The 114,257-nt window shown below is 37.0% G+C and overlaps 1 protein-coding gene across 2 annotated transcripts; it reads right to left on the bottom strand.

The window, feature by feature from the left end:
- Positions 1 to 3,582: 3,582 nt before the first annotated feature.
- On the bottom strand, positions 3,583 to 114,038 carry BICC1 (BicC family RNA binding protein 1). Of its 2 annotated transcripts, XM_030487918.1 has the most exons (22): positions 113,663 to 114,038; positions 77,572 to 77,618; positions 61,298 to 61,367; positions 39,635 to 39,842; positions 31,982 to 32,061; positions 30,611 to 30,769; positions 29,614 to 29,667; positions 28,479 to 28,673; positions 27,242 to 27,493; positions 23,735 to 23,866; positions 22,465 to 22,651; positions 20,866 to 21,024; positions 20,277 to 20,473; positions 19,850 to 19,991; positions 18,620 to 18,776; positions 17,065 to 17,230; positions 15,567 to 15,606; positions 14,663 to 14,817; positions 12,591 to 12,747; positions 9,860 to 10,020; positions 7,927 to 8,026; positions 3,583 to 6,493 (listed from the first exon to the last, which is right to left on the bottom strand). In XM_030487918.1, exons 5-22 carry the CDS (start codon positions 32,000 to 32,002, stop codon positions 6,363 to 6,365), a joined length of 2,565 nt encoding a protein of 854 aa, XP_030343778.1. In that variant the 5' UTR covers positions 32,003 to 32,061; positions 39,635 to 39,842; positions 61,298 to 61,367; positions 77,572 to 77,618; positions 113,663 to 114,038; the 3' UTR covers positions 3,583 to 6,362. The 2 variants fall into 2 exon arrangements, with proteins under 2 accessions (XP_030343778.1, XP_030343777.1); XM_030487917.1 differs by lacking the exon at positions 39,635 to 39,842 and having other exon boundaries at positions 113,663 to 114,032.
- Between the last annotated feature and the right edge of the window lie 219 nt (positions 114,039 to 114,257).

Here is a 114,257-nt window from a genome sequence, read left to right as displayed (position 1 = left end):
GGCTTGCTCTTGAGATCCTGCTGCATGGTGGAAAGATTCCTGCTAGAGGAAAAGGCTGTGAATATTTTGTTATACCTTTTAGATAACATTTTTCTTTTGCTTTAAAATGGATTAATTCTTGGGTTCCATTCTCCTTTTCTATTAGTACATTCATATGGACCATACAGCAAGATTTACTGTCTACTGAAGGTTATCCTTAACCCCCAAATCTTACATCTTTTCCACTTCTCTTCTACATGGTTGATATATACAGTATGAGATTGCATTTTCCATGGGTGTTTTTAATTTTTGGAACTGTAAAACTTAGTGCCATGTGCATTTCAGGCCTCTTCAAATCTTCTGTCTTTCATAGACGACAAACTGTGATTTTTATCATAACAAAAAAGTGTAACAACATCCACATCAATTCATGGTCCTAGGGTTATTAGTGGCAACATTATTTCTTAAAATATTCATCACTCATTGTTATAGAAGTGACAAATTTTTACTTCATTATATAATTGGTTCTTTTTCTCATATTATTTTTTGCTTTTTCCATCTGTTAGTTACTATGAAGTTGCAACACAGTTTTGGCACAAACTACTTAATTCCCATCACAACGTATTCATCTTCATATTTTCATCAAACATCTGGAATCATTCTACATTTCTCAGTAGAGCAAATATTGCCCAAATCTTACTCCTTAGAAGAGTGGAGAAACTTGACACTAGATGATGCTTTGACTAGTGCGTCAGATTCTGTATCTTCATAACTAAGTATCCTCATTTCCCAACATAATTCATATTTATTCTGATTCAACTCCATGCCAGAAGAACTTCATCGAATACTTCTTGTAATTTCAGCTGAAGATATTCTAAAGAGTACTAGGAATAACAAAACAATACACTGTCAATATACTTCTATATAATTCCAGGAATTTTTGAAAATGTTTTCTGGACTATTTAAAAACAAACAAACAAAATGAACAAACAAACCAACCAACCAATTTGAGAATTTGTGACAATTTTTTCCTTTAAGTCTGAAAACTTACTTTTTGATGAGAAGTTATGAGTTGTTTCTGCTTTTCCTTATCATTCTTTTGCTGTTAAACCTTATTACAGTAATTTATAATTTGAATCTGTTCCTTAATAGTATGCTTTATTCAAAGTGACAGGAAAAAATACTCTTAATTAACCATTAGCTCTTCCTAACAGCAGGGTCAGTATCCAAAATTGGCAAAAATGACTGTCCTAAAACTTTGAGTTACAAAATTTGTTTTCTTGATTGATGATATAATGTAAAATATTAAAATTGGTTACCTTATTAAAAAAAAAAAACAAACAACCCTTCTGTATAACAAAGGAATCAAAGATAAACCCCAAATTTTCTTTAATACAATGCAAATCATCATTGCAAAAAGCCTCTTGTAATTTCTGGATTTTTCAAATATAAGAACGTCCCAGATAGTATCTTAAGAAAGGAAAAAAAAAAGGAAAAAAAAGGAAAAAAAAGGAAAAAAAAGGAAAAAAAAGGAAAGAAAAGGAAAAAAAAGGAAAGAAAAGGAAAGAAAAGGAAAGAAAAGGAAAAAAAAGGAAAAAAAAGGAAAAAAAAAGGAAAAAAAAGGAAAAAAAGGAAAAAAAGGAAAAAAAAAGGAAAAAAAAGGAAAAAAAGGAAAAAAAAGGAAAAAAAGGAAAAAAAGGAAAAAAAAAGGAAAAAAAAGGAAAAAAAAGGAAAAAAAAGGAAAAAAGGAAAAAAAGGAAAAAAAAGGAAAAAAGGAAAAAAAGGAAAAAAAGGAAAAAAAGGAAAAAAAAGGAAAAAAAAGGGAAAAAGAGGAAAAAAAAGGAAAAAAAAAAGTATTTTACGCTTTTTAGGTTGCAAAGTATTCCTTGCTCACAACTACCCCGACTCAAAATAAGAGCTCATTTATCTTTTAACCATTTGAATCATTCTGTAAACACTCTCCCTAGCTGCCTGCATGTCCCCGCAAATCTCCACTTTCAAAAAAAGCTGCCAAATACCAATCATGCATATTGCAAAATTATCAGTTTTTCTATCATCTGCTCAAGTCCTCCAAATGCAGCAACTCCAAACAAAAGCCAACCTTTTCTTTTACTCAGCTGTGTCTGTGACAAAAAGCAAGCTGCTTACTGAAGGATAAAAGGTAGCTCCAGCAGTGTCCGGACTTGTCTGGAATCAAATGCTTCTTAGCTTACTTCACACTACAAGCACAGATTTCTGAACATCCTTGCCTACACCACACCTTTCCTGTCCAGCCTGCAACAGTACTCATATACCTTTTGTAACCATGGATTCCAGGGCTTTAGAAAAATAAGTCTCCTCCACCAAGCATTTGATTGGAGTGGGGTCAAACAGTAAGGACAGATGTCTCACTTTTAACCTTTACACAGCTGGAAGAACCCATCTGTTTTCTCTTGGGTATTGGCAACACTGCTTCACAGACGTCTTCCTCTTCAGAGTGGAAATCACCAGTTTTGCTCTTCTGACTGGTAGCAGAGAGAGGTGATGAGCACCTGGATGGTGAAACCTCTGCTGTGCCATGCCAGCTGCTCAGAACACTGCTCACACGACAAGGAGAGTCGCCAGATACCTCTGACACTCCATCACCATTGCTCCTCTTTTCCACGCTGTCTTTTATCACTCTTCTGACTGAAGACACAAGGTGGAAGCAGTATTCTAAAACAGTCCACAAAGGAGACTTATCTTTTTTTTCAGACCTCAAACACTATGCAATTTGCAAGTCCACCTGCCTGTGAAATTTCCACTTATTTTACGCCAATGCCTTGTAAGTTGGTAGTCAGCACCATACCCTTCAGTTGCCCTCAACAGAAGAGTTTGTTGATTTGTTCCCTTCCCAGACTTGTTCCTGCATCTGCAATTCTCAGTAGGTATTCAGAAAAATAACTTGCAGATTTTTAAAAGGTCAGTGAGCCAGCAATACTGTAATTTAGTCAAGACCTGTGCGTATAAGATAGTTAATAAAGACGCATGGAATAATGAAATGCCCAAATTCACTGAATGAGGTAGGTAAGTAATATTAAACTTGTACCACTACGTGTCAAGGAAACAGACAGGACTGATGTAACACTATGTACGTATTACCTCAGTGTGAAAGCCTTACCTTCCACTAAATTCTGACTGGTCATGTGGCCAGCATCCCAAATAAAGAATCCCTACTGGTGTTTTTCTCATTTCCACGCCAGAAGTGATAGTATAATGACAATCATGACAGAACACATAACCGTCCTGCTAACTAGAACAAAACATGTATGGTAATCAAAACGGGAAGACCAAAGAAAGAATAAAACTCATGTAAGCCAAACCATTAAAGCCTGCTATGAATTGAACCTGAGATACTTCAGGTCCTTTCATGCTAATTTTTCAGATGCATCTCTAAAAAGCATTCTTATTTAAAAGCCAAACACACTGTATGTGATATATGAAGAACAGTAAAACACACAGAGCTTTAGCATGCGAAAGAAACGTTGCAGTTATGTCAAATACTGCTTTTTATATTTTATTAACAAAGCAAGCATCCCTGGAACTGGGTCTATATAAAAAAATACTTCATTGACCAATCAGAATACAAGGGAGTTATATAAATTTATTTTATGTAACATTGATTAGTTTTGAAAATTCCCATTTTTAATGTTTTAATTTCATCTTTTATTAAAAAAAAAAAAAATCACTAAAAGGACACAACCCACAAAAATACAATCTGTATCTGCTCTATATTTACAGATAACTGGTCACTATTAAGGCACAGATTTAAAACTAACATTTTTATGTAGCAAGTCAAATATTTGTGCATAATATAACACTAACAATACGGTACACTGTACTGTCATATTCCCTTTGTGGAATCAAAATAAGTGAGAAATTTTATTCTTCCAGTGTGTTCTTTTTTTGTGTGAAGCCCTATTGAAAAATAATGTTGTTAATGGGAAATTCTTCACTTTGGTGTAGATTATATAAGCACTGCTCAGCAAAAGACCACATCAACTTAATACTGTAATAAAATCAGTTTCTGAGTATAGTACTGTCTGGATACCTAGTATGTACTTAGACAAAAAAAAAAAAAAAAAAGAGTGTAAAGGGGTTTTGATGCTTTTAAGTTTAGGCAAAATAAGCAACAAGGGGTTGCAGAAAATTCTGTACAAAGTGTTGCTGAATATTTATTTCATTATTATGAAATTATTAAAAATATTTTATAAAAATAACATGAATGAATACACTTCAATTTGCAAACACTGGTCTTGCAAATGCAAACATTTAAATGACAGCTTATCTGTAAGCACATAAGTAGGCCATCTGAATGGAACTACCTACACGCTTAGGAATAAGCACAAGTGTAAATACTTTTAGAATTAGAAGTTGTGGCTTCCACGAGGGTTTCAATGAAGTTGCTTTTACCCGTGTAACACATACACACAAATACCTCAGAGATATGTGGATACTGACTTTTGGCATTTGAGCACAGTAACTTTGCTGTGAACAACTGCGTGCATAGAAGATGCAGCTTTATCCATTCAGATCTGTAGTACAACTTTAAAACCAGAGGAAGCTAACTGCTACTTGATCTACAGGGAAAGCCACCCAGTTATACACCATTAAGTAGATATGTCTGAAATGAGTACCGAGCAGTTATTTTTTGCTAACCGCAACAAGACTTTATATTATTGATCATCTATGCCCTCAAGTAATAGTTTCTTTAAATTCCCTTTGTGTGTGCAAATTTCTCTAGACATCATTTTGTATTCTCACCTTAAAAGAAAGAATTATCCATGGAAAGTGTCAAAATTAGTTCTCACCCCATTTTTGCATAAAACCCAACTACTGTAAATGTTACTCTAATGCCTTCTGTTAAGAGCACTTGACAGTGGTTTATGTCCATCTCAAAAGGCTTGTACACTGAACATAAATAATACATTACAGTAGAGGTAATTCACAATATTTCTCATGGGAATGCTTTTCAACAAATTAATGCCTGGAAACTTCATATTGCATTGCAGAAAGAGGCACTTTATGAATTCCTTCATTATATCAGAATCCTTCATAAATTCATAACAAGACATTTGTATAGACAGAGGAATAATATTGCCAAATTATTTGTACTTTCACAGTATAAGAATGCGATATTTAGCTCTAGCCACTAATAATATGGACTCTTTCTGTTGAACATAACTTGTTTCAGAAATAGTTCATCTCTAGAGTTTCAAATACTTCTGCAGCTGACAATTACAAATCTAGATTGGACAAAACAGATGCTATTACACCTATTTTATGTAGGTCACTTAATTGCTGCATGCATAGTCATGTAAGTAATATGCGTCATTTATTAAATGGCAACAGTGCTGTCTTGTCAAATTAGATTAGTTGTCCGTTTAATCAAACTGACAGCCCAGAGCTCTAGTTTGATGAATGCCTTTCATTCTCTACCATAAATCTGCAGTAGATCAGTTTAATCTGTTATGTACTGTAGGTGTATAGAATCTAAAAATAAAAGTCTGATATAAATAAGTGTCCTTTAGTGGCTGGGTACTAAAAATAGCCCTTTTCTTTGAGACAACCATTAAAAACAGTTTTCAGCATAACAGGTAGCAGTTAAATATGATGACTGCAAAGGGTTAATATTGCAAGGTCCATTTTGGTCTTTCATTGCATCTCTTACAGTGAGTATTATTGCAAGCAGCATTACACTGCTTCATAAGAGCATAACAGGACTGGTCCACTACCAAGTGGTTTGATTTTGGAACAATCTCTTCAGATAACTACTGGGAGACAGAGAAGGGGGAAAAATCTGCATAAGAACCAGTTTCTAGTACCATTATAGTGAGATGTGACTTAATGTAGGAACACCTGAAAAAAATTTGATTAGTGCCAATATAAATTTGATATGGAAATGAAAGAGAAATAGATTTCCACAGGACAAGAAATCAGAACATGTAAAGTGCAGAAAGACCTCAATAATTATTTTAAGCAGTACCAGAAAAATCCATCTTGATAAAACCAAAATCTATGCTCTCTGGCATCCCAGCTCTTCATTCTTCCTTCATTCAACAAGGTAAAAATTCAGTGCATACATTATAGTTATAGGTAATAAAATACTAAACAAAGAACCCTATATTATTATTGTTGCAAATTCTGTCCAATCTACATGAGTAAGAAGTAATCCACATTTGGTGTTTGAAAGACAACAGACAAAATGTGTTTTCTCTGTTTTTTTGGCACAGAATTGTGCAGACAAAATGCTTTGGTCCTTGACACCCAAACTCCCAAAGTGCAGAGGGTGGTGTGCAGTGAAGGCTGTCCACAGGATTGCCATGTCCATCTTTACAGCTGACTTTCTGAGCCACAACTTACTGCTACCAGCGACCACTGACACTAGCAATGTCCGAATGATACTGACGCGGCAGTCTTCCACTAGCTCCACCTTCCAGGAATGAGGCACGTATGTTTGATGGGTCAAAAAGCTTTCTTCGGTTTTTATTCAGTTCTATAAAGGTCACACACACACACAGAAAAAAAAAAAAAAACTCTCATCAGAAATGAATTCTAATATTTTGATCTAAACCAAAACAAAACTTCTACTTAAACTAAGATTTTTCAGACAGAACAGTATGAACTGAAGATGTCTGAGGTCCTCGTTCAATTTAACGAGTTCAACAGCATAAGAAGAATGCCAGGTTAAGACCCATAGAAGCTGCTTGGGATGCAGGCTTCTATTTGGTGCAATTCTCATTTGGCACTGACACAATGTGCAGTAGATAATGTTTTGTAATATTGATTTAGATCAAATTGATCTGGCTGAAACACTTTAAAAAGGTTCTGTTACAGTACTCAAAGGCTGCAGTCTTCCTGAAGGTACATGCACACAGCATGTATGGCTGCAGCACAACCATGCAATGTAAACAAAGGTGACAGAAAAGCTTATTAACATCTTGATCATTTCTCAATGCACAATTCTTTATTTTAACAACACTAGAGCAATATTTTAATAAGGACTTTTAGAAAAAATGGATTTTCACCTCTCACTCAAACATGTACCCTAAGCTTGTATTAGCAATTGTTCATCCAAAATGTTTTTCCTTTCCCCACTTTTCTATTCTTGTAAACAAACTCCATGATAGATACAAATCACTGTATCTAGTGATTTTCACGATTGCTACTGAACTACGTACTTTGTATTTTTACACTCTTTATGCCACCAGTTTAAATTCATAAAAAACATTCACTAATCATATCAGGAGATGCAATTGGGAGAAAAATGACCTAGTGTTACAATGAAGTATCTGAAGAAAATTCTTCCTCTGCTACAGATTCATTGCCTAGACAATGATGACAGAGCACTCCTATGTAATATGAATCTCATCCTATTTATTACAAAAAAGTCTAGCTAGGCATTGCTTAAATTTGCAAAACCAAGCAAACCCACCCCCCCCCCCCCCCAAACACTGAAACCAAAACCAAAGACCCCACCCAATCAGGCAGTTTTTCCCAGTAAGATGATTGCTCTGCTTATCAATAAAGCTTAAAAATGCCAGTTCTGGCTGGCATCCAGTGCCACTGAGACTCTGCAGAGCATGTAATCCCAGAGCTTCTGTGACCCATAGTTTTCGGGCATAAAACAAAGTTCACAATCTGCTATGAGACAAACTTTCTACCAAGCTCTAACTTTACAAGGGGACATAGGACTATGCAACTGAAATCTTATTATTCTTACTGAAATCTTATTACTGGCAATGTGAAAGCTCTACGTAACCTGGTTTTAAGCACCTTCCGATGAGGGGCAAGCCAAAATGACTTCTGTGCACTAGACTCTTATTTTTCAGTCTTTCCAAGATCCTTTGCCAACTATAAACACACAACTCAAGTGAAAAGAATATAAGCAATACTTAAAATCAACAAATGATAATGTGTGTTATTTACCAGAGATTGCAAGCAGCATTTTTCTTCTGGCACCAAAAGTGGTAATTCCCAACTCTTTCAAATCTTGATCAGTAAGAGTAAGGAATGTCTGAAGATCAATCTAGAGTAAAAAGAAATATGAAAATTATGCAAAACAAGTCTCTCCCCAAAAGTAGTAAGCCATAAATGTGGTTCAGAATACTTTCACAGTTTTTTTCCTACTGCATCTTACAGTTACTCTGCCAACCATTTCTTTGCACGTAAACAGCAATCATTGCTTTCTAGTGGTTTCTTCACAGTTACTCAATTTGCTACTCCGCATTTCTGACAGATAAAGAGAAACTAAAAAGTGAGCAGTTTAAGAAAAGCACTGAAGATCAATTAATGTTTTTATTTTGTGACTTGAGATTTCAAGTGTTTACAACAATTGCTACAATGTACCTGGAAATAGCCAGGTATGTATGTCTGTATATATGGTAGGTGCTTCAGACTACAGTAGGTTAGCAGAGGATGGTTGCTCACCTACTGGTGACGCATTTGAGTTACAGCACCAAGTATTCCAAAGGGTATACAACCACATATATTTACGGGTTTTTTTTGCTCCCAATACAATTCAGAAACATAGTAGAAAATTCACTCTGACCAAACTACTTGACTCATCTCACACCTAATCAGCAACTCTTGTGGTAAGAAAAACCAAACCAAAACCCCACCTATCAAGCGAAAGCCATCGTATGTTAGAAACCAACAGCCATCTCGCCTTTTTATGAGAGTGGCTAAGATAACAGGAGTGGATTAATGACTGGACAATATGGGTATTATGGAACATGCAAGGGAGTAAGAAGATAAACCTGAGGAACCATACACAGAATTGAGACACAGCTGGATTTATTTGTTCAGATTGAAGATTGATCCCACAGCACTTAAGCAGCATGAGTAGAGAGACAGGAAATGCTAGCAGGAAACTGCCCCCAGGCTGAGACAGCAGCAATACACTTGAGTGGACTCAGGACAATTCTGTGAGTGTATATACGTGACTTAGTGTGCAGGAGAAGGTACAAGCTTGCTTCACGTCTATCCTTGAAATAGTGCAGTACACACTTGAATGTGCCCTGGCGTGCAGAGTTTTTCCTCTCATGGAAGCAAATCTGAAGCTAAATATTGACACACCAGAGCAACTCAAGCAACATGCATAGAAGATCTTCCTGAAGTTTGCTCTTCATGAACACGTTCATGGTTCTCAATGACATGGTAATCTGTGCAAAAACCCACTTTGTGTGGTCTGTTAGGAAAAACCATACAGGTGGAAATCTGAGACCAGCAACTGGTGCAGACCCCACTGCTGATAAAGGTGCAAAAATCAGACATATGGGTCTGGAACACAGGAATATGCCATATCTAACTATGGTCCTCCCCCTGTACCACATGAGATACTGACACAACCCACACGGACCTCTGTTTTGCTCCTTAGTAGATCTAATTCTAGCAGTGTGACGCATACACTTCCCACATACAACAGTGCTTTCAGGACAAGCTTGGGGACTCTATGTCTAAGCCTGTAAGTCTTGCAGCTGGGCTGACTCTACTTTGAATTTGTCACCGGCATAAATTATCTGCAGATAACCAAGCTGACTCTAGCTATATAGTATTCTATGGATACAAAATACTATCACTTGGACTGAGATTAGTTCATGCAGAGGTGGAAATCACACAGGTGACTGACCACATCTCTCAGTTGGGAGTGGATCAAAGTCAGTCAACTGGCACACAGGGAAAGTTTATAGTACTGATCTCCAGGCTGGCTATTTGGAAATTGAAAGATGTATGATATGGCTTTGAAAGAACAGCTCATGAAAATCCCATCACAAAGCAGACTTCTTAGCGTTTTTGGTCAAGAGAATACTGCTGGAAAACATGCTACAAACACAAAGGTGTCTTTTGAATGAACACTAACCTCTTGCTGTTGGAATACATCTGTGTATTTGCCCAAGCCAAGTTTGCTGAACAGCTCAGGCAGATCAGATCCCTTGAACAAACTGTTCAGGTTACAGCCATTGCTTCCTGTCAGCGAGGAAATGCAGTCCATGTAATTACTGCTACTGAGATAGTGTTCAGCTGAAAGGGCAGAAGTTCACATTTTAGACACATCACAGAAGTGTACAATTTTCTGTCATATCAATATTGTATTCAGCTAGATCTTTAAATGAACAAAATATTTAAATCTTTATTATTCAGAAAAAAAGCTTCTCAGTGGTCTGAGAGAACAAACAGCATAAAGTAAAGTTTTTGTTTTCTATGGAAAGATAATCGGGTAAAACTTTTAAGCAATAAAATCACATTATTAAAATGTAACATGGATACAAGTCAGGAACCCATACAGGGGAAAGAACTGCAAGAGATGCTGTTGCTTTTCCTCCTTTTAAGGCCTCTCCTCTTTTCTCTGGTGAATATTTTGGAAGACACCACTGCACACAAATGCAACCAGCCCTTTTTGGTCTGGATGAAGAGAAAACCATGCTGGAGCAATTCCTGGTAAAGGAACTGCATAGAGGCTACACGATTTGGCTATTTTTTTAGTATAATACTGACAAAAATAATAAATGCAATAGTTTTATAAAAGACTAAAACTAGAAATAGGATCACCATACAATTTTAAACTGCATGTCTAAAAGGTATATCTTAAAAAAAAAAAAGTTTCTAGGGTAAGGCTCTTCAAAAAACCCAAGAAAACTGATTCTGCAGTGCAACCCCTTTCCTAGGTGTGTGCATACTGACAGTACACAATCACATAGCTAATTATTTTTCCTCATGCTGTAAGAAAAGAATAGCTCTCAGGGAGTGCATCAGGCATTTGTGCAAATGGGGCCACTGTGAGTGCTCCCTCCGTCATTAGAGGTACAGGAAAGAACAACAGTGAATACATAAGAGGCTTGCAGTAGGTAGAGGATACTTTCCCAGGTGAGTAAAATGAAGATTGCCCCAGAGACTTCTTCTATGGCCTTCACTCTCAAACACCAACAGGATGTGAAAACCATCACTTTTTCACAACTGGTTATGCTACATTTCTTACTTTCTGGGCACAAACTGGATAGAAGCATTTGGGATAAGATTTACAGGGTTTGGAGAATTTCTATCAACCTCAGTTCCATTTTGAAAAAGTTTTAAAATACAGTAAACCATTCAAAGTTGAAAACGTGAACATTAAGTTTGACAAATGAAGCAATAACTATGATGATTTTTTAGACTTTAAACAGCAGTGCTTCATTTTTTTTGCTATCACAGTAAGATAACAATAAAAATGCCTGAACAGAAATTCATGATGCTACACTCTGGGCAGATGATACAAGGTCATGCACTGAAAATTGAATATTAAGAACTACTTCTTACTGGTGCACTCAGGAAGCATTATCTTAAAAACAAAGACATTCAACATTACTACGCAATTGTGTCAATGAAGACTTACACTTTAGTACTCTGGCACCTATACATTAAGGTAAATACATTTGCACAAGAAACTCATAGCTATTTCTTTTGTCCCTCCTCCATGCATTTCATACTCTGGGAAAGCTACAGCTGCTATAGAACAACTTCCCCTATAGCCACTGTATTCATACTTTTCTAATTTTCTTCTAATGCATATGTAAATACATTTTTAATCCTTATTTATTTTTATTAACATAGAGCTTCTATTTTTGTCCAATTAATCTGGAAGCCTCACTAGCTCGATTTCAAAGCAACTTTTTATCTCTTTTGTTCTGAGTACTTAGAATATGATATGCAGCCATTCACAGCTCAACTAACATGTAATTATTCATGATTTTAAAAAGCAAGTATACCAACCATGAATATTTTCTCTAATTGAACCTATCTTTTCTTTGGATATCCAACTTATAATATCTGTGTACTTTACAGCTAATGTCAGATTTAGGTTTAATTCACGTTTATAAGAGAAGTGATACAAAAAAGTAAAAACAGCCATAGTAATTATTTCCCCATAATGCATTCAGTATGGACCAGTATTGTCTACCTCCATTTCTCTCTTTCAGAAAGGTAATATACTAAGTGGTTAAAAAAAAAAAAAAAAAAAAAAAAAGAAATTAAGTTTCAAAGAGTTCAACTGAAGTAAAATTTTAATTTTTAAGTTTCAAATATTATTTTAAAAATAATTACAAAATTTACAGCCTGTGCACACAGAAACCAGTGTTTAAAATGACGTGCTAGGCCATGCCAAACATATGGATAGTCTTATCACCATAAAGAGACTCAGTGGCAGCACAGAGTAAGACTTCTTCGCCAGGGAGCAGCAAATAGCCCAGTAAAAATCTGGCTGTTGTATTGGTAACAGCAGAACAATGGTAGTCTAGAAATAAGCTTTTATATAAGTCTGTTTTCAGTAAACTTCGAAAATCCCTTTCCAAGACAGCAAAGAGCTTTCAGCAAGCATGTCTTGCATTTAAAAAATTTCCTTAAAACTTTTCCGTTTGGACCATTATTTGTACATCATGTTATACAATCCTGCATATGCTTTCACTTTTCAATTTGTAAAAAAAGCTTACTTCATAGTTGTTGGTAATTTAAATCCCTAGTGATGTCAGGAAACATTCAAATAAATATTCATTGATAAATATGGTTTTTTTTTTTTGTTTTTTTTTTTTTTTGTTAAAATAAGATCTTAAGAAATTAACCTGATTTATTTTGTTTTCGTTTGGGGCTGCCAATCGAGGAGACAAATTCATTATGAGCTGTGGGTCCAAGCCCATTACGGTCTCTCCAGTTATCAGATTCGCTGCCATTTCCCAGGTGCTCCCGACTGCTGGACCGAGAGAGAGACATTGATGAACCCTGCAATTCACAAAAAGAGAATTTGGGCAGAAAACAGAAGTTTCATTGTGACTCAGATGTTTTCTTTGAAGCAGCTTAGTTAAAAAACCCCAGCCTTTAATGCTTGCAAACATTCTTTTGGCAGTTGATCAATAGCCAAATAATCACAAACCGGACACAAAAACAGCAGGTGTGCTTAAAACATTTGCAGTTCACAGATTTTAAGCAGAAGTTATTTAAAGATCACGCTTCAAAATAATTTGCTCAGTATTTCCAAGTTTGTTTCCAAAACATTCCATCGTATCAAATTCCCACACAAATTCTAGACAAAGCAGTCTACCAACTACACGCCTTCAGAGGGAAGAGAACATAACAGAATATCTATCTGAAGGCAAGTGGATCAAGTACACAATACTTAACAACACTATTGTACACAGCACAACAACAATTCCACAATGGTTTGTGAATTCAGATTATTTTTTTAAACACATTTTCATATTCTTATAAAGTACTAATTATCAATTCTCATCACTGTGGCTCTGAATGTTCCAAAATAAGGGAATGGTATTCCCTGACAGCAGCAGTTAACTATGGAATTGGGTGGGGATGTACCCAAAAGGAGATGGACATTATTGATACCACACACTTATATGAACTAAAAGTTGTGTAACCAAATGAACAAGTTAATTTTGTACTCTTGCATCAGATTCCAACAAAACAAACAGGAAAAAAAAAAAAAAAAAAGGCAGCACAACTTAGGAGGCAGCAACCTTCTCTACTATTCAGGAAAATTGACACCACTGAAGAAAGAAGGCAAAAGCTCATTACCATTGCCAAAACCGGAAGACGTGAGCTATGTTTTTCACAACTCAACAAATGAAGAAAGGCAGGAATTGACTACAAGTCTTACAGAAGACCATCATGGTCTGGGCGAAAACCCCATCCCAGATCAGTCAGTATAGAAAAGCATGTAAAAAAACAAGTCGCAGATTTTGGTTGCAGCTTTTTCTCTCCCCCTAGTTACTCCTGCAAGCTCATTATGTGTATTTGAATAATTTACATACATTATGTGTATTCAAACCTATTACATATAGTTGAATGACACAAAAAGTTCAGATGTCAAGTGGGGAACACCAAGGCACACTGTTAACATGGTTGAGTATTTCTTTTCCATTAGAAGTTAGATACATCCTAGAGAAAAGTTGTATGAAGTCCCATTCCTGAAGAAACATGCTATTTACATTTTATGTAAGTAGGACAGAAATGAAGAGAAAGGTGTCTCTATGGAATGTGGGAAAGATTGCAGCAAGTAAAAGCACTAAAAAGCAATTCAGAGCACCTTTGAAAAAGAAAGGAACAAACTCCCTGCAAGATTCCTGTGGTGGGCCTCTAGACAGACTTGCTGGACCCTGTGGCTGCCTTCTCCCTGTGAAATTTCTGGGCCCAGTGAACAGTGCAAATAGAGAAAACTCTTCCAGTTCTACAGCTTTATCAACAGAAGATAAGATGAGCTACAGCCATTTCTTGTTCTAACATTCTGCTCCATCATGCAGTGATTCACATTATATAGTTTATCTGTATATACACAATGTTTTAATTAAGTTACAGAATTTCTACCACTTGTCTACAATTATTGAGACATTTGGTCCTATATGTTAAGTTTCTTTAAACAAATATATTTTCAGGAGCAGACTCCTAATAAAGCTAGTGTAAGATTTATAAAGCAGATACAATTGTGTGTTGGGCAGATCGTGTTCCATATGCCTTAATATTTACATAACAAACATTTTTCACCATAAAAAATATTTAGAACCCAAAGAAGAAAGCTAAAATTCCTATCTGCAAGACTTCTTTTTAGAAAAGTTAGACATTTCTCAAGAGAAACAACTGGATCATTCACTAGAACTAAATTTCCACACAGTATAGTTTCTTCTACCTCATATGTAGTTGTCATAGATGGCTTGTAAGATACATGATTCGCTCTTCTTAGTTCCTTGATAGTTTCTGCAGGCATAGATTTAGAGAACCCCAAACCACTCCACGTATTTGTTGGAGTCCTCACTTCTGTTACAACTGGCTTCTTCAACATTGCTAAAAAAAAAAAAAAAAAAAAAAAAAAAAAAAAACCCAAAAAAACCAAACCACCAAATTAGTAAATCTCAACCTTAATAAAGGTACCAAGATGATCATCCCAAGTCTTATATGCTAACAGACTTCAACCCAAACAGTAAATTCTAAACACTTCCACTTGCCTAATATTTCTTGAGGCAATTTATTCTATGAGAAGATAGTTAAACCCTATAGGCCTGCAAGGAAGCCAAATGAATTATCTGTTTCAAAAAGAGGAGTTTCCAGTTTTATTTTGGACCAAAGCTATGGTTAAGTCCCTTACCAATTTTGTTCATTTATCCCTGACAAAAGGAGTAACTTTGGCAATATGACAAACATCTGAAAATTTAATTTGCATCCAAATGAAATCAATTATAGCTATGAGGTCTCTGAAAAAACCAAAAAACACCCCCAAAAAAGAAAAAACAAAAAAACCACCACACCAAAAAAAAAAAAAAAAAAACCAAACAAAAAACCCCCCCACAACCCAAAACCCAACCACAGATCATTTGCATATGGATACACTTGCACAGAAAGCATCCCATCTGCAAGTTGTTTTTACTGTATTTTATACTACATTGGTATTAAGAAATTTTTGGAACATGAAAACGAATAAAAATGTTTCACTGTTAGCTTTAGATTTGTTTAATAATCAAATTACAAAACTGAAACTTCAGAAAGTTCTTGCAGCCATGTACTAGCTTTTCAGAAGTCACTGTTTATCCACATACCTTTGGTTGCTAGTAGCTTCTTCTGTTCATAGTCAAATGCCTAAAAAGTAAACATGCAGAAGATAGCTTAATTGCCATTCTGCATAAATGTCATTGCAGTACTCAGCTCTTGTCAAAACAAAGGTTTTGAAAGTGGTCAATGCACATATCTAGGAGAAACCTGAAGTACTACACAATAATTTGACAGTAGTCCAGTTACAGCCTTAGTTAAAGTGTTCACTCAATAATAGATAACAGATTTTAATTAACTGATATCCATTTGAGTGAGGCTGCAGCAGTATTTACAAGCTTTTTAAGCAGAACTTTTCTTTGATTTTAGTAAGACATTTTCCAAACATATTTTCCCTTCCTTGATCATCTGTTCTTAGTATTTAAACATTCCTCAACAGTACAAAATATATACAATCTTCAACAGCAAATCTAGTCACCGCAGTTATGTATAATAATCTTTCAAGTCTAGTTCTCCATACAGTCATCTTCTGAAAGAAAAATAACTGAAGTTTTGAGAGAATTAAGAACCCCTATTATTTGCACTACCTATAAAAATAAAAGATTTGAAGATTAATTAGCCCTGGTTAAATAAGTTACACTTTGAATGACAGATTAACAAGTCTAAACAAACACAATACTACAAAAATGCAGTATTTAGCCTGAAGTGTAGCCTAAATTTAATTCACTATTTGTAATAACTAGAGGAATAACTAAGGAAAAGGGCTGCAACATACTAACCTTAATCTTGTTCCATTACTCCATGCAGTATAATTGTGCCCACACACTGATAGATCTATACTGAAAACTACTCTGATACTACTGCTTGCAAACAAAGGGCTCTCTCTTTTTAGGGGAGATCTGCAATAATATGGACTTAGTTTATAGTACAGTAATAGGCTGTAGTTAACAAAGTTGGAACAGTACAAGGAAAAAAAATAGAATCATAGAATAGTTAGGGTTGGAAAGGACCTTAAAATCATCTAGTTCCAACCCCCCTGCCATGGGCAGGGACACAAATATGTAGAAATCCGTATTTGTAAAGCAAAACCAATGTAGTTAACTCCAGCAACCCCCCTGTATATGAACCTGAAGCTATTGGAAAAAAATTGCATTGACATTGCTTATGAAAAGTTATAAAATGTCTTTGGTAGATCTAATTTGCTGTTCTCAAGGCAATGATCTAAGTTTTTTTTTTTGTTTTTTTTTGTTTTTTTTTTTTTACATACAAATGATGCTTGTGCTGACTAATACAGATATCCAATTTATTTTGTACTTAAATTTTTCTTATTCAACACAAGCATAAGGGCTTTTTTGTCTTCTTCAAGACTTTTAGTTGACAACTGTCTTTTCAGTTGAAAGTGTTAATGACTTTGCTGGGAAATGCTGTTACTGAAATGGTAATGGCAAGTCAGTCTACCAGTCAACAGTCACCTTTGCATTCTGTGGTAATTTCACTTTGCAGTTATCAAGTTTTGCTCTAGATTTGGCTTTATTCAGGGAAACGTACCTGCATGTTTACATATGATGGCTGTGGAGCTAGGCGTGCTCTTTCAGAGTTCTGCTGGGCAGCTGCTGCTCGCTCTGCTGCCCGTTCACTTCCCGGAGCCTTTTTATCAGCCATGGGACTTTCAGAAGCACTTAACTCTGCATCTGAGAGCAGCCTCTCTGCAGTACTGGGGGAGCAAAGTCAGTGTTAACTCCAGCTTTGTTTCTCATAAGCAGTGAACATTCAATCCTATTTTGATAATCAAGCTCTATCCTGAGAAGTTTGGCAGCAAAATTCAAGAAATGCCAGTACACAAACATCTTAGTGTTTTTAGCAATATTTAGCTTTCCCTTTACCTGTTTCTCTACCAGTGAAACAAAGCATGTATTGCTGCTTCCTATATTACTAAGGCATAGTTTATAGATTCAGATTTGATCTGTCTGTATGTGGAATTACCACAAGCAATTCCTACACAGAGTGTCTTCATACTGTTTAGCTTTGCTCAGGCCAGCAGTGCAGCAGTTCTAAGTAGATTGATAGTAGTAGGATAAAGAGACATGCATAAGGGGGACTAAGAAAGTTAACATGGGTCCTACATGCTTTTAAAGCTTCAATAATTGCAGTCCTACATATCAAAGTACCTCCTAATGTAATCTTTTCTTTCAAAAAAAGAAAAAAAAAAAAAATCAGCCACATTTTATGCCTACTCTAGAACTAGAGTATAAGGTCTCACTTCAAAGCAAAGTGATCATGTTTTAGATGCTCTACAGCACCCCAGAAAAATGCTCTAAGGAAAGTTTGAGCACTATAGCCTCAAGAAAAAGAACAAGACATAAAACAACTGACTGACATACAAACAACTGAGTCTGGTTAGCAGGAATCCTTGGATTTCTAAACTATGAGAGCAGAATTAATGACATAGATATCATAGTTTTAACAGGTAAATGAGGTAAGAGAAAATATGCATCCCAAATGAGTGACGATAAACAGTTCCCAAAAGGAAATGAAAACACTGCTTAAAGTAGATCAGAGAAAACATTGTGTTAAGCTCAAAACTTGTGTTGCCAAGACATATTATGACTCAAAAGAGCCTTTCCCAATGCTGGCTCATTAAAAAAAACCCAAACCAACCAAACAAAAATAATCGAGACAAGTTTTTGAGAACATGCTGTTATGACCTGAATATTGTTTTTCTAAGAAGAAAACAGCCTCAGGTACACACAAAAGGGAAAAGGCTATCAGTCAGGAATTGTTCTTAAAGCAATCAATAAGAAAAAGAAAGTGCAAAAATGTATCCTTTAGAAATGGGTAATGAAAGTGCCTCTGAAAAAACATCTCCACTCTTTTGTGGAACAGCATTTACTTTTTCCAAATCAAAGAAAAATTTACAAAAAGCATTAAAAATTTGCAATTATCAGACACACTAGAGGGAGTATATTAATGCCTAATGTGATTAAAATCAAGCCCAATTTAAATCAGTTCTTTGATTATCTTACATCTGAACCACCCCTTCTACCTACAAAAAGATAAGTATACTTGCATGACAACAGGTCTGTTATTTGTACATTTAACTTACTGTAAGTGAGAGTTTTTGGTGCCTTGCAGTAATTCAACTGTTTGTCTCTTAGCACAGGCCTGTTTGGAAGAGCTCATCATCTGCTTCAGATCACTGGTATTTGCTGAATGGGACGGACTTCTTGGCATGCCCACTTCTACAAAAGCATCATTGCAACCTACAAGACCAATAAAGAGAACAGTTAAATAAAAACCTTTTTATGTTCTAGTGAACGTGCTGAAGGAATGACAACTAAAGAACGAAACCTGCTCTTCCTCCTTATAGAATTATTGTAGTCTTTGGGCATAACAACTTGGTCAAGGTTAAGTCATCAGAAATCTAAGTTCAGGTGCATAAAAAAGCTGTTAGTATTCATAAATACAGCAGACACTAAGTATTTTCCTTTTCTGAAGGCTGACAATCAGAAGTCACTAAGCATTTTGAACAAATTTGATTTTATATCTAGTTTTAATAAACCTTGCCAGGTGCTCAGATAACTTTTGATGGAAGAAAAGCTCCCCACTTAATGTTCAAATATATTTACAGTGTGTTTTTATAAGTATTTATCACCTTAATTGGGCAATGTACATTTAATTCAAGTCAGCATTTCAAATGACCACAATCCTTAATAAAAGAGCATCTCCTTGTTGAACAGTATTTGCAAGGGAACAAAGCCTTTGCTCAAGTTTGAAGGGGAACTGGCTTTCGCTCCCTCCAAGAATGACAGAGACAATTTGTTAGTTCCTTTAGCTTCTAAAATGCAACATAACTGAAATGCTGTTATAAAACATGTAAATAAATTCCATCTGCCAGTGTCATCCAAGTTTGATCTACACAATTTTCTGCAGTAACCTTCCCAAAGGCATTCTTTCATTAAAAAAAAAATAAAATAATTACAACATCATTTGAACCAGCAGAGATTGTTTTAATCAATGAAGTTAAGCTGCTGTAAAACATATTAAAATTTTCTAAGGTTATCTCCCTCTGCTCTTGGGGAATTAAAAAAAACCGAAACAACCCAACAAACAAATGCTACAGGTGCATTTACATTGACTTAAAGTGTTTTTATTAACAGTACAGCTCAGCTACCACAACTTCTGTTTATTTCTTTGACAACAAATCTGGGAGATCCAGTGATATTTTCTTTCAACATGGCTGCAAAACCAATGCACAAGCAATATATTCACATTTCTGTTTCATGAACTGTACATAGACTCCACAAACACAAAGAATAAAATGTCAAAATCTTACCTTCTGCACTATTTGACTTGGAAGCTACTTGTTCTGAGGCACCATGAGTACTTTTTTGTCTTACTGGATCACTGTGGTTTGTGCTTAACACATTTTCTCCTAGCGATGTGGCAGACAGTGCAGCATACTTGATATTTGAGGTCTGAAATGATTGTCAAAAATCACTAAAGTGATTGTTTTGCTTAAGGAAATATTGAAAGAATTTCCCTTTTCTATCTGAGCAGGAAAAGAAATCCATTCCCGATAGAGGAGAACAATATGTTTGAATGTTCCATTTGTCCATCTTTAAGTCCTATTTTGACAACGGCACTGTTTATTTCTAAACTTAGCAGCTTTAAGAATCTACTAATATAGCTAGTTTTCTCTGAGATTTTCTTAGTAGAGTACTAACAAACAATTCTGGTTCTCCAGAGATAATATCACTTACCTTCACATGACCGTTTAAAGAAGGTGAGCCTTTTTTACTTTCCGATTGCATGCCATTAACGTGGACTTCAACAGGAGTCAAGCCTGGTGGTGGAGATGGAGTATTCTGACTATAATTAGGTACTCCAGACAACAGAATACTCGTTAAGGTAGCTTGGGCAGTGGATGGTATCATTAGGTGTGGAATAGCAGAAAAACCTGTAACGAAATTTGGTCATGTTCTGATTAAGTTTCTCATTTAACCTTCTCAGGCATTATACTACTTTATATAAAATCTCTATCTTTATGTAGTCTTGATACATACCTAAACAAGTTTCCATTAGAATTGTATGCTAAAACCATAATGCTTTATCTAACTATTACTTTGTAGGTTAACAGTTTTCTCTATTATGTAAGATGAAAGCATTGCATGTGACAGCATGTTGTAAGTTTATATTAAGTTATAACTTAAATATATTTACTCATCTGTCTTAAGATAAATTTTGGAATTATTAAAGTTCTAAAGAATTAATGATTCCAAACTTTTCAATTGTCATTCTAATGACTTAGTGTTGACCAGTTCCTTTAATTCACATTTAACATCTACCAACCTGTGGTATTTGTGTTGGCAAGAGATGTTGCCCATAACGTGGGACTAGGTGTGCCTGAACTTGGACTTTGCAGGGGACTCACAGAGCTATTAAGGGCATTCAACAGAGAGTTCGGAGCAGTTGATGTGTTGACTGACAGGGCTGTTGGACCTAAAAGACCTGCAAGAAATTGTGCAAATCAATGTTTAGCTAAAACTTAAAAAACATATTTCACAAAAGTACCAATTAGAACCAAACAAAACGCCACTAAATTGCACCAGCATGTATTTTACAAACAAATTTTAACAATAAACCTGCTGTTAACTTGGTGCACAAAGCACATTAAGAATGCTTATTCTTAAACTAGGAATTACATATCCAAGAAGAACTGGAACATTATCATAACAGAGTCTGCACCAGCTGCATCTCTGCTTCACCATCTCTTTGTATCCCCTCTATTACTTCTGTCAATTTATTTCAAAAGAAGCATCAGAGAAAAGAAAGCAACTGCACTACAGAACCTTACTTTTATTTCAGACAATAATCTTTTTCTCAGAAGCTTATATGAATGAAACACTACTTCCATACTAAGAACTATTCAATTCCTTTTTGCATCTTCAATAATGACTGCAAATCATCCCTCAATGCACTGCTTATTCCCAAAGCATTTCCTCAAACCAGCTCTTCATGTAAGAGCATTCACAATGCAGTTCAGCACCATACTCTGAAGAGGTTAAAAAACCAACCCTAAATGCGGGTATGACAAGAACATTCACAAAAGCAGCATTAAAAACCACAGTCAAATGACACAAACACTTGCCCAAGTGTGTGTCTCCCAAGAACACATGTGACATGGAATTATGCAACACTCCTGGATGGCAGGTCACAAAGGAACACAGTGGTTACATGAGAACTCTGAGTTACATGAGAACCAGTGTCAAGATTTGTGACAAAGTTCTTCTGGGAGTGCTTGGTTCTCTATATATTTCTGGTAATAGAGTACTTCCAGAGCTTGAAATTAAAAGTGTAATTCCAAGTCTGGACTATACATTTCTTCTATAAAATTACATTAAGATAGAAAGCTTACACATTTCTGTCCTAAATTTCATACTGATAAGTAAGGTCTATACTAGTGGCATGTGCATCTCCCAATTACAGCAAGATACTGCCAGCACTGAAATGTGGTGTTAGCCACGTTAATGTTCATGGTACTGTTGACAGGCTTAAGTACCTACCCAAATTCAGGACAGTCTAAGACATCACAGTATTAATGAAGATACATATTTAATTTGAAAATGATGTTTCTTAAAGTTGTAAAAGCAACATCCTACTCCACCTGTATTTTCCCTTTCTCTCACTTTCAGCTGAGCTGTTTACAAGCTTCGTAGGATTTTCCACAGAGATGAGTCACACACCTGATTACAAAAGTATTGGAGGAAGTTTTATAGCAACAAGCCCTTGAAAGGCCAGATGCTTTTGGAATTCTCCAATGCTTTAACATGATTCCTTATGCAAAACACACATCTGGTCCTTTTTCTAGTACAAGTGAACTGAGTTTCAAGCAAGATTAAAATAAATACATACATACATATATATAGAGAGAGAGACTATAATGCATACCAAGTCCAGTGAGTCCTAGTCCTGCGGAGGACAAGATATCCAAGCCAGGACAAGACAGACCAACAGGGCACGAGACAGTAGAGGGATTTGATGCTACGGTGACTCCACTACTTTCAAGTCCCAAGAGACATTTCCGTGCCTCATACATATTTAAGGCATTTCGTTCAACACTTTTTACAATCACAGACTGTAGGGAAAGAAAAAAAAAAACAAACCAAACAACAAAACAACAAAAAATTAAAACCAATAACTGATAACTATGCAACACGAATCTGCAACACACAACTCTTCTTCATACTTCTTTCATGGCTATTGGTAATATAGCAGTATGAGACAGCATGAGATAATGTCCATTAGTTGGCTTTGATAGTAGGTTTAGGGATTTTTTTTATGCACCTGGCAGCAAGAATGATGAAAGACCTTTCTGTTTAAGAAAAGTAATTACTGCATCTTGGTGCTATCTGATATACTAAATTTTAAATGCACAGAGATCTAGAAGTGAATCACCATTCAAAATCTTATCTTCTTTTATTCTGAGGTCTATACCTCAAAGTGGACAAAAAGTTGTTCATATTAAATTCAGCTATGAAATTCATAGCTGTCTGAGGAAAAAATGCCTGCAAAATTAAATTACAAAACCCATTATTTCTTTCTTGTACATTCTCTACACAATGTTCCTTTGTATTGATTTCATATATCCTTACACACAGAAGCTTACTTATTGACACAACGGAATACTCATTTAATACTTTGAACTTTTTGTCTGTTACGGCATTACATAAAGCAGGTAACTGAGTTGCCTATCCATACTCACCCAAATATTGTACAAATGAACACCTCCCATTAGAAGTATTTTGTAATTCTGTTTCTCATGGTTCTTTTCAGCATCTTGTGTAGAACACAGTCAGACTTCTCAGTCATATTATTTAGGGTTTTTCTTTTGGGTTTTTGGGGGCTTTGGTTTTTTGTGTGTTTAATTCTGACTGCTGAAGAACACTGCAGTTAAATGGAGAGCTGCAATTTAAGACTAATTTCTTTAAAAAGAAATCAAGGGTAGTTCTAATCAGATACAGTTTGTCCCCTCATTTATTTCTTTTATCAGTATATTCCATATAACAGCTAATATCTGTATTGTAACATTTAAGCTGGCATTTCAAGCAGAAAATACATAATACCTCTTCCAGTTTATGATCCATCAGATGTGTCAAAGTCACCAGCTCTGAAAAGTTGACATGAAAGCCTGAAAAGAATATATTAGCTTCTTACCAACCTTGCTTGGTTGCTTTGGCTTTGGCTTAATGCTTATGAAGACATCTAACTGCTCCATTAGCTGTGTTATAAACTGTGGTTCTACTTCAATTTCTTCCTTCATATCAAACATGAGCACAAGTGGAAGGCAACCCTAAAAAGATGCAAAAAAAAAGGTAAAACTTGTAATCTACCCTTTTCCCATGAAAATCCTAGCAGTAAGATGAAACAGATTATAACAGAAGTACATCATAATACAGTCAGTTCTGAAAAAGTATCAAAGATGAAATTTTAAGTAAATCCACTTCCTTGTATGCAAGAATACAGGTGTATATTTCTACCCTGGGATTCTGAACAAACAGTTTGATGGTATAAGGGTAAAATGACTTGTTGAATATTTGACATTCCAATCAGCCCACATGCATCCTGTATTAGCTATTTATACAGACTTAGAAGAGTCCAGATGGTTCAAATTCAGAAACCACTAGTATCTATTAAATCTGAACAAAACACTGTCAGGAATTGATAGCAGGACTCTCATATACTCCAATAGCTCACTTTAAACTATAGTTGAGATAAGGAAACACAATTCTGAGAAAATGTCTCTGTAAGTCACCATTGCCTGAGTCTTAACTTCTACATTTCTCTTCCCCTGTCCTAGATCTGCTAGATAAGTATTTTCCAGTGATACGGATGACATCTCTAAAATGCTTGAAATATTGAAACTTTAAGTAATAAAAAAGTGTCCCTAAAAAAACCCCCAAACTGAACAAAACCTCAATGGTCACAGGATATCTAGAAATTATGAAATTGCAACTTTTAATAAAATAACAAAAATAGAGGGTACAGTCAGTGAAAAACAAATCCTACTTTTTGTGATTTTAGATTCACAATGAAGTAAACTGTTATATGTATTAGGGAAAAAAACACAGTAAGATACATTCATGAAAGTGGTCTTGTTTAATCAGTTACCTGCTTTTGCTTCAGAATGAAAAACAACAAATGAGAGAGTTTATTCTTCAGATCACTAGTTCACTATTATTTTATATTTAAATAGGACTTCTCAACAGTACCACCTACAGCTACATAGCACTTCCCAAATTTAAATTAAAATATAATTTTAAATTAAGGAAATTTAGAGCAAGGCACCTTCACAGAATCCTAGAATGGTTTGGTTTGGAAAGGACCTGAAAGATCATCTGGTTTCAAACCCCCTGATATGACAGGGACACCTTCTTCTAGATCAGACTGCCCAAAGCCACATTCAGTCTTGCCTTAGACATAGAACAGGAACATTTCCAACAAGACTCCAAACCCCTCTTGCTTAAATAAGTATTTAATTTTAAATCACTATGTATTCTTTCTTCCTTTTACAACTTGCCCTCATCACTACTATGAGTATTGCCATAATCACAACATTGAATATATTCCTGCAAGCAATATGCTGATGCTTATTCTTATTATATATTTTATTATATATTCTTATTATATATGCTAAGACTTGCAATGATTGTCAGAGATAAGGGCTATTCACAGTTCATACACCATAGAGTTAATAGCTTTCCCGATAAAATTAGTTACTAGTTGATATTAAAAGTTTCCATTTAGACATACTGATAAGCAATTTTTGAAGTCAGCACTAAAGCATTACATGTGTCCTACTGTAAGGTATCTATGCAGTGCATAGCATTCTCTGTTAACGTTGTAAACTCTGGCTCAGATTTAGTCTTTTATGAGAATTACAATCACAATACCTTAGAAGTTCAGAAAAAATGTTATTTCTTTCCTTGGTATTGATGTTCAGGTGCTTCTAGATAGCTATTTCTAAGAGCTCTGCAGAGATGAAATCACTATTTTTAAATCCCCTCTCCAATTCCATAGGACACTTGTGTTGCCTAGCTGTGAAACAGCATCAGCTGTTAATCTGACTGAATCAGAGGAGCTGGCAGGAGGCAATAACAATGGTGACCATGGTGAGAAGGCCAGTATATACAGTCCCATCTTGCAGAAAATCATTCCAGAATACAAAAATCTCATTCCACTGAAAAATGCCCAAGAATAAAATAAAAAAATAAAAAAAAAAAAAAAAGAAAAAGAAAAAAGAAAAAAGTGAATTGAAATTTACTTCAAAAGCAGCTGAGAAAGGCTGCAGCACGTAGGTATTGGCATGGGTGGCATATTTTTTTTTTTAATCTGAAGCTGAAAAATACTGCTTTTTTACTAAGTTAGAAATTGAAAGTAAGTTTTTATCTAGTTAGTCACTTCTTCCCTCAGCTTTTAAAATTTTTATGGTTTAAAAATATATATTCCGTCTTCGCAAAACTTGTTTTTAGTACTTGTTTTACAAACAGAGCTGGAAACAACAGGTTCAGGTCATGTAATACCTGTGAGTCGAAACAGACCAAGTCTCCTGGTCAGTACAGTTTTTTTAAGGGTAATACAGTGGATGTGATGTGGGATACTAAGTTGTACTGATGTGTTTGGGATTAAATCAAGCTTCAATATTTTAAAACCCCCAGCCCTTACATAATTCTAAGTTTCTAGACTAAAGGTGTACTTTGATGTTCATATGATAGCTTGTCTGCATTTCCTTCTACTTCATGACCCTCCAGAAAAGTGCTATTCAAACCTCACCAAGGAAATGCATAGAATAAGGATATCTCTTACTATTTTCAGACAATAGTATCCTAGAATATAATAATCATAAATATAACTGTATAAACAGAAAAGTACCGTATTTTTGTTTTCGACACTACAGCAAGGCACAGTGCAATGTAAGAGATGTGGACTTCTGGATCTTAATGGTATCATGGTTTATCCTGATACCAGCTTTGAACTGGATTTGAGTCCAATACTCCCATGTGTTATTCATAAATATCCATATATATATATAAATCCATGTACAAACATTAGTACTACGATGTCTAAAGGCTCCTGTGAAGCTAAAAGACCAATATAACAAAAATCTGTACTAATAACATTCATCACCAGAGCTATTTTTATAACAGGTCTTGTAATATTGAGACTATGGTACTAGTAAGAATTTAAGACTACAGAATGAGTAATTATTTCCTATGGTTCCCCAGTTTCCTTGAAAACTCGCCTACGTAGGAACTAAGAAATTCCTGCTACTTCCTCCCAAATGAAACCTACTTATCTGACGAACATAAAAAAGGCAGGTTGGCAAAACAAAGTAAGCAACCCACCACCCAACAACAAAACCTTCCAAAAATCAGCCTTTCACTCAGAAGCATATTGTTATTATAAGTGTGAATCACTTATGTTGCATTTATTTTACCAAGTTCAATTTCAAATCGTGACACCAGAGATCAGAAATATTTTAGCTAACTGCAAATACTCACGAGTCACTGACAAAAATAGAGCACTCAGCTGAATCAGCTTTTTGCAATGTGAGTAGTGATGCTTCCTTTCTAAGGCTAACTTATACTTGACCCATGAATAAGTGCAGAATGAGCATATTTTCTATAATATGGCATTTTTTCAAGCAAGTTTCACTGAAAGCATTTACCATGAGGTATTGCCTAGCAAGACAGACAGACTCAATTGTGCCCTGGAGGTAGACAGTGGATTTCTTCTGTGGGTTACTAGGGTCAGGGAAGTGGATCTGAGCACCAGTCCTCTGCATGATATGTTTGATGTTACTGCCATTTCGACCCATCATAAAGAGATGATGCTGTGCTGCAATGTCTAGTTGTGTGCTCACAGGGATTGCAGAGGCCAGGCTCCCAGCTAGGTGTTCTAAAAGCATGGCTGTTCCTTCCTGTGGGGGAAATGCAAGAAAGCGGTGAAACAATGCTCACAGGCATACAAACCAACATTACAGAATGTTTCCTCACTTCTCCTACATTCCACATTCAAGACAAATAAAACTCCATTTTGTTTAAAAACCTAATTGATTTGTTAAAGGTAATGGATGGACTAAACTCTACCTACTATTCCTATTTCATGACCAAATGCAGTGTTTAATTACCATTGCAAGCAATAAGACAATGTCAAATGGTTGGATCTCAATAGACCTTCTGTGCCCACATACAGCAATAAGAAAGATGATTGAGCTTTGGGTAGACATACTTGCAAAATGTGTCTTTTAATTTTGGCCTAAGATGTTCTTACTGGCTTGAGATACACCCATCCAAGACCATATCAATCTGTCACACTGCCAGTTCTTAACAAGGAAAAATTTTATTTTATTAAGGTAAATAGGCTCATAGCAGTTCCTTTACTCCACTGTCAAATTTCCACCTCCCAATACAGAAGACCAGTTTTATTGAATGTTAGGGCAATTCTCAAGGTTATATACTTGAGTGCACATTGAGAAGATCAAAGCATGAGGAATTCATGGGGTGGGTGGGCTTGTTTTGTGGTTATTTTTGTTGTTGCTTTTATTTTGTTTGTTTGGTTGTTTTTCTTATTAAAAGATGAGTAAGATTACCCAAAACCTGAACAGGTGTGCAAGAGATGAAAAACAGATTGAAAGCTTAGCAAAAATAATGCTAAATCCTAAACTTAAAACTATTTTCTATGCATTTTTACACCTCACCTACACCAGTTATTTAAAAAAAAAAAAAACCAAACAAAAAAACCCCAAAACAACAAACAAACGAACCCCAAACCCTCAGGCTTCCAAAGTGACCATACAGTAACATGTATTGATGAGGCAGGATATAACATCAATAGAGTTCCTAAGTATCTAAACTATGAATCTGTTTATGACAAGCAGAAACCTATTTAAGAAGACACATTACCTTCACAGCACTAGTGTTGTTTTGTGACCCTCTGACAATGACTGTAGCACCATACATTCGAGAGCGTTGTTTAAAGGAAACTGAAATATTATATGTCTGACATATATGCTGAATTGTGGGAGAATTAGGATCTGGGATTGGTTGGAGAATTCCAGCAATAGGCAATTCAAACATGAGTACCAATGGAAGCAGCTCCTACAACAACAATGAAGAGCAAATATTGAAAACTAAGTCATACTCACTAAAACTACAACAATTTTATTACTGAATTATAATATATCAGTCAGTGATGATTATGGACATAATACATCCTCTGTCCAGGATTCATTGATAAAAATATTATCATGTCTTGAGTTGGAAAAAGGCACCGACTCTTCCAGGGAACAGTTTTTTGGCTTGCACAAGGTTTTTTTTTTTTGTTTGGTTTTTTTTTTGTTTTGTTTTGGTTTTTTTGTTTTGTTTGTTTTTGGTGGTTTTTTTTTTTTTTTTTTCACAGGTTGGATTTTTTTTGTGTTCCTCTTCACCCACCCTGAAGTCAGCTACACAAACATCACATCAGCTTTAATATCTGTCAAGACCAAGGTTGTGCAAGAGACATACCTGACTACAACTACAAGTTTTAATAATTAGATTTATAATTATCCATGGCAGAATACACAGACATGTCAAAACTAGAAGGTAAAGATAGAAAAGCGCTACAAGTGGAGAATGGAACTGAATTCCACCAAATTATTTACACAAATTATATGTCAAAATGGTTAAACTAAAAAGGCAGTAATTGCCTTTTCCAAGTTATAGATCCACACAGAATGCCTGAGCTTCTACAGGCCATCTGTTGAGGCTAAATTAAGATGTAATTTTAAACACTGTGTGGGATACTTTATTATATCTTGTTTATACTGTAGACTTTGTGTTCAAGGTCCACCTTGCGCTAGTTAAAAGTTTGGCCAGTGTGCAAATCACTGCTTTTATAATACCTTTCACGTTTTACTCATATGGATACTCACATATGTTCCTCTATTACTGCTGTCAGAAGACAGAGCCAGAAAACCTTAAGGTTCTCAAAACTATATTTTTTTTTTTTCCCCCATTTCAAGTGTTTTCAAGGGAATGCTATACTGAAATAGACTATTACCCGAATTCTAACTCTTGCAGACTCCACTCCAGCTGGCTGTCCTGCAATAGACACCTGGAAGAGCAAGAATATAGAAAACATAGTATCACATTTTCAAATGAGGCACTGGAAGAGTTATTCAGGTACTTAAATTCTCTTAGAAAAAAAATAATAAAAAAAAATTAAATCAACACTTCTTTCACACCCAGTGACATCTTAAGTGTTCTCTAAACAATAGCTGAAAACCAAAACCAGTTAAAAAAGTAATCTATGAATATTATAGCATATTAGGTTATATAGGCTTCAATAACTAGAAAAAAAAATTGGTATAGCAAACAAAACAGTAGTTTAGATCAAATTAAGAATTACTACTGAGTACACATGTGCTCAAGGCTAATACTCGACAACAGTCCATTTCCTTGAACATTTTGAAATTAGTCTATTTTGCTCAGCAGCCACTCAGATGCACAGAAGGGAATTCTAAACACAGTGGTGAAAGACTTGAACGTTCCAGTAGCATCAGCATTACAAAAAACCGTACAAACCTGGTTCAATGACTTATTCCAAGAAAGTTGAACTCTTACAATAGGGCATCTAATTTTGCTGGCTATCCACCAAGTTTAGTTTTCAACTAAGTTACATCATAAGCCAAAAGCACCAAATTAATCAATATTCTAAATAGGTCAGGTGTTGAACAGGAAAAACATTTACAAAAACAGTGATTTTCATACCCCTTCTCTACCATTTGCACTAAGTTGTTGACTTCTATATGCTCAAAATAATGTTAATTTAAAAAAATTAAAATGATTCATGAGTCATCATGAATTGTTTCCATCTGTTTTTAAAGATTTGCTCACTTTGGACATCCTGTGCTTTCCACAGGGTGTAAACACCAAAAATCTATTTCCCTGCCAAAAAACCCAAACTGACAAAAGTAGTAGTAGTAGTAGTAGTTTAGAAGTTTCTTATACTTTCAGGAATTTCAGTATAAACAAGTTAAATAGTAAACAATACTTACTTGGTTGCTTTTCTCTGCTTGATTATTCCTATTTGAGTCTGGAAAATGGATATGGCATCCTGTTTCCTCCATCACCTTTTTAATATTATTGCCACCTTTACCTATCACATGAGAATGTTCTGTATGCGAAACATCCATCTTCAAGGTTACCCGATTGCTCTGGAAATCAAGCACCCATGATTAGATTTGTTCACAGCAGAACCTGAGTATTTTAGAGTAATGTAACTTCAAGGATGACATTCAAAATTGTATTTCCAAAGCAATTTTTGCTGTGGCTTAACCAGCTTAGCTTCTACTCAAGTAAGATGTTTTTAATATAGATCTTAGTCAGATGCTAAACCATTCACATTTTCTTTTCAGTGAGAAAATAACAAAAATATATACCCCAAAATAAACCTTCAAAAAAATGTCTAAGGCTTTTAAAACACGTTCTAGCTTTTATCAGCTGTGGCTTACATGTCCTTTGGCAATCCACTCTAATTTATTTTAATTCTATGTTCTTGCAATTGCAGTCACACACCTGTGTCTGACCTATCAATCACAGGATCATATGATGCAGACTGGCAAATCAAAGCCATAGGACCTAAAATAACAGGGTTTTCTGCTCCATTAACAAACATTCCAGATTTTACTAGCACATCATTTTTTAAAATACATAAGCACTGCCTACAGCTGTTGTTAAAAGCTGTATTGTTAACAGTCCATAATAATGTTGTTAATAGTTGTTAGAAAAACAGTGCTTATCACTGGAGTGAGTGTTCCTTTTGGCAATCTGTTCAGAGAAACAAAAAGTTGGCATACAACTACACAGAAGCCATACACACTGCCCCAGAAGTCTTGCTATTCAATGAAAAGAAAATCTGATGAACATATGAAACCCCTGGACAAAATCTAAATGTTTTAGAAATTCCAGTCCTAATGTTTCAGAGTATAAGAATGCAGTAACAGTTAGCAACAGAATTGCATAAATGCTCCTGAAACCGAACTTCAAACAGAAACAAAATTTTAGGTTTGCTGAAGTCACTGCATTATCTACTGTTTGCAGTGAAGCAAACTGCATTACTTACTGTTTGCAGTGAAGTATTTCAGATTTTCAAGTAAAAACCCCAATCCAGTGAAGAAACTGTGCATGCTTTTAATCATATGGCTGGAAATACTATTTCTATATAGTTCAGATCCAGAAAAAAATTTTCTTGTAGCATGTTTACATATGTGTGTATACACCAAATATCAACATCCAGAAGGAATACATTGGAGACTTTGTTTCAGAATGTCCATAAGTAACTTCTGTTTAAATGAGCCCATTGAAAGAGATCAATGTCATCACAAAATGGGGGGATAAGGTGTCATTCTGAAGAAGTTCTTTCTTACTTTTGTGTCCAAGACAGACATGATTTTCTCCTTCGCTTCTTTAACGTTTTCCTTTTTTCCAGAGACTTTAATATGTGGATCTATAAAAGACAGACAGACTTGTAAGCAAAATACAGTAAAATATCTACCAAAATCTTCCTAATTGCTTAAATAAATTTGCATCCATTATTTATAGCTCAGTGATAAACTGTACCATCAATCTTTCTTTGAATTTCAGCACCAAATGTATTGCTCCATCCCTTCAGTCCTATGATTAGGATTATCAGATAAGTTCATCAAACATGATAACCAACTTCAAAAGAAATCAAATGTTGAATGTACATCACAGTATTATAAGTGTTCTCTGCAATGCAATTATGTATCTAAGCCACTATGTCTTCTCAAACAAATATTGACAGAGGACAACTAACAGCTTTTTGACAGCCTCACTCAAGCTTAACAAAGACAATGTCTATGAAAAAAACCCCCAAACTCAAATCCACTCTCATCATCACTTCATTATATTTAGCCTCTAGAACTTTGCAGTTTTAACCTGGCAATAAAGGTGGCTCCACCAGAAGTTTTCTACTTGAAGTTATTAAATCAAATTTAAATGAAATTTTAATAAATCAAATTTCTAAATTGTCAAGTTTATAAATTAAGATTTGCTACTAAGCTATATACCAGGAGGAACAGCAGCTGATAGCTGTTTTTGCCCAGCGAGATCTAAAAATATTGGTTCTACAACATACTTCAGTTTACATTATAATTTTCAGACCATTGTCCTTAAACAGTAGGTGGTGGTGTGCTGAGCTATCAGGTACTGCATCCTGGAATATACACCTGGTTGGACAGTACAGAACTGACTTTGGAACTAGATCAATTACTCAGAAAGAGTGTGAAAATTACACGAGATAGTTTAGTAGCACCATCTGGTGTCCGGAAGCATAAAGCGCCACAATGCAAAATTACTGTCAAAACATTAAATATAGGTTCAATTAAAGCAAACAAAAATATTTAAGTATTAGAAACAAGGATATGATTTTGCAGGTTATGCCAATTTCTCTTTCCCCAATTCTTGAGTTGTCTGCCCTTTTTCAGTGTAACACTGCTTTTTCTCCTGTGGTGGGATGAATTGTTCTCAAAAAAACCCATAAAATTCTAAAACCTCTTCTGGCTAGTGAATTAATTTAATTCATTATGCTAGGCAGATACATACATGTCAGGGTATGTGAAAATAAATATACTCTCAATAGCTGTAACACGACGTATCTGCCTTTCCCATTATCTCAATGATTGAAAAAAGTCACTTCACTACTGAAGAAATGCCAAAAAATACAGCTTTAGATTGTAAACCTGTTGTATTCAATTGAAAATTGAAACTGTTTAAGCCATGTCTGGATACTCTTTTCATTCCAACAACAACAACAACAAAAAAAAAATCTCTAGTCTTTACCACTGGGAAGTTCTGAGCACATTAGGCTGAAGATACAGAAACACTGAAGGGATTTGCTGCCAAGTTTCATGAAAGTCAAGAAAAATGCATCATTTCGAGTTCTGAGAAACGTATATTTCATTTTAAAAAATGAAACAACTACAGTTGCAAAAACATGGTATGAACATTGAATCTACAGAAGCTCCAAAAATCTGCTGCTTCAGCCTTTACACAAGGTAGCAAAGTGAAAAAAAAAAAAAAAAATCCAAAATTAACAACAAAAAGAACCCAACCCCAAAACAAAATAAGTCTTAAGGGCAATTCTTCTTTTCTAAGTTGACAGTAAGCCATGTGGTTCTAATGTGTTTAAGCTGTGAATGATATCTGAAGTGGATGTCACAGGCAGAAATTCCCAGAAGCAGATTCTAGCATACTATGTATGCCCCAAGTGCTCTTTCGAAGCAACCAGGAAAAACACAAAATCCAACCACCATCACTTTGGGGTTGATTTTTCACATATTTGCGAACATTGTATTTTAATACACATTTGGTTACAACTATGAAAAATATCTGAAATCAAGCCTGTCATCCTCTTAGTACCAAAGAGGATGATTACCATTCCGTAATACTATTTGTTTAGCCATGGGTGAAAATATATCTTAGAATACTTATTTTGTCTACTTCTCATCTCAGTTGGATTCCTTTTTTTTTGCCAATACTCACAGCTTAAGCAAAAAATCCCGTATTTCTACATTTAACCTTTCTTTGTTCTTTTTGGAGGAAAAAAGCTCAATTGAAAAAAAAAGGAAAGAAGTGGCCGCTAAGCAAAAAAGAATCCACTGATGCCTGTGACAATTCTAAAATATACTGCAAAATCTTTCAAAATTGGTCTAAAGTACCCTCTCCTTACTTGATAACTTCAATGACACAGTGGTTGGTAATGGATATGAACCGACTCATTTTTAAGTTAACAGAACTCTTCTTTGAGACTTGCTCGCTCTTCAAGGAAACAAAATTTAGATATGACATCTGCTCAAAATCCTGCATGAGAAGAGTTACTTGTAACTAACAGATTTTGAATTCTTTGAACTGGCTTTGCAGGAGTTGAAAGTGCATTGAAATTATGTAGGATCTGCAGGAAAACCAACAGTACTTAAATAGTACTAAATCACTGAAAAAAATAGATCACTTTAGGAATTCATTAAAAACATATAGAGGCAATTAGATTGTGTAATCTGATTTTTTGTATATTACAGACCTTTAAATTTCTTACATATACCTCTCTGTGGAATCAATTAGCTTGCTTGCATAATTTCCTCTGGAAAGCAGGGAAAAGCAGAAAATTGTCTGCTCTAATGGTTCCTCCGTTTCAGCCTCTCAAGATTTGTGCCTGCTTTCTGATACTTCCCTGGTTCTTCTTCTACCCTTTTTCCCCTCCCTGAGATTAAATAACCCTTAGTTTCAGTAGTGTCTTCCAGTGAATGTCTGGCAAGATATGCTTATCAAATCACCTATCTTTATATAAACTCTCTTTCTGAGCCCAACCCTAAATAATCTCACATTGGACCAATCATTAAGAAAAATGAGCTAGAGAAGCTGCCTGTTTTTTTCCTGGCTAAGTTAGTTATTTTCAAAGTACAGGACTTTCTGTTTTTAAAACACTATACCACAGGCACATTTACCAGGAGATAAAAGGCAAGTTTCCCTCAAGCTTCTTGCAAGCCCAGTGCAGATCAGGCTGCATTTGACCTCAAACGACTGTCTGTTAAATAGAGAAAATCTGTTACTAATGGAATCAGCATTTACCTTCAGTTTCAGCTTTCTGGTTATAATCCAAACTATTTTGTGGAAAAGTCCGAAACTGGATAGTATCTGAAAACTGGCTTTAGAATTCCTATCCAAGCAGGGAGGAAACAACCATATAAGGTCTTTGAGCATCAATACAAGGGAGTAATTAAAACAGTTGACTTATGATTTGTAAACATTTTCTGAAGCTGTTGCCACCAATAAAGAGCCAAATACATTCAAAATGGTTCTAGACAATTTATTACTTCTTTGCACCACAAATTTAGGGTGTTCAGTACTTGAATCTGACAAGTGATGTCTGTTTGCTGTTGTATTTAGATTAGATGGGGCTGAACATAAAACTTTCCCTGCCACCTATTTTACAGGTGGAACTATTTATTCCATGAATTAACAGCTATACTTTTTTTTTAATTTAGAAACAAAAAATACCACCTTGCCTTAAACAAAAATATTTGTTGGACTAAGCTTTACATGTAATATTTGAAACAGCCACAGAGTGCAACTGTTACAACGCGTTCTCAACAAAGTCCAAAACAAGATAAATGGCACTATTAAAAGCATGAAGAGGATTGTCAGGCATAAAGGTATAGCAGGTGTAATGTATGTATAGTATTGTCAGTACAGATAAGCATAAAATCACCCTCCAGTCAGTATCTGAACTGACCACAGCACCGGCACACAGCCTTAACTGGCATGAGACCACCCATCGAACAAGACCAATCCCCACAGAAATGGCTCTTGCTGCAACTCGGACCATAACAATGCCAGTTTTGTCCAGGTGACAACAGCATCTAATCATCAAGATGTGCCATACTTCATCCCTAAGGAACACTAGGTTTGGTATCTATTTTTACTGGGGGGGGGGGGGGGTGGGGGAAAATCCCATTTCCCTGCCCACTCTTCCTCCTACCCCCCTCCCCTTTTTTTTGAATACAGCTGGAAATATACTTTAAGTAAAACTAGAGTTACAGCAAAGAACAGATGCCTACCATGAATGAAGAAATAAGACACCAAAGCTTCACAAACTATTTGTAAACACAGAACAAAGGCTTCAGAAGAAGTCTGTGTTGCTAAAAGCATATAAGGCTCTAGAGCTTTAAATAGAAGTGTAGTATCACAAACTGGAAAAGATTTTGATTCATAAGAAGCAACATGATTAGCGTCTTGCAAAATATAAAAACCTTGCTGTTGTAATCTACCTTTTAATGATTTTGATGGGCAGTATTTTTTTCCCCTAAGAATGGAAAAGATAAAATTAATTTTAACAGATCTCACTCCCCTTCTCAAGAATGGGGGAATATTTACATAAAATAGAAAACTCAAGTTACACAACAGAAAATGCTGTAAATTTTTCTCAACAGTCTTCATTTAGCAGACTTCTGCCTTCAAGTGGTCTTTTATTGCTCCTATCCTCAAATTCCTCACTCTGCACTTTGGCAGAGTTTCCACCTCCTCCGTCTTTGTCCACAGCTATACAAGCAAGCTTCCAGCTTTTTTGCTACTATTGTGCGCAAAATTTCAGAAAACAAAACAAAACTCCTCCAAGCAAAGATATGTTTGTGCCAGTGCAAATGCATCTACACTGATTTTTGCCAGGCAAAAAGTATTTCAAATACTTAAACCATTTAACTGTGTAGGCCTCTCCTGCAATTCAGACATCACATTTAACATCTGCGCGAGCTCTTCAGACCACAGCTATGCATCTAGCTTGTTTACAGGATGAACAGACTTTACTTAAATTACAGAAATAACACTATCCTAAAAATAGCCAGACAACTGGGCAACATCAGGGCAGATGACAGTCATTCTTAGTAAGAATCTGATTAGGATCTGAATAGCCTGTGAGTATTACTGAACTTGCGCCACTCAAATTAAAACAAAGACACAAACAGGCCTAACATTTTTTAGGACAAGCTATGAAAATACTCGCCCAAAATTTACTAACAAAACCACACTAAACTTTGAGAAGTTAAAATAAAAAGTCAAATGAACACACGTAAGTTGCTGTATTCTCAAATGAAAATGCGAGTCCATCATTCACCCTACAACAAGAAGATGAAACATAGACAAGTGAATTCATCAGAAAGGCCAAGAGCTTCCTATTAATATGGAAAAATGGACAATTTAATCAATTTAATGTTTTTAAATAGATTAGGAAATACTATGTGTACAGCTGTTAGAGTGGATATTCACTGACCAAACTAGATTCATGATAGCCAATACTCTTGAAATAGGCTCAATTTGTTCCCAGGGAGAAGAAACATTAAGGCTAAAAGCATGCAGCAAATGTTCACAATTAAAGGGTCATGCAGAGTAACTAGACTGAAGAAAGATTTGTCACTTCGACACTTCTTGCTGTTGGCGTATCAGTTTAAAAGAATTCTCACCTTTTCCCCAATGCACCTCAGCGTACTTCCTTCCCCTCCTGGTATCCAAACCACAGGAGAAAAAAAAAGCTACTCATATATTAAAGCAGAATGCAATGGGCCATTTTCTACTGCAGACTCCTTGTGTATCCTCAGACATATCATTCAACAACATGGGTGGTGGTTTTGGTTTGTGTTTTTGGATTTTTGTTTTGTAGTTGAAATTAGGCTGCAGCATCATAATCTCTGAATGAGATTTCAACTAGTTAACTTAGGCATGATCAAAAGCCTACTCAAAGCATCACAAAACTCAACATGGGCTGCAAGCAATTAATTGTGTCTTCAGAGTAGACATATCCTGAGGCTGTGGGCATTCTAGGGGATCTGTTTGTTGTGGACAAACAGCTGATTACAAAATGTCCTTGGGAAGAGCTAGAATCACTGCCTATATCTGTGCATGTATTTGAAAGACTGTCTTCTCAGAACTTTAGCTCAACTTTCTACTTTACTAGCATCTAACTTCAAACCATTTTTAGAATAATTTCTATTCTACTCAGAATATGACAAGGAGGCTGAGAAAGAGTAGATATTTGTTACACTGCTTCTGCCACAGTGCCAGGGAAGCAGTTTACATGTAACCCTTTGTTGTTTTTACATTTTTGATGCTGTTACGTAGTCACCTGAGGAGCAGTAAATATAGAATCATAGAAAGGTTTGGGTTGGAAGAGGCCTTAAAGATCATCTAGTTCCAACCCTCCTGCCATGGGCAGGGACATCTCCCACTAGACCAGGTTGCTCCAAGCCCTGTCCAGCTTGGCCTTGAACACTGCCAGGGATGGGGCAGCCACAGCTTCTCCGGGCAACCTGTGCCAGTGCCTCACCACCCTCATAGTGAAGAACTTCCCAATATCTAACCTAAATCTCCCCTCTTTCAGTTTAAAGCCATTCTCCTTTGTCCTGTCACTACATGCCCTTGCGAAAAAGTCCCTCTCCAGCTTTCTTGTGGGCCCTCTTTAGGCACTGGAAGCTGCTCTAAGGTCTCCCTGGAGCCTTCTCTCCAGGCTGAACAAGCCCAACTCTCTCAGTCTGTCTTCATAGCAGAGGTGCTCCAGCCCTCCAATCATTTTCATGGTCCTCCTCTGGACTCACTCCAACAGGTCCACATACCTCTTGTGTTGGGGGCCCCAGAGCTGTACACAGTACTCGAGGCCTCACAAGAGTAGAGTAGAGGGGGAGAATAACCTCCCTTGACCACACTTCTTTCAATGCAACCCAGCACACTGTTGGCTTTCTGGGCTGCAAGCACACACTGCCACGTCATGCTGAGCTTCTCATCAATCAACACCCTCAAGCCCTTCTCGTCAGGGCTGCTCTCACCCCTTCTCTGCCCAGCCTGTAATTATGCATGGGATTGCCCTGGTCCAACCTTGCACTTGAGCTTGTTGAACTTCATAAATTTCACATCACTTCCCCCATTGCGTTGACCCTATCACACAGCTTGGTGTCATCAGCAAACTTCCCAAGGGTGCACTCGATCCCACTGTCCATGTTGCTGACACATCAAAGCATTGCTTTTCAATTCTGCACTGTAACAACTGCAGGACAGTGAAGCCTACAATCTCCTCCTTACTTCTTTGCACCATTTATAAAAATGCATGCATAGACACATATACAGACACACACAGAGATATTCATGAAGCAGAGACTGGGTAAAACATCAATCTTACACACACAAAACTGAAGAAATGATGTTCAACATCTGGTAGAGCAAAGAATCTTGTTTCTCAAAGATTTCAGTATAGTTCAAAAGAAAATTTTAAAACCTGTAACAGGCTACTTTGAGTAAAATGGCTATTTAAAGTGAAATATCTGTTCAGTGTAGCCTCACAAATGAAAAGAAACAAGATGAGGTGCACTTGTACATCAAATCATAGCTGAATCCCACATTTGGGTCTCTCAGCAGCCTTGAAACATCCCAGCAGAACAGTGAAAATGCATGTTCAGAATGCCCAGAATTAAGTGAAAATTAGCCAGAAGCAACAGATAAGCTTTAGAAAAATAGATTACCTGTACAGCTTATCAGTTTTGGAGAAATAAGCTATTGATGACTGGATTTTGGATCCAGTGACAGAGGAAATGAAGTTGAAAAGACTTCTCAAAGCATAAGCAAAGAGGTAAGGCAAGGAAGAAGTAACAGAACGTATGGCAATTTAAACAGGAAAAATAACCGGATTTGAAGGGAGAAGGGGAAGGCCAAGGTGGAGAAGAAGAAAACCTGAAAAGAAGAAATAAGAATCAATTAATTGTTGTCATCCAGAAACTCCATTTTAGTTACACTATTTCAGTTTCTTATCACCATAATCAGCTTAAATTTCTTATTTTACTTTTTCTAAAAACCATCATTAGGGACATTGTATAAGTGCATTCAGACACTAAAAGGCACATGCCATGCTGCAATTCTGCCACTTCCTGGGCAGTTGTTTTTCAGCCTTTGCCTAAGCAGCCACCCAACACAAGGCAATCTCTCAGCAGGACGCAAAGTCTGTTATGTCTTATTTTTTCAGCATGGAACCAATGAATTCACAGTTCATTACTTAAATGTCTGTTACCATTGTATCTCAAAGCACAAACACAGAACCACAATGTCTGGGAAAGAAAATAAGAAATAAAGGGAAGGAAAAAGCCATAGTATTATAAGATCAACTCAGTAGAAGACTTAAAACAACCCACAACATTCCTATAAATAATACCATCTTCACCACACACAGACTCATATTCAAGGTCACAGTTTTGATGCATAAGCCTCAAGATAATTTTAGTTCCTTACACATTTGGAAAAAAAAAAAAAAAAAAAAATCACTGTGGCTGTGTTTTGCTAAAAAGCATCATAACATCTGAATCATGAGCCTAAATGCATGCCTAAGGCTGAACCTTCTTTGCAAATTCTCCCACATCCAAATCCAACTACACTTACTTCACACCTCCATGCTTCCTGGTTTCTGCTGCACCTTTTAGCGTCTGATTGGTCTGACCGCATTCCAATATGTGAGCTGATTTTTATACAGCTATGGCAAAGTATTCATTCTACGGTTGGAGCAGGAGGATGCAGCTAGTCTACAGCAAAGGCTACTGTACTAGGTACACCTGAGTGAACAGGACAAAACTGTCTTCTTGAGAATCAGTATGAAATTAAATGTTCTCAGAAGCATTTCAGAAAGATGGAAATAGCTGGTTTTTGATAGGACATCACACCTGGTGACTAAAGCTAGCTAGATATGGTAATTTTGATTATGATTACAAGTACTCTATTACATTCTCTGCTTTAGTATCACACTTCTACAGAGTGAAATGGATTCTCCCCAGAAAAGTTGCCCTTTCCTGGGTTCTGTTTTTAGAGGTTCTTATTTCAACTGTATTCCTGATGAACATGGTGAATGGGGTTTTTCGGTGTTGTTTTTTTCTTTTTTTTTTTTTAGAGAGAAAAATTAAAAGTCCAATAATAAAAAAAAAAAGTTTTCTTGAGAGGTAATCATGTAGCAACAGCTACATGAAATACATAAAAATTATTCTTATTTCAAATTACAGCAAGGGATAGTCAGATCATGCATTGTGAGTGTATTTGCCTTTCAGAAAGTACCTTTAAGCTTCCCACCCTAACCCAAACACAGGGGATATAAATGCACAACATCAAGCATATAATCCGCTGCAAAGTAAAGATCTTGAATGCAATGAACACAGTGAAAAGATCCAACATCCTACAGAGAAGCAGACCACCCCAGAGAAGAGATCCCCATCAGCAAACAGCCTCTGCAAGAGCAGAAGGTTACAGGCAGGTCCCAAGGAGCTAATATTGGAGGCAGGGCAACAAGTAGCTCAAAAGCTGGAACAGGATGTTTGTGAGCCAAGGCGAAACGCAGACTGGTGCCTGATGAGGTCAGAAGCCCAACAGCAACAATAGCTGCCATTGGGGAACATGAATGTTTGGGGCAAATATGGCAAACACCAAGCATAAAAAGCCCCATTAGATAGTTTACTATTTGCATTATAGTGAACTATTGTTAAAGACTGAGTTCAGAGGTCTAACAGACCTTTTTACTCATCTTGAACACACATTAATAACAGTACTTACTTTTTCTTACTTCTAATAAAAATAAGATCTGAGTATTTAGAAAATTCATCAGCTTATTGCTCATGAAACCTAGTGCATGACATCTGCATCAGCTACGTGTGTGGTGTTGGTACACAGAGCATGCAAACAAGAGACTCACAAAGGCACAACACAGGGGTTGTCTTATAGCACTGACAATCCAGTAAAACTCTAGTCTAATGGTCCATAGTCTAACACTAAGTTAATGGCTTATTAGTCTCTTATGAAAGAGAACTCAAGTGGAAGCAAATCACATTCACCGCCTGTTTTGTCTTTCCATGTACCTCATACAAATAACATTGCTTACAATAAACAGATACTAAAGAAGACAAACCTCTAAATCTTTTTTGAGGATATTAGAAGGCAGCCATTTTTTGATACAGAAAGTTAGATCATTGTCACATACACTACATTCCTACATCTTGGGTTTGAAATATCAATACATATTTTAACGTTATGATAATAAGTGTATGAAATGAGACTTAAAAATTGCTATGATTATTATAAACTAGTTTCTTCCATTCATTGAACAAGACTATTTCTTTTCTTATTTTGTAAAAGCACAGGTGCATGGTGGGTTTTTTGTCGGGGTTTTTTTTTGGGGGGGGTGGTTTTTTTTGGGTTTTTTTTTTTTTTTTTTTAAAGCCAGCATGGCAATGTTACAGCTTTTTCCATGCATCACTGCTGTGCAGGCTGTAGTCTGCAGGATGAAAAAAGGTAATAGGCAAATAAAGGAAGTGATATTTCCACCTTCCTTCCAAGTCCATGTGTGATGCACCTAATAAAGAAAAGAATTAGTCACCAAGTGGTAATTATTTATGACTATTAAAAACTTCAAGATGCTTTTATACAGCATCTTTATTTTTATGTGAATTTTTGATGTGAATACTGAATTGCACATTTTAATAATATAATAACCTACCATTGCTTGGCTATTAGCATATGGCACTGTAACAGTTGTATATTTTACATTGAAAGGTTATTCTTATTTGCAGTTATTAAATGATTTTCTCCAGAATGACAGGCAGTTTGCAGCTCACCTGGGAAATGAACTTCCTCTCCTGAAGACCAGTAACCTACTTAAAACTTCTGCTTTTCTTTTTAGGGAGGGGTTCACAGCAAGTGAACAAAAGCTGCCCATACTGCTCCTATGCAGGGAAATTGATTTGTGATATGCTTAAAAAAACACCTGATAGATGCCAAGTATTGTCTTTTAAAGGGGGGGGGGGGGGAGGGAAGAAAAAACGAAACATCCCTGAGCTGTTTTCAGATTAATTTTCTCTGCATCAATTCTTTCCATCTGTCTCTCTCTCCAGTATTAGACCAATAGCAAAACTTACCTCAAAAATTAATTGCCTCTTGAACATCTGTGTGATGAAAATATCAGCAGTCATCCTGACAAAAATGTTTTTTGTATGTCCCAAACTTGAGTTTAAACAGAAGGATGGGAGTCTGAGTGGACTACTACATCAGTCTCTAGATTACATGTCAACACAATATGGGGGACATTGCAAGGTATCTACTAATAAATAGAAGCTCCTAAAAATCCAAACACAATACATCAGCTAATTCCAGTTTTCACTGGAAAAATTAGTACTCACAAGTAATTTAAATTGCAATGATAAGAGTTTATTTTACCACATTCCAGGGCCCAAAATGTTAGTTTTTACTACAGATACTGCCAAGCACTCTAACTGGATATTGAGCACCTTGCTAATTCCCTTCATATTACAACTGTGTTTGTATTTTGGCTCTTCTATCTGCTATCTATACTATCTATACTATACTATATCTATACTATCTATACTATCTATACTATACTTCTATCTATCTATACTATCTGCTCGAGTATAAGTAAGTCGCTGTTCTTTACAGAAAGCGTGGCAAGCCCTAACCAAAAATAGAAAAGCTTTGTTCCTACTCTTACAGGAATGAGCATGGTTCGAATCACCCTTCTGTAAATTTCAAGTACCATGCTCACCTGCTGGCTTCCTTTGCTACCTAGAATTTGTTTCCTAAAACCATTCACAAATGTGACCACAGATACATTGTACCTTTCTCTGAGCCAATGCAAATTAATGATTTTACATTTTTGTGTAGGGCTGGCATTCATTGCTGTAGGCCCACACACACACACTAAGCACAGAAGAATCTACAAACTAACTGCAAACAAGATAAAAGGCTCAAGCAAATGTTACTTCCTTTAAAAGCCGCCTCAGTTGTCATCTATGCTGCATGCAAAAAGGAGAGAATTGATCTGCCTGGTTTCTGAAATGGTAGCAGTCTGGAGGCTTGTACAAATAACTCCAGTAAATGAAGTATTTGCTGCTAGCTGCTGGCACACAGGATGCTGTGGATCTGTGCGTGTCTAACTGCTCAGATCGAAGTGAATCAACATGAACCCTGGTGGCCAAGTTTCAATTGGCCTGGGACAGTCTTTTCTGTTCATTTACTTATTGCAAAACAGGGAGGAGTCATCTATGCTTGGGTCAGCTCCTCCAGAAACAAAAGAAACAAACGAACTTGTGATCTAAAGACAATGGTTCTTTAATTTTTAAGGTACACAATTACAAGTTTGGGGAATTTTTCTTCGGAGTATGAGAAACGGTATGCACTGACAGTTGCTCATTTACAGAGAAAGTTAACTAAAAGCAGATGTAGCTCATAATACAACAACTGCAATACATACTGTAATTAATTTGGCATTCCAAACAGTAAACACGATGTCAGCAAGATACTTGCTTTAAATCTTTAAGTCAATTACGTATTGATTGCCTTAGCAATGTGGTACAGAAGATATTAACTATTTACAAGTTGTATTAAGATAAGCAATAGTTAAAAAATTGCAACAGGTAGCGTTTAGGTTAATTATGAAGCTTAGCAGTGAGTACCTAAGATGAATATGTGGGAACTATTAAAACTACAAAGATTCTTTTCCTCGATATATTCACAAGTCAAACATCATAAACACAGAATACAGTTCTTCCTGCTTTATCTCTCAGCCTGAGGACAGCAGCCACTCATGAAAGAGAGAATGGATATTTCAGACTGCTAAATATGCAAATGTCGGCAATTTTGGCAAAGCATACCAAAACTGGACTAGAAGATAGTGAAGTATGGGAAGCTTGGGCCTTAAAAAAAGTGGTGGCAGTGGCATTTGCTCTGAGAGGCTGAGAAACTCAAAGTCATCCTGGTTTCAAGTTCTATAGTCAGTTTAAAGTAAAAGAAAAATCCCAGTGTTAGTTTTGCTATAGACAAACAACATGGGACTGCCGAAAACTGTCCCTACAGTTTAGCTGTCTAAATATTTGTAAATGAAGATACGTTTTTCCATTAAGTGTAGAAAAGTAAAAATTGATAATTTAATCATAAATTTATGCAATATAAAAAAAGTTGCCTTCAAAGTCAGATTTTACTCTGTCAAATTTCAAACAGAATTAAACAAGTAATTATTGCAAATATTTGCTTTTGTTTACTGCCACTACCAGGCATGAGAGTCACTCCAAGACCTACCTCCAAACAGACTTACAAAACAGACACTGCTTGAGGGAAACTAAAAAATATAACTTAGCACTGGCCATATGCTACCATGCTTAAGTCCTGAATGTCCATGCTGGCCATAAGATTATCTCAGTATCTTAATTAGTGGCTTTGGCCTTACATACCTCACTGTCTAGATAACCTTTAGCCTGTCCATGCCAAGAAAGAAAAAAGACAGAAAAAGAAAACAAAAAAGCTGTCATTAAGGCGATTAAGCCAGTGGCAATTGAAGAAGGTCAGCAAGTGAGGAGAAAAAGTCCATTTTAATACAGGAAGAAGAGGTTTGCAATATTTTCAGAACAAAACTCTTCAGTGGCATAAACACAAGCCCTCTGTTTCCCAAAAGCCCCAATTTATCCATCCATGGTGAAGCATGGACATGCAGAGCTGTCACATGCCCCTCTATAACCATTCACTGACCTACTCTAAACATTTGCTCTGTACCTGATGAGCTTTTCTCCACCTACTAACACAATGAAAGGCCAGGGGAGGCATGGGTGAGGTGCTGCACATAACCTTGGTTCAAAAGGCACAACAAATCTGGGTCCCCTGCCATCCAGTAGAAAAACTGGCTGGGACAGCACAATATTCACCAGTTGGCTTAAAAGTACCTAGGCACTGCTAATGACAGAATGCTGGTTGTGAAATACCATCACTATGCATGGTTGGGGCTGTGCAGGAATTAAACAAAAACACAAGCAACCAACCAAACACAAATAATCAAAAAAAAAAAAAAAAAAAAAAAAAAAAAAGAAAAAGCGCACCAAGGACTCCTACAGAGTCTCATCCACGAGGAATGCTCCTCCCCGCCCCGCCCCCCCCCCCCAAGCACCAACTCCTACCCTAGCTCTGCACTCGCATCTTTCCCCTACCAGCCCCAACAAGGACAGAACAGCACATGGCACTGCCTGCAAATACAGATTTAGGAACATAAATTTAGGCACTCAAATATAATCTACCAGATGTTCCATTTTCAGCTGCTGCTGAAGTCAGCTATGAATGTGGTTTAAGTCTGAGTTATGAAAAATAAAAAATATTAAAAAAAAAAAGGGAGGAAGAAGCAAAAAATATGCAAAAAGATGTCCCATTGTATATTGGGCAATGGGGAGAAAGTTAATTTTCAGGAGTCTCTGACTTGAAAATTTTTCCTTTGGGCTGATATGCTATTTATGCTGCTAGTATTTTTTAATGTAATGAGTCAGCTGATGAAAAGCATTTCTCTCTTTAGAGATAAAAAGACTTTCTCTCTTTATCCTGCATTTTACCAATAACTCATGCTACAAATGCCCTTCTCTATAGTAATTTTTTTGCTTATTTTTCTTCTAACCCCCTCACACTCTGGAATGAACCTCATCTTCACTTACAGAATCCAACAGCCTGATCCTCTCCTTGCACACTATCATGGCTTTTACATGGATTTATTCTTGCACAGTTCTTCAATAAGCATCTAAATTGGGATCAGTTCTTTTTTAAAAAAAAGTCTCAGAAGTCAAGGACTGAACTATTACACATGATCATTTAAGCCACCTTCATGGCAAGATCTAATATGCTACAGCACAGTTGATAGTTATTTAATCTGTCCCAAAGAATCTCCATTAGTAGGGACCCCAAAGCCTATGCAAACTACTACAGTAATTAGCTACCCTTGTCCTCCCTAAAATTCAAGGGAAATCTCTGACAGAAATGTTTGCTTTTAATCCTGTCCTAAGTAGACACTGGTAACAATCACCTTTTTCCTATTCACACATAGTGGTTTTGGTGGTTTTTTTATTTATAGACAACATGAAATTTTCCTTTAAATTCTTCTCAATTCTTGTTTTCAAACATCTCCTTTTCTTTCCCCCAGATTTTCTCAAGATTGTCCAAACTCTGCAGATCAGCACTGGCAACTGTTATGATTTCACAGGTGAAACCTCAGCAGTACTAGGTTGCACAAAATAAGTACTCATTTACAAACCATGAGTTTGCTCTATTCTGGGGTACAGCATCACACTACTGTGCCTATTTAATCTGTCATAAACAAGGACATTTAAACCCCTTCAACACTATGCACCTGATCTTTCTCCCCCAAGCAGGCTGTGTTACCATTCATGAGTTGGCACGAATTTTGCATTGTTTCTCTATTTTGTTTTGAGTGTAAATTGCAGCCAGTTGCAAATTATATAAATACACGCTATCCTATCAATTAATAATCAATGAAAACACTGCCCAGTATGGGACAATATATCAGACTAAAAGAAGGAAAGATGCTACATTTCAATTATTTTAAGGATGGAAAGTCACTGGACCTCCTTAGGTTTCAGGCAAATTTCCTGCAAGCAGAAGAGAAAACAACAAATACTGTACCCAAATAGTCATGTTCAATGTTTCCCCTTTCTTCTCCCTCAGAAAGGGTTTGCTTATTCTGAAAGTTTAGGTTTTCTTTGAACTGACAAAATGCGTTATCTATAAGAAAGTCAATTCATATTTTTTAGTCTCCACAGGCAGAAAAGCTAACAAGCTTAACATCTCACTGCACTTCATTACAATAGAAAGAGGAGATGAGGAATACACACAGGAATGTATTTTGCACATGGATAGCTTCCTATAAGTCTGCAAATTTATTGCTAAAAATCTTGGTATGAACTTTTTGGCATTGCAATATTTTAAGCAAGTTCCAAGGAACAGCTTGCATTTTCTTCAAACCCAATATTTTCTCAGCTTACTTTCTTGGCTACCACTTTCTTCCAACATTGTGAAACCAAGCAGTTTACATTATTTGACATTGCATTGGACACAAATCTAATTAGCTGGATGACAGTTGCACTCAAATGTAATCCTTTTTATTGCCATCTTGGTTTACTTGCACATATTCTAATTCTGTTTTGTGTTTTTTAGTAGAAAGCACCAATATCCTCAACTCCCATGGACTACAAATGTTTTGTGTTCTCAGTATTTTAAAATCATACATATGTTTTGATGCAAGACAAGACATCTGTTAAATGTTTAACAAATTGAAATTGCAGTCATCTAAACATCTTTATGGAGGTAGCACAAAGATATTAGAGATGAGAATAGTGGCATGTTAGGTATCTAATCACTGGGCAAGGACAGTAATGAAAGTCTGCACCGATACAGTGGTGTTTACCAGCTTTTCCCCCATGATATTCACAAGTAGGAACCTCAGAATTGCATCCAATCTCATTTCCAAGATGAGGATAAGTATTGGAAATCTATACACCTATGAACACTGGGCTGTAATCCTCCTCTCTACTTTTTGGCATATACATTTTCACGCAGTCCTTCCCCCCACGTCTTCCTCTTTCCATATTCCATCTGTTTTCCCATTATCTTTATACCATCTTTGTCACTTGCTCTTTATTATTCTACTCTTTCAAAAGCTTAATTTCTTTAAGACTCCCACTCTAACCTCACATTTCCTGCCATTCATTTTGTGAATCACATCTACCTCTTCCCAACTATCTTCATTCTCTTTATCAGTCACTCTCATTTCCTCTCTGTGTCTCTCACTTCCCCCATTCCACTTCATTCCCAACTTCTTCCTTTCCCACAGCCTTCCTCCCATTAACAAGAGATCATGTGCCTTTCTCTTTCACAGAAGTTAATACAGGGAGTATATGTTGCCAGCAGTCCTCAGTGACTAGGCTTGGTTGATGAATATTGCCAGATGGAGCAGTCTCACTAGCTAAACGATACCAATTCAGCAGCTTCAATTGCAGCTACACAGCCAAAACAACAGGCTACCACCACATTTCTTGACAAGCATATACCATAAAATAACAATTATTTTGTAACTGCTAAAAAGTCTGGGGGAAAAAAAGACTATCACAAGATGACTATTTATGCCCTGGATTTTGTTCTCTTTAGATCTGACTTGCTTTGCAGGAAATGTTGGTCTTGCCAAATAATCAAGCAATAAAATGACTAGCACAGTTTATACAAACTTAAGTTTGTACAGATGAAAAGCTTAAAATTCTGAAAAAACATATTATATTTTTCAGATATTCCCTCCTACAGCTACTGCAGAAGAATCATATGATTCAAATTATAGTTTCCAGAGGAAATCATTAAAGAGACTTTCTATCAATGATGGTTTTGTATGTTTGCACTTGGTCTTTGGCACAGACTCAGTCTATATTTAGAATGCACAGTACAGAGAATGTTTGAAACCAAAGCAATTTTAAACAAAACAAAAAAAAAAAGCCAATTAGAATTTCATTTATAATACAAAGATTTGCAGAGAGAGGATGATTCTCACTTACATTGTAATTCTAGACAGTTTATAGGAGTTCCACAGGCTTCAAGAGGGGAATGCAGTAGCCAGCCCTACCTGTAAGTGCTACTGTCCACAGTAAAGCCTGGAGCATCAGGTGGGACACTGGCTTTCTTTATGGAAGATTAGTCTTTGGATGGTAGTTACAGAAATATGATATTAATTGGAAGACTAAATTTTTTTCAGCTACAGATTATCACACATTAGGTATTATTCCTTCAGAGTATAAAATCGTAGTGTTCTCCCCAGTAGAACTGGTGGGCATATGTTGTTCTGGTTTGTGTGTAGGGTTTTTTTGCCACTCCCCCCCCACCCCTTTTTTTTTTAAACCTGTGACCAGATCCTCAAGTGGATTTCTGCTATGCATGCTAGTTTCTCCATGCTTTTGAAGGCTGCTTTGGAGTTCTGGCCTCCCCCACTCAAGCCATTTTTGTTCCAAATCAAACAAAAATTTAATCATGTTTACTAAGCTAACACATCATTACCATTCACTAATACTTAATGCATAACTGATGTGTTTAAATTAGCATCCTCAACTAGGCTTACAATAACGTTTTCATATTAGTGTCAACCATTTGTGTACAATAATGCATTAGGTTGGCATCTAGAACTTCTCACCATCCCTTGAAGCCTTCTGAACTGTGATGATTTAAATACACAGAAGCAGGAGTGAGTTATACTTAAGAAAAAGATGAAACATGACACTTTCCCTTTCTCAACACTTCTCCAACCAAACTCAGGAAAAAGTACATGCTGAAAAACAAAACTAAAATATACTATGGGCTTCAACTGACCTTTGACACCAAAAGTTTATCTTCTCTCATGAAAAATACTAAACAGCACAAATAAACCTTTCCCAAAAGGAAAGAAGTATTAGTGATAGTTAACAGGCAGATAATATATAGTATTACAAGCAGATGACTGCAGCCTCCCCAAGAGCTGTATTCTAAAGCCTGGCAGACCGAAATTCTTAACTGATTAATAGGAATTATCTGACCAGTATTTTCTGTATTCTGATGATTGCCACTGACAATGCAAGGCTATTCATGCATTTTTGTAACCTTGTTTCTTTTGAAAATGCCTGTTGATTTACATCAGAGCAAGATCAAGTCAGATAAAAAAATTTTAAGCAATTCAGAGGACACAAGTCATTCCAACATAATTAGAGAAAGGCATAAAGTAATCAAGAAAGTACTTCTCTATCTTATAAAGAATTTCCAAAACGAAGGTATTCTGCATTTCAGATTAGGCAGCTATCCAGTTTTATTTCGCTTAAATTGCCTGACTTCCCCCTCTCCCCACCCAAAAAAAAAGCTACTTAAGATGTCCCATTGATCAAGTTATTTCATGCATACCTATGGGGAAACGCAAAAAGGTATTACTTTTGCTGTAGAAAGGTCAAGCACAAAAATAAGTTTAATGCCATTCTAAGGAACAGAAAAAAAACTTGCAATTTCCCAGATCATGTGGCAGATCTGATGGAAGTTTTATTTTACGAAGCAACTGCAGATAGAAGAAATTATCCTCCACCCCCCTCAGATCTTGTTAGCATTTTCAAGAAACATTACAGAGCAACCTTTTTCATCTGATATGACTACTACTACTGAGTATGGAGAAACAGACTGTTGTGAAATTCAGGTGGTTCTAAGACATGAGCATCCTTTAAAAAACTCTACTTATATGCACAGTTACCAGCTGTACAACTGCATAGCAGTGTGAATCTTTTTTCTTGTTTTTAGTGAGGTCAAATAAAAGCTGCAAAGGAATTTTGCTCCATGCATAGAGAACTGACACAGAATACTCAAACCAATGGTTCTGTTGTCATGGGCACCAATAAGCAAAAGGCATTTAAATGCCGATATTTTTAAGAAAACCTTTACTGAACTGGTATCAAGTCAGACCTACAATTTTATACCTTGGGAACCAAAACTAAATAGCTTTAAGAAAAATTCTGCTGACAAAAGAGCACAGGGCTCAATAAACCAGTAGTCCTGAATGCCCACTCCGTCAGTGGGTTTGACACCAGGGCATGCCTGGCTGGAGGACTAGGCTGCCTAGCAGGTAGCTATGGAGGCAGAGGGACAGACCTTAAGCATGCAGTAAGGCAGGAGAGATAAGACCAAAACTGCACAGTTTAGTAGCTGTGAATACAGTTGTCTCCCCCGACCAGCATTCCCTTTACAAGTACTTAGAAAATGCACAACTAGGTGCACCTTTATCATTATTCGTAACATACAGAATAAGGCTGTCCTAGGGATTCACCAATCAAAAACTATTGTGTTTATTACTGTTATATAAAGCATCTCGAATTGATGCACTAGGATCCTGTTTCTGCTTATGGTTGGGAAAGATTTGCGGAGTAACTTCAAAAGCTCAACTTATAGCACCTTTCTCTTGACCCTCATGTAACCAGGTGGAGAGCTCCTCCTCTAAGGAAACAGGTGCCTACAGCAGAGTCACCAAAGTATTACCTCCACCCACCTTACCAGATGCATTATTGTCATGGGACTATTTTCCTTGCCCTGTAATGGTGCTGATTCACACAGACAAGGGGAGGCACCCAACAGCACTGCAAGAGCCTAAACCAATCCTCAGATCAACAGGAGTAATACTGCTGCTGGCAGAGTTCCTGCTGGTATGCAGTATGTTAAATTCTTCGTAAGAAGCAGCAGGACATTGGGCAGTTGAACCTCTATCTCTATTCAACTGCACCAAAATCAATGCTGAGACAATAGAATTACAACTTGATCATGAACCAAAGTTACCTTTGTTTTTAAGCACTTAAGCACATCTAAGCACTTCAAATGGCTTAGGTGCTCTCTTTTCTGCATCACTTTACATCCTAGTTAAAGACGATAGAACAGGCTTTGGTTGTTCAGAAGTAGACATGACTCCACATGTTTTCAGTTCCTATCAAGAGTTACGGTACAGCCTTGCAGGACAGTTAGTACAGATTTCAAAAGCATCCTAGTGGGTTAGAAACTGAAGTTTGTCATAAAGCTCCATATACCGCTGCAGGTCTCCAAGGGCCTAATAATTCCCCACCCCCTTTTTTTTGATTGAAGCTTAAGGCTTTAAGCTAATTAAGTGACTATTCATAGGACTGAATTTAGAATAGGAAAATTAGTTTATCATATCCCATGCTCACTCTCTTCCACTCTATTTGGTTGCGGTTTTGTTTGTTTGTTTTCCTGAGAACAGCGGAAGCTACAATTGTAACTAGAAATAGCACACAAAAAGGTGAAAGTAGGTTAAGAACAAAAGTTGACTAAACTATGAAAAATTACTTTTGCAGTACTTGTTTCATTAAGTCTGAAGTATTTGGTAGTCCTGTGATGCCATTTGACCTTCTGAGGTGGGACCGGCTTAGCATTAAAGACTGACATGCAAAGTAAAACTCAATGCATTATTGCATTTACAGAAACACAAACTATTAACTCTTTTTACAGCAATTTACAAACAGTATTTTTATTAAGCTTAAAGACCAATAAGGTGGCTACGCAGATACGTACTGGCAAGCATACAAGCAATTCCTGCACATTAAGTACTCTTTTCCTTAATTACCCACATCATTTTTATGCAGTTCTAAAGGTTTTATATGGTTATGAATGAAGGGATTGTCATTTTAGAACAGAAGGCAGACTTCTAGAACTTACGCACATGAAAACTTTTAACACAGAGTTTACCTGGGCGTATTCTTTATAAAAGTAGCAGGATTCTTTTTATATTTAAAAAATTAAGATCAAATCAAGTGTAATTAAGAAATTTAGCCTTTGTAAGAAAGTATTTTCATGCAACTCAAACCATCTCTCAAATATATAACCTTTAATTTCTTTTGCAAAAAAAAAAAAAAAAGGAAAAAAAAACCCACAAAAAAACCCCACCCCAAAACACTCCAACCCCTCCCAAAAAACCCAAATGTCCCTCCCCCCCAGAAACGTCCCTCCTCCCCCATGCACTGAAGATGACTTCCAGAGGTCCTTTCCAACTTCAGCTAGTCTGTGGTGCAATAGCTCAAGTTTGTATACAGATGTAAATTCCCCTTCCTCCTCCCCTAAGATTTAAGTCTCAATTTGCCAAACCGAGCATATAGAATAAACACCAATTGATTTGAAACATTTCTATGTCCAGGTTGCATCCATAAACTGTCTAAACCTATATAAAGAACTCAGAGAATATTTTTAACCTTAGCATCCATATTCACAGAAGAGAGTTGCTTATTTTCCTCCATTATATATAAAAATATATGCATACCTTCATGTATACCTTCATTTTAACTTTCCAGATTCTACTGATCTTCTCCATGAATAATTCAGCAATTCAAACATTAAAAAAGCTAATACTATACTCCCTGATTACATTTTGCAAACAGCAAAGAGGTTCCTACACAGCCAGGCTAGGCTGACATGATCATCTCTCTACTTTAATGGAGTACCACAACAGGTTGGTTACTTTTATCTGGTCATTTTTTGAGATGCCAGTTGTATACACATAGATGAATTAAAAATAAACAAAATCAAATAATTCTTCCTTACCATTTACTTTTAGAAACGCTTTTAGAAATGGACTTATGATATTGTACAGAATGTAGTCATTACTAAAAGCAACACACAGGGACAGAATTTATTACAGAATAGCTCTTGCTGTTTAAATCATAGGTTTTCATAGCCCTGGATTGGGGTTTGGATTGGGGGAAGGTTGTGAGGTTTGTTTGTTTTGGTAGTTGGCTTTTTGTTTCTTGGGACAGGTTTTGGGTTTTTTTTTTAAATCCAAAGAAGCCAAGCAAACAAGAAACACTACCTCCTCACCCACAACCAAAATGAGAAGGCAAAGACCTCTGAGCTCAACAGGGGTGTCCTGGTTTTGGCTAATTAATAGACACTGTGTTGGCCAACAAGTGCCATTTTTCCCCACACACAGCCAGTTCTAAATTACTTTTTAACAACATTAAAACAAAATTAAAAGCAGGCATGATATATAAGCATTGCGAAAAAGGAAAACAGAAACTAATCTCTCTTGAGCCCAGAAGAATGAAGTCATTTAAGGAAAAAAACAGAATTAAAAAGCTGTATTCTGGCTGCAAGTATATTGAGTAGGGTACTGTCTACATATAATGCCTGAGAAAAGAGAAACACTGAAGACTTGAAAATAGAGCAATTCTAACAGTCTTGCTCTACACACGCACATGTATATAGCCTAGCGCTACATATTTGAACTGCAAGGTCTTCAGTCTTGGAGATGCCAAACTGCTGGAAACATTCTACAGCTTTCAACTCAAGGAGTTACATGACAAAGGAGTAAAACTAAACTATTAGGTAATTTTTAGTTACTTTTATGCTTGTTTGACTAAACTCAGACTTGGACAGTTTCTTGGGGAAAATTTCAGATTATACAACTGCACTTTGCAGACATGCCAGCCCCTGAAGCACACTAAGCCACCTGGTATTTAGAAAAAGATTAAATATGCAACTTAAAGTTTAGTAGTATACACTGAAAGCCTTTTAGTATTCCAGCAATCCCAACAACAATTGAAATCAGAGGAATTTATTCATTTCCCTAAACTTTGCATTTATTAACAAAAATCAAAGTAATGAGAATCTCCTTAAGTGAAGGCTCAAGACCATTTTACGCCACACAGACACTTTTCATTGCAGGACCTGTAGACACACTAGAAGAATTTATGATACTGCTTTAAAGCTCACATAACTCCTACAGAATGCTGCTGCACTGAATTATTAACTCTTCTATTTTCACTGACATTTCATTATAAAATATTGGGTTTGAACATAACTATTGACAATGTCTTATTTGTATCCATTAATATATTGGAACAAACAAAATGAAGTGTTATCCATAGGTTTTTTTGCCATGTGTTTCACTGAATTTTCTAGTTGTCCCCAACTAGGCAGTCTCTCTTTTGTACAAGTGTGGGATTCAGCTCAATTCCAATACTGAAAGCAATATTGCATAACAGTCAGGGATGCATTCGTGTTTTAAGAAATGATGTAATGTCTCCATGGAACACGTCTTTAAATTATGAAGTGTCTGCACATGGGACAAAAACTGACAAGTACAATGCTGAACTGCTCTTAAGTTAACCACTTTTCTATGTATGGTATGTCATGAAGATTTAACATCGAAAGAAGTTTTCACTCTTTTTAAAGATTTGGTTGACAAACTGAATTGAGAAAATTAAGTATTTCTAAAGAGAAAAAGAAATTATCTGAAAAGCATAAAATCAGCTTGAAGATTTATCAAAAAACCTATGACAAGAGTAAATAACCCAGCACTGTATTCACACACATTCATAAGGCTGCACAGCCGGACACTCCATCTTCTGTCCCTCCCTTCTTCCTCTCAAAATGTAAACTTCACCTTTTATTATAATGTTGGGAAACAATTCAAAGTTGACTTAAAGGTCTGAAGAAACATACAGAGACTACATTTTTAGCTTACTCATATATCTACGGCAGTAACTTGCATGTAAGTGTGGCCTTAAGTTCACCATGTAGTGACATTTCTGTTTTAACAAAAAAGTCCCTAGTTTTTATCATAATGCCTCCCAGAACGTGCAAAGCTCTTCCCTCATGTCTAACCACCATTCATATAAATATTTTATTAATTTGATTGAAATATCTCAGTAAATTTGCCTCAATTATGGCATTACAGTTCCTAACTTTATTTTTCACAGTCTCAGCAGTTTAAGATGCAAAGAAGGAAATACTGGACTCTGCTTGCAAGATGGCTTGCAAAAGGCAAACTTTAAGGAAAAAGCGTGAAACCAAGCTGCCAGGCAATGAATGCCAGCAGTGCCCACTGCTATTTATTGCTGCCTTCCTTCTAAAGTCTTCAATGCCATTATGTTTCCTTCCATTCTGTCATTCTCCTTAGATATGAGTTTGACCTGCTATGTGCTTGACTTGCCTTTGAGAGATGCTAATGACAAATAGCATGTGAAATATTTTAATAATAAACTAGTTTAGATTTTAAAAAGTTACTGAAGCTTGATTTTTGAAATAGAACATGAAAGAATAAAATCAGGTGAGAAAAAATACACAAACAGAACATGGACTAGATTATTTTTCTTAACCACCTTAAAATGCATCAGTAATGGGAGGTGTATGTTGTGTAACAAAAAGGAAATAAAAACCCAACAAACCCCAGAACCAGAAACAGAAAGTGAAAGAACAGTAAGTGAGATAAGAGCAGTCTAGGAAAGACCGATGACAAACGAGTGGGTAACTTCAACGGATGGCATAGATCAAGAAGGGCTGGACACTGTAATCTGGGTAAAGCAGAAGTGACACAAAAATATGGGAAAAACGGGAAGAAAAAAGAGCAACCGAAGTTCAGTAAAAGCAGGGGGTTTTGTTGGTTTGGGTTTGTTTTTTTTTTTTTTTTGTCAAGTGAACAGTGAATGAGACCCCACAATTATCCCTGCTCTGTAAGCTTATTTCCCCTTATCATCTTTTTAACCTCCCAAAATTTTCCCTGTTCCAACTCTCTGAATAAATTCCTGCCTAGAGCCAGTAAGTTTCCAGGAATTGAAATTATTCTTATTCTGGTTATTACCCAAACGCTATTTCAAGGTTGTCTGCATTCTGAGCACATGCATATCCCCTAACTTCTTTACAGCTCTTGAAATACAAAGACACACACAGCTGTATTGAAGGAGGGGAGGTGTAAAAGAAGGGAAGATGAGAAAGGAGTAAACTCACATATACCCATTTTACTTCCTAAAAAGCACCTTCAATTACCCTCAAGAAACACTACTGCTGAATAACATGACATTCACCTGCTCCCAATGCATTAAACACTACATATTCATACAACCATATGGTGAAGCAGAATGAGGATACATTTGGGTTAAACCAGATAGGGTTAAACCAGCTAGCAAACGCACAAAAATCCCCTCTTCAATAGAAAAAATTATCCATGGTTAGTTTTAAGCCACCCTGGTTCCCTATATAACTATATAAGCAACAGTGACAGCACAGCAGAAAGGGTTGGACAACAAGAAGAGGAGAGCAGCACAGGTCAGTATTATGGGAAGGAAGAGGGAGGAAAAAAAGCATTAGTTTATGCCTGCTTTGAAAGCGTTTGTGGAACATCTGACGATTTAGGATTTGGCAATCTAATCTAAACTTTTATACTACTGAATAAATATTTTAAGGACAATTAATAGCATTCCTAAGGAGCAGTAACTGTAACAGAGTGAAAGAGTATGTTGAGAGCAAAAGGGGAATGGATAGAAAAGTTAGTGTCCGAGTTTGATCAGTAATTCACTGGACTACAGAAGATGTGAGATCTCCAGAAATGAGGTTTTGTTATGCCCTGAACCCTTCAGCACCCGTGCAAAGAGAGCAGACCATGCCAGTGCCAATTGTTTCATTATGGCTGGACAGGAATCAGTCATTACAGAAACGCTTTAAATTGTTTCACCTCTTTCTCTGAAACCTTAATGTTACAGGATCTCTTTGTCAACCCGAACAAATGGCTTGCTTAAAGATGCTACTGGAAGATTTATATCTGTTTGTGCGTTTTCTAAACATCTTTCAAAATACTTTAACCCTCATCACCCCTCATTGCTAGAGCAAGACTACAGCATCTGGTGTTCATTAAAGCCAGGAAATTCCTGGTTTGCTCTTTATGAAACTGTTGAGAGTTGATAATTGATTTTTTAATTCTCGCCTTTGCAAAGAGCTGTTTTATAAATTTCATATTTAACAAATTTTAGTCAGCAATTTCTTTTAAATTCCCCATATGCTAAATCCAGACATCAGTCTTCTGCAATTCAAAAAATTTCAGAAAATATTTATCAAATTTGAGTTGATGAATTATCATTATGATACTTAATATGTAGTATTTCACAGTCATCAATTTCAAAGTTGTAATCTATATAGTTCAGAAAAAAACCCCCTGATTTAGCAACTTATAGGGGGCCTACTAGAAAGCTGGAGAAGTACCTTCTCCAAGGGCATGTAGTGAAAGGATAAGGGGGGAACTGAAAGAGGGTAGATTTAGGTTGGACAGGGCTTTGAGCAACCTGGTCTAGTGGAAGGTATCCCTGCCCCTGGCGGGGGGTTGGAACTAAGATCTTTCAGGTATCTTCCAACCCAAACCATTCTATGATTCTGTGAACTTTCAGGTCACCTACTCTTAGCGCTTCAGCTTCACAGTAAGTTTCCCCCCCTCTTTCCCCACAAGATTTTAAAAAGATTCTAGGTCTTGAAGAGAATTTCAGGTTCAGCAAGGATCTGAAGATTATTATGCACACGTTGTCTGCAAATTTCAATACCTATAAGTTACAATTAGAAAGAAAATACCTACTCTGTCTTCATTGATTTAGTATCAAAGATCTTAAATTAAAACCAACAGCAGTAAGAACACTACATTAAACCCTAAATATTTGCTAACAGACTGAACAACATGAAGAAGTGCTACAGCTAGAGATGTCTTCCTAATTATTTTTCACCACTCATCTTTTGGGAAGAGAGCTGTGAATGACCAAAGGCCACAATATACATCTGCAGAATGTAAAGCTACTGAAACTGGCAAATCATACCGGAAAATTGTATGAAAAATCTGGTATTACTTGATTATAATATGGTACAGTGTATTGTTGGGGCATAAGACTGTCCATCTGTAACTGCTTCTCCCTCACTGAATGACTGCTTATCAGGCACTCAGTTCCCAGCCAACAGGATGGGGAAAGATAGCATGTTCGGAGTTCAAGTCGCCTGAAAGCTGGCCAATTATTTATTGCAGACTCTCCTCTTAATCACAATATGTCATTAAGTGAAGCTAGAGTATGTTAAACACTTAGGATATTTTCCCTATGTAAACAGCTGCTGTAGCTGCAAATGGAAAGTTACAGAATTGCAAACAATTGATACCATGTGTTAACAGAATTTATAAACTACACTTTATTTCTCCAGAAATAGGAACCTTTAAGTTAAGGGGTTCTTCATACACATATTGTAATTTACTATCTTAGGTGTATACATATACAACTTCCCAGAGCAAAGCTAGCCAGACAGTAAAAGGCTTAATTCTACAGGCACTCTGCAGTCCACAGGCATTTGAAACATTTTCTTAATAGTATAGTATATTGCTAAAATGCAGTTTGCAGCCAATAACTATTTAGTTTCTTTCGGCATAAGGAGTTTCCAAGATAATCATTCCCACTGCAGATGCACTCAGTATGCCCAGCTGTATTGTGTTCTTTCCCCTCGATTTTTAGTTTTATTATCAGCTCATAATTTTCAGCTGTTTTATTTCCCCGATATTCAAATTCATTCCATATAATGATAAAGCTTCACCACGAATCTAACATTATCTTCTTTTTGAGGTCACTAATAAACAGATTAAATTAATCTAAACATAAAGATGCATCTCTAATTACCAATCCAGAATCCTAGGCAACTACCTTTCTTAGCCCTCTGTTCACGGCCTTTCATCCACACCTTTTCATTCATCTTCAGAACTAGGCTCATTTAAATTTGACCTAAACATAGGTACTGCTTTATTTTTTCTTTTATCCCCTCAAAAGAAAAAACAGCTCAATTTCCTCAGGACCTTTAGCTATATCTCAATTCTTTCTGCACCTCAGGCAGAAAGTATGCAGAACACTACAGGTAGAGCACAGGCCTGCACAGAGACCTTGCCACTCTCGCATTACTATAAACATTAGTTCCACATATGAATATATACATACAACACCTGCATATTTTTCCAGTCTGAATTCCTTACCCATTTCTCCCCTCTCAAGTGAGATTTTTTCCATGTAAGTGCGGAAAAAAATAAATCAGTTTGTACTTCAATACCATGTGGAGAAGTACCTCAAGGACTGAATATCACTTTACACCATAACAATGTTATTAATCCTGCACCTTTCTAAAGAGATAATTTCTCTTCCCATGAGAACTTCATTTACAAAGGTTGTTTGCCCACATCTTCACGTATGCATTCTAAATATAATGTACAGAGAAATTATTTAAACTCCACTTTCTTGGTTTTTAATGTGTATCAGCCTGAACAGAAACACATGCAATGTTAAAAATCCATCCCAATTTTATTTTTCCTGCAGAAGAGAAATTAAGTATTACTTTAATTGTCACAGTCATGATTCTTTAAGAACAGAACTAGAAAGCTTATTTCAAAAGAGATGTTCCAGACTGTATACTTGGTTAACATTAATAGGCTGTACTTCCAAACAAAGCATAATTTTAAAAAATCCCCCATAATGCTGGCCATTCTACTTATGTTTCTTAAAGAAACCAAAAAAGCATGCAGACTGTCTCTGTCAGGGACACAATGAGTATGTAGTGTTCTAACTGGGCTTGACCAACACATATCTTTGTACTCTATATACAGTACTTTGTACTATATATAAAACCCCACTGAACTAATCTACAATGTTACCACAAAGACTAACTCACTTTGACAGCTATAAAATAAATTGTTCAGACTAGATGCAGCATTATAGAGAAGAAAGCACACGTGCTAAACGACAGTAAGTAGAACAGTATTGATAATTAAGTACTTGTAGAAGTGCAAGCTGCTTACAGTGGGTTTGTATGTCAAATACCTATACAAAGCCGAGAACTTTAACAAGAAATTCTTATAAAAACAATAGACTGAAATGAAAATATTTCACATGCCCAGTATTCATAGGGTGACTCTAAAGAGAACTGTTTATTCTCACGGTTTCATTACTCTAACAACTAATGTCACCCCATTTAAAAAAAAAAAAGAAAAAAAAAATTACCTTTTTTTGATTTTGCTCCAATCTTCAACTTTGATGGCCAAGCAATCTGTGTATTTGTTTCTTCCATAATCTGTTAAAGAAAACATATATGAATAATTAATTTTTTATTGTTTTCCTATGAAGTCAAAAGTTCATTTTTGGAAAAGATGATGTTCACCATTTTTAAATGTTGACTGTTACTTAAAAATAGCACAAGTCATTAACTACTTTTTTATCTTCTTGAGAAGAATTCTTGTCTGGTGATAGGTGAAGCTGAGTTCTGATCATTCAAAACAAATCCAAACAGTACATCAAGATGCTCAGCAGTTTCCACGAAGTTCAGATGACTGCTGCTAGCTACAGCATGCTCTAGGTCCACCTCAGAGGGCATTTCAAAGCTTTACACTTCAATAAAAATATTTATTTTATTATCTTAAAATGGCTTCTAAGTAAAGCCTACCTAATTTAAATCAAGTCCTTTTAAGTCTCCATAAGTCAAGATGGGTTTGCCTTCACAGGTTGTTTTTGCCTCACCTTTATCCAAAAGCAACTTTTCATTGTAAGCCTATCCAGACTGGTTTAGCAGTTCAGAGTAGAGATTCAACAGCATTTATTATGACACAGTGTGCAACTTCTCTGTAAATCTCCAAGTATCTAACAGGGAAAAACTCAATATGCACACACATTTATACTTCGAAATTTATGTAGTCATTTGGCTCAAAGTAGACTCTCATTCTGTTGCTGCCTTTGTTTTAGTGAAGAAGCCCACTAGCCATAGGCATATTATACTAAAATTTAATGCTGGCACAGACTTACAGTGCCCCACTAATACATTTAGTAGTAACACAGGAGAAGGAACTGAATGACACCAAAGACTTCATACATATGAATCGAAATTCAATTTTAAGAAATGCTGGGCGTGTCTACTGAGACTAAGAACATCTCTTTTCATACTGAGATCTCATCAATAAGTATGATGAGGTCATATCTCTCATCACACTTGAGATATGAGAGCATCTTATCATGTCTAAGAACAGAATATATCATTATGAAGACCTGAAGAAAGGAGTAAGATCTACCTATATTAGCCCATGACAAGATGGCTGTAGGATGCCAAGAAAATGTATCTAGATGGTTTTAGGATACAGAGAGAATGCACCTATTAAAAATCATGCTGGGCTGCAACAGACAAGGCATTTCTTAATAGAAATGTTGATTATAGAAGGCCCTGATGAATTTTCACCTGGAACAAATTGTCCAGTTCTGTTCATACATGGACAAGATTTTGTACAGCAGAGCAAAAGGGTCCTCACTCCTTTGAAAATTTCAGTAGCTCACTATAAAAGAGATTAAGAGTGATCAGTTTGACTACCTCAATTAGAAAGTGTCCTAGAACCACAGAACAAGTTTGGAAGAAAAGGACCTTTGGAAGTCATACAAGTCCAACCTCATGCTCACAGTGGGACCAAGTGAAAAGTTAGGTCAGGTTGCCCTGGGCCTTACCCATCAAGCTTTCATTACCTCTGAAATAGTGGAAGGAGATTCCACAGCCCATCTGCCCACTTATTCCAGTCTGTGGCCACCTTCACTGAGAAGTTATTTTCTCATATCTCGTTGAGTTTTCCTTTGCTCAACCTTTGCCTGTTGTTACCCGTACATTTTTAGGAGGAGCCTGACTCAGCCTACCTTCTAACCACCCATAGAGTAGCTGAAGACTGCTATCAGATGACTCTTTTACCTCAGCCTCTCCATGCTGAATGGACCCTGCTCTCAGCTTCTGCTTTTACATTGATTACTTCAGGCCCTTCATCAACCTGGTGATTGTCCACTGGAGTCATTCTCACTTGTCAGGATCTTTCCTGGGCTGAGTGGGACACAACTGGACAAAAGTACTCCATATGCAGCCTCACAGTAACAGAGCAGACAGGAGTAACCATGTCCATTGATCTGCTGGGTCATACTATTTTAGGTAGTCAATCTACATAAAAATACATAGGGGAGTACTAAGTATTAAGGAGATTATTTAATGCATATAACGAAACAAGTAAACAAGTGGTAACTGGGAACTTAGGCTTTAAACTAGAAGAAAAAAAAAAACCCCACCCTTAAATCAGACAAACTGAAAGAATATTTGTTTGGTGTAAGGAGGAAAAAAGGTAGGAAAAGAAGAGGAGAGATGGCAACTCTCAGGGTCTGGTTCCTCCTGTAGAGAAATATTTGTTCAATTTCCTTGGAAAGACTAAACAAAATAATAATTGTGTTCTTTTGATTGCTGATACAAGTGAGAATTACCATACAAAAAACCAGACACTACCCAAAAAGGTCAACTCAACAAAAATGGGGAGCAGGTTAAGCAAAGCAGTGCATTTTAATACCTCTAATAATCTGCAACAAGCATAAGCAATAACAAAAAAAACATTCCAATATAATTAGCAAAGCCACTTCCAGGAAGAAAATGAATGTATTAAGAAAACAGTGACAATAGTTACAATACCAGTAAGTTTTCCATAATAGTACAATTCAGATCTAAGGCAGACTTCTCTAACACTTCCTAATTCTTATCTTCTATAGCCAAATCCCTAGGACATCACAACAACTTCCAGATTAGTACACCATGTGGAAAAACTGAAAGTGTCAGCCAGGCTTCATGATACTACATTTCTGGTTTCAGCAACTATTGGATAATAAGTTACAGCTGAAATAAGACATTTCCAGGAGGTTGAAATTCTATCAGCAACATATACATACTTTCACAATTTTCCAATCCAGATGTGGAAAAGAAAAAAAAAAAAAAATCTGTTTCAAAGAATTCACTTGTGTCTGATAGGGGTCTTTGGGCCAAGATTAGTTGTGCTACAGGCAATGAAATATACAGAAAATACGAAGGCATTAGCTAAAAGAGGGGAGATGCTAAAACAAAGGTGCAGGACTGAGATTAAGATCCAACATGAAAGGAAACAAGAAGAGGAGTGAGTGAACATCATTCAAGACAAGTGTTACATTCCATCAGTCTTTTACCTCTCAATATTGGAGACTTCTGTCTTAAAAGACATTAACTCCTCCACATTTCTCATGCTAAACCAAACCAAAACTTCAGAGATTCACACATTCTGGGGACATATGATAAAAATACATATGAGGGTCTTCAAAGGAAAAGTAGTTTAACTGCCAGCCACTGAAATTTGGTCACCTAATACCCTTTTGAGCTCACCTAAGCTCTTTTGAGAACCACATTTATGATTACTGAAAAAACCCCAACTTGGTTTGGTCACTACAAAGACAAGTTTATCTCCGGTCTTAGGCAGTTAGGAAGAAAACAAAGTCTGGATGCATTTACATGAAACACATTTAATGAAGTACAAAAATGCTCACAGTATGTGCTGGGGTTGGACTAGATGATCTCCAGAGGCCCCTTCCAACCCTAACAATTCCATAATTCTGTGAACTCCAGACAGTAAACTTTAGGATAAATTCCAAGCTGATTGCAATAATCATCTTTTCCATAATTTTGAAAACCACATATTATATAGGAAAAAAATAAAATAGGTTTTTGCTGCAGCACTTTTTTTCCACTAATGAAAATAATTTATCTTGCCTGCAAAACAATTTGAGAATTTTAACTGCCCAAAAAGGTTTCAAGGGAAAGTAAATTCTGGTTTTATTTTTGAGAAATCAGGGCTTTCATAGGAACCCTTAAGAAAAGTTTAAACAATGTTGTTTATTTTTTAAGCTATTTATGTATTTATTGTAACAGCAGGAGTGTCACAAAGCTCTAGAAAACAAGAAACTGAGTTTTTACTATAGCTGTTGAAGGAAAAGATGATGTTGAAAACTGTGCGATAGAAACTCTGCCTAGCAGTAGATCACTGCTGCATCAACTTTTAGTTCTGTTTTACTATTCTAACCCAGGCAGTTTTAAGTGCCAGGATTTTTCTATTTTTTTTTTCCCCCAAAACAAATTTGGAATCATTCCATAAAAACCTCAACTGCATGTTGCAATGGAACATTTTTATTAGTGAAAACTGTGTTATGGCACATACCCTGAAAACAGCAGTGCTGTTCTCAAATGAACAAAATGGAAAACAGAATTCACTTTAGAAGTAATACAGATATAATACACACACTTTAATTGTATTAATACTTCAGTTACAATATATTTTGAGAAAATTCAGATGACTAAATCAGAGTTCATGATCTCTGTGGAAGCACCTCTGCTTAGGCTTCCCTTCTTCTCACATAGAGTGATGGGGTTTATACTAACCAGTACTCTCCTTGCCTTGAGGGATCAACTGACCAAAAGTAGCAGGCATATTTGGCAGCAAGGCTTAATCCCATAGTAAATCATCTCATGCTGCTTCTCAAAGTGAGGGAAACCCTAAGAAATGAGCTATTTACATCTTCCCTTCCTCCCCTTTCCCCAAGAGAAACTGTAGTGTTCATGCAGCCAAAATATGTAAACTATTCTTAGTGGAGAACATAGAGAAGATGACACAAGAAACTGGAAGATACCAACAAAACAAATGAAACTGTGCCCTGATCCTCAAAAAACTGACTCAAGTTGCAAATCATCGGGCCTTCAAGGCAGCGGCACAAAAACCAAAAAAGCCGTAAGGCAGCTGGAAGAAAACCTTTTGGCTTCCTTGTGTTCCAGCTTGAAAAAAACCCAAACCTATAGTTCAAGCACTTTGGGGAGTTTTTATATCAAGACAGTAAGGTATTATTTTTTTTCATACATTGTAATTTTTGTTTAGATGATTTTGGATGGAAACTGGAATGCCTTGAATGCAAAAAAAAAACCAACCAATAAAGACTCCCCAAAAGCCCATGAGCATTTCAGAATTCAAAGGAAGTATTTTACACGCAGTAGGTAAAAAAAGAGCAACATACCAACCAGACCTTTCTCCATTTAAAACAAGCACTTTAAAGCAGTACTACTTATAGTTAGTGTTTTTATCTATTTCCGATCTTCCCACCTTTGGGATTCATGCATCTTGGCCATTTCTGCCTCAGTTCTTATTCAGAGTGAAAAGAATAATGGGAGAGGAACCTGCATCTACTAGTATGTTTCTACAATTAGTTTTTGCAACTTCAGTGCAACAACAAACTCATTCCAACTGATTGACAAAATAACTGTCAGAAAAAGCCAATTTGTTATTTGATCAATGGAAAACCCCTCTCTTTCAGCATGGAGAATTAGCTTCCTCAGTTTAACCTTAATACAACAGAATGAACATATACCACTTCAACATATAGAATACCGAGACAGTACGTACAGATATTAAAAAAAAATTTGTAAACACATTTAAATGATATTTTTAGATGTTTATCTTAATCTATATGTAAGAATTTTTTTTTTTGAGACTACACAATACTAAGGTTTTGTAGGTACCCTGAATTTTTCATGCTATTAAAAAACCTTCAAAAGAAACGAAATTGTATGCCCACTAGTGGTTTTTATTTATCTGTCCATATCCTGTTTTGAACAGCCGAGGTTTTGTCTTCAAAGAGATTTCCTAGGCTTTCATCTGTGCAGGTTAAAAAAAACCAAAACAGAAACACCTACCTTTAGATCAATATCATCACTAGACACTTAAACATTTGCAGTACTGCAATGGTACCTTATTTTCAGCTATCAAACAATGTAAATCCTCAGAGAGCACCTAACTTCTTTGCCAACTCTGGAATATTTTAGAGACTATGCTCCATTTCTTGTAAGCAGACTGTAAATCCTGTCCGTGACCCTAGTGACAAACACTGAAAGCTGAACATTGTGCATTAAGTATTTTAGCAGACCAGTTGGGTAAATTATACACATGAAAATTAAGCTGAATAACTACAGGTGATCATACCAATGAAAATGAAAATCATTACCGTCTCTGAGGCAGCATAAGAGAGAGGTGAATGAGAAGCAGTCTAAAAGTGATCCAGTTTGCTCTGAGATACTGAGGGCAGTTGAGGAGTTTTTTGTTTGTTTGTTTGTTTTTTTTTAAACTCAGAAACTGCTTCTGTGTGCAGACCAAAGAAAAAAACAAAAAACAAAACCACCACACCCCCAAAAAAAACACCCCTTTAAAGAAAGCCAGGACAGAGACCAAACTATATTCTGAATTATCTTTAGAGTCACCCTTTATGCCATTTTCAACCCTATGTTTACACATCTCAGAGTATTTCGTACAATAGAATAACCTCCCAGCAAGACAAAGAGGTATAACCAAGTAAGATGCAAATTTTCCAAGCAGTATCAAGTTTAAAATTTAAAAAACTTTGATGCAATGCTGATGTAACAAGCCAGGGGAAAAAGCAAATGGGGAAAGAGGGAAAAGTACTGAGAATCAGACAAACAAAAACCACACTAAAGAAAGAGACAAAACATGATGGCTGAGTTACATCAGTAGCTCTTCCTCTCCCCCAAAAAATAGTTGCAAGGATGAAGTTCCCCATCAATCAGATATTGGGGAGGGACTGGAAATGCAGGATAGACACTGTTCATTTATATTTCGTAAGCATGCCTTGAAGCAGCAAGTATTAGGGCACATCTAGAGAACTATTTTTGACAACATGACCATCTGGAACTTCCGAACCAATTGCATCTGCATGTTCAAGATGGCTTCTAATCTCCATTTTAACGTAGCATCAGTGAATATCCCTTTCTCCACTGACATGAGAACTATAAAACATTTGGAGCCAGAAACAACCCCCAATATATATGACTAAGAAACAAGTGTTTCCCAGTGTACAGTTGAAAAATGCTGCAGAGGAGAAATTCCCTTATAGGATGAGGACGTGGAAGGACAGGGAGGGTTAGAGAAAGTATTATTTATATAAAGGTCATGATAATAGAAATTCTACAAGTAGATGTTCGATAATCTTGTTTTGAAGTTGAATCTACATCACATTAAAGAAAACCCAGGGTTTTCTTTATGAATCACCATAGCTTGATATGTTTATGGAGAACAACTCATCCCCAAGAAACACTTCATACACAGCTGCTGAAGGGAAGGTGGCTGATTGATTGGTTACATCACTGTATCCCTCCCCATTTTCAATGGGACTATTTTCTGAAAACCATTCTACCCAAATCCTCAAGCAAATTTGTTCCATCAATTTTACAGATGACAAAGATGAAAGTTACTGTGCAAGACAGGAGAGAAAATGAAATACAGGAATATCAACAGTAAATAGCAATGGCCTGTCAAAATGTGACAAATATAATTTTCCATAAACATTGAATATTAATGAGAAGATAGTCTCACTATCATAAAAACTAACACTCTCTTGCAGGTCCAAAACAGTAAAGCATTCACTGTTGTGGGTGCAGAGAGCAAGCCAAGCATTATGTCGATATCCAACTATGCTCTGCAGGTAGAAAGATTCCTGCCATCACTTACCCTGACTTCTCCCATCACAAATGATTCCTGAACACATACCTTTTTGCTTTCTACAGGTACATTTTAATTGTTTAATTATTCACAGGAGCACACTGTTTAGAGGATGAAGTAGAAAATACTTAAGCAGTGAGATTAAATCACAATGCTGGTTGAATAACCTCAAGATGAAATAACTGCAAAAGCTTTTATGTATGGTTTTGAATAATGAAGTGAGCTTGAAAAACAAAGGCTGTAAAACACCAGATATTTTTTAAAGCATCAAAACCACTCCAAAGCCAGGTTTCTTACACAAAGGAGACAAAAATATGACAGAACTTTACATTATGTCATCCATCATCTGACACAGACTTCAAAGCATTTGTTTTTCCAAGTATTACCTAAATTATTCTTCAGGATACAAAATTAATTCAGTAGGTAATTGCAATTGTTATTAGAAATATCCAAGTGGTCTGATCACATTTATCTTTCCACAAGATCACCACCATCCTCCTCTTGTGCCTGTTTTCCTTAACACCTAGGACCATCTTAAATAAATAGTGAAGTTGTTTAATATTAAACTGACACGTAATACTGTCTTAATCTGTAAAATGGCATGTTAGTAGACACAAATACTCATTTTAAGACAGATACAGGTCCTTACCCACCATTATTCACAAACACACAGAAGCTGCATTTGATACCAACACTTTCTGCTAAAATGTCTGGTTTTCATAAATCAAGTGCTCCAACTACTTTAACTCCAAGTAGCCACAAGAAGTGAAAAGACAACTGAACAAGTATTTCTAAATCAAACTGAATGTGAAAAGCACAAACTTGTATTCTGAACACAGCTTTAAGAACCATAATGATAACTGGGGCTGTGCACAAAATATTTCAAAGTTTGGAGTTCTAGTTGAACATCAAATTAATTCTAATTCTGACAACAAAAACATTTTCCTTTCTAACAAGAAAGCAGCACGGACAAAATAAGTTCAACATAAAAACAGTCACAGTTTTCAAGCAAAACCTGCTTGTAATTAACAAGGCAAGAGTACCAGGGCAAGAAGACATTATCCAATTTACTAACTCTCACAAAAAGAGTCAAAATTCAGTACTGCAGATTTCACTTGTTATACAACCTTAACATCCAAATGAGTATTTTGTTTTAGAAAATGAAACCATTACACGTACAGTCTAATTCAGTATTAACCAAATGGTGACATGTGACAACCAGACCTCAGAATGCTTCGTAAAAACAAAACAAAAACACACAAGTTTCTCCAGTCCCTGAATATTTTCTTTCACAGACAAAATGTTCATCTAGCATCTTCTGCATTCAGAGAGATTGTATTAGAGTGGTTTGACTCCCACAGTATGTATGAACCCCAAAACAACAACAACAACATAATTATATGCAAGCAGAAAACCTAAGCTGAGAAGTCAGAGCAGACAAAACTCTACATGGGCTAATACTTATTTCTTCTCCTAGTGCAGAAGTGGCGAAGAAACAATATCTGACAGGATGACTAATCCCTGAACATGAGTTTTGGCAGCAAGATCAGAGCAATGGGTGAAGCTAGAACCAGAACGAGTATTGTATCTAACGGTTTGTTGTTTTTTGGGGGCTGGGGGAAAAGAGAAAGCAGGAAAAGAACAAGGATGGAAAAGAAGATGATACAAAAGGGAGTTGTGTAAAGTTCCCCAGGAACTGACAGCATGAATTCAGCATCTAAAACTGGTGGGACCACAGAAAGCACTTGAGATGCCAGACCTAAACACATCAATGGTACAGTGTCAAGAACTACTGGATTTGGTGAGAAAATATAGATCATGTAAGAAGCTAAAAGAAAGGAGATGACAAAATGTAGCCAAAGCTCAGAGCAAATATGTAGCTCTTTCATGAGCCTGGCTGACATTTTGGGTATAGCAATGTATTTCTTTCCCAAGCCCTGTTGTGTTTCCTCTCCGCTCAGGCTTCCTCCCCCCTCAGGTGGTCTACATATGAAATTCAGAACTAGAATTCACTGTTTATAATACAACCAGTACTCTAAGAAGACCGTACAGTGTGTGTGACTCCACAGTATTAATGCAACATTTCTGCAGGTAATGGCAAGGTACTACTTCTGAGCAGGAGCAGCAACAGCAAATGGCCCTGAGGCACCCACACATTCCAGACTAAAACACCATTTAGAGTTTGCAGTTTGTGCGCCTGAGTGTCAGAAAAACCATCTCTTGTGCAGAGTAGTGGCACAAAGAGAACTATAAAACACAGAAAACCCTTTAATAAGTTTGTAAGTAAGCTTAGAAGGGAAAAGAACATATGCACGCATGCACATGTACTCCATCTTTCCTCAACCTTCACTTTACCTGAAATGAACTGGAAAAGATGATTCTTAAAACATGGGTCTTAAGCAAGCATTTTAGTATTGTTGTTGTGTCCAAACACTGCTCTAAGTGAAAAATAACATTTACAGAACTGTACTTTATTTATACATACAGCAAATAGAGTTAAGTGAGAAGAAAACTATCAAATGCTCTTACCTATGGAGAAACATTAAAGTCTTTACTTGACTTGAATGTTTTGTTCACCCTCAATGGAAATATTAATCAAAAGGTCACAAGTAATACTTTCATTTTAAATAAATGACTGAAAGTATACTAAAAGGTGTAAAAGGATTACCTAAGTATGCAAGAAAATAAGCTATAAATCTGTGTATACAGAATTAATGAATTTCACACAAGTGGAACTTAAAGAAAAAAACATTACTTAACAATGAGGCCCCCTCAGCACATCATTAGAAACACCAATATGCAGAAAACTCTTCTCTCCAAAGCAGAAGCAGCAAGTCTCCTCCCTACAAATCAGAAACCCAATGTATTATTAATTTGTACCCTTCTCATACTTACCTCCACTTTCTTCCTTTTTTATTCTTTTTTTTCCCCAAGAGGCAAAGGAGAGAATACAAGCATTTCCAAGTACATTCTTTCAGTGTGAAAAGGATTAAGCATCTCAATAGACACTGTGCTGACAAATTGCTCCTTCTCCATTGCTTTACAATGCAAGAAATCTGGAGCAAAACATTCAGTATAACAATAAAGTGGCATATAATGGAACTTCACCACCTAAAACTCTGATTCACCTGGAACTCGGACCAACCTCCAAGCAGTGATGCAGAGAGTCACTCAGAATAATTCTAGGGATCAAAATCCCCACTCTTTCTGGCCAAGGGAATTATTCACAAGCAACTAAAGGACAGTTGCTATTTTAATCTTCTACCTTCAGTGGGCACTTCAAGAATTAGGCCTAGCAGAGAGCATTTTCATGTTACAGATACAACAAACTCTCAAGATTGTCCCCATTATATCAGAAGCAACAGAGAAGAAACTAAAGATGAAATTAAAAAAAAAAAAAAAAAAAAGAAAACAAAAAAAAAGAAAACACAACAACCTTGCAATTACTCCATTCCCTTAAGAGAATGATTCCTATACTAGGAGTGACAAATGCAGCTTTCCACAAGAATGAAGCCTTCCTACCACTTAGCTCTCCCTGAACTAAGCAAAAAGTTAAGTAAGCATTCTTGATTTACCTTTTTAGAGAAACCGATCCAACCTAAACAGTCTCCTCCTTTCCACTGGGTGTGGTTTTGCCAAAAGGGAGACAAACCTCTCAATCTAAGATTTCCTTCAAATGTTGAGTGCCACGGACATTCTTTCAACTCCCTAATCCATACCGCCCTCTCCGAGCAGTAGCTTCCTTTTCTTGAGAAGCTAGATGAGAGGAAGCTAAATGTAAATTAGAAGTGCATGCCAGCATTCCCATTACAGCCTAGCACAGCCAGGCATTTCAAGCAAATTCGGGAAACGTATGGTCTTAATATATCCTTGTCACACACTATAAGCCAAACTCTACATCAAGAGGTTATTTTAATGCTAATGTAGATACTGATTTCTACCTGGAAAAAGTAGAAGGTGTGGAACCAGATTCTGCAGTTCAAAACTGCTCTTGTGGTTGAAACGGAGACAAAACCCATGATAATGTATAACAACCCTGAACTCACTATGTCTCACTAGCACGATAAATAGCAGTGGAAGAAACCAATAGCTGAGCGGTTGCCATCAGAAATGGGAATATAGCCTTAGGGAAACTATAAATAGGCAGTTCGAGAGAAGTCATGGATGAAGACACATGGAAAGCCCTTCAGAAGTGACTGCTGAACATGGATAATAATTAGCCTGAGACATGTTAGTCCCCAGTCAATGATTAATATGTTTTATGCTTCAAAATGCCCTACGCCATTCACATTTGAAGCTCTACCTACATGTTTCATGTTCAGAGATTAAAAGGGATGACCGACAAACTTTCAGCTTGACCTACTGAAGACAGAGAAATACAATTGGTTACATTTATTTGTATCAGTATGATTATCTATATGCACAAAAACATTTATGTATACATAAACACTGTATCAATATAGACATAGGATTTTCAAAGTTACAAGGTTACTTAACTTAAACGTCTAAGAAAGATACAAGTGGAAATACAGGATGTTGCAAAACAAGCTCTTTTACTGTCTTAGATAAACAAACAGGGCTTGAGGGAGCTTCCCTACTGCCTTTCATGACAGAGCCTCCTAAACAAATAAAGGTAATGTACATCCATTTATAATTACTGCATAGAGAGGAGCAATTTAACACCAAGTTGGTTAAAGATACAATTAGATATACCCTATAATATTTTTTCTTCAAATATTTGCAATTTTTGTTTTGTTTGTTTTAGGATTTTTATTTATTTTTAAATCTCTTACTACTACTGCTTCCGATATCTATACTGGAAACACAATTAATTTCAAAGGATGGTTTCACCAAATATTGCTTCCAAAATGGAAGATACCTCACTATCTTTTAAGGTACTACTCATTTAATAAAATAAGAAGCTACAGATGAAGCATGTTACATGTAAGGACTGGAAGAAGAAATTAAGAAAACCTTAGTCTTCCTTTACACTTCTAAGCTCCTAATATTTAACAGAAGAGATTTTGGTACACATATGCAACATTTGTCCATTTGCATCTTCATACTCCCAAGCATGATTACATCCCCTTCAGGGAATAACAAAAGTCTGCAATCAAGAGAAGCACAGGCATTTAAACACATTTTGTGTAAATCCAGTGATACCTTAAAAAAACCTTAGGTATCTGCAACTATGCAAATGGATATATTCCTACAAACACCATTTTTAACAAATATATATTAATTATAAATTAACAAATACAAACAAAAAACCAAACAAAAACCCACGGGGGGGAGGTGGGGGGGAGAAAAAAAAAAAACCCAAAAACCCTAAACCCACAAAACCTAAGTCTCAAACATTCAGAAACAAAAACCCCACAAATTACAGCTGGCTGGTAGTATATTGTGCTTCTTAAGCTCACATTTTGAAAATGTACTCTCGAAAGCCAGGAAAAGAGCAGCCAAGGTACCCCTTCAGAAATATTCCAAACACCCATAACTAACACATACACTGAATTATGCTGAAGTAAGTTTACATCTGACTCAGAGTCAAGCACTTGGGCAGAGCACCACATGTGTACCATTTCAATCACTACTCTGTGATGGACATGCAGTACCACATGAGCGCAAGAACTCCACCCAACTTCTTCTAATCCCACAACCTTCAACTAGCACCCCCTATATTGTTGACGGTCCCATGACAAGGCTAGATGCTTGCCATGTAAAATTTCAGAATGAAAGGTTATCAGCCACGCTAAGACTTCCAAGTGTTTAAGAGTTAAAAGAAGACTTCATGACACAAGAACTAAAAGCAAACAGAAATGATGCATTAAATTCCCCTCTGTCCACAGAGCCAACCCTCATCTGTTAAGGATTATGAACTCTTCAGGGCAGAAACCCACCACCTTCTTACATTTTATGTAAGACTGCCATGCATATCTATAGGGCTACATAAATTATATGTTCCTTGGAACAATGTTCTGGCTTTGTCTAGGAAGGGCCTTGCTTTCCTATGAGGCGTGAACCAGATGTTACGGAACGCAATAGAAAAATTCCACCATCAACTGAAAATGGATGCTGGCTCAAGACACTGGCACTTCACATCACTTGATTTTCCCTGCCATGACAGGGCAGAAATGTTAGCTTAATTTGCCATTTGCACCTAAGAACTGGGGCTTATTCTGTAACTCCACCAGCAAGTACAGAACATGTGCTTGTTTCTGCTAAAATGCTCAGGGAAATAATGCATTCTGACATTTAAATTGTTTTACTAAATTTCAAAAGATAAAAGTTGATGCAGGCAGTTCCCATCCACTGAGAGTATGCTTGATTATGAAAATCCAAAGTAATACTGCTTGCTCACATGTTAGAAGACTAGTAAAAGACTACTTAGCACCAAACCCTTGTAATAACTTTCCTTTCTTCAAAAGCACGACAGATTCATTAGAGCACACTACATGTATGCTTAAGAATCTAGGTTGAGTTCCTGATGTTGAGCCCAGCTCAGAAAACATATGAGTAATTCTTCTTCCTCCTGAGGACAAGCTAATAAAGAACTGAGTACTGTTCCCCACTGACCAGCCAGCAAGCAAGACCCAGAAGCCACTTTTTACAGAGCCATCTGCAAGAAGTCAGCATTGTCCCACTCCCTCCAGAACCAGCCTCCTCTCTCCTCCCTCTTGGTCTGTATGTCTTGACATACGGAATCACCTTCCTGAATCTTTGCCTTGTTACTTCCATCATTTCAAGCATTCACATGGAAACTTCTTTCACTTCACGCGCCCCTTCCACATACTATCTTCAACACATCGAGAGTAAAGTTTGTCAAAAAATACTAAACATGGCATCATTTACGCAAATTACATCCTCAGTCCTTGATGTGCCTCTGAAATGATGCACTTCCCCTTCACATTCCACTCAAAAGACTGGCAATAATACCCTGAAGTCTCATTTTCAAAACTATTTAAAAAATGCATTTACTATAGCTTCGAATTCATATTAAGTTTCTGAAAGTATCTTGCTGCTTCAGTTTGCAATGTGTTTCTAATGCACAAATCACTTTCTTCCTTACTAGACAACATGAAATACATGAAAAGGGTCTTCATTCTACCTCCAGAAATTCTGCCTTACTGATTTCACATGAGAAAGGAAAAAGCTTAACTCTGATTAAAGGAAATTGCACAGACAGAGACGGTGAGTAAGCTATGAGCAACTGTCCAAAGATTTTTTTTGAACAAGAAAACTCTCAAAGAAGATAGTTTCCATCTGGTTTTATTAGCTGTAGCTTGTGTGTATGTACTCAAACTTCTGCAATCTAAACTATTGAGTTGATGAGACTGTACAAAGAATGTCAAAACTACTCCGCTTTAACCTATCACAGCATCCACCCTGTGCCCATACACTAACTATGCACATGTATGACAATATATTAACACCAAAATAGCCACTACATCTATTATCAATATGGATAAGTAGCATACTCTTATTCACGTACTTGAAGTTTAGCACATTTTGCTTCCCCACTAAAATCAAAACAATCTTTTGCTATTACACTAGTAAATACATAACTGTCAGGTGCATCATACCTACAGTAAATAATCAAGTATTCAAATATACATCAAATATTTAAGTCACTCAGCCTCACACAAAGGAAATATTTTATCCACAGCTTCAAGAACTATAAGCAGATTTATACAAGTGTGAGAAAATACGGTTGTAAAACAAATGATTCATAGAATGAAGTATACACTACTATGGCTTCACATTGTTTCAGCAAGTAAAAAACTCCATGCATTCTCATAAAATCCTAAGAGAAATATTAACATTCTTCTCTGCGCACACTAATATTAGACAGTGAAACACAAGTATCATGTTCAGAAAAATAACTCTCATTGTCAGTCAAAAGCAACATCATCTGAAGTATTCCACAAAATACTTTTAAAAAAAAATAAACATTTCAGCAGCATACATACTCCTCCCCACCAGCATTCATCAAAGCATCTGATACCCACGTGCAGGACAAACTACTCTTTTGTACCTAAAGAGACACCTTTTTTGAAGTACCACCTACAAATACGAAGAAAACATGGAAAATACAACAAAGTTTAATGCTCAACCAATCAAAAAGGAGTTTCAAGGCATTTCAGTATAAAGCACAAACATCTATAATGTCTTCTCTACAGGCAAGACAGACAAAGCAGCTCATCATTTTTATTAGCATACTGTATGCAGATCTTCATTAACATAACTCGTGAATAATATTTTACACACTATTCTTGGGGGAAAAAAAACACCACACACAAAAAACCAAACCAAACCAAAACACCACAACACCAAAAACCATGTTGCTTTGCAAAATTAATTTTGAAGTCATTGCTCTTGACCATGCTTCTCTTTGTAGCTTAGCTGCTGCAGGACTACTTTTTCCAGTCATTCCGTGCCTCTGTCTAACCACAGACTTTATTGAATCACTCTGTGGATTGTGCATTTCTTTCTTAAAAGGCTTCTGCATTTCTCAACCAAATATTTACGCTTTCGACAATATCACAATAAGTTTCATGCCAGTTTTTCAATAACAGGATGTAGTGTTTATCCATATCATAAAACCCTTGAGACCATCTCCTCTTCTGGATGAACCCCCTGCTATTAAGGAAAATAAACTTTCATAACATTTATTTTGACATTTCAGTTAAAGAAGAATTAAGTTGTTGCACATGCATGACAGTAGCATACACCAGAGAACATTTCTCATCCCATTCCATGCACAGCTGATGGTTAGTAGACACATTAAATGACAAAAACACTTTTGGAATTTGATCAATACAGTGGAAACTGTACATTAAGTTGCTCATGAACAAGCAATGGGCGTAAATTTCTTCTCTAGTCAACTGATGTTATAGAATTTAGTATCTTTCTTACCTTCTGAAAAAAGTCTTCCCCACTTTTCCCTTTGCCTTCTGCAGCAGCTGTAAAACAAAAATGCAATCTGGTTACAAAATATATAGGAGGAAATTTACAGATTTACATAGAGAAGTTTTCAATGAGTACATGCTAATATGAAATTATAACTCAGAGTAATGTTTTCTCATACACTAAATATTTGTCAACCAGTAAGGCCCAGAACAGCCTTTTGCAAGTCACTTACTCAGGATGGAATCCAAGCAGATGTTCATATTTGCAACCTAGAGCTATAATATACTGATACATATTTTACTTACAAAGTAAATAGTCATTTAAGTCCAATGGTACATTCACACTGCATACTTTGCTGTGTAATTCCACCAATAGAAGCATCAAAATAAAGCTAGGAGGGCACAAGTTTTCCTGTATCAAGGTTAAAAATCAGAACCAAAACAAGAATAAGCATTACAGTAAGCCAGAATCACATTAAAAGTCTTTTTTCCTCTATTCTGCTATTTTTCTATATTGATGAGAAATAGAGCTACTGCTATTTGGTTTTCTGAGACTGAGAAAATGCCACAAAAATCTGAACAGTTATTAGTGCTGTTAAATATTCCTCTCATTTGTTTGTTATCCAGTGAAATTTTGCAACATGTACTTTCCCCCAGTCAATGTTTATGAGCTGCTACATTCAAAGCAGCTATAAAACAAAAGGCAACCCTAGATAGTTCCACTAGAAATGGTGCCATTGTACAAACCAGACACATAAGCACATTTGAACACTTGAGAGTGACATTCAAGAGAGGTGACTCAAAGCTAAAAGCAGCACTGAGCATGGCTGCTGGTAGGGCTTGGCAACTGTGGGCAAAGAAGCACTTGTTAAACAGGGGAAAATTAAGATTTTCTCCCTCTTAGGCTAGGAAATCAAAGGCTGAAAGGTAAAATCTTGATTTTGTGATAACAGACCTATGTACCTAGAGGTACATATGTCAGCATACTAAAATGCTCCCTGTACTGTAGGGCTGTACTGGTCATACTGGGACATTCATATTTACATAAAACAAAATGCTAACAAAAGGAAGAGTGAATAATAACTAAGTACATGTGGCTGTAAAGAGTACTTTTCAAGAACAGTGCTAACACCATCAAAATGGCAGAACAAAACACCATTGCAGAACACAGCCTGGAAGCAATCATATAAATCAGTGATTTCAAGAGCAAGACTTTGATTATCTCCCACATGTATTTAAACCCATCATTTTAAATTTAGTTAATGTAAATGACAGCACTTAAAATCATAGATCTTAGTAAGCTGTAGTGCATGTACCTTACATTGTAGCTTATCTATGTAGCAACCTGAGACCTAGCAATCAATTCAAAACACAGTAGCTCAAGCTGATGATGAAGAGGATAGTTTCCTTTTCCCTAGAGAAAGGGATGCCTCCAAACAGAACTCCAATCCTAAATGAAGTTTCCTGAATGGTACTGGATTACTGAAGAAACTCATTGTTACCATGATTTCTCTGTGCTGCTCATGTACAAAACCAATCCTCAGCTTACCCCATTACCCTAGCTTCAAAACTGCTTCAGGTACTTTGTTCTCGCCACTCTTCCAATTACACAAGCAATTCCACACTCTTAAGTTAACGTTAACTCAGATAACTCAACCTAAGAACAAATGCAACTGAGCAGATACAGGCTAGAGACACAAGAAGACTTTTTCCACTGCAGAGGAAGGACTGCACTGCATTTGAAACAGGCTACTCAAAATATCAACACCACCACTTAAATACCACAGAGAAAGTGTACACCAAGAATTTTATCTCATACAGTTCAGGAGTTTGTTATTTAACTCAAGTGTAGTCACAGTAGAGGCAGTGAATGAAGCCTGTCAAGCAGTCATCTTGCTGTAGAGCAATTCCAGATTCCACAATTCCACAAGTCAGAGAAGAAAACAAAGCCCTCCTCACCCTCAAAACCTGCAAGTGCTTTTAAGAGAAGAGTGAACTGGTACACCTTCACCAGAACAAGATTTTCTGGAAGCAGAGGAAACAGTTGAAGAAGATTTCAGTTTCAGATTTACAAGCTACAGATACCCATAGAAAAACACAACTTTCTTTTGACAGCAGCCACTTCATAGATTCATGTTGTTTCACAAGTTTTCCATTAATTCAGGAATTGCTATGAAACACTTCTGGGAAACAAGGAGTACCACCACTCTATTTCAAGTGAAACACAGGACCAAGATGCTTTTAATCAGAAGGTAGAGGAGATAAATTGGAGATGAGAATATGACAGATGTGAGGCTGAAGTTGCAGTTCTGAGAATAGACAGATTTTGTTCCAGCTACAGCTACATATTTCTAAACTGAATACAAACAAGAGATGGCTTAGATAATCACAGTGATGCTCTGCAGGGCATTTAAACAGAATGCTGACAAAGCAAATTCCAAGCTTTTTATTGTAGGTTTATTTTTAATCTGAATCATTCTGGTGAACTGATTTACAGCTTGGTCCCAACAACAACTGTATGGCACAACAGATGGACTCCAATGAGCACAGACAAACTAAGGAAGAAAAGGGAATGAGAACGTCCTAAACTGGCTTCACAGGAAAAAATACCAAAACAAAACAACAAACAAACAAACAAAATAGTGCAGAGAACAGTTAAGTTGGAGGAAATGGCGCTTCGAAACATCTTGAGTTAGTAATCAGTAGTTTTAGTTGTAACACCATACTATAAAGACATTGTTTTTCACTATAGATTTTTTCAGCACTTAAGATGTTTTATGACAACCTATTTGACAGGTCTGGTGATATCTATGAAAAGGCAGGGAAGACTGTGTGACATTTTTGGAAAGAAACACTGAAGTTTAAGATCTCTGTACCTTAAACCAGTTTTTCATGTAACTAAAAACATATTGCAATATATTAGTATTTTTTGCATTTCACATCCATGATACAACACTATTTAATCCATGACGAGGTATGCCTCTGATAATTTTTCATATAAAATAGTTTTTGTATATTAAGGTGATGTAGTCATTACCATCTCCACTATGTGCCGAATAAAAATAGAAAAAAAAAAAAAAAAAAAAAAGGCTCAAAATTGTGGGTTAAAGAACGGAGTCCCACTTAGGACGGTGTCTTTCACTATAAAAGAAAAAAAAATATGCCTGAAAATTTGAAGACAAACTATATGAAGCAGTATGTTATGTTTCCTTTTAGGTTAGCTATTCTTCTCTTATTCTACTTGCTTCCTAATATTTACTTTCTTATTTCTATGAGGAGAAATTACAGTTAAGAAAAATTAAATTTCATCAGTAGTGTATGAATTTTGGGATGCTAACCACAATTACATACATTTTAGCCTAAGTACCTATACCTAAGAAAGTTTCCAACGTGTGCGAAACATTTACTATTCACATTAAATTATCTTGAAGCTTTTCTTCCTCTCCAAAGCAGGGAAAGATAGTTCTAGCACCTCTGGAAACAGGAACAGTAGCCAAACACAAGGGGAAACTTATCCATTTCTTTCATTATTGAAAGACTAAACAGATTTTTGCTGAAACAAAACAAAACCAGTATCTTCTGCAGGGAAATGAGCAAGAGAAGCATTTTTGAGTTATGAAATCCATGTACGAGTCATTAAAAATGGAAACCATTTACAGTGTTTACTACAATGAGCTGCAGTTTAGTAAGTCACTGAGGTTTACCTCAAATCAGATAAACTGAAACAAAAGCAAGGATTACTTTGTATTTAGGAAAAAACATCTACTAGGTCATTGCATCCTAAGCTCAACTTTTCTAAACAAGAGTATTTACCCTGATTCTCAAAACAATCCTCATCTTTGAAATACCACGTTGACAAGCTCCCCAAATTCAGGTCTGACGTATATGGCAGATTTTAGTAATCTTATTAATATAACTTAAAACTTTAATATGAAATGAAGCTTCCTTCAAAAAGCAGTAGATTTCCAAGTTCTCAAACACCCAGGAGAACAAGTCTTTTTTGGGAGGCTGAGGAGGCCAGCAGTGCTGTCCCTGTGATGCATAGAAGGCAACATGTAGCCCATCTCATCATTAAATTTGAAATAAGCTTTCATATTTTAATAGACAAAGTGTTGCATTTTCTGAATTTAAGTGAAATTAATGATTTCAAAATACTATACCAGTAACAAACAACATTAAAAAGTGACACTATTGCGTAGCACTTAAGTTACCATCACTAATCCTGATCTAGGAAATAATGCCAACAAGTGCAGTTCAGTTATTTAATGGCTTGCTAAATTCCACTTCAAATAATAATTTAAAAATACTTTTACAGCTTTCTTCCTCCAGATGCAGGTTACTAGAGCCCCACTATCTTCAGTTGCTGTGGGAATGTTTTTAAATGGACAAGTCCAAGTATTTACTTGTGGAACACAGACAGGCTTTAGTTGTACAAGAAAGTTCCCAGCCACCAAAAGAAACAGCCTTTGCTGCTCACTTCCACCTTGTGCTGCTCTCCTTTGTCTGACAGTAGAACTTTCTGTGCAGCAACAATGGGGACCAGGTCTAGCTTTACTTGGCATAATAAGTACCATTTACTGGAATAGCCCCCCAGTCTTACTTAGCTAGGAAGGGCAGAGGGAAGATTTTTTTGGTGCTTACTTAGCTGGCAGCTCTGGCACGTGCCAGCTGAAGGTGTTCAGGCAACAACAGCGTCAAGAAGCAGTAACAGACAAAATTATCTTTCTCTAAGTCTTCTCCAGTACCACAGGCTCCTCTACCAGCAGGACCAGGCACCACAGATATGACCCAAGTAGAAGAAGAGCTGTTAACTTTCTAGCAGCACATTCTACACCAAAAGAGATACCAAGCCAAAGAAAGTACTCCTTGAACAAAACTAAATGTGTACAATGACAACTGTTGAACAGTGTCTCTATTGAGAAATAGGAAAGCATAAGTGCTGTGACAGGATTTCAAGATGAGCTCTGAAAAACCATGCCTAGTTACCCACCTGAGGAGACCAGTCCACTCTTTTGTCAATGGTCCCTGTCCTCAAAGCAGATTTGAGAGAAGCCACAAACCAAATGGTAATTAATACAGTGTACTGACTTCTGACTAACAAATGGATTCATTTCTGCCAACCTCTGCTACTCAGGAAATAGTTTTCTTAGAAACAGTATTTATTTTATGACATTGAATAATCACTTAACTGACCTTCACAAAAACTAGGATTACTTTTACACAAACTGGTAATGGTTTCAGAAATATAGGCAAAAGGCTATGTAAATGTGCATAATAAGCATTTTATATTTTAAGCTGAACTCTGTTTATTGCAATTTCTTCCATACCATGAAATATTTCGTATTAGATTTTTGCTTTTCAAGATATATTGGATTGCCAAGGTTCCATCCAATACAAATATAAACCAGTTGAAACAGGTGTTAACTATTATGGTATCCATGAAGTACACCACTTGTCTAGTTAATCACCAAATTATAAAAAGCCCAATTGTAGTTTCTTCTCAGTTCACATGGAAAAATGAATTTGAACTTTTACTTCAAATATTATTTTAACTGTGAAAAAACCTGTTACAATACAGGCCATATTTTCCAGAAATTGAACCCAAGATACATTGATCAAGTCTTGTTTAAATGAATTATTGTAACTTTGCGTTAATTTGACACATTAGCTTCGTGTCTCATTTTCTAAACTCTTGAAATTGTTATCAAAACCACAATATAATATGTTTGTGAATTTGCCTTTATGTTTATTACTATCAAAACTTCTTCCTCTACCTGCATTTAAAGACTACACTTGTAAGAGAACATAAAAGCATATTTGGCTCTTCAGGTTTCAGCATCAAAACACTCTAAGGATGTGATAACTAGATATTATTTTCATTTTAACAGAATTTCAAGAAATTTTAGAATACTGTAAGTATTCTATTATTCTTTACCTTCCCTATCAGTTGAATGAGAAAACTCATAACATTTACATCAAGATTTTCCTCATGTTAGACTTACTTTTTTTTCCCCTGAAACTGACATAGAAACATGCTAGCTATGTAGCATGCGATTTATTATTATTTTTTAAATGAAATGGATAGTTATTCATATTGAAAGCCTGAGCTATTTCTCAGAAGTTACCCAGTTATCATACACAAAAAAAAAAACATGAAAAACTTTTTCATTGAACCAGAAACCACCTGACAAAAAGATTATGTTTTCCTGTGCACAAAGTCAGACACTAACCCATACATACTCTGAAAGCTTGCTTATATCAAGCCAAGATAAAGAATTCCTCCCCAGTGGCAACAGACCTAAGCCAAATTGCTGAAAATATGCTTTTAGGAACATGAAGATAGAGCACACATTGTTAAAGAAAAAAATCTGACCTTAAATTGAATTTGTTGAAATCCAAACAAAACAATTTTCCATTTTTCTCGTAATTACAAAGGTAATCTCACAATTTTCTGCTTAGAAACTAGCAAGTTAGAGAGGCAACTCAGCTAAAATAAAAGGGTCTGGCAAGAAAAGTAACAAGAAATCTGCATAATAATCTTCAATACTGCTTTTCAGCAAGAATCCATGTTCTTTTATATTTATTATATTAAATTTCATGAAGTAACCTGTAACACATACCATAAATCTCAGTATTTTAGGTTCTCAAGTGGCTTGATAAATATGATCAAGTTTTCCAGAGCCAATGAATGAAAATCAGGCATTTAAACTTTCTTAAATTCACACATAAAGCACCCTTTAGGTTTTGAGGATGCTTACCATAGACAGGTCAGAGTAAAGCCAAAAAGTCAACTGGAGACATCTGAAAGGTGGGGTGGGCAAAAGGAGACAATCCCCAAAATACTCAAGAAGGCACTGACACTAAGAAAAATAGCAAAAAATAAACCTGACCGAATACCATGCTGACAAATTCGTCAAGTCAGGACCTACATGATATCTGGGATATGATGAAAATTACCCAATATCTACATATTCTCTGATGAAAGGACCCTTGGACTGGAGATGAAAACGAGATAGTCGCCGTTTGTTAAATCAGAAAAAAAAAAATTAATAACAATGCAGAAAAAAAGATATCCATGATACAAACCTAAAACGTTTATATGGGAGCACTCTTCCTCTGGCAGAACAGCCAAAGAACAATTGGATAAGTTTCAGCATGGTCAGTTAATGATAATAAATAGACTATTAAATATCTGGACATTTTTGGGTGGGTTCCACTGTATCTCCCTCTGTTAGCAGGAACTTGATACATATACTAAGCTACCCATAAAGAGGCCAGATGTGCTCTAACTCCTGACAGACATAACTAATTCTGGGAAAAAGGCAGACTGCGTACAGGTTACTTTTACCCTGCTGTTGAAATACAGTATCTATGGGCCCCCTGAAGTCCAGCGTCTATGGTCTCTTTTCAGACTATTTGCTAACTGGTTGAGCTTTCTTGATGATGCCTTTCTTGGATGCCTTCAGATGGCATCCAAGGTCAATGCCATCTGAACACACATGTAAACACAGACGGGAAAGATGTCCATATTCTTCATTCTCTCTTTAAGCCTACATTTTCTGAAATAAAATATCATGAAGATTATATATGTATATTCACTTATTAAAATATTTACTTTTTGATAAAGTGTTTTCCCCTGCACACTATATTAAAATGAAGATTGTTGGTAAATAACTAGAACCATCCTACAACTAAAATTCAAAAAATTTTATCATCGCAAGTGATGAATGGATGAAAGAAAGAACAACACAGCAAACAAGTGAAAGCTTAAAATAAACTATGCTTACTCCAACTACCTCTGCATACTTTGCCAAGAAAGAATGCAAGGAAAAATACCAACATATACACTCTAAAGACCAAAAAGACATTGATCTTGAACAAACATTCCTAGAGATTTGCTTCTAGTTTGTGAGGACTCAATGCATTTGGTGGCTAACAGCACCAAGGGGGGGGGGGGGGGCAGGAAATAATAATTACACTGAAGGCTACTTACCTTGTCGATTCCTCCATCAATATTTTAGAGTTGCAAAACCATAGAAGTCCTATCTAGAACCAATAATCTAATACACAACTGTAAATTTTAGATATCTAACAACAGATTTTTCTAATTTTGCAAAACAAATTTATCTCTAGGGAAAAAGCTGTCTGCCAAGTGTCTGCATAGAGAAAGTCTATTTATTTATTTTTTTAGCCAAGTCACAGCTTGAAAGCAGGTTGTGAAGTAGGGGTTGCTTTGAGAGCCCCTTTTTCCTTGTAAGAAATCTCTCCTTTGAGAGGCACACGTGTCTAGCTCATCTGCACAACCACAGAACACTCCCTTATGTGACGTGGAGCACAGTCAAGTTCATAGCACAAGATTTAGGATTTCAATGAAGATAATGAAGTGAATGCTTCACTTCCTGCCAGCTGCTCTTCAGAACGATGCGAGGAAAGCTGCCTGTCAGCACTGTATTACCTGACTGAAACTGCTCTATTAGCTGCCTCAGATCAACGCTTGTTCCCAGTAACAAAACCTTCCCCTTTGTAGGTTGATAAGGATTGCTGTTGGTAGAACTGCAACCATAGATCAGGAAGAGACCAAAATGCAAAAAAGATTACTGGCAGTCTATCCCAAAACTGCACAAGTTGATTCTTCTACTCTGCTTTAGGATACCAAGTAAAATATTCGTGGAAGTATCCTATGTCATCTTTCATATGTATTCAAGGACTTCTGCCATTTCCAGCTGTAGACATGCCAGCTGATGCTTCTAAATGAAGTTTTCAGCTTCCTTTTCCTTCATGCAAATTTTTACAACTTCTTTAGTTTGATGCGAGCATTTCTAGTGCCTGTTCTCAACTTTATTTCTCACTGTCAAAACTTAGTGTGAAACCAAAGCTTCTTTTCCTTAGAATACTCAGCTGCTCAACCACAACTTGATAAACCGAAGAGTAAGGAATCTCTTTTGAAGTCATTCTATCTCCAACACTTCAAAAAACCTTTCTGAATTCTTGATTTTAATGACAGATTAAATCAATGGCCCTGCTTCTGGGAGCAGAAAGACAAAACTAAGGAACCCAAACCCACTGCAACTTCACTTAAGAGTTTCCTTCAGGCATAAGGAGATTCAAGCTAATGCAAAAATTCCATTTCAAGTTTATATGTACTTCAATTGTATTGTAAAAGGTTAAAATTATAGGAGAATATCTGTGCAGAAAGTGTAGCCAGCTGCCCAGCTATAGGAAAGAAGATAAGCAAAGTAAGAAAGAATTCAAGACAGGGCATCTCAACTAGAGGGCTGCTGGTCATAGAAGATAGATACCACATTTTTCTTTGAAAAAATGAGCCAGCACACTACTGTAAGCATTTATAAATTAAGAATTTAAACTTATGATTTCAATTATTTCTTGTTTTATCATGAGGTCTTATATAGCACTGTTAGAGTTCCAGATACATCATACAAAGGTAGAGAAAATATCTGATGTGGGCGGGCTGAGGTTTTCTTTCCTTTATGAAGAGGTTCCTTTCCAAGAACAGAGACCTAAATTTTGATATTTTTTCACCAAGAAATTCCCAGATTACTATCATCAGATTTAACTATAAGCAGTATTTTTCTTCCATTTTAATCAACAGATGAAGGCAGCTTTCAACATCTAAATATTGTAGTAGCTGAGTTTAACAACCTATTTCTATTTTCTCTTAAGACAGAAAGAATTTGTATCCATGCTACTGATAATCACTTTTTAGAAAGTGAAAATATCAAATACTGTCAATTATAATGAAACATTTACTAAGATCCAAAGCCATTAGCATGAATGAAACCTGATAAAAATGTTAAGTACATTCATGCACTGTAGCTCACCCCAGTATTTCCCCCTCTCCAGTTCTGAGAAAAATATTTTTGAGAATATATTGGATACAGTACTAAAAAGGAAAGAGAACGATTAATTCTAATGTTCATAAAACATTTTTGTTACCTAAATATAAGAATAAGGCATCTGTTACCTCAATCTTCTTATACTCCTTGGCCCAGCTGCCCTCTAGGAAGATGCAAAAAGGAATCCCATCTCCAGAAGTGTCACCTCTACCAAGATATGGAGGGAAAAGCTAAGGTGGTTCAACTTTTATTTTATTCCAGCAGTTAATTGTCTTCCTTCCTTCAAACAGGCCTTTCTGCATTTCAATTCTTCAGGAAATTTGGGAACCTGTGCTCAAAAGACTAGGCCAGCCAAAAATAATTTTCACGTTCCATTAATTTGTTCCATGTCCTTCATAGGCACAAAACTGACAGAAGCAGTCAGTGGCCAACCATGAAATCAGTAAAAGTGCTTTCTCACATGAAACATAGTCTAGATAATATCAATTCTCTTGACCTATGATCCAAAGAGAGGTAGTTTTGGAGAAGACAGCTGGAGAAGGCTGCTCTGGTAGCTGTAGGAAAATCTCACCAATATCCCATATGACCTATTGCTGTTATAAAACACTTCTTAATACAGCAATGAAAACCTATTTATGCCAGCAACTGACTTTTCCATTACTATACACTTGCTCCCTGACACAAGGGAAGAGATCAAAACAATGTGACAGGGTTAAGGCATTCCAGCCATGCTTTCATCTTGCCTGCCTCAGTTTACTCCCTTGTTGATAGTAGTGTATGAGCCAACATGCACTTAACTCACACTACATTTGAGGACTGTTGTTCACCTAGGAAGATACTTAGTGAGAGGAGCCACCATAAACACTCGTGCAGTGACAGAGCAGCTGACTGAGTCCCCCCATGCTGTCACACATCTGGAAATGAGTCAAAACATTCATGTAAGAGTAAGAGAAGAGACGTAAAGCCTGGAATTTTCCTAAAAAGCTCTGTAGTGGAGCTGCCTTCTTGAGTCACTGGATGCTGTGAGGGTGCAAAAAAGAGCCCCTGACTGCCTCACGAGACAGAATCTCTCTTGCTGCCAGTGCCCAACAGATCCCATTCTGCCCCCAAGCCAGAGTATCCATTTATAACACAACTTGCTGTTTACACAGGGAAAGAAAATCATAATATCAGAAGTGCCCCAGGGGTTGACAGAGGATAACTGCCAAATACAAAAGCTCTGCTCTCAGCAATTTGATGGCTGGGGATATTGTTTCTATTTGTGTAGCATTCAACTTTCTCCCAATGCACAACCACTTTTCTTGTCAGGTATGTGCACAGATACTGTATCATTCATTACATGCAAGCGAAGAATGTAGCAAGGCTGTAAAAAAATTAGAAACAAAACCCCTACAGAATTGGATAAAAACATACACAATATTTTTCTGATGGCCCTGCTTGTTATGCGTCATTCACAGATGTGGAATTACAGGAGAGAAGCCAAGATTAAGTCAAAGACAAAGCTTTATACAGGAAACCAGTTTAAGTCTGTTGCAATGCAGGTTACATACTGAGCTACAAGAGAAAAAAAAAAACAGGAAAAAAAAAAGCAGCCTTTTCAAACAGTAATGAGACACTTTGTGTATCTGGAACCATTATGAACAAGGTTCTGCAAATACATACAGACAAGGACAAAAAAAAAAAGCAAAAAACAAACCACTTTATTTGGAATTCAGATTCAGGTCTCTTCCTTTTCTGAAAACCAACCAATCCCCCACACTCCAGCTTCCTGGATGCAATTGGAATATTTGGAGAACAAAACACAAACAGTTCCCTTTTTCTGTCCAAAAACCACTTTCTTTTCATTTCTGTCTCTATCGGAATAAAAAAAAAAAAAAAAAAAAAAAAAAAAAAAAAAAAAAAAAAAGAGAGAGAGAGAGAGAAAAGAAAAAACAGCCCCAGAGGTTTTTTTAAAGGGGACATGCTATGAATCCTTTTCTAGGCATCTGAGCTCCTGTTTCTACATGTCTACACAGCCGGTAACACCTCATATCAAAACTACTGTGCTCACAAATCCATGCATCCAGGCTGCTTGGCATAATTTTTTTCCTTAATTAGAGTGTTCTGAATGTCTGCCTTTTTCCATTTTGTGTTAATCAGTTTAACAAACAGACAGATCACCTCAGAGGTAAATTCTTTCCCAGATACCATTCACAGAGCTTTTTATCCTTTTTGTTTCACATCTCCAGTCTCCGCACAAAGTACTCAGTACTCAGGTAAGTGTTCAGTACCTACTGTACTACATGTAATTGGCATAATGAAAATAGGTTCTATTATTTATCAAATACATATATATATTATGATCCTATAAAAAAAATCCATTTTCTGCAGAAGCATAAAATGCCTTTATCAATATTTCAAGTATTAATCAAATCCCATTCAGTCTTATTTTTAGTATATTCTAATTGTAGGCACATGACTATAGAGAAATTCTAGAAGAGGGCTGTTAAATTTCACCAAACCGATGTGCAGTTCAGGGTAAGATTGTAAGTCACTCTTCTAGATTAAATTTATAACACATTACACTGACACTACTTCTGAAGCAGTGACCAACTGTTGCTTTCAGTATTTGGTAGAACTAGTTCAGATCCTTTTTGCATCTTTTACTCCTGAATGAAAAAACAGAAGTCCAAGTTTACACGCAGGAAAATGTAAACCCACTGAAGATAGTTCATGAAAAGTATAACTGGGCTCTAAACTAGTCTGAAGTAGCAAAGGACAAAAATTTTAAAAAAGAAAAGCATAACATATAAACAGGTTTATATAAGTACATGCATAAGCACTGGGGCAAGGCATTAAGTGTTCAGTTAACTGAAAAAATAAAAAAAAATAAATCTAAAGATCACACTGTAACCTGCCACCCAGCTTACAGCAATGCATTGTGTGCTTCAATTCATACTGTTCACAGCTTTAAAGACAGAAAAAAAAAATTGTCCCAGTTTAGCTTATTCTTAGATATCACATTAATCTAGATAACATTTGACTAGAACAAGTTCATTTGTTCCACTCAAGAATAAATACAATTAGTTCCATGCACTGCAAAATATAGAGCAAACATCATTGATGTGGAAGTTGCAAACTAGTTGTATAAAGAAGAGGGAGTGGGACGGAGCTCCCTAAAGGGTGGAGGTAGAGGAAATGAGAAACTTACCCATACATCAAGTTTAGAGCTATGTATCACAACAAGATGTGCACTAGTTTGTCAACCATTTTCCCATACATTAGCTAGGCAAGGAATTCAAATTATGCATCAGCATAAAAACACAGCAATGTAAATTCCTTCACCAAACTAAAATTTACTCACAACACCAAGGTCTTCCTGCTTTTAAGAAACTAAGGAAATGAAGTAATTGTTTAGGTAAGAAGATCAAAGCACAACAGATGTCTAGACCCTTCTGGTAAAGGTGAAAAAGTTTTATTTTCACAGCTGTTTCTATGTCCACATTTTCAAAATCTACATGATCTTTTTCTTATGATCAGTTCACATATTAAAAGACAACTGCAATATACAGCTGCTAAAGCATGAAATGATTCCATTTATGCATATGCATATAAATAACATGCAAACATACACACAGAGTGAAGAATGTCATGTTGTATAATTAGGATTTCTAGGTACAGTTTACAGTAAGATAGAAGCCTGCACTGGTTTACATTGCAGTGGTAGAATTTAGCTAGGATCCATAACAGCTGTTAAGCATAATTTATTAGCTTTTACTTTAGCATTGTGGATTGCTTAGCAGAAAAGAAAACAGCTAGCTTAAGACAAGCAGAAGCATTCTGATTGTAGAGAGTTAGACAAAAATAAAACAATTACATTAGTTCTCTCTCTTCATTTAAATTACTCCGTTTGGGAAATTCTGCCTGCTTCTTCAATGAGCCAATGCTGCAGATAAACAGTACTGGACTGAGACATAGCAGACACATACATCCAGAAAAAAAAATTGCTCTAAATTGGCACCAGAAGAAAACCTTCACCTGGACAAAGATGCAGCTCCACACCGCTGGTAGAGTATCTTCTTTATTGCCAAGATCTTTTTCAAAGTAAGTCTTGTATAAAATGTTTGCAGAGTGGTAGCAAATCCTTGTGAACTTCAGGCAAATGGTAATTACATTTTTCATCAAGTATTTCTAGTTAGTTTTTCATCAATATCTATGCAAACACAAGATATTATTTTCTCTACAGTGAATGAATTGCTGAAGGACAGGAGGATCAATGTTTTCTCTTGGGGAAAAACCTAACCATTTGTATACTGCATTCAGTTAACTAAATACTATTTCAGAAAACCTAAGTATTATTGCCACACTGACTGTAAGGGTGGTATACAAAAGCAGAATTCAAGTTACGTAAGCAAGCAGCAAAGTAACATATTCATTATCATTTTGTTGAGAACTGCTCAGTTTAATGCCTTACAGTTCTAGATGCTATGTATCTACAAGCTTCTCCAGACTGCCTTGGAACCAAGTACCTCCCAAGAACACATGATAGTTCAAGTATTACGAAGTTGAGCTCATGCTGTGTATTACAGACAGTCAAAGCAAAGAGCCCATAAGTTCGTCACCCAAAAGTTAAAATACAAAACAAAATCTTCTTTGGAAGAACATACAATGATATGGATTCAAATAGCTCAATACTATTGAGACTTGCCTCACAGAAAGATCCCAAAGCTCTTTTTGAAGTTAAATGCAGACATGCTGGAAGCATTTATTGCCCAGACTACATATAGCTGATGAGAAGTTTTAACTGCATTATTCTCTTTAAATCACTGACCTAGGCTGTCAGCCATCTTAACATAGGGGCTGCTCCCAAACTTCAGCTGATCTCAAGATGACAAAAATTAGTCAAGGATGCAAAATTTGCAGTACTTGAACAAATAAAAATATATGAACATGCTACAGGAATAAAAATTGTCACCAGCTTCATAGCTCAAACGTGAAACCTCCCCATGTATTTTTGGGCCATACTTTCACATAGAAAACACACTCAATCAAGTTCCCGTTTTACAAATCATGTATTGTGGCTACATGGGAGATGTATAGAAATACAAAGCTCATCCCAACCCTCTGAAGAGGTGAGTCTTTAGAAAGCCAGATCTACTAACCATTAGACTCCTTGTGATTTCCACCTCCTAAAGGCAAGGTCCTGTCACAGGATAGCTGAAATGCTCCTGAGAGACTGCAAAGTCCTGGCAACACCTTTGAACTGCCACACTTGCAAGATGTGGAAAAAAATTTATAAATCATCATTCGCACTTTTCAGTATTTAGGAAGCAATCCTGAAGAGGACTGAAGTCTCTACTAGGTTTGAGGAGTCAAAGCGAATATTGCAAAACTGCTATTGGTATCAGACTAACTCTAAATAAACATGACTTATAAGTATGCGTAACAAGATGTGAAAGCCAGGCTTTGTGGACTAGTGAGCCTTTTATTTGAACTTTATTAAACAGAGTGAGGCTTTTAAGAAACAGTCAGGAAGCAGAGACCTGTTTTGAAGTTATGTTGCCTACACAAACAGGCCCCAAATACGTTACTCAAATCATAAGACTCCTCTCCTTTTTGCACACAAGCAAATCATTGCTTACAGTGCATGAGCTCAAAGACTAGTATCTAGCCCCCTGCTAGCTAATTTGTATTTTTATGGACACAAACCTATTTCTAAAACCGTTGTTTACAAGAATTAAATATAAGCCAGAGAAATTCTACAAAACTCCATTTACACAACCTTGTGATACAGTGCAGGAAATTCTTAAGTTAAATTAATGACCACAAGTAAACAAGAAAGCATTGTTTTGTGGTTAGACAACTATAATTCTAAGTTCTGCAACTGATTTATCTAGTAACCTTGAGTGTTTTTGAAATTAAAAGTTCCTCTTTTCCACTTTTAAGACTCAAGGAAGTCCTGCTTAGAAGAGATGATACAACACTAAAATCCTTGAAGTTCACGCAAAATAAACTGAAAAGAAACTTGTAAACTGAAAGGATATAAAATGTCAAGTGTGAAGAAGTGAAAAATTGAAACAAAGAATGTGTGATTTCTGCCAAAATCTAGAAAAACAAATGATAGAGTAAGGAACTAATATTTGGCCTAGTTCTGCCTCCAGTTCCTGTGTGGGAGCTTCAGCTCAAAAAAAATAGTGTATTTTTGCAAACAAAACCGGGATTAAGCAGCAAGATGTTAGTGCAGCTGACTTAATGCAATGCTGTTTTCAGGAATACATTTTTACCATTTCTGCTCAGTAGTATTCAACTCAGTTCCTTTCAGTAAGACTTCATAAGTTTTTTCTTCTGTGTTATGTCAAGTATCAACTCCTTTTCAGTATTTAGAGTAATGAAGTAACTTGCACATAAAAGTTTATCAAAACCTAATCTATAGCACAAAGTTTGAATATATCATAATACACATTCATAAGTGACCTCTAACATGACTTAGTATTTCAAATTCCCATTTTTAAGTATGTGCTGATCAGCACAAGACACATTTCACAGTTAATGATGAAAGGATGGTAAACATCACAGCAAGCATTTAGCATATTCCAGCATGGCATTTACCTGCATAAACTGTGCCCTTAAATCTATATTTACATTTACCTTTGTATGTATATTCAGTATTAAAGCAAAAAGGTTGAAGTCTCAAGTACTGTTGTAAGTGCCTATTTTATCAAGTGGTATACCATCCTACTCCTCTAAAAAATACTTAAAGACAGTGCAATTATGTGCAATATGCCACATAATAATTAAGGGTTCTAGCTCTTTTAAATTAGGGTAGTTTTTAAGCAAGAGGGTGACAAATACAAAACCCCTAATTCTTTATCACTAAACACAGAATGACATTACCACCTATCAGTATAAAGCCCTGTGTACTAAACATTGCATAACATCTGTCAACATGTTGTATTTGCAAAACATTCCAGTTTTTATAAATATTGTCCATGTGTTTCATGCCTGCATAAAGCTTTTGCCAAAACACTCACTTTCTTAGTGACATGGAAATACCACTAATTTGTAAAGAATGTCAGTGAACCAATAAGAAAATCAAGTTTACTTTAAAATCTTATTTGTCCTATTACCTGCCAATTTGTGTTCTTTGGAGTAGTGATAATTAACTGAAATAATTACCACACACACACTTCCAGATCCAACTGTTGAAGCTGAGCTGTCATAGTACACAAGCCTTATTTTTTTTTTTAAGATACGTTTTATAATCAAGGAGGATAATGCCACTCTGAGGATTTGATAGAAAATAAAATACTTTACTAGTATTTCTTGCATAACAAATACCAATAAAGTATTATCCAAGAACATGTAAAGATTAGATTGCTATTGCAGCAGATAATGTTAGGCCATTAACTACAGGAAAGCATGTTTTTATTTAACAGGTGCATAAGTATTGACAAAGTTGTTTTTAAATAGGCCAAAAAATAACTAACCTAAAACATCAACTTCAACATCAAGTAAGCCTGGAAAAAGGAAACATATTATCCAAAACCCTTTAAAAAAAGTAGCACAGCAATCAGCCATAATTAGGGAACACTAAAAGATATTTGCTTCCCAGCTAAGAAGGATAAAGGTATGTAGTATGAGAAAAAGGACTCCTTTATTTAGAGAGCCACATTTGCTCTTGATAAGTACCTAATTGCATTTGTACAATGTAAACCACAAGTGAGTATATACATAGAAATTATTTTCAATTCAACTATACAAATAAAGTATTTTTAATTCACAAAAATCATATCTGTTGTTGATATGTGGGAAAACAAGAACACAGTATGAATGAGTAATTTCTAATTCAACAACAGTTTTGTTTCTAACAGGCAAGGGTCTTCCTAAGGACCTTCCTAAGGAAATACAGTCCACTTGAGAAAGGGGTAAAGTAACTCAAAGTCAGCATTCCCAGACATCATATACTTGACTTTTCAACACCAAACTATAATGCATATAGGGAAGTATCACAATCAGAAAAATTTGAAATTTTTAAGGTCCTCCGTTACTTCCTCCAGGCTTTATGAAGCCCTCACAAAAGAAGTCTCATATCTTTCACGCCAAAAGGAACGTGGCCACCAGGTCAAGGGAGGCAATTCTCCTCATCTCCTCTGCTCTCATGAGACCCCACCTGGAGTACTGCATCCACCTCTGGGGCCCCCAACACAAGAAGAACATGGACCTATTGAAGCAAGTGCAGAGGAGGGCCACAAAGATGATCAGAGGGCTGGAGCACCTCCCCTATGAAGACAGAGAGTTGTGCTTGTTCAGCCTGCAGAGAAGGCTCCAAGAAGACCTTAGAGCAGTCTTCCAGTACCTCAAGGGGGCCTAAAGAAATCTGGAGAGGGACTTTCTACAACGGCATGTAGCGACAGGACAAAGTATAATGGCTTTAAACTGAAAGCGGGTAGATTTAGACTACATGTAAGGAAGAAATCCTTTACTGTGAGGATGGTGAAGCACTGGCACAGGTTGCCCAGAGAAGTTATGGCTGCCCCATCCCTGAAAGTATTCAAGACCAGGTTGGACAAGGCTTTTAGCAACCTGGTCTAATGGGAGGTGTCCCTGCCTGTGGCAGGGGGGTTGGAACTAAGTGATCTTTAAGGTCCCTTCCAACCCAAGCCATTCTATGATTCTCTGTTGGGTGAGATTTACACTTCTGGCAAGTTCTGCAATTTAACTTTACCCCCTAATGTGTCTCCCTCTTCTAAATTAAATAAAAAAAAAACAAAACAAAACAAAACAAACCCAACCCTCAGTTGACCCCACTTTTAAATTATGTGTTCTTCTCAATGGCAGGGGGGTTGGAACTAGATGATTTTAAGGTCGTTTCCAACCCTAACTATTCTATGATTCTATTTCAGACTTCTTATTCACATGCAGCAACTCAGAGACAGAGAAAACTCAGAGGACAGAGAAAGCCAGGTCTGTATTCTTAGAGGTTTCTAAGAACTACACAAAGCTTAGAGTAATGCTGAATATGCTACCAAGTCATAGTACACACACACACACACACACACACACAAAACAAACCAAACAAAAATAAGGGTGTGCCACTATTAGAAAAAGGGAAATTTAAGGACATCTATCCTACAATTTAGTTGGTTTGTTTTTTTGGAGGTTTTTTTCCCCCCTAAGACAGGAAGGAGAACATAGCTCATGGAGCCCTTGCATCAGAAAATGCCTACTACTAAGAAAGAGAAAAACTAAACAAGCAATTGCAGTCTTTGCTCTTCACCATCCAAAGCAAGGATGCAGAAAGCTCTGTAGTAAAAAAATAAGTTGTCCACAAGAGATTCCTAACATTCCTCTTCCATTACAATAATATAGACTAAAAGATGTTCCACAACATGAACTGCAGATTTATGCAGTGCAAACTAGCTAATAGAAAAGGTACATTCCTCATGCAGTTAAACTGGATTAGATTTAAAACTAAGCAGAAAGGGAAAGTGAGGACTTGCTGCTCTAGTTCCTCTGTTGCATGTTCGGAAAGTTGATGTTTCATGATTCTTTAAGCACAGTAAACAGTATCTCAAGGCTGTAGAATACTAAACTTGAAGAAGGTTAATAATACTGTAGGTTATACTAGTAAAACTTTCTTGCAAATGTACCATAGTAGAAACTTCACTTCCAGAAATGAGGTATTTGCATAAGAACTAGCTGTTGAAATCTTAAAGGAGCCCTCATTCAGTAATCTTACATCAAAAGCATTGAGAAAGGATAATTGACAAGTGACTGCAGAGACAACTCTAGCAGCAGAGCAGATGCTCAGCTCTGCTCTCACACTGCAGACAAACAAAATGAACATTTTAAATTCAGAAAAATCATTCCTAAAGTGGAAGTGTCCACTTAGAGTAAAAAGCACACAACTACATTATGCCTGCTCCAGAAAAATGGCACACACAGCTCTACCCACACATGATAAGTATCAAGCAGAGCCTCCTACTATTGACTTTGTTTAACTGGGTCTTCCTGGAGTTGCAATTAGTTCACAGGAATTCACAGGAATTTCCCCAGTTTCTTAGTTAACAGAGACTCCAAGCCCACAAACTTACTGAAATGCAAACCCAAGATTCAGAATACCATCTCCTAATACTGAAATTCAGGTATTCTAACAAAAAAATTAGAAACAATACACACATTTATTTGACCACATACTAAACTCAACACCATCAGTACACTAACACCATCTTGAGACCACAATATTACAGAAGCGTAGCCATCAACTGCATGCAATAGCATAAGTATGACACATTACGCACAGCTCCAATCTTCATACAGTTCCATTATCTGAGAAAAATAATTTTCTAGAACCTGTTCTTCAGATAAACATGACAGTACTGTGTGTTCTACTGTGTAAAAAATTACTTTATCACTTAATTTGTGCTTTTACACTACTTTGTTCTTGCTGGTTTTACCAGTACTACTTCAACTATTTCAGCTGTCCCTTTAAACCACAGTTTGCTTTTTTGGCACATTACTAAAAACAATGAGGCAGTGCATATTACTAGGAGCAATTAAGTTGTATAGGGACTAGTAGATTGTTCTGCAAGGACAAGCCAAGTTTATAAATTATTCTTTTTCCATAGACACAGCAAAGCTCCCAAAACTGTCCTGACATACAGGAAACAACACTGCAAGAACCAGAATAAAAAAAGTCAAAGCAGCTCGCAAAATTCTGAATGTCCATGTTTAATAAAAAAAATTAATAAAAATAAAAAGACAGAAATAATGGAGGTGAAAGTTAGGATGGTCTACTTCATTTCTAGAGTTCATAAGTAATTATTATTAAGACTGCCAAAAAATACCCTGTTTGCATTTTTTTCCTTTTATTTTTATTTTGGTTGAATTCAGGGTTCCTGTTACAGCTCAACTGGCTTTAACCATAAAATACTTTTCAGTTCTGGAAGTTGCCACCCTGAAATCATGAGACAACCTGGCTACTATGAACCCACAACCTTGGGAAAGCCGATTTGCAGAAATAGATACAAAACTTCTCTAACTTGCTGAAAGATAATCACCAAATTTAAGGTGTCAGAAGAAACATTTTGTTTTAGAAAACAAATTGGCTTCTATTGCCTAAGCTGTCACAGTGAAACCTTTACCAGCTCTAACTGTGCCCGCACGAGCCCCCTTGGTCACAGATTGGAAAGGTTTCTCCAGAAATTAAAACTATTCTTATGTTGCTGAAGAAATAGCATCAGGGAGCTAGCTCAAGCACCAATCCCTAATGTATTCAGTGTCGATGCTCAGTCAGCTGCCAATCTCTACTTTGCAGTGATTGACTAGTTCCTGCCAGAAAGTCACAAACCAGCCTGTATTTGAGCAAGAAAAGCTGGTCACATACTAGTTTGAACCTGTGGTCCTTGTGGGGCAGTAACTGCCATTTCCAGAAGAAAATACAAAAGTCATTAGAGCACACTAAAAAACAGAATTAAAAAGTTACATAACTTGCCTAAAAAGATGTTTTCCTCCTAAACAAGCCTCTTCATTTCTTCTGTCCTCAAAAACATTGGAATACTATTCCTTAAAATTCAATAAAGTTTAACTCCAGAACTACTTAAAAGATAAACTGCCTCTGCATTTCTGAGCCTGAACAAGAGATAGAGCCCAACAGCAGTCTGAGAAGACTACATCACTTAATAATTACAAGAGACCACAATGAAAGATTTTTCTATTCTATAATTAGAAGAGAACATAATATTTTAACTTTTGCTTATGCTAAACTCCTTTGTAGGATATAAAATTACTAAGACATTGTTAAGAATACATTCTTATTCCTTTGATTATTAAAATGATGTAAGAAAGGATACATTACAACATAATGCTGAATACTAAGGACTTTAAAGTGTTTCAGAATAAGAAGCTCTAAGTTTACTGTTGCCATCACACCAGCAGGTAAAATTGATCTACCTTAAAAATATGTATATTCTCTAAATTATTTTAAATAATTTACAAGATGATAATAAGATCAGGAAACAGCATAATACTGATACCTTACAACTGAATACTTAGCTGTACTCGAAGCTATAATCTTAAAATATCTACCACTATATAGAAGATTACAAAATATTTTATGGTTGTTGCTTTTCTCTTTAGAGTAGAATGGTGTGAACCTGTGACAACTGATGCACATCTAGTAGCTCTACATCATGGTCCTCCAGTTTAAATCTTTAACATGGAAGTCAATATGCACTGAGACATCTGAATCTGCTTTACTGCTGCATATAGAAAATGCATTAATCCCAACTGCCTTGCCACTGCCTCCATTCCAGTAAAGCCGATCTGATCAATTGGAGTAACTCTTTTGACACACACACTACATCTCCCTATTCAACACATGACATGGAAAGAAGGCAAGCCTGGGTAGGTAAGTAGGAAAGTATTTACACCAAAGCCTACGCTAAAATGTGTTCACCAAAGCTCTACTCCCTCTGAAATGGCAGGTTAGGAGAGGAGGGAAAAAAGTTGAACGCTCATCTGACTCCTGTGGGTTCCCAGCTTCTCATGCCTGCCCTCAGCCTACTCTTGCTCACACTAGGCAGCAACAGCTCCAAGCCTGTGTACCAGCTGCAAAAATACCAAATGTGCTCCAACTGATCTGTATTCATCACACTGCTAGAAGGAGGCAGAACAGAGCTGGTGAGTGGTTTCTCCTCCTCTCCTTTCATAAAACAGTACGAACAGAAAGAGCAGAAGAGCAGCTGAACAGAAGTGCCAAGAGCAGCTCGTCTCGGAACAGCACGTCTGGCCGCTGTGCAACATATTGGGAGATCTTCCCTATGCATGTCCAAAGCTACTGAACTTTTATAATCCTCCTAGTCACATCTCCATTTGCCTCTTGGGTCCCAAGATTTCCCACTTTAAAAGTATTTCCTACCCGTCTGAAAAACTTGGCCTTCACACACTTCTACTAAAACTCTGCTCTGGCTAACCTGCACAGGCAGCTATGTAAATCTTTCCTTCAACTCAGCCACTCGCTTCTCCCATGCCTTACTCAGTCCAGCAGTAGACTCAAGCCACTACTCCACTTAGATGATGAACATGCCTTTAACTTGGGCAATGCAGAAAAGAAGGTAGCAGGGAAGAGACACACCAAAAGCATCCTAAGCCACCAGGGAACCACAGCACAAAGCTGACAGCAAGTAACCTTTTAACACATATTTAAACCAGTCTCAAACTTTGCTGGCTATTCAAGCCACAGTGGAAGGCAGTGCCAACACAAGCTCTGCAGTGATACAGGAGACCCACCCATTAAAAGATTCTTGTAAATATGCATTTGATACCCCATGGGGGGGGGGGGGGGGGAAGTATATTTGATATTTTACATTTTACTTGGTTTGAATTATATTCTCAAAACACCACGATACTCAGATCTACATATAAGTACTGAAAATAAACTTCCAACTAGATATATACCAAGTTAAAAAAAAAACAAAACAACCCAAAACCCAAAACAAATCGGATACAATTGATCTGTAATCAAAGTTTGCACCTTTCAGGGGATAGAGTCACCTAAAGCTATACTTGACATCCAGCAGAATACTCTTCTAACATTCACTTCTCCCAAACATTTACAAGGACACAGAATACAAAGTTTTGTAAATCTTTCCAAATGAGAAAAAACCCCAACTTTACAATAAGCCAACCCTATTTTTTTCATGGCTTAAACAATTCTCATGTTTCAAACATTGGAATGAATTTTTTTATTTCTGCCAAATCTCTGATGTCACTGAAGACCACTTAAAGTAAAAAACCTGACTGCTGCTAAGCAACCCAGAAAACATCCTTACATGTTCAATTGTTCAGCACATGAAAAAATTTCACACATATTGACAATCCATGTATTCTGGACTCTCATGACAGTAATGTCTTCCACACAGAGAGAGGAAAGAAAATTCTTCAGAATACATTCGCATTTCAAAAAGGAATTGCTTATAAAGGACTAAAGATTTGATCAAGTTTATTCACTGTTTCTGCACATGAAATAGATTAGGAACAGATTCCCTCTTATCCGCTATTTTACACACACTCCAGAAGTAAAATTACTAAGGAAAAACAGCACTTACGTTTGCTTTATTAAAAAAAATCAAAATGTACCAAGATTCTTTTCCACTATATAACTCAGTATTTTAAAAAACGTATTCCGTATCCAGACTCTTTAAACCAATGATATTTTAACTCCTCTAACTGCATATAAACAAAGGCCATTTAATGTAATTTAATATTTCACCTTTCTACAGCACTTCTCACCTATGGATGCACTTCAAAATTTGGAGAGAGTAAGACCAAGTTTTATAAGCTTTGAAGCAGATCATGATTAAACAAAGTATTTCCATATCACAGTCACAAGGACAACATGCATATGTATCCTTCATTTGAGTTACATACAAATACACTTTATTTAAGCATATGTATTATGAAGATAGATAATTTTTAACACAGATGTTTTTTCATCAAGCAATTTAACCTTTCACTCATCATGGCTTTTAGTAGCACAGTGTAATAGTCTGTACAGGAGCTACCTTACATCATAGCTTCTGGTTTAATTATACTTCAAACACTGAATCCCAGATTATATTTCCTTGAGCAGTTCAACTATCTTACCATAAAGGTCATGGGGAATATCTTCATAAGACTTCAATCTGTTTAAGTTTTCTTTAACATAAAAATGCTTCACCACATCACTTAATTGACCTAATATTTATTTTGGAATCACAGATTTAATTTTTTATATTTCTCAAGATGCTTAGTCTTAAGTTACCAATCACATATACTCAACTGCCATAAATTTATTGCAAGCATAGTCTGAACAGAACAAAGCCAATAAAAATAGACTAAAATCAAAGCCCTCCATTCATACAAAGTAATTGGCAATAAGGAAAAAAGCAAGTTTAAAGGTTAGTTTAAATCGCTAATTCAGAGTGGCAATACAGATTCCCAAAACTAGACTTCGCTTAAATGGAAAAAAATATCATCACCTGTGACTAGAACCAAAAAATATTTTATAAACAGAAAAGGAAATGGTGAAAATATTTTTAAAACTTTGGAATATCTAGTAACCTCACCATGAAACTTTGGAATACCAATACAATTTAAAATTTTTAAACTTTCTATCGCAAGATACTAATAGCATTCAGGTAGATCATAAAACAGACTGATTGTGTATGCACCTATTAAAGAAAAAAATCACATATACATATGTTCAAAAGGACTGAAATGGCACTTTCTCTTAAAATAAGGTAAATCACTAGCATTAACAATTTCTACCTCCAATTACCCATAAACACTGTTTCTTTCAGGCCAGATTTACTTGGCTTAATGCAGATTTTCAAATGTGTTATTCTATAAGCCATTTAGCTGAACTTCATTATCAAAATGTTGCAAGTTTTCCTCACAAGTAAATATAATTCCTTTCCAAGAATGAAGTTTAATCAGATGAAGCCATGATCTGACCTGTTTTACAAGCAGCAGAATGGCATTTTTGTTTTGTTCTGCTCATTATCTTATTGCTAATATGGGCAATGAATCTAGCTTTTACAGATACTTTGTACCAAGTAATCAAGAAATAAACACAGCCTGATCTTTTTTTATATATCCATATTCAAATTATATACCTATTTCATTTGAATTATCTAGGTTGAGGTTTCCTTTTTTTTTATTTCCTTGGCACTCATTTTTATTTACATTTTTTGCTTTTAAAAGCTCTAATATTCTAGCATCTAGAGCAGAAACATCCTGTGGCACTGTAACTCTTATAAATAAAAGTTATCTTTGCAAGTTCAAGAGCTTTAGAGAACGACTGAAAGACCTAAAAAATGACCATCCCATAGCTTCTTAAAGAAAATGTTGAGCAGGCCCATGGCAGGGAGGGAATAAAGAAAATAAAATCAAGAACACCTTGCTGTGAGACAGGGGCAAAAGATACCTATAAAAGCCACAGGATTACAAAGAAATTCTTCAGCATCTACATACTGCAAGCCTCCTAATAACCATAGAAGCATGAAGATTGCTGCTTATTTTTAATCAAAAAATGATTCTTAGAGACCTGATGCATATCACATAGTTTTATCAGAAAATGTAACCAAGATTTTGCAAAGCCTCCCAGGCCTGGCCTGCACAGAGGATCAGCAAATTGAAAATGGACGGCTCATGCTTCACTTGCATCTACACACGCTCCCAAAAAGCAAAAAGCCAAAAGAGAAATAGGAAGTCACCATTTTCTTTAATTAATATTTGAGAGCAAGCTTCTCAAGACAAGTTTATCAACTTTTCTACATAAGGAACCCTTACATACCACACGAGTAACGCAATTGGATGGGAACAGGGAATTCGAGACCATGTGTTGGGTGGCACCACAGTGATCAGCTTCCTACCTCTAGAAAAAGGCTCAAGAGAACAGACTGGGGAAAGAAAAACAATTTAATTGAAGTCTCAAGGCAGATCAATGGAGGGTAATGGTCCTAGTCCAGTAACACTTCTACCAGGCTGCATTTGTACCTCTCTAGAGATGGCATAACATCTAAAGCATTTAATTAGATACACAGGTATCACTTATCAGGTGCTAAATATATCATCAAAATATCTCCAGCTGATCACAGATTGTATGAGTCCTGTCAAGTGACCTCCTCAAGTCACCACAACAGTGGTTCTCCAATAGTCCTCACCCTCTAATACAATGGGTCAAAATCTGAACTTTAAAGATCTATATCAACCTGGGATATCAACTTGGGAAACTGTAAAAAACACACACAAAACAAAAAACCTAAGCATTAAAAATAGCAGCTTTATTCCACAACATTTATAAAACTGTTTGTCTCAAGATGCCAAAGTCAAAAGACACAGCTGCTGGCAGCTGGCCATTTGGGAGGTAGTTGGAATTACTGGAGATCTCGTGCCTTTAAAATGCAACATCTATTATTGTCCATCTTTCTCACCAGAAGTGATAGATTTATAAGCATTTTTTAACAGCCCTTCACCCCTGAAAGAAAAGAAACCTAGGGAACAAGTTATCTCCTGTTCATTCTGATTCCCATGTGCACAGAAGAGACTACTAGGGAGGGGACACTGAGTAACAAGTTTTTCTGTGCTTTACACAACAAAGAACAAGTGATAGAGATATCAGACCTCTGCTCCACTCTAAGCTGAACTAGGAAGTCCTGTTTTCTCAACTTGCTAACACTCCATCAAGTAAGAACGTAAAGCTCAGTAGAACATAGTGTAAGCCATAGCAGAGAGTCCATCAACTACAGCACCTGCACCAGCAAGGCCACTGCAACCCACAGCCAGCTCCCACCACTTGGCCACTGAACCTCCTGATAGTTTATCCAGCTCCTGTAAGTGAACCCTGATGCCTCAGTTTGAGCTCAAACAGCTGGGCAGCACACAAGCTAACTAGAGATAAATTATAACCTTGTTGATGATCATTTTAAAAGCTGTTTGAAGGCAGCAAAGCAGCAGTGCTCAATGCATTGGCACAAGAGTCCAGCTTCATCTGCTTATACACCCTGACTCACAAAAGCAAAATTAATAAGGTCTTCCCTGTGCCTTCTCTTTTCAAGATTAAAACTAAACAGTCCTAGATGTCTCAGCCTCTCCTCCTATGTCAGATGCTCCAGCACCTCAATAGCTTTGTGGTCATTGCTGGACTTGTTCCAGTATGCCCATGTCTCTCTTGTACTGGGGAACCCAGGCCTGAACACAGCACTCCTGATGTGTCTCATCAGGGCCAAGTATTACACAGGCATGACCACTCTCAACCTGCTGGCAACACTTTCTCATGCAGCCCAGAATGTTGTTGGGCTTCTTTGTCACAACACTACACTGTGCGCTTGCTCATGATCACTGTCCATCCAGACCCCCAGGTCCTCTTCTGAGATGTTGCTCTCCAGCCTGCCACGCCCAAACCTGTGATGGTATATAGAGCAATTCCTTCCCTTGTGCAGAACTTCATGTTTCCTTTGTTGAACTTAATGACTTCCCTGTTGGCCTGGTTTTCCAGTCTGTCAAGGTCCCTCTGAATGGCTGCCCTCCATCTTCACATCCCTGACCAGATTTTCCTTGTTTGCAAGTACAGCAGACAACCTCCCGCTGTCACCTCCTTGATCACCTATGTTTGGGACTTGTCATGAATGTGCTCCAGAAGCCTCACACATTGCTTGTGCCCTGCTGTGCTGTTCCTCCAGCAGAGAGCAGGGTGGATAAAGCCCTCCATGGGGACTGAGGCTTGAGAACATGAGGCTTCTTCCAGTTGGGTGAAGGCCTCATCTGCTGCTTCTTCCTAATCAAATGGTCTGTAGCAGACACCCATAACACCACCCAGATAGGTCTTCCAAATAATCCTGACCCATGCACTCTCAACTAGCTCATCGTCTACCCCAAGGCAGAGGTCCATGCAACTCATTGCCCTCTCACATAAAAGGGCAACACCTCCTCCTCAACATCCCAGCCTATCCATGCTAAAGAGCCTGTATCCAGTCACTGAAGGAATCCAGTCCCAAGAGCTATCCCACCACAACTCTCCAACCTCAGTGAGATCATAGCCCTGCAACTACATGCAGACCTCCAGTTCCACCTGCCTGATATCCACCTTCATCAGGTGCTTCAGGGAGGTACCCACTCATGTATTCCATTTCCCAGAAAAGGTAAAAGAGCCTCTCCTGTAACTGTCCTGCAGACACATGCCTATTACGTGCCTTCCTGATTTCTATGCCTTGGTTTCTATTACACTAGAGCTACACAGCCAGGACAATGACTAGGACAGACCAATGTTGCTACCTGCTCATCAACCCCTCTGCAAAATCTGGCTTGCAGCAGAAAAATTAAATATAGCTATGCTACTAAGCAAGCGACTTACTGATTCAGACACCTAGCCTTATCTCTTTTCTCTTTCTTTACAACCCCCTATCCATCACACCCATCTTTTCCTGGAGAGGGACTCTTCATCAGGGACTGTTGTGAAGGGACGAGCATTAATGTGTTCAAACTTGAAGAGGAGAGATCTGGTTGGATATAAGGAAGAAATTCTTTACAGTGAGGGTGGTGAGGCACTGGAACAGATTACCCAAGAAAGCTATGAATGTTTCATTCCTGGCAATATTCAATGCCAGGTTGGACAAGGCCTTGAGCTAGACAGATAACAGCAGAAAGGATACAGCCCTATGCTTTCTGAGGATTAGAGTTACCCCAATAGCTTCACATGTACAGTGACCTGGCAGAGCATTGCCATCACTCATGAGCGTTCTCTCACAACAACAAGCCTTTAACAGGAAACAATTAACTATTTTTTTTAATCATGTATTCCTGTTCCAGTAAAGAGGATATCACTGTAGACATCTTTTACATAAATCAGCTATAAAAGTCACCGAAACATGAAGAGTTACATTGCCCCCTGCAATAGTCATACTGATTATTGATCTAAACCACAGACGAGAAAGCACAAACAGAAACAGATACTGAATAAAAGTTGCAGATACATGCAAGGAATGTTTTTAGTTGCTTAAGTCAAAATTATTTTTAAAACTACCATAGATTAACAGATAGCATGTTAAAGAAGAAATCCTTAAATTAAGTTCTCATTCCTTCAGCTACAAAAAGTACATAAAACTAAGCTGTCTGAACTCCAACATATATGTAGTCATATTAGTTACTCTGCTGTAACTTTACAAAAGTCACCACTGAGGCTTCACTGTAAGGGATATTACTGAAAAAAAAAAAAGTTGGAAAAAAGCTCTTGGTTCTTCAACATAGAGGTCTGAAATTAAAGAAAACTAGCATGTTTCATTGTTTGACAGGCATAAAGCCAAGAGACTGAAATAAGTACTCAAAATAGGACATATTTTCCAATGGAGGTAAAGATTACAATATAACCAACAGGAATGTGCAAGCCAGCAATACTTAACTTAGCAGTTCATGCCAAACCATGATAGTCCGCTGTACTACTTAAAAAACACTGAAACTTGAGAAAGTGGTATTATTACAATTGTTAACAATGGAATGCAAGAACATTTTTAAACTACAAGTCACACAAATTCATTTCATATATTTATTTTTGTAGAAATAGACTACTCAGCACTTTAGGGATTTGAAACCCTGACAAAGAACTTGAATGTTATTTTCTTTTTGCTACATGCAAGTTAAACACCAAATGTAAATGCTATTAGAAAGGTTCCAGTTTCCCCACAACTATGTCCTTATCCAGGTTATGATGATAAACTGCAACGAACAAAAATTAAAAAATAAAAACAAAAAACACCAACAGAAATCTCACAATTGAGTAGAAAAAAAATATTTCTTGCCTAGGAAAAGAAACTGTGCTCAGGGCCTAATAAACGATAGAGTTTGAAAAGATATTTCAGTGAGAAACTGGTCAAGAGACATACTTCACATGTCTTAAAGCTCCAACAGGGACACAGGAACTTTAAATAGGAGTAAAATTCAACAGCATGACAAGTATTTTTAACTTCACTTGCAAGAAAGGTACACTAATTATTTGAAGGATCACAGTACCTTTAGTTTTATTATACAGATTTCTGTCACCACCACACATCAAAAAAAAAAAAAAAAAAAAAAAGAAATCTGGAAGAGAAGTAACAATTCCTGGTTAGCCATTTATACATAAAAACCTAAGATAAATTTATCATTGAGCCTGCCATCCCTACACCAACACCACCACAGTCAGGACCACTCTAAATTACAATTGCCTATTAAGCAGCTAACTAGCTCAAAATCTATTAACTTGTGTCTTCAGGGTCTACCCTCTAATAAAACTATTGTTTGTAGCAAAGTCTCAGCAGACGCCCAGGTTTCCTAGAAATCTCCATCTTCTTCAGTACATTCAAATACAAATGTTTTCTCCCCACCTACCCCAAATTTGCTTGTCACAATTTATTATTCTCTGTAGTTGAAACAAACTAGTAGAGAAGTCTAAGAAAAGATTTTAAAGTACACTTTCCCATAGTTATGCATTAAGTGGGGAAAATATACTTGTTTAAATACAGCAAGTTTCACCTGATGGATCAACAAACAAAAGAAATTGGTTACCATCCAAGCATCAGAACTAGACATTGCATAAGTACAGTCTTAGGATTGGGCAACAGTCTCAAGGGTGACCTTTAGGCAAAGGAATTAATGAGTTTCACCTAGATTAAATTGTGCAAAAAGATACCCAAGTATTTATGCCGCTTCCCTCTAAGAAAATTAAGACTTCCTTTGGTGAAAAATTACTGGTTGAGCATTTCTCTAACTCCTCGTGACAGGCAAAGAGCACCAAAACTGCAGGAGTAGGATGGGGCAGCATTCACCCAACGCTGCAATAGAAGGAGGGAGAGCTATGCAAAGGTACTCAAATGAGCTGCTTGTACTGACCGTTCACACTAAATTAGAGTTACAACACTTTTACCCTCGCTACCTGAAAAATAATAAATGATCCTTCATTACTTCTAGAAATCAAGTCTATGTTCCATAGACTAAGATTGACACGACTCCTATAATTCTAACCTACTCCAGATAACATAGGAAATCACTAATGACAATCAGTACTAAATCAGCCCAGTACACCGCTATTTTCCAAGAGTCCCACTCTCTATCAACACAACCTGCTCCGTAAGATGAGCTCAACAGCAGAGTGCTTGTGGTGCCAAGTACTCTTCAGAGTTTCCTGAGCATGTGGGTCTGTGCTTTTCTTCATGTGTTTATCAACAGTCAAATAACTGCTGAATTATCTCATGAGTGAGGGGAAAACCAAAACACAACAAAAACAAAAATCAACACACCACCCATAAAGTTTCAGACCCTATAATTAAAATTACCCCAGAGTCCTCAAACTGAAAGATGCATTAAAAAAAGAAAAAAAAAAAAACCCCACAGAAAAAACACAAAAGAACCCCTACCAAAAACCACAAAGCAGAACAGAGGGAAAAAAGAAAACCCAAAATTTAACAGGCTGTTTATTTTAAAGAAAGAGCCATGTATAACATGGCACACACAGCACTCCTAGAGTTAGACTCTTATTAAAAAACAGTGTCGGTTTGCTTTGTAGCCAAGGTAGTGCTGTGTGATTGTGCATTATAAAAATCACAAAGTATTTAAGCATGTGCTGTACATACACCCCATCAAAACCCCCAATGTCTGTTAAAGAACATGACATAGAAAAAATATTATTTGAAGTGCAAGCCTAGCATAACACTTTGTAGCCAAGAATAAAACACTCCATGAAAAATGAAAAAGGTGTTGCTTTTTTTATTGTTAGTTGGCTTGTTTGTTTGTTGGAGTTTTTTTTAGTTGGTTGGTTTTTTAGGGTGGGTTGGCTTTTTTTTTGGGGGGGGGGGGGTTGGGTTTTTTTTCCCTGTGTGGTTGTTTTGGGATTTTATTTGTTGTTGTTGGTTTGGTGTGGGTTGTTTTTTTTTTTTTTTAAGAAAAGCTGTCCAGAAAGTATAAACTAAGTTTAGTGTTTTACATTTTTGTAATAATATTCAGCTGCTATGGTAACAGGCACAGTAACTAAGTACATCATTCCACAGTATTAAGTCACTTAAGCATTCATGAGAATTTAGTGCAGAGCAGCTATAATCAATACAGGTTCTATTAAACATCACCTGAAAAGAATAGCTGATCCATTTTACTCAAATATGCTTGGGGGGGGGGAGGGGGGGGGGCGAGAGAAATAAAGTTTATTCTAAAGAGATCTGTTCACCAAAAAAACCTGATGAAGACATGCAGCATAAGATTGCTTATATGCCACTGGAAAGACTAAGATTTTTTTATAAAACATTATTCCAGCCATCTATGAGCAAGTAATAGAACAATCATACAAAGCAGTTGGACCTACAAGAAAAAAAAAGAAAAAAAGGAAAAAAAGCAGTAAACAAGAACTCCCAATATCCTTATGTTTAAGGGTTTTACCACAGCTGATATTCCAAACACAAAAAGCAAAGCTCTCAGAGAAGCTCCCTCTACCTTTCATTCAACACATTTCTCTTAAGGCTAAAGCAATGATTTCAAAGTGGGGTGAAAAAGAAAGTACCAGAAGCACTCTCAAAACTGTCAAGATTTTCTAACATCTCAGTTCAGATTTGGTTTCTGCTTCAGATACAACTGGTAGCAAACTAGCCACATCAACTTTCATGACAGAGAGCTACCCAGTGTCTTGCTACAGCACCTACTCCAGTTGCGGACTCTGTACTTGACCGGAAGGTACTCCAGTCCCCCCATGAGCTATACACTCTGATATGCCCAGGTGAGCCTCGCTGAAGTCAGTACTGTCCCTCAAAAAAACAGCCACAACATACAAACGGCAGGAAAGATGAAGAAAACAATGGCAGAAACACTTAAAATTCAACAATGCAATCACACAACACTGAGCTGCATTATATTCTTTCTACCCCAATTGTTTTTTACATTTCATCACTAGTACAGTAAACAACAGATGTTGACTAGCAAAAAAAAAAAAAAAAAAAAAAAATAAGGCATCCCCCAGCAAGAATGAGAACATTTCCTGACAGGTTTCTTAAACAGATGCTGTTTCAAACTTGGCTTTTAAGACAACTGAACTAAAGATGATGTTTTCCCATTTTCTCATAAGAAAGCTATGGTGAACACTAGAAGAAATCTTAAGGTTTTAAATAATTTTAAAAGTAACATTCACAAGTGTAAACATGTTCTCTAGCAGCTGGTAAAAGCTAAAGAAGAGCCTTTAAGTATCTAATATGAACAAGAAGCACCCGGAAAAAAAAAAAAAAATCTAATAAATTTTTGGAATCAGAAATCTGGTTGTCACCACTTAGACTACAGAGATGTTTCTCTTCCAATGCAATTTCTGCATATCTTAAGAACTTGCAGTGAAAAATCTGGTATTAGAAACCATAGGAAACATGACCCTATGAACTGGGGGGGAAGAGGAGGAGTGTGGAAGATGTTAAAAATAAAATCTATTTTCACTTGTTATCAGCAGTATCATTTACCCCAAATTCCTAAATACCGGTTACAGATTTGGCTTCACAACACTCTTTGTGACATCCTGGCATTGCTACTCAGTGCTTGAGGTATTCCTATCTTGTAGGAAGTCAAGAGATGAGACAAAAGCTTGTTAAGTATAGAGAGGAAACTGAATGAAAGCGATAATGTTTAACAAACAGTTCACACTTCTCTGACAGAAAGGACTATTATGTTTGCCTTGTGTTTCCTAATAAGTAGTTTTTCATTACCAGTAAGTCAGAAAGTTCATGTTTTCCACACAAAAACCTCTTACTACTGAGTCCAACACATTTTTCTTCACAAAACGGATAACTATCTGATGCAAAAAACTCCACAAACCATCAACTGAAGCATGTGTATTCTAGACTGGACATACAGCAACCTCTCAACAAAAAGTAGGCAGCATTCTGTTTGCATTTACTCACTGTACTGTAACAATCATATACTTTTTACTTCTCAGGAGGATAAAAAAAAATAAAAGGAGAGAATTAAAAAAAAAAATAATCTCACATTTTGACACTTACTACTACTGGATGATTATACTACTACCCATACAGTATTTGGATTCTGCTTAGGAGCTTTCTGTTTACTCTCGCATGCTTACTAGCTCAGGCAATAGAAGGAAGGACTATGTGTGAGACGAGATAATGGAAATTTATTTTGCTACTAGAGGAAAACGTTAAGGCAACTTTCAATGTTCTTGGAGCGCTTCAACTTTTGACTCTTTTGCCTACCACTTTATACACAGAAGCGCTTTTTCTTTTCGATACCTATGTGGGTTTGGTTTTAAGACACTTTTGATGAGCCTATCTTTATAAATAGTTGTTGCTGCTTATGAGACCTCTGTTTCTCGAATTCCTTTCTCCTTACTGCATTACATAATGAGATTTTTCTACTAGCACTAAAGTATTAACTCATTAAAGATTAACTCGCCCCCAGGAGAGAGAATCTCAATTAAAAAAATTCCAATCATTGCAGTCACCAAGTCAAACCGCAGCTCTTCAGTGACCAGCCCACCTCACCAGCTCCTGCCCCTCTGCCAGCTCCAGCAGCCTCCCAACACTGGAGGAGGCAGGTGCTCTGACAAAGGATGCTCAGACAGCAGGCACCTATGGTTTCCAGTAAGTGAATGAAATGCATTCCATGTGACATGCCACATGAACAACAGTGAAATATTTGCCAAGGGTTTATTTGTTTTGAAAATGCACATAAATACTTCAGTTGCCTTGTTAAGTGTAACACTAAATGTTTACAAAACACTAGTCCCAAAGGAAAGAGCACCTTCTCAAAACCACCACCATCCTTCCTTGTTGATCCAAACATGCCCTGAGATTTGACCTGAAACTCACCTTTGTTCTCACGGGCTCTTCAGATCAGATGGTAGGTAACACCCCAGGGGAACTGCCTCACTCAGCAACACCCTCAACTGGTTTGAATCTATGTATGTGCTCTTTAGCAACAAAACCAGCAATTGCTACTCCTATACTATTTTGTCAAAAGCTGCCTACGTAACTTCCACCGAGAGATAGATAATTAAAAACATACTGGGACAAAATACGTACTCTAAAGGAAAGAAAAAATAAAAAATTAAAAAGAAAGCAGAGCCAAAGGCTGAAGGAGTCCTAAGGCAGCGGCTGCGCTGTCAGCTCTCCCGGAGCGGTCCCGCTCCCCCGGCCGGGACGCCCGGCTCCCTTCCCGCTACCCAGCGGCCTCGGCTGTTCCTCGAAAGCCGAGAGCCTGAACCAGAGTGCCGGAGCGGGATATTAAGTTTGTAAAGAGGGATTTCCGAAAGACCTTCAAAGCCGCAGCCTCGCAGCGCGCCGGCTGCCAGCGCAGAACGAGCCCCGCCGGGACTGGACACCGGCACCACCCGCGACGCCGGGGCCGCCCGGGCCCCAAGCGACATCCTACGACCCCGGAGTGCCCCCGTCACCCGGCTCCGCTCTGAAGAGAGGGAGACAAGGAGCCTCCTCCTCCTCCTCCTTCCCGCGCCTCGCTAAGCCCCGGCCCGGGAGGCCACGACAGCGTCCGGGAACTCGGGACCGGCCCGCGGGGTTCCTGCCGACCTAGGGCCGAGTCCAGCGCCCGGCCGGCCACCGGCCACCGCCCCTCTGCGGGGCTGACAGGGGGACCCGCGGCCCGGCGGCGAAGGGGAAGGCAGGGAATGGCCGGCTGGGGACGCGGCCCCCTCCCCTCCCGGGCCGCCGCTGTTCCGCGCCCCCCGGGACCGGCGTCGCCTCTCCCCGCCCTCACCTTGGAGCATGGCCTCCAGTTTCTTCCTGTCCACCCGGAATCGCTCCTCGCCCCACTCGGGGCTGTGCAGGGGCCGCGGCGGTCCGGCCGAGTCCTCTTCGGAGCCTGGCACGGGCGAGTCTGTGCTGCGCTCGCTGTTGGAGCCCGGGTCGGAGAGCGGCTGCTGCAGGTACCCGCTCAGCGGGTCGCACTGAGCCGCCATGGCGCTGCCGGGCGGACCCCGCCGCCGCTCCGAGCCCCACTCGGCTGCCTCCCCGCGGGACGCTATCTGCCCCCACAGCCGCCCTCCCGGCTCATCCCAGCCGCCGCCTGCCAGAGTCCTGGCCCCGGCGCCGCCGCCTGCGCCCGCCTCTGCCTCCGGCTCCCCGCCGAGTATGCGCATCCCCGGGCAGGCGGCAGCGTCCGCAGCTCGGCGGCGCCCCCAGCCCGCCCGCAGCCCACACAGCATCTCCACCTCCATTGGGCCGCCGCCGGCCCGCCGGGGAGGGGCCGGGGATATCCCCCGGCCGCGGAGGAGGGGGCACCGGCGCTGCGCAGAGGGCGGAGGGAGGGGGTGGGGAGGTGCCGCCCCCAGAGGCACCGCCTCCGCCTCAGG

This window comes from Strigops habroptila, chromosome 5 (genome assembly GCF_004027225.2).
Source record: "Strigops habroptila isolate Jane chromosome 5, bStrHab1.2.pri, whole genome shotgun sequence".
In the NCBI taxonomy this organism is placed as follows: Eukaryota; Metazoa; Chordata; class Aves; order Psittaciformes; family Psittacidae; genus Strigops; species Strigops habroptila.
Note: the sequence above shows the minus strand (reverse complement) of the source record. Positions and strands in the feature narration are given on the sequence as shown.

Excerpts from the sequence above, each read along its gene's own strand:
- BICC1 (XM_030487917.1), bottom strand. The coding sequence starts at position 113,864 with ATGGCGGCTCAGTGCGACCCGCTGAGCGGGTACCTGCAGCAGCCGCTC. Across the intron at positions 18,777-19,849 it reads CAAGTCAAATAGTGCAGAAG|GTTGCAATGATGCTTTTGTA; the intron begins GTAAGATTTTGA and ends TTGGTCTTGTAG. Across the intron at positions 10,021-12,590 it reads ACGAAAACAAAATAAATCAG|CTGAACACTATCTCAGTAGC; the intron begins GTTAATTTCTTA and ends CTGCCCTTTCAG.